The 144,179-nt window shown below is 29.1% G+C and overlaps 8 protein-coding genes, 3 long non-coding RNA genes and 3 pseudogenes across 19 annotated transcripts in view; 2 read left to right on the forward strand and 12 right to left on the reverse strand.

The window, feature by feature from the left end:
• The first annotated feature begins 5,505 nt into the window (after positions 1-5,505).
• LOC114932357 (cytochrome P450 4g15-like) lies at positions 5,506-8,554 on the forward strand. Its single transcript, XM_085479673.1, is given in 9 exon segments — positions 5,506-5,635; positions 5,770-5,986; positions 6,316-6,573; positions 6,575-6,607; positions 6,699-7,122; positions 7,317-7,385; positions 7,606-7,774; positions 7,896-8,070; positions 8,216-8,554. Coding segments are annotated over 9 exon segments (1,662 nt in total). The 3' UTR covers positions 8,403-8,554.
• Positions 8,555-9,365: 811 nt separating this feature from the next.
• LOC114930692 (cytochrome P450 4g15-like) lies at positions 9,366-13,155 on the forward strand (annotated as a pseudogene). Its single transcript, XR_014924031.1, has 8 exons — positions 9,366-9,477; positions 9,616-9,821; positions 9,973-10,269; positions 10,365-10,803; positions 11,012-11,080; positions 12,301-12,469; positions 12,595-12,769; positions 12,936-13,155. The product of XR_014924031.1 is annotated as a cytochrome P450 4g15-like (transcript).
• LOC146724528 (cytochrome c pseudogene) lies at positions 11,581-12,079 on the reverse strand (annotated as a pseudogene).
• Positions 13,156-13,928: 773 nt separating the features above from the next.
• LOC146724529 (uncharacterized) lies at positions 13,929-16,215 on the reverse strand (annotated as a pseudogene). The gene is made up of 6 exons (XR_014924028.1): positions 15,665-16,215; positions 15,331-15,597; positions 14,960-15,231; positions 14,518-14,816; positions 14,183-14,385; positions 13,929-14,110 (listed from the first exon to the last, which is right to left on the reverse strand). The product of XR_014924028.1 is annotated as an uncharacterized LOC146724529 (transcript).
• Positions 16,216-19,826: 3,611 nt separating this feature from the next.
• On the reverse strand, positions 19,827-20,337 carry LOC146724530 (uncharacterized). Its single transcript, XR_014924030.1, has 2 exons — positions 20,187-20,337; positions 19,827-19,898 (listed from the first exon to the last, which is right to left on the reverse strand). It is a non-coding gene; the product is annotated as an uncharacterized LOC146724530 (long non-coding RNA).
• A 3,665-nt stretch (positions 20,338-24,002) lies between these two features.
• On the reverse strand, positions 24,003-46,758 carry LOC114930693 (uncharacterized). Its single transcript, XM_085479677.1, is given in 16 exon segments — positions 24,003-24,269; positions 24,448-24,675; positions 25,339-25,500; positions 26,110-26,353; positions 27,492-27,606; positions 29,028-29,195; positions 29,198-29,207; positions 30,614-30,874; positions 34,242-34,260; positions 34,761-34,921; positions 35,084-35,311; positions 37,954-38,115; positions 38,722-38,965; positions 43,424-43,538; positions 44,390-44,570; positions 46,521-46,758. Coding segments are annotated over 16 exon segments (2,619 nt in total). The 5' UTR covers positions 46,689-46,758; the 3' UTR covers positions 24,003-24,116.
• Positions 46,759-56,567: 9,809 nt separating this feature from the next.
• LOC114930682 (uncharacterized) lies at positions 56,568-58,853 on the reverse strand. Of its 2 annotated transcripts, none has more exons than XR_014924026.1 (2): positions 58,671-58,853; positions 56,568-56,817 (listed from the first exon to the last, which is right to left on the reverse strand). It is a non-coding gene; the product is annotated as an uncharacterized LOC114930682 (long non-coding RNA). The 2 variants fall into 2 exon arrangements; XR_014924025.1 differs by having other exon boundaries at positions 58,650-58,853.
• A 473-nt stretch (positions 58,854-59,326) lies between these two features.
• LOC146724531 (uncharacterized) lies at positions 59,327-60,315 on the reverse strand. The gene is made up of 2 exons (XR_014924027.1): positions 60,060-60,315; positions 59,327-59,974 (listed from the first exon to the last, which is right to left on the reverse strand). It is a non-coding gene; the product is annotated as an uncharacterized LOC146724531 (long non-coding RNA).
• Positions 60,316-61,077: 762 nt separating this feature from the next.
• Positions 61,078-71,490, reverse strand: LOC114930673 (juvenile hormone esterase-like). Of its 3 annotated transcripts, none has more exons than XM_085479666.1 (7): positions 71,307-71,490; positions 69,778-69,939; positions 67,944-68,098; positions 64,753-65,065; positions 61,980-62,165; positions 61,409-61,593; positions 61,078-61,316 (listed from the first exon to the last, which is right to left on the reverse strand). In XM_085479666.1, exons 2-7 carry the CDS (start codon positions 69,866-69,868, stop codon positions 61,092-61,094), a joined length of 1,155 nt encoding a protein of 384 aa, XP_085335792.1. In that variant the 5' UTR covers positions 69,869-69,939; positions 71,307-71,490; the 3' UTR covers positions 61,078-61,091. The 3 variants fall into 3 exon arrangements, with proteins under 3 accessions (XP_085335792.1, XP_085335793.1, XP_085335794.1); XM_085479667.1 differs by lacking the exon at positions 71,307-71,490 and adding an exon at positions 70,130-70,300; XM_085479668.1 differs by lacking the exons at positions 69,778-69,939; positions 71,307-71,490 and having other exon boundaries at positions 64,753-65,012; positions 67,944-68,084.
• Positions 71,491-73,511: 2,021 nt separating this feature from the next.
• LOC114930681 (uncharacterized) lies at positions 73,512-87,528 on the reverse strand. Its single transcript, XM_085479678.1, has 17 exons — positions 87,521-87,528; positions 86,322-86,496; positions 84,390-84,678; positions 83,682-83,867; positions 83,110-83,294; positions 82,876-83,017; positions 81,582-81,854; positions 81,149-81,293; positions 80,882-81,063; positions 79,389-79,546; positions 77,014-77,299; positions 76,196-76,381; positions 75,620-75,810; positions 75,352-75,523; positions 74,658-74,978; positions 74,277-74,421; positions 73,512-74,191 (listed from the first exon to the last, which is right to left on the reverse strand). Exons 1-17 carry the CDS (start codon positions 87,526-87,528, stop codon positions 73,951-73,953), a joined length of 3,285 nt encoding a protein of 1,094 aa, XP_085335804.1. The 3' UTR covers positions 73,512-73,950.
• Positions 87,529-92,115: 4,587 nt separating this feature from the next.
• On the reverse strand, positions 92,116-106,086 carry LOC146724532 (juvenile hormone esterase-like). Of its 2 annotated transcripts, none has more exons than XM_085479658.1 (10): positions 105,819-106,086; positions 103,108-103,268; positions 100,474-100,613; positions 96,344-96,632; positions 95,082-95,267; positions 94,666-94,850; positions 94,402-94,570; positions 93,976-94,296; positions 93,579-93,723; positions 92,116-93,493 (listed from the first exon to the last, which is right to left on the reverse strand). In XM_085479658.1, exons 2-10 carry the CDS (start codon positions 103,196-103,198, stop codon positions 93,280-93,282), a joined length of 1,740 nt encoding a protein of 579 aa, XP_085335784.1. In that variant the 5' UTR covers positions 103,199-103,268; positions 105,819-106,086; the 3' UTR covers positions 92,116-93,279. The 2 variants fall into 2 exon arrangements, with proteins under 2 accessions (XP_085335784.1, XP_085335785.1); XM_085479659.1 differs by lacking the exon at positions 105,819-106,086 and adding an exon at positions 103,674-103,811.
• A 3,733-nt stretch (positions 106,087-109,819) lies between these two features.
• Positions 109,820-112,542, reverse strand: LOC114930686 (lipase 3-like). Its single transcript, XM_085479672.1, has 3 exons — positions 112,254-112,542; positions 111,992-112,165; positions 109,820-109,961 (listed from the first exon to the last, which is right to left on the reverse strand). The coding sequence occupies exons 1-2, from the start codon at positions 112,377-112,379 to the stop codon at positions 111,992-111,994; spliced, it is 300 nt and encodes a 99-aa protein (XP_085335798.1). The 5' UTR covers positions 112,380-112,542; the 3' UTR covers positions 109,820-109,961.
• A 3,457-nt stretch (positions 112,543-115,999) lies between these two features.
• The window catches only part of LOC114930678 (esterase E4-like), a 37,343-nt gene continuing 9,163 nt past the window's right edge, over positions 116,000-144,179 (reverse strand). For all 3 annotated transcript variants that reach the window (XM_085479660.1, XM_085479661.1, XM_085479662.1), the window contains exons 3-10: positions 124,502-124,641; positions 120,368-120,656; positions 118,406-118,591; positions 117,828-118,012; positions 117,564-117,732; positions 117,138-117,458; positions 116,741-116,885; positions 116,000-116,654 (exon numbers count right to left, since the gene is read on the reverse strand). In XM_085479660.1, the coding sequence (XP_085335786.1) occupies positions 116,450-116,654; positions 116,741-116,885; positions 117,138-117,458; positions 117,564-117,732; positions 117,828-118,012; positions 118,406-118,591; positions 120,368-120,656; positions 124,502-124,641 (1,640 nt within the window). In that variant the 3' untranslated portion in view covers positions 116,000-116,449. The remainder of the gene's footprint in view (positions 116,655-116,740; positions 116,886-117,137; positions 117,459-117,563; positions 117,733-117,827; positions 118,013-118,405; positions 118,592-120,367; positions 120,657-124,501; positions 124,642-144,179) is intronic.
• LOC114930668 (uncharacterized) overlaps positions 125,843-144,179 on the reverse strand; it is a 22,776-nt gene continuing 4,439 nt past the window's right edge. Inside the window, exons 4-18 of the mRNA XM_085479674.1 lie at positions 137,187-137,475; positions 135,923-136,108; positions 135,350-135,534; positions 135,073-135,253; positions 134,647-134,967; positions 134,250-134,394; positions 133,982-134,163; positions 132,920-133,059; positions 129,106-129,394; positions 127,843-128,028; positions 127,245-127,429; positions 126,981-127,149; positions 126,555-126,875; positions 126,158-126,302; positions 125,843-126,071 (exon numbers count right to left, since the gene is read on the reverse strand). Of these exons, the coding sequence (XP_085335800.1) occupies positions 125,843-126,071; positions 126,158-126,302; positions 126,555-126,875; positions 126,981-127,149; positions 127,245-127,429; positions 127,843-128,028; positions 129,106-129,394; positions 132,920-133,059; positions 133,982-134,163; positions 134,250-134,394; positions 134,647-134,967; positions 135,073-135,253; positions 135,350-135,534; positions 135,923-136,108; positions 137,187-137,475 (3,153 nt within the window). The remainder of the gene's footprint in view (positions 126,072-126,157; positions 126,303-126,554; positions 126,876-126,980; positions 127,150-127,244; positions 127,430-127,842; positions 128,029-129,105; positions 129,395-132,919; positions 133,060-133,981; positions 134,164-134,249; positions 134,395-134,646; positions 134,968-135,072; positions 135,254-135,349; positions 135,535-135,922; positions 136,109-137,186; positions 137,476-144,179) is intronic.

A 144,179-nucleotide genomic window follows, 5' to 3' on the forward strand; every position in this document is an offset into this window, starting at 1 on the left:
GGCAGGCCTCTTGCTCGTCACTGTCTGGCGGAGCGTGGTCGAGAGCAGAGGTTCCTGCGCGCGGATGCCGAAGCATCAGAGGACCCAACGATACCGGTGAGACGAACGGCCCTATATACTTTGTAAAGCCGCTAAATTCTTTTTTTTGTATCGTATTCGGGAGAGAAGCGTGTCACGGCCGCGGCCGGTTATTAGATTCACCGGTGTAATTTCGTGATATTTCGGGAGGTTCGATTTAGAGTTTCGTTCGCGTAGAATTTATCCCGGCGCCCGGCCGACCGCGTGCTCTCTCCCGCGCGTATATTAAGAGAGGCTCTCTCTCCCGCGGATACGCCGACAGTCGCCGCGATTTTGGTCACATTAATGTAACATCAAAGTATCGTCTCGTAATTACTGTGTTGTTTTCGTCTATTAGGATTTCTATATCGGAGAAGGGAAAATTGTCTAGAGTCACGCATAATAAGTTGCGTAATCTTTCTCGCGCATATCATCATTCGCGCATTTTTCGGATTCGTTGTAATATTGTGCGAGGGACGACCGGCGTGATCGATCTCAAAGGAAGGCGCGCGGGACCTACTCGAGTTTCCGGAACTTTTGTACTGCCTAGAATCATCAGAATGAATTACGTCGCACGGACCTTATTAAGTCCCGTGCGTTAATAATTATTCGGCACGTAGGCGTGCGAACTGACTTTCGGACTTCCGGGTCCCGCGTGTCGCCCGATATCATCGCGTCGGGTCGTCTCAAAGGCGCGGAACAATAACAACGCGCCGCGTCTCGGCCGTAAATACGCGGCATTATCACAGATTAATAGACAGATCGCCAAAAGTCTGGATGAAGGAGACCATAATCATTTTAATATGTGAAAAATACTAATACGTATACGTTTTATAATGAATTAATATATTTCGAGAGTCGAATTATATATTTTTAATAATATAAAAGTGTTCAAAAATTATATTTGACTTTTAATTTTAATTATTTTAGCAAAGAGTTCCGAAATCTCTTACACACATAATAGGGATTTTGTTCATCCATATAATTCGCAATTAAGTATATGTTAATTATTAATTTTAATAAAATACAAAATTAAAATTAAAGGTCAAATATAATTTTTGAACATAAATATATTTAATTCGTTATAAAACGTATACCCGTGATAGTATTTTTCTCGTACAAAAATAACTAGTGTTGGGCGAGTGATATATATATTTGAAATAAAATACTCTTGATGCGTTGAGAACTGTTTATTACTCGGAGAAGAATCAATAATGAGAGCGCGTCTCTCGACCGGCGGTCGTCTTATATACCGCCGTCAAAATAACCGACGCTTCAAATCGCGCCAATCACGCGAGGACACGAATTCGATAAAAATCTCAGACGACGAACGGATAAACATGTACGGAAGACATACAATACAAAAGAATGTAAATACCGAGACAATGCCTTATAATAATACATGCCCGCAATAACAAGACGGACGACGGATAACTAAATAAGTCGAGCCCAACGAATAAATGCCAACACTAGAATAAATTAAATTACTCATAAAAAAATAAAAAAATAATTAAATAATTTATATTTTATATGATAATAATAAAACATTTTATAAAAAAAACAGATTCAATAAATATAAGTATATATATAACATGTACTTATATTTATTGAATCTGTTTTTTAATAAAATGTTTTATAAGCTTAGAAAACTTGACTTCGACGTAACTAGCAAATTTTATTTAATTATTTCACGACGGTTTGACGTAATAAAATGTTTTATTATTATTATATAAAATATAAGTTTAAATTCTTTAATTAATTTTTAATTTTTTATGATTAATTTAATTTACTCTAATTATTTTTGTACGAGAAAAATACTATCATGGGTATACGTTTTATAATTAATTTAATATATTTGTGTTTAAACATTATATTTAACCTTTAATTTTAATTTTGTATTTTATTAAAATTAATAATTAACATATATACTTAATTGCGAATTATATGGATGAAAAAAATTCCCATTATGTGTGTAAGAGATTTCGGAACTCTTTGCTAAAAAATAATTAAAATTAAAAGTCAAATATAATTTTTGAACACTTTTATATTATTAAGAATATATAATTCGGTTCCCGAAATATATTAATTCATTATAAAACGTATACGTGATATTATTTTTCTCATATAAAAATGACTAGAATAAAATAAATTAATTATTAAAAAACTAAAAAGTAATTAAACGACTTAGACTTAGATGATAATAATAATGAAACATTTTATAATATTAAAAAAAGATTCAATAACTAGTAGGTCAGGTTATAATTTTTTATTTATTTATTTATAACATTATGAGCTATTAAGCTCATCATCTCGTTCGCTCTCTGTCTTGCTTTCATTCGGCAAGTCACAAACGATATATGATACTCGTATGTTCCTACTTCAACTCTCGAGAATCTGAAACAAACGAAACTCGTGTCCAATATACAGGGTGTCCGGTAACTAACAGACCAATGATTACAAATGGATTCTTTGGTCAATTTGGGAACGATTTTTCCTCAGCGAAAATGTCGAAAAAAGTCATCATTTTTTACAACTTTCCAATCTTTGTCATTATGTATCTTTATAACTAAGCCTTAAATTAAAATTTTATTATAGTAAACTCTACCTGAAATTAACTGAAGAATGTAATTATGTTAGACTTTTAACTCCAAAACGTTTAGTTTTCAAAAAACCTATTTTTTTCAATTGCTTATAACTTGAAAATTATTGACTTCTCAACATTTTTGCTAAGGAAAAATCGTCTCCAAATTGGCCAGAGAATCCGCCCTTAATCATTGGTCCGTTAGTTACCGGACACCCTGTATATATTATATAAAAGTGTATAGCACGTCAGAAGCTTGTGAGCTTACAGCGATAAGTAAAAACAATTGCGTATCTATTTCATTGCGTTTATCTGTTTAAACGCGCGCTTTAATTTTTCCAACGTTTTTGCCTGTTTATATTTTAAAGGTCCTCTCTTCTAAAAATCTTGTTTTAAAGATCCTCTTCGCGAGCAAAATTCGAAAACATAAATTATTTAATATTTTTACTTTATTATTTGTAAATCCTCGGTAATTTCAAAATTTTTCTATTTGAAAATTATTAATTTTCTATTGCCAATTAATTTTATCACAGACTTTACTCTTACTCTCATTGCACTTTCGTTTGCGGTTTTCAGTATACGATTTTTTATTGTAGTTACTGAAAATTATTATTGTAAATTATACTTGTGCAGTGATTTGAAGAATTTACAATTTCGTTGAAATTGTTGATTCTTCAAAAAAATTACGAGATTCGCGGAAATTGCGTGCTTTCTTGGCATTTTCCGTTTGCGGCAGGCGGTTTATTTTTGATTGTTGCAAGTGTTTTTTTTTTTATTAAAATAGATAATAATAATGTGAAATAAATCACGATATTTGACAGATGTGCATATATATAGAAATTGTAATAATAATAATATTATATCATAAAATTGTAAATTGTTTCAATTTTTTATAGACTGCGATAAAAGATTTTACATTTGGATAAGAAACTGCGGTAAGTAAAAATATAAAATTCTTGAAAACGTACCAAAAATATTTGATAAAGTAAAAAGGTGAACTTTGAAAAATAAGAAACTTAAAAATTGCACTAATAAATGGACTATATGTGAGCCGTGCGCGGATGTAAGGTGTGTTATATCGAAATTTAATTAATAGAATTGAGAATTAATTCCAATTTTAAGTCTTACAAATGTCCAAGCTAATTTTTTGTACCTCGTGTACATTTTTAAAAGTTATATCGAAAAATTAAATTTCAATATGCGTCTTACATCTCACATTTCGCATACGGCTCACATATAGCCTATTTATCTCTTATACTTTATTTCAACCCTTATAGAAATTTATTACTAGTAACGCCAATTTATCATTTATTTCGAGTAATTTCGAATACTTAAATTACTGTATATTATAGTATTTTAAATACTTGAAATAAGTGATTAATTGGCGTAGTGATAAATTTCTACAAGAGAATGAGGAGCCTTTAAATTCTTAATGTAAAAAATTTCAAGTAATTTTCTTTAATAAAATTTAATTAAAAAATTTAATTAAAAAATTTTTGAACACTGTGTTAAATCACATTTAAAATCGTGATTATTTCAATAAAAAAACATTTTATGTGTAAAAAATATATTTTTTATATTTAATAAATTTTATATATATATATGCATATGTAAAATATTCTCTCTCTCTCTCTCTCTCTCTCTCACACACACACACACACACACACACACACACAACGGGGGCCAAATCTCTCAAATTGGTCTCAAGATCAATTAGCCTGGATTCGCACCAGGGGCAAAGTCTGTTGGTAATGTCAAACGAATTTAGCCTGGACTTGCACCAGGGGCAAAGTTTTTTGGTCGAGTCTACGAAATTTAGCACGGACTCGAAAATGGGGCAAAGTCTTTTGGTTCAAGTCTACGAAATTTAGCACGGATTCGAACCAGGGGCAAAGTGTGTCGGTAAGGGGCAAAGTCTATCGCACGAAGATGGCGGTCTCTTCTTTAGGCAGGCCTTTGGCGATCTGTCTATTAATCTGTGGCATTATATTGTTCGAATCGAATTACGGCTTCGCTTAATTGTATTTCGGCGTCACTAATACGGAGTTCACTCCATAGTATATCGAAAGAATATTGATTTTTCTTTCTTGACCTAACATTTTACTCAAGCTTTTATACAATTATTTTTCTGTCTATCTTCGTTCATCATTGTTCAAATATATTTAATGCTTGTTACATTTGAGCGATTTTAAATAGCCTCTCTCGAATTCCGTCCTCTCTCCCGTCCGAACTCCCCCCTCTACCCTCTGACAATTTGAGCGAGTCGATTATCGCCGTCGCGGAAATTTTTGGGATAATTTACGGATTATAAAGGTCATCTGTCGATTTGTAAATTTTCAGAGTGGCGCGAATCTCGCGCCCAATTAAGCATATTTTTCGTGTTTTCGCGAATTTCCCGCTTTCCGCGCCGAAGGTGTGCCGTCGGCCACTTACATCGGCCCTATTTCCCGGATCCTTATCGATCCGACGGACTAATATCAAAACAACGGTTACAATATATATATATATATATATATATATATATATATATATTCGTATAACTTCCCGAAAGTAATATTTTATTACAGTCATCGAGTGTTACTCTTCGACAACTATTGTCACATATCGTTGCAAATAAATTAAACGTATAAAAACTGCTGTTGTACAAGCTGCAAAACTCTTTGATACATTCATGATTGCCGATAAGAAATAAAATATTTTATATTAACAAACTATAAAAGAAATTTTTTTATAATATCCTAAAGTGAGTATATTACTTATTATAGCGTTATACGAAAAATAACATATTACCGTTATCGCAGAACAAAATTGTAATACGATATCGTAAGACACAGTAATATCGTAGAATAAAATAATTTATCACCACAATGAGTACGACAACATTGTATTTTAACGATACAACTTATTGGCTTCTGACCGCACTTGCCGTAACGTTAATTGCATTGTACTATTTCATTGAGCATTCTAGAGCAGTTCGTCTCATTAAAAAAATGCCAGGTATGTATTCTACAAAAATTAAACTTCTTAATTTAAAAAGCAATAATATTTTTCCTTTTCTCGTTACTCAATAAAAATTTTTAGGTGAATTATTATTTTATCTAATATTAATTTAAAATATTCTTTATCACAAGGTCCACCATCCTTACCTATCATAGGCCACCTACTAATACCTCTTGCAAAGTCTCCAGAAGACATATTTAATACAACTTTGAAATATCGTGATATATATGGATTAGCAGCAGGCCTATATATTGGACATAAAGTAGCAGTCTTTCTGGCAGATCCACAAGATATTGAAATAATTTTAAGTAATCCTGCGCATAATGAGAAAGCTGTGGAATATGAATAAAAAAAATCAAAAAATTCTACATCTATTATATTGCTTTTATATATTATATACAATAAAATTAATATATTATATAATATTAAGAATATTACTCGGCTCTCGAAATCAACATGTAATTTTAGAGTAGCCTAACGCAATGTCTTTTGCGTCGATAATTAGTGAAAAAATTAATTTTTGCAATAACATCGCGTTAAGCTCCTACAGCCGACATATTTATAAAATTATATATTATTTCATGCTTGAAGTACTTCACGTAGTACAATATTACGTAAAGCAATATTAAGAGACAGATATCAATAGTTTCAAATCTTTCTTCTCCTTATTACAGATTCTTCGAACCATGGCTTGGAGATGGTTTGCTTATCACAAAAGGTGATAAGTGGCACAGACATAGAAAAATAATAGCGCCCACATTTCACATGAGTATTTTAAAGACATTTGTACCTCTGTTTTATGAGAATAGTATAGATCTCGTGAGACGGCTTCGCAATGAAGTTGGAAAAGAATTCGACTGTCATGATTATCTATCAGCTGTAACGGTTGATATTTTAACAGAAACTGCAATGGGAGTTAAAAGAGAAAAAAGGCAACACTGGATACGATTATGCCATGGCAGTGATGAAGTAGATATTGTTTTTTGTCTTAAAATTATAATATTATATTATTGAATTTTTATATATAAAAAAAGAATTCAATATAATTCAAATATTGTAGAATGAGCGATATTGTACATCGAAGGCAATATAATGTTATATTACGTTCTGAGTTACTTTTTAAATTTATCAAGTTTGCGAAGAAGCAAGAGAAAATGCTCAATATTATTCATACGCTGATAAATCATGTTATTAAAGAAAAATCGAAGAATATAGAAGAGAAAAATCAACAGCAAAAGAAAGTGCAAAATGAAGACAACAAACTTATGGAAAGCGTAAATGCGATCAAAAATGAAGGAAATGACCAAAATAATGATGCTAAATATAAACTGCATTATGTCAGAGATGATATCGATGATATCGATGAAAACGATATAAATGAAAAAAAACGACTTGCGTTCCTAGATACGATGATGGAATTGAAAAATGTTGGACAGATAACTGACGAGGAAATTTGGGAGGAAGTAAACACTATCATGTTTGAAGTACGCGTACTGCATTTTAATTACAATAATAATCTCAATTGTATAATGAATTTTCTAACTGACGTATTAAATTTTATAATAAAAAGTTTCCTTTCACTTTCTTTTTTTAAAAAATTCGGTGTATTGTAAGCTATGCTATTGTAAGTTATATTATTTGATGCATTGTTAGAAAACCAATTAGTGATTTATTACAGGGTCATGATACCACAGCAGCTGGCTCAAGTTTTGCACTATGCGCCTTAGGATGTTATCAAGATATTCAGGTAAATTTATTTGCAATTTAGTATTTTTGGAAAGAAATCTTTAAAATTCTTTATCTTTTTATACTCAATTTTTTCTTATTTTTTCACTAAATCTTATATAGTCATTGCAGTTGTGTGACATTTACTTTCTGTTAAAATTATGGATGATATTTGATTTCAATATTAATCGCAAGTCCATCTTCTTTTCTGTCCTTTCAACTTGATAATTTTTACTATGCAGGCTCGCGTGTATGAAGAATTGGATGCAATTTTCGGCGACAGCGACAGACAATGCACTTTTCAAGACACTTTGGAAATGAAATATCTCGAAAGAGTTATTTTGGAAACTCTGAGACTTTTTCCACCGGTACCTGTCATTGCCAGAAAACTTAACGAAGAAGTAAAGATAGGTAAGTATACCTGATACACAACAATAATATGGATAATTATAAATTTTTTTATTATTTATTTTAGAAACTTACTTATGTAGAATTTGAAAGACTAAAATAGTTAATTTTTATGAAACAACAGTTACAGGTGATTATATTCTTCCAAAAGGTGCCACGGCAATAATAGCACAATTCGCAGCGCATCGTTCGGACAAATATTATCCGAATCCAACAGTTTTTAATCCAGATAATTTCCTACCGGAAAAAATGCAAAAAAGACATTACTATGCTTTTATTCCTTTCAGTGCTGGACCAAGGTATTTAATAGATGAAAGTCTTCGATACAGAAAATTATATACTTAAATTCATTTTTTATACTATATTACAAACATTTTGCAAACAATTTTTTTATGAAAATAACACAACACGTTGTCATATTTGACATTAAAAAATTTTGTTAAGGTCCTGCGTGGGGCGAAAATATGCTATGCTAAAATTGAAAGTCCTGTTGTCGACGATACTAAGAAATTATCGTGTCATTTCTGATGTGCCAGAAAAAGATTTCGTTTTACGCGCCGATATTATTCTAAAAAGGCATGACGGATTCAAGATCAAGATCGAGCCACGCAAACCAGTATCTTTGATTTAATTCAGGAAAACGGTGAAAGAATTTAATTCTCGTGTAAACGCGAGTAAGCGTTATACTATATAAGTTTGAAAATTATATTTTTTATATATTATACAATTATACATTTCGGGAACGGGTATTTTTTTTAAAGGACAATAATTCTGATTATAATATTTTTTATATATTAATGATTATATATTTAAAAAATTATATTTATTATATTTAAAATATATTTTATAAAAAAAAAATATATATATATATATATATATATATATATATATATGTATGTATATGTATACATGTATGTATATGTATGGTATATGTATAAAACGTATATTTACATGTATATATAATTTATTGTATTTAATTTATTATATATTTCAAAAAATATCTACATCTTATCGTTTATCTTATGCGAATGTTTGCATTCGTGTACGTATATGTTTAAAAGAAAAAAATTATCAAATATTAAAATCGAATATTGCCATTTCTATTTGAAACACATCCTGTTTACATTTTCGTGTTTATTGGTACATTTCTAAATTTCTGCTGAAAAGAGTTTAGGTCAAAAATTTAATGGACTGTTCTAATGCTTTCAAAGTTGATAAAATTGAATATTGGCATGCTCGATTAAATTTAAATCAAAGCTCGATTGCTGGATGATAATTTAAACGCGCATTATAAATAGTACAAATAATATTCTCATTCGAAAATTATGAATGGACGAGACATATGACTTCGAAATTTGTATTGACGTCAATTCCAACGTCAATTTAGGTGATGAAATGATAATTGAAACTATACATATGTAAGTATTGAGATATATTCACCCAAATCATTAAAGAATGACCATAAAGAAGCGGTAACCGGTCTATTGCAATTCTGATGATGTCTTTCACCACTATGACGCCACTTTTGTGTTATGGCGCCATACTTGTAGTAAATTCATGTATTTTATATACACATTAAAGATGCAAGATATAATTTCCATACAAAACCAACGACATATTTTATGAGCTACCTATCCTAACGTTAATTACATTGTATTATTACGTCGAGTGTTCTAGAGCAATTTGCTTTGTGAAAAAGCTTCCATGTAAGTATTCAACAAAAATGAATTTTTTAATTTGATAAGTAATAATATTTCTTTGTTATAAAATAAGAATCGATTTTCAAGTTATATATTTCACTTAATATTTAACATTTGATTTAACATTAAACTCCTTTGATTCAGGTCCACCACATGTACCTATATTACGTCACGCATTAATCACTTTTAGACTGTCTCCAGAGATCCAAAACCATGGAATATCTCAATACATACGGATTAGTATTAGGCGGATATTTGGGAACGAGAGTAATCATTTTTCTGTTAGATCCACAGGATATTGAAATAATTTAGAGTAACCCTGCACACATCGACAAATCCGTGGAATACGAGTAAGAAATCAAATAATCAAAAATCTACATATTATAATGTTTTTATAAAATTAATATAGTTATATAATTTCACGCTGAGTGATTTTTAGTATTATTACATTAAATAAAGGAGAGATTTCGATAGCTTCAAATTTTTCTTCTCCTTATATAGATTTTTTCAACCATGGCTCGGAGAGGGTTTGCTTATCACAACTGGCGATAAATGGCTAAGACATAGAAAAGTGATAGCGCCTACATTCCACACGAGTATTTTGAAGACGTTTGTACCTTTGTTTTATGAGAATAGCATGGATCTCGTGAGACGACTTCGCGATAAAGTTGGAAAAGAGTTCGACTGTCACGATTATCTATCAGATGTAACAGTTGACATTTTAACTGAAACTGCGATGGGAATCAAAAGAGAAAAGAGGCAAAGCACTGGATATGATTATGCCGTAGCCGTGATGAAGTAGATATTGTTTTTTGTCTTAAAATTATATTAATATATTATTATTACATTTATAACGAAAAAAACTCAATGTACTAATAATTGAAATGTTGCAGAATGAGCGATATTGTACATCGAAGGCATTATAATTTTTCATTACGTTCTGACTTAATTTTTAAACTTTCAAAGTTTGCGAAGAAGCAAGAGAAATTGCTCAATATTATTCACACACTGACAAATCGTGTTATTGAAGAGAAATCTAAGGAAATCGAAGAGAAATATATAAAAAATCAACCGCAAAAAGAAATGCTAAACAGCAAGCCTATGGAAAGTTTAAATGCAACCAGAAATGACGGAAATGATAAAAATAATGTTACTAAATTTACAAAGCTGCATTATGTAAGGGATGATCTCGATGACATCGATGAAAACGACGTAAGTGAAAAGAAACGACTTGCCTTCCTAGATATGATGTTGGATTTGAAAAGAAATGGTGGACAAATGACTGACGAGAAGATTCGAGAGGAAGTAAATACTATCATGTTTGAGATATGTGCTGCATTTTTTAAATATAGTCAACTCAATTATATAATTAATCTTCTAATATGTATAATAATTTTTGTAATTAAATTTTCTTGCACATCTTCTTTTGTTAAAAATATTCATGTATTGCAAGTCACTTTACTGTACACGAGTTATGTTAATTTGATCCATTGTTTGAAAATCGATTTGTTTTATTCAAATTTATCGATCTGTATCACAGGATCATGTTACCACGGCAGCCGGCTCGAGTTTTGCATTATGTGTCTTAGGAAATCATCAGGATATTCAGGTAAATTTCGCAACAATTTAATATTAATATTTTAGAAATTTTTTTTCACTTTTTATATTTAATTATTTTTATATTTAATTATTTTTATATTTACTTATTTTTATATTTAATTATTTTTATATTTTATTATTTTTATATTTATTTCACAAAAAATTATAAAACCCAATTTTGTGTTATATTCTTTTATATGCATATTGTAACTTTTTTCTCAAAAGAAAATTCTCAGATATTATAAATAATTTTCTACGTACATCAATTTTAATAACAACCTGCATATAATGTTTGATAACCAACAATTAAAAATATTTAATATATATGTATTTTCAATCATTTTTGTATTAACATTCTACGGAAAATACATATATGTAAAAAAGGTGCTATAGTATTCTAATAATTTTATAATATATGTTTCTTATTTTATACGATGATACTGATATTTTTATGCTATTTGCTTGTTGCGTTTTTATCGAATAATGATATCATACTAATTTTATCAAGATTTAATTAGATTTTAAAGTAGCTAGAAATGCGATCATATCATTTCGATCTTCGACCTTTTTAATAGGATGGAATGTGTTATGCGTTTCTGGAACAAACTTATTAGGAAATTCGAGATAATAATGTAAAGTCTTCTCGTTCCATACAACGGCTTTTTCCTTCATGATTTCTGAAAATTTAAATCTTGGAACAGCTAAAAAAATTAAAATAGTTACTCATTACACAAATAAGTATCGTCAAGATTGCATATTTATATAAATGGAATTATTATTACTTTATAAATATTTATATAGTGTTATTATGTAATACAATTTCTTTTTAATGAGTTGACAAATTGTATATATAAGAAACTTACGACACATTTATACACATACTTCCACAAGTTCTGCCTATGATGTCATGTAAATTAGGTCCTCTTTTATGTTTTCCACTCATTTCTGTAGTATGACAAGAAGCACACATTTTTATAAACAATTTTTTACAATTAACCGCATCTCCCATTTTTAATAAATTATTAATTAGAATAATCTGTTTAAGTTCGAATTATATATTTTAACCGTACCTTAATCATTGCAGTTTGGGTGACATTCACTTTCTTTCGTTCTTGTTAGAATTATCGATGCTCTCTGATTTTGATATTAATCGCAAGTCGATTGCTGTCCCTTAAAGTTGATGATTTCTTATTGATCTCTATATATAACAGTGTGATTTTTACTATACAGACTCGCGTGCATGAAGAATTAGATGCAATTTTCGGCGACAGCGACAGGCAATGCACTTTCCAAAATACTTTGAAAATGAAATATCTTGAAAGAGTTATTTTGGAAACTCTGAGACTTTTTTCACCGGTGCCTGCGATTGCTAGAAAACTTAACGAAGACGTAAAAACAAGTAAGCATATTTTATTGAAAGCAATAATAATATATTGCAAATTAAACATTTCTTTATTATAGAAATTAGTTTGTGTATAATTTTAAAGACAAAAATAATAAAGCATTTTCAAACGATAATTACAGGTAATTATACGAGTATTCTTCCTAAAACTGCCACGGTATTGATACCATAATTCGCAGTGCATCGTTTGGAAAAATATTATCCAAATCCGACAGTTTTTAATCCAGACAATTTCCTACCGGAAAAAATGCAGCAAAGACATTACTATGCCTTCATTCCTTTCAATGCTGGACCAAGGTATTTAATAGACGAAGGTGTTCGACACAGAAAATTATATACTTTAATTTAGTTCTTTATATAATAATTTTATTGAATACTGCATGCATATTTAACAAAAAAATATATTTTATCATAAAATCAGCAGGACGCATTCTTACATTTGACAATAAAATATTTTATATAGGTCCTGTGTGGGGCGAAAATACGCTATGCTGAAATTGAAAGTCCTATTATCGACGATACTAAGGAATTACCATATCATTTCTGATGTGGCAGATGAAGATTTTATATTACGAGGCGACATTATTCTGAAAAGGCACGATTGATTCAAAATCAAGGTTGAGCCACGCAAGCCTGTATCTCGTAATCCAGAATCGGCATTTAACATTCCCTTATCTGCGTAAATCAAATATATTATTTCATACCTTGTTATGACAATTTTAAAATAGTACGTGTGTATATATATCTATAAATAAATGACGTAAAACATTTTACTCTTGCGCGTTATTTTTTCAATATACAAACATGTTACATACAATCCACATATGATATGTATATTTCTGTTAATATACCAACTAATTACAATAAGATTAATGGAACTGTTTAATATACTATATAAAAGTTTTTGTTTGATCCTCTTTTTAACAATACTTTTTTTTTTATATGATATAATCTTTTCATAAGAAAGAAAAGATATTTATATAATGCAGACATTTTTTTCATATAAATTAATATTTGATAAAAAATATATTTGCGATAATAAAGAAACAGAATTTATAAAGAATCTGTGACATTTATGCACTAGTTTGTTGAATATATTATGTAATACATATTACACAATTGTAATATTTATTTTGAAATTACATAATTATAATTTATTTATTATATGTACAAGTAAGTGTTATAAACACAAAAAATTTAGATCTAATTTATATTTAAAAATATATAATATTTTAATATACAAAAAAATTAAATATTATTAAAATACTAATTTTTCTTTTATATAAGAAAAAATTTACACTGATGTATATTAAAGATGAAAATTAACAGGGCTAAATAATAAAATTAACAGTATTATAGAAGAAACAAGCACGATAACGTAATTTAATTGATAATTGCTTTTTTCTTCTCACTCACACATTCGTTTGAGTTGGATCAAAAATTTGTAATAACACCTGTCACATATCCTTTATTCTTACCTGGATATAGACTTTATAATGACTTCCTGTGCGCGTTGCTTTCGATGTTTTCTAAGATCCACGAAGATAAACTGTAGAGCCCAAGATATAATAAATGCATGTAATACTAGTAGAGAGATTTGATACATATCGTAGCTATCAGTCCAATCCTTAACAAATTCTGCGACAATATATACACGTATAATATTATAAGTATATGGATATCGGCAATATTATCCCGTTTTCTTCTTACCTACGATAGCACCGCAGACTATAAGACTATAGTAACTAAACCACTAATAATGCCAAAGATACCGTAAGCCGAGGCAAACTGTTCTATGCTAACATCTTCGATAATGACTATATTCTGTGGAACCAACAACCACGAACGAGCGAAACCGATTAACGCTGTCATAATTAACGCGCCCATAAGCGTATGTTCGCATAATAAAAAACCTAGAAATTGTAAATTTTTTATATAATTTTTAATCTTAGAAACTGAAAAGTGCGTAAAAATCGATTTATTATTCGCGGAAGCTAATTTAATTTTATTATATATTTATTTTAATCGCGTGAGAAGATGCTCACCTATTCTTGCGAATTCTATCAAAATCATAGCCGCGAAGAACAGATATTTTGCCTTTACATCCACTATCATTGTGAAAGCTGCTAGAAAAACTCTCGACACCAGCTCAGCAATTCCACTAATCGTAATAATTAACGCACTTTCGCGTTTTGTGTATCCCACATCGGTCATGATTAAAGGCAGAAAAGAGGAGAAGGCATAGTCGGCGGTGAGCACCAAAGAAACGCCAATACATAAATTCATGAAAGCCCAATCTTTTACCAGCGACATGTCCAGAAGCTTCTTCACAAATTTCTTGTATCTTAAACAAAATAAATCATTTTGTATATACGTTTTAATAAATAATTATATCAATATGAAAAGATGTAATCTATTAGGCATATATACTAATCTATTATAAAATTTTAAGACATGTTGAATTTAAATTGTAAAACTAATCCTCACTTTGACTCCTCTTGTTTTTCCTCGGCGTTTTCCTTCTCATTCTCTCTCTCTTTCAGAATTTCTTTATTTGTCTGATCCTTTGAGTTTCGCTTTTCCAGATATTGTTGACGTATATCACCCAATGCACCGACGCTAGTCGCCAAATTGACTACGCTGGATGCGGATAAAGCTGACATCCGCCTCGTTAAATTTTCCCGCATAGATACTGATTCTGACCTTTCGCAAAGTTCACTCTCGAGTTCCGAGATTGAAGCGACTCTCTGCGCAGAAGGCTGATTTACATGGTCAATGTATGCTCGAATTGAGAAAGATGGAATGTTGTTGATCGAAAAGTTACGAATTAAGTCAGTTGCAATTAAATTTCACGCTACCTTAAACGTTTCGTTTAATAAGGGCACTTGTATATCGCTTTCTTCTTTAAGACTTTGAAGACTGCTCCATTTAAGTCTTCGAGGATGTAGGAATGACGTCGATGGTCAAATAACGTTGACTGGCCAGCTCTTGACACTTTTGTTCCTTTTCACGCGCCTTCTCAGCACGAACGACATCAATGTTCCTGAGGTGCTACTCCACGGGATGCATCAGTGCCATGCCGACGATACCATTGAGACTTATTGCGCCGATAATCGCTGAGGTACCTAATGCAAATGGTGAGAAATTAATTAGTAAATTGCAATTTTCTAGAATTTTTCATTGTAGTCTTACCGCGAAAACCATACAGTATCATCGACTTTTCAATTAATGTTGGATAAACGATTCCACCCAACGCGATGATTACTTGCGTCACACTCATCACCTGAAGAATTAGAAAGGATAATTTTCTGAGCATTTAAAATTCTTAAATAAATTCGAGCATGAGAGTAATGATTTTTGTTTTACTTTCGTTCTTTTTTTCACGAAGTAAAATTTAAAAAAAGGATTATAATCGACCAACACTGGCAATGTTTTATTTATTTAAAAATTAACACGACGTTTCGACCATGGGTTTTGGCCCTTTTCAAGTTGTTGGTCGATTACAATTTTATTTTGAATTTTTAATTACTAGCGGCTCTCATCTAATTTTCGAAATATATAAAATATAACTATTCATAATATGGCCTTTTTTCTTCGAATTATATTATTTTTTTAAATCATACAAAATTATTTTTTAAATTATTTTTAATTATTCTTATTATTTTTTCTGCGATTATATTGCCAGAAATTATACGCAAAAAAAATCGTAATTTACCTGATATATTTCTGACAGAACAAATTCTTTCGCGAATATACATATGTATACATATATGTATATATATATATATATATATATATATATATATATATATATACATATATAATATTGAACAATATTATCATTTAATAATACCATATTATCTACTCCTTAGAGAGATATTCACACCACATTATCATCGTTAAATTAACACGATACAAACTGTCATTAACCTTTCAACATTAAAATTACACGATACGAATAGGGAAGTATACAAAATAACTGTTTGCGCGAACGCGTGAAGGAGAGCGCGTATTTGAAGGCCGAAAGAAATTAATCACCCTTTAATAATTAACACAGAGTTTACTTTCACAATTTAAACGATACAGTAATTTTACAAAAGTTCCAATAGATAAGCCGAGATCGATTTCCAAGTGAGTGTGCGGTAATAATTGCGGTAATTTCTAAGCGGTTTAATAGCGGTTGTACGTACTGAGACTCGAGAGACTAGCCGCGCAATTTTGGTGGGCGCTTCTTTTATCGGTGCGGTACTGAAGCCCCACTAATTTTTACTTCACCAATTAATTTCGGTTATTTAAAAATGTTCGAAGGTGACGCGAGGGCGCCTGTCTTTATTAGCGGCCCCGTAATTTACGCGAAACAAGCACGCACCTGACATGCGCGAAATGCTCGATAGCGAGATCGATTGGCTTTCGGAAGCCACGTGATCGAACGGCGCATGTCTATTACATCGGTAATCAATGCAGTAATCGTTGCTTTCGGTTGAGCAATGTTGTTGTTATTGACAGCTTGTTAGGATAATCCTGATTTATCGCCTACTTGTTTATATCGGGCGAGCCTTTTTTCCGCGGTTTTTTCGCATATTCATCGGAAGAAAATATCGATTTTTAGACAGAAAATACAAACTTAAATAATTATATTAATTTCCTTCTCAATTTCGAACAATAACAAACTATATATAATTTTTTTTAAATAAATGTATATGTTATTTAAACAATATAAACACTAAAAGTTTGAATTTTTTACATTGTTAAATGATTAAAATTAATTAATAAAATGTTTCAATTTTTCAAATTTTTTACGTGACGTAAAAACGGCCGATGATTAGTCGATTGAGTAATGACGTCAAATAATGTATGTCATCTTCAGTGCGCTATGAGAACACGTTAGTATAATCCATAAAAAAAATACCTTTTTTTAAAAAAAAGGTAAAAAAGGGCGCCAAGTTTACGCGTCATGTGTTAAAGTGTTTTATAAAAAATATAAAACTTTTATGTTGTAAAATTAATATTTCTAAAAAAAAAATGATATCTAAAAGTTGCGCCAAATGAATAAATATTTATAAAAAAAATTGAAAATTAGAAACTTATGCAAAAATTAAAAAATTAATACAAAATAAAAAAAATTAAAAAATTTTAGTTAAAAAAACTTGGCGCTGCTAAATTAAACAATGTGCTAATAATATTAACGTACTCTGTATGTACATTTATGTTTCAGTTTATTGTTCATTAATATTTCAGTTATTATGATAATGTAATTTTTTAAGTAAATTAATTATTTGTTATTAAAGTAATGTTTATATAGAATTAATTTTATTTGTTTTAACTTTAAGATATACCTATTGCAATAACTAATTAACCACTATGCTAATGAACGAACTCCGTACATATTTACATTACAAATATTTTTTGTACTTTCAAATTAAATAAATTGTTTAGTAGTTTATTTGTTACGTTAAGATATATTGCCATAAATTAATTATTTGTTACTTTAAGATATATTATAGATAAGATTCATTGCAGTAATTTTGAAATTGAGCAGCGCCAAGTTTTTTTAACTAAAATTTTTTAATTTTTTTTATTTTGTATAATTTTTTAATTTTTGCATAAGTTTCTAATTTTCAATTTTTTTTATAAATATTTATTTATTTGGCGCAACTTTTAGATATCATTTTTTTTTTAGAAATATTAATTTTACAACATAAAAGTTTTATATTTTTTATAAAACATACATATATACGTAAAAATCTGAAAGCTGAAAGTCTTAAAACATCAAATATTTTACGTTTTTGGATTTGAATTTTCGAGTTCTCGGAATTGATTATCAAATTTTTTTGGATTTGAATTTTCGAGTTTTCGGAATTGATTTCATCATCATTTTCAAACTACTTAGTCCCAATAGAAAATTTATATTCACATTACATAAGGAAAAAAGTGTCGTTAGATTTTCGATTATAGCTTTAAGTTTTAGAAATATCTTAATAGAAAGAGATTAATTAACAAGAAAATTCAGAATAAGCTACTTATATACTTCTGACGTTAGTCTCATTTTTTTATATTCTTGGCAATGCATCGCTTGATATAATTAAAAGTATTATCCAAAAATTTTGGTAAAATACTTTTTAACATATTAAACATTGATAACGTAGCTGGAAATCGAATCAAACATGCTGTACCATTTTGTGCTGGTCTACCTTTTGAACCTCTTGAATGTGAATCAAATAGCTAATAATTATTATCAAATTGAAATATAGAAACAGAAATTCCATTAGCAGTTAATACACCATAATTATGATCTCGAAAAAAAATATTTAAAGCATTTTTCAAATTAGGAAATCTTTCATTGCTATTGTCATTATATAAATGCCCTGATACGCTATTTTGCGGAGTGATTAAAAGGGTAATAATATTTCCAAAGACTTCAATATCTGTGTGCAATTCATCTATTGATAAAAAATCCCTGTTAATTTCAGCAAGATGAGGATTCTTACGCTTCGATATACTTGTTACATATAATGCATCTCCTATCAATAATATGGTATCAATGAGATTTTTTGTCCAAGTTTGAAGTTGATGTATTGAAGACATAGCTATAGCAACCGCCGCAATTGCAGTACACTGTTTCCCTCTTGTAGTATCAGAAAACATTTCATGACCTTGATGTATGGAACCTCTGATTATTGCTCTATTCCCAGCTATTTCGATTAAATTTGTCTTATTTATTGTCTGCTCTGTGGATGGGCCATTATTTACATTAATATTCATATCATTATCTTGTGTTACAATAATTTGACATATTTGTGAAATGTCAAAATTTGCAGCGTCAAAATTAACATTAATGTTTCGATATAATGGATTATTTTGGATTAACCACGCTAAAGCAGCTGATAAATTTTGCACGTTAATTTGTAATTGTCGGCATCTTTCAACATTCTCAAGTTGTTCACATACAATAATCATGCCTATTTTTGTAATTGGTAATGGTAATTGCTCCGATATTTCTTCTATATCTTGCGCAAATAAAATAGCTTGTCCTCGAAAGCCAGATTGACCAAATCGTCCACCTAACTTAATAATTTTTATAAATGGAACAATTCTTGACAAAAGTCTGTAACGGCACAGCCGTTACTAACGCCTCGCGGGCCGATCAGCCGCCCGCCACGTGAGGCTTTGGCGCCTAAAAGCGCCCCTAATCGTTCCACACGGGCCGCCCTACCCCGGGGGCGCCCCACCGCGACTCCGGCGCGGTACCCCCGCCACGGACTCGACGCGGAGTGGGGGACGGGTATATAAGCCGGCTCGGCGGACGAGCCGGCACCAGTGTTGTTAGACGGGCTAGGTTTTTTCGCGCATGCGCATTGAATGTAGTATTAATGAAGTAGTCACTCGCATGAAATGGGGTCCTGATTTCCCCCTCTGTTTAATTTTTCTTAAATTATTGAAAATTTTTTAAAATAATTAATGAATCGTATAATTTTTATTATAAATATAATAAATTTAATTAAAAATGTTAAATATAAACATACAATAAACAAATAATGAAATTATAAAATATATACATATACGTGTACCTATGTTATAACATACGTAAATTACGAGTTTAGTTTTTATTTATACAATTTATAATTTGAATTATTGATTAATTTTAATATACATAAATTATAATAATACACTTTTATATTACATATATTGTAATAATTTATTTATTTTTACGTACGTTCAATTTATCTGTTTCCTGCGATTCCGCCAAAACTCCGTGGTCCAGGGTTTTGGTCCGTAGTTGCGCGCGCAAACATCATACGTTACTGTAGTCGTCATGGTTACGTCACGGTAATACGCGCATGCGCGAAAAAACCTAGCCCGTCTAACAACACTGGCCGGCACCAGTCCCGTTCCAAATCTCCCAGACCAGGCAACGGGCTTCTCGTTATGAAAGTGCCGGATTTCTCGGTCGCTGGTTCCTACCGTTAGTATCGGCCAACGGGTTTCTCGTTGTAACACCGGGTTTCCCGGTTTCCGGTCTCCTTCTGTGATACGCCGGGCGACGGGCTTCTCGTCGTTATACTGGGTTTCCCAGTTTCCGGTCCATCCTGCTATCCGCCGGGCGACGGGTTTCTCGTCGTTACACTGGGTTTCCCGGTTTCCGGTTCATCCTGCTAACATCCGGGCGACGGGCTTCTCGTCGTTATACTGGGTTTCCCGGTTTCCGGACATCATTATAAGGCTATATGCCGCCGTACGTTGGCTCTACAGCTTCCCGTTTTGAATAAAGGCACTACGCCCCGTACCTTGTAGCTGCAACCGTCGTATACCGGGTAACCTGTAAGTCCCCTCTGGACACCGTTATAGGCTACACGCCTCCGCCTGCTGCATCTCCAGCATCACACACCGGGTAACTTGTGAGTTCCATCTGGACACCGCTATAGGCTATGCGCCTCCGCCCGCCGTATCTCCAGCATCGTATACCAAGAGACTTGTAAGTCCCTTCCGGACTCCGTTATAGGCTATACGCCTCCGAGCTTGTAAATATACCGGACGCTCCGTTCGATCCTCACGTTTTGTACATATACCGGGTAGTTCTTAAGTTCTTTGTTCAGGCTTTACGCCACCGGACGCTCCGTTCGATCCTCACGCTTTGTACATATACCGGGTAGCTCTTAAGTTCTTTGTTCAGGCTTTACGCCACCGGACGCTCCGTTCGATCCTCACGCTTTGTACATATACCGGGTAGCTCTTAAGTTCTTTGGTCAGGCTTCACGCCACCGGACGCTCCGTGCAATCACCGTTCACTTTGTATACCAGCGATCCGCTAAACCCATAGGGTGACCTGTACCCTTCTGTCAAACACTCTTTTCGTTGTTATTTTTATTTGAATAAACCAACTATTTTAATATTAAGGAATAAGCGAGTCTGAGTTTCCCCCTTCCTCCCGAATCCTGGAACCGGCGAGCCGATCCGCGGCGTCGGGAAAGGTGAACCGTTACAAGTCTTTGTTCCATATCACTTAAATTTCGCAAAACATCTGGAATTTCATCTAAAAACATAGCATTCCAATATGCTTGTGTTGGAACTTTGCCTTTTTTAATCAAATTAGCACAACGGAAACATGTTACAATTTCATTTAATTCGCGTAATTCGGTAGGAAAGATATCAATCGTTTTAGCAGATATTTTCATATTACATATCTGCTTTTTATAGCATAATTTTTTACAAACATCACAAGCAATATCCGCAAAAGACGATATAGTTAAATGAAATTGTTGTAACAACTTTTTTCTATGGGTATTAATATCAGATTGTGGAATTTCCTGAGGGATCGATAACACAGTAGCTTGTAATATTTGATTGTTGGGTAGAAGTACATTAGTAGCATCTTGTGAAATATTTTTTTCAGTATTTATTGTTGCAGAATATTCTATTGCTTGTTTAAGTGACAATTGTTGATTTGCTGCTTCAATTGTTTGTTCGTTGTTTGTTGTTGATAAATATGTTTTTTGCTTTTTATAGCGCAAATTTTTTGCCGTTGTGTTACTTTTTCGTCTGATATTTCTTCTCTTCTTTCTTCGTGTAACCTGAAATAGACATATATATATATATATATATATATATCTTTATATATTTATATAATATCTTTATATATTTATATAATATTATAATATATTTCTACATATAATATAACAATATATATGTTGTATAATTAAAAAAAATAGTGTTATAATAATTATAAATATATAACATAATTGTAACCATATATATATAATATTATAATAATAATAATAATATTATAATAATAATAATTAATAATAAAAAAAATTTCTTAATATATGTATGTTCTTGATGTTTCTTCTATTCCTCATTCCTGCTTGTGATTATAATCATATATTATGGCCATTGGTGATTCCTCTACTCTTTCTTCAGATAATAAGGCGCAACATTGCTGCCAACATGCACATTTAGAGTGCGGCGCAACTATGCTGCCCATATATGTACCGCAAGCTTCCTGCTACTCTTCTTTTTCCTGTTCTTATGCTGTTTCTTCATTCTTTTGTCTCTCTGCTTCTTCATCCTACACATGTAAAAGTTTTTATTATGTAATATATATATTACAATGTATATAATATAATAATAATAATAATAAAGACACACATACACTCACCATGTGACTGCAATGTTCTATATTCTTTCCAAATATTTTTCTGCTACAATTTTTTAAATTAATATAATATAATATAAATAGAGAGATAAATAAAAAAAATAGCTAGATAGATAGATTGATAGATAGAGAGAGACAGATGACAAAGACAGATAACAACAATATCTTATATCAAATACGTAAACTTGTACGCAGTTATAATTATGGCTTCGACAAATATATTAACTTTCTTATGGCTATATAAGTTTATACATTATGTAATCACAAGTAAGTTTATATATGTGATATAATAAAAGGCCAACTTAACGAGCTTATATGCTAATTAATTGAAAAATTTATTTATTAATTTACGTCATACTATACAAAAGTTAAGATAAACGTTTCGACTGTACGACAGTCTTTCTCAATATCCTAATAATATGTTAAAAAATTAATTTAGTCATTTCGACATCATAAATAAATACAACAATTATAAGATTATATGACGAACGCAGTACAAAATTCATGTTTGTTGGCATGAGTTAGAGCGTCAGATGCTGTTATATTATGTAACGACATTTTTTGTCAACGAACATAACACTTTTTTTAAAAAATTATTTCTTTTTACTTAACATAATCACAATGTGTACTTTTTTAAAAAACAAATCGATATCTGTGTTCACATGATTAATAAGAAACTTATGTTCCAAAGTTGATATAAAACTATGCAGTAGTTATCGAGAATTAAGGTCACGACCGATCCGGGCTCGATGAAACGCATACTCCCTCTCTTTTCGCCAACCTACGGTTGGCAGCAGTCGGGAGGAAAAAAAATGAAAATTGAGTATTGCTATAAAATAAGAAAGTGAATATAAACTATAATATATAATTAATAAAATGTAAAGATTAATGTAATAAAAGTTTGTCATCTAATTATTGATATAAAATAAGGAAATGTATCAAAAATGTAATGTATATATTATTTATTATAACTTTTTTTTTACATTTTATTTATTATATTTTATTAGATTTTTTTACTTCTTCGTGGTTAAGTATATTAACTAAAAGTTTTTCTGTATTTTCAATTTTTGTATAAATTTCTAATTTTTAATTTTTGGTATAATATTTTATTTATTTGACGCCATTTTTTTAATATTATTATTTTTTCAGTAATTTAAAAATACTGTTTTTTGTTTAAAATTTCTTCACAAGATGCATATAGACTTGGCGCCTCTTTTTACCTTTTTTTTAAAAAGATATTTTTTATGAATAATACATATTGTTATTTTATACACAATTTGCGAGCCATATATAACATGTTAAAAAATATTAAAGAAATTAATAAATTGTTATTGTTACTTCGCATGTACTAATTCTAAATAATGCTAAATTATGCTTTAGACTTGTTTGATTGAAATTAACGCAAATATACATTCAATCGTATGCATTACTACAGAGTTCAGTGTGTAATATTCACCAATGTATTTTATTATCATATTATTGTTACATTGTTTTTTAATATTTCCCATTTATGATCTTTAAAACTCTTTCGTACAAAAGCTTTGGCGCATCATTAGCCAATACAAAGTCCATATGATTAAAATTAGGCCACGGCACTTCGTACATATCTATTACGTTGGGTAGTAAATTGTACAACCTCTTCACATCCTTGAAGAAACATTTTTTGAATTATTATGCGTGATAATTTCTTATAAAAACTATAACTTCGAATTTAAAAATACGAAATTTTATCTACATATTTACAAAGTCAAGTTGCAATCTCTACTATAAAATCTTATAATTTTTACACTTTTTATCAATAAATAAATACTTTTTTATCACTTACAATGGGTTGTACCAGCAAGTCGTTGTTGCCGTAGTATATTGCTATCGGTCGCGTGATACTCGATAGATTGTACTCTGGAGGTTCCATCGATTTATATATTAAGAGATTTTTTGTGGCACCGTGGTCATATTGACGAAATTTTCCCGATTTAATTATTTGAACGTAATGCACCACCGTCTTAAGCGAGGCGGCGACAGGTAAGTGGCTCACGATAATGGGCAGTTGAGTCTAAATAAAAAGTACAACAGAGTATATACTACATACATACACATATGCATATATATAAATATGTATATCTAATGTTCGATTTGAAGTATAAATCGCACGGTCTTGAAACATATTTCCATCGCGACATTTTACGGAAGATTAATTATAAAAAGAATTAATAAAAATCAGGCGCAGATATTATGCGCAACAAACTTGTCTGCACTCTCTTCTCCATTTGTATTATACAAAGAAATACATAGTTTAATTATTATGTATCTGTTTTAATTTTATTTTTCTAGTTATTACATAAAATCATTAAACGAAATAAATAATCATAAATAATATTAAATAATAAATGTTTGAATCTACGATCTCTCTTTTTATTTTTTTCCCACAAATATTAAATTGTACATTTTGATAAATGTACATCATATAATCTTATTTTAAAATATAATTTTATCATATCTCACACAATAAATAAATAATTTCTTTATTCTTTTCTAGTTATCTTATAAAAAATATTTAAAAAAGAATCACCGAGTAAGTAAAGAAAAATAAAAATAAAATAGCTTTTTGTGTAAAATAAATAAATAGAGATGAATATTAGCCACTTTCACATCAGATTTTATATTTCTTTTATGTTAGAGCCTTTAAATTATAAATTACAGAAGGATTATTACTCACTAAATTAAACTGTTCGGGGTTGTTACCGAAGGGCATAAATATAAAATTATTGACGCACAACTCTGCTTGATAAAAATTCAGATTACAGCCGAGTAACGTCATTATTGCGTTAAAAGCATCTTTCGGGAATGTTTCGTCATGGAACAGAACCCGCAATAGTGGCTGCAATAAAAAATCTGTTTATTTCATGATGATAATTTACTCGTATAAATCTATATTTGTTCAAATATTTGATGGTTTTTTTAAAGAATAAGAAAATAAAAATATATATTTTCAGCATGTATTATACAAATTAAGATAATTTATACAAGCGTTAAGTTATAACAAAATATTAAATATTTATAAAATTGATACACAATCGATACATTTTAACGATTGATATATTTTTAATCAGATCATATAATTATGTAAACTTTGAAATTTTAGTAAGTTTTAAGTAATTTTAAAGTAAGAGTTTTAACAAATTTTTTAACTGGAATTGATTAAAAAATTGTAGTTTTGTATTAACTTTTTGGCCAGCTGGAGTTGTTCAATCACCTAACATGAAATTTTTATTCGTGTTTCAATATTCATGCTAGAGAAATATTTACTTATATATATATATGTATAATTGTTATATTTAATAGAATATAATGGAAATAGTGTGTTTTTTATAGGTATAAATGACATAAAATCATGTTTTTGTTCTTTTTGGAAGAAAAATAGCGTTCTAAACAGTTATTTTACAAAATAAATTATTTTCTAATAGTATAATTGCACATATTATATTACCTGACTCTCTTTTATTAAATAAAGTATCGGTCGTAGTGGACTTCTCATATGATCCACAAAAACCCCTGGTCCGAAACTGATCATCATTTTCACCATTCCAGCAATATTTGGACGCTCTATTGACATTACGTAAAAAACTGCTGCGCCCATAGAATGACCAATGTATGCGTGCAAAGGTTGTGATGTCATATTCGTGATATATGTAGTCATCGCGGGTACATCATAGATGCCCATTTCGTGGAAACTGATAGAAAATACAATATATCATCATAATAAAATATTTAAATATATATATACGTACATATACATATATATATACATATATATATATACAGGGTAGGCCATTTTAATCTTTCCACTAAAATTTCTCAAAATCCAAAAATTTAAGACAAAAATGTTTCAGATAAAAGTTGTATGGTTTCAAGGGGGACATGAGATGGTGTCATTGATTTGACCTTGAATAGCCATTTGAAGGTTACGTAAAGGTCAACTTCAATTTCTTAAATGGAACACTATATTTTTTCTTGCATACTTTTGTAGCTGACTTCGAGATCTTTCCAAAACACTACAATAAAATATTTTTTCATGAAGTATTTTTCGAGTTATTAAGGCTGCAAATTTGCAGTATTTTGACATAAAATACAAAATATCTTGGGAAATATTCATTTTTCGGTTATCATACCTTAATACTTTTATGCACAGAATAATGAGATAAATCAGTTGATGTAAAGGAAACACATCAAGTAATAATCTCAGTGTCATATATATACATATATAAATTAAACGCTATTCTCATATTGCTTGTTAAAAAACTTGACACTTTTTTTGGTATAGTTTCCAAATGCATTGTTTTTGAAAGAATTAAAAAAAAATTTAAGTTTAATGTGTTTGCTGTTCCCTTGATTTTTTAAATAATATGTATAAATAATTATTTGTGTAAAAATTTTAATAATTTTTTACATTTGAATGTAATGTTTATTTAAATAATAAATATTAATGTTTACCTTGTTATTTCAAATTTGGAAAGCGTACTTTGCGGCATCAAAAAATTTGTTTTATATTAACTTAAATAAAATATCTTTGGAGAAGTCATTGTAACAATCCTTAACAGAGATTATTACTTGAAGTAGTTTGCAGATATTTTATTACATTATAATTTAAAAATTTGATCATGAAGAATTATTTACATAGAAAAGTAAAAAAACAAGAAAGCACTGTATTAGTATATAGAAAAATGAATATGAGATGCATTTGCGAAATAAGATAATTTTTAATATATATTCCGTTGCAATAATATCTAATAAATTTGCATTTACGAAAACTTCACCAAAGGAAAAACTATCTATTTTCAAGAAATTGTTTTTTATATTTTTTAAGTATACCTAAAATTCCAATATTTTAATTCTGATGTTGATAAAGAAATGTGATCTCTCGAATGAGTAGTACCACGCAAATTAGCCAACCAAACATCGTATCCCTGATCCGCTAATAGATAAGCTAGAACACAAAATGAAAACACATTTGCAATCTTTTATTTGTATTTTTTTTCTCAGATGCTATATTTTTCCGTAGAAAAATTTTTATAACAAAATTAAGACCGTAATCTGATTTTATAATTCATTTAATACAATTTTAATGAATTAATATATAAACAAGGTTAAGAAATAAAGAGTTACATGTAACGAAGTTACAGTTACAGTTACTTCTTTTCGGTAACTATAACTTAACTTCGTTACTTTTCTCCATCTGTAACTGTAACTGTAAATTAATTACATTTTTTTAGTAACTACCCAGTAAACACAGTATATAAATGTTATATACTTAAGCATGTTGCATGTAACGTATATGTTAGTTGTAATTTCCCACTCATAGATGTAACATTTTTAATATTACATATATTACATTGTAGTTATATTGTCATTATATCTTAAGATAGCACTGACTTATCAATACATCAATGTGCTATTTGGTATATAATTACAATATAACTACAATGTAATATATGTTATATTAAAATGTTACATCTATGAGTTGGAAATTACAACTAACATGGATGTTACATGTAACGTACACGTTATATTACCTGTTATATTCCGTTTTATTATATAGCAATGTAACAATTATATATCGGTGTTTGCTGGGTAGTAACTATTTTAACAATTACTTTATGCACAGATTAATAGACCGATCGCCAAAGGCCTGTCTAAAGAAAAGACCGTCATTTTTGCCGCTTACCGACACACTTTGCCCCTGGTTTGAGTCCAGGCTAATAAAATTCTTTAATTTTACCAAAAAATTTTGCTTCTAGTGCGAATTCAGGCTAAAATCCTTTGATTATACGTGATGAGTTCATACATTGATGGCAATCGCAAAGTTGCAAGCAAATCGATCAATTATTACATTCAAGAATTTTTCTAAATACTTGACTGTGATTGTGCATAAAATGTAAGCTTCTTATATTTAAAGTCATGTATAATATTATTTTTAAAAAGTAACTGAAAAGTAACGATTCGTTACTTTTTGAGTAACTGTAACTGTAACGAGTTATTTTTAAAAATCGGTAACTTGTAACTGTAACTAATTACTTTTTCAATGAAATAACTGTAACTGTAACTAGTTACTTTTACAAAGTAACTTTCCCAATCTTGTATATATAATATGTATATGTTTAATATATATACCTATCATGTAACAAATTTACTTTTAATTTTAAAATAATTTCAAAATTTAAGATGGATTAAAAATATACCTATCCTAATTAAATAGGTTTAAATAGGCAATGTTTACAATGTTTTTGTTTCTTGATGTTTTAATTCAATATTTTTTTCTTAGATATTTTTTGATTAAAAGTAAAATTAACGATGTGATATGATCGACATTGTTAGCAAATTTTTCGGTGATTGAATAAGAAGTCGTACCAAGTGCTTTGCCTTTGCCAAGAGTGATCCAAACATAGTCGTCGCTAAAAGCACCGTGTACTAGTAATACAGGTAGAGAGCCATTACCACCTGGAATACGATGTAACGTTAAAAGATAGCCATCTTCTGTTGTTACAACGTGAGTTTCCGTAGGATAACCCGTTTTTTTATTATCTCTGGCTGAAAGAAAAAACAATAAAATAAGAGCATAATATACATGTTCATAATAATGTAGCGTTTTGTAATAATCATTTAAATATAAAGGATTATATACAATATTATGTAATAAATATAAAGTATAATTGTATGATAATAATAATAGTGAATAATTATAAAATCTAAAATAAATTCAAATAAACATTAATAAGATCTGATTAAGTATATAAATATAATTTTTAAAATATATAGAAGATATAATAATTATGGTATTTTTGCAAGGCAAAGTAGTGTAAGACTTAATTAAAATTATTTTAGAAAAAAATTGTTTAAAGGTTTAGATACCGGGTGTCCCAATATACTCCCCAGCAAACACCGATATATAATTGTTACATTGCTATAATAAAACGGAATATAACAGGTAATATAACGTGTACGTTACATGTAACATCCATGTTAGTTGTAATTTCCCACTCATAGATGTAACATTTTAATATGACATATATTACATTGTTGTTATATTGTAATTATATACCAAATAGCACATTGATGTATTAATAAGTCAGTGCTATCTTGGGATATAATGACAATATAAATAACTACAATGTAATATATGTAATATTAAAAATGTTATATCTATGAATAGGAAATTACAACTAACATATACGTTACATGTAACATGCTAAAGTATATAACATTTATATACTGTGTTTGCTGGGTACGTTTAGAGTGTTCAATTCATCATGCGCAAAGTTCGAGGCTCCGGAATATCTTGAAAAATATAAGTTTTATAAAAAAATGCTTCAGGTAGAAATTGTAGTTTGAAAACACTTCTTTACTGATTTTGTTTGGACTTTGAATGATATTGCCAACGACAGGTAAAATAATCTCGAATTTTTAAAATAGAACCACAGTATATTTTAATATATTTTTTAAATCGATTTCTCATAATATTCTGCATAAAAAATTAAAAGAATTAGAATGATCAAGAAGTGCATATAGTTAACAAGATATTTTATACTTCAATTCGATATCAACTTTATATACATTCTGAAATATCGAGTAAAACATTCATTTTCTGATGATCTAACATCAATAATTTTATGTATAACACGAGAGAAATTAACTGTTGTAAAACAGATAACGTACATAATTGTTTTTCAGATAAAATGGAGTTATTATTATATATAATTATATATATGTATCATTATGTTCATGTATAAACATATATCAATTTAATGATATATAATGAATTGTAAAACTGCTTCTTATGTTTTTATTTAAATTTGCATATCCCAGCGAGAAATTATAGATAAATTAACGTCGATTCGACGTCGAATCAATGTCGAATTGGTTGAATCAATTTCGATTTGACGTCGAATAATGAAAACTTCAATCCTCATTTCAGTAAGTTAAAAGTGTGTACTTACAGTGCTAAGAATTAAATCTGAATTGAGCTCGTCGTTCCTTCTAGATCGAATTATTCTTTCCACGGGTTTGTTTGGCAAGATGGTCGCCCCAGCAAGACAACCGTAAAACGACAATAAACACATAAATCCTATCAATTTTATTCCATCCATAATTAGCAATAATAAACAGTGAAAGAAAACGGACAACTCGAGTGTTTTCTGGAGTATTGGGATATGTATTATCGAAAAGGACAGAAAACAAGCGAGCGAAATGAATAAAGACTGAGTGGATTAACATCCTGTCCACTATTTAATAATGTTGCATCGATGACTTGTGATATTATAATAAAAGAATAAAATACATTACAGATTGATGGAAAGAGCAAAGGCGACGCACTACGTTATTGACCATGTCAGTGGATTCAATAGTTTGACGATGTCAGTAGATTTTTTCATTATTATCCCAGCAAACACCGATATATAATTGTTACGTTGCTATAATAAAACAGAATATAACAGGTAATATAACGTGTACGTTACATGTAACATCCATGTTAGTTGTAATTTTCCACTCATAGATGTAACATTTTTAATATTACATATATTACATTGTAGTTATATTGTCATTATATCCCAAGATAGCACTGACTTATCAATACATCAATGTGCTATTTGGTATATAATTACAATATAACTACAATGTAATATATGTTATATTAAAATGTTACATTTATGAGTGGGAAATTACAACTAACATGGATGTTACATGTAACGTACACGATATATTACCTGTTATATTCCGTTTTATTATAGCAATATAACAATTATATATATCTTAGGAGGAGATTTCAACGCAAGGACAGGTAGAAGGGAGAGAGTGATAGGAGGAGAGGAGGAAGAGGAAAGAAGATCGAAGGACAAGAAAGTTAATGAGGAGGGGAAGAAATTGATAAAAGAGCTGGAAGAGGTGGAATGGGGAATTTTTAACGGAGGGATAAAAGGGGATAGGAAGGGAGAGTATACATATACAGGAGGAAGAGGGGAATCGGTGATAGATTACGTGGTGGGAGAGGATAGAGTAGAGGAAAAGATGAAGAGAATGGAGGTGGGAGATAACATAGAATCTGACCATCACCCATTGATTGTAACGTTAGAAAGAAGGGGAGGTGCTGAAAAGGGAAAAAGGAGGGAGGGAAAAGGAATAAGAAAAAAGGGAAGATGGACGAAGAGAGGAGGAGAAAGAATAAGAGAGAAAATAGAATGGGGAAAGGAGTGGAAAGAGGGGATAGAAGAGGAGCTAGAGGAAAATATAGAAAGAATAGAAAAAGAGAGTGGAGAAGGGAAAAAGAAAGGGTGGTGGGATGGGGAGGAATGTGAGGAGAAGAGAAAAGAAGTAAGAAAAAAGTTAAGAGAATGGAGGAAAAAAGGAGGAGGAGGAGAAGGATACAGAAAAGTAAAGGCGGAATATAAGCTAATGTGTAAAGGAAAAAGGGAGAAGGAGAAAATAAGATGGTACAAGGAGGCGATAGAGGCAAGAACGGAAGAAGAGATATGGAAAATTATAAACAAGGAAAGGAAAAAGAGAGAAGGGGTGAATGAGGAGATAAAGGCGGGGGAGTGGAAGGAATACTTTATGGACTTACTGGAAGGGGTAGAGGTTAAAGTTGTAAGAGAAGGAAAAGAAAAAAGGGAGAGAGATGAGGAGCAGGAGATAAGCAGGGGGAAAGTAAAGAGGATATTGGGAAAACTGAAGAAAGGAAAAGCAGCGGGGGAAGATGGGATACCGAGTGAGGTATGGAAATATGGAGGGGAGAAAGTAGAGAAGTGGGTATGAGAAATGTGCAACAGAGTTTGAAGAGGGGAAAGATGGCCGGCGAGGTGGAAAGAGAGGATAATAGTACCACTGTTAAAAAAGGAAACGGGGAATAGGGTGGAAAATTACAGAGGGGTGACGTTGATGCCAACGTTATATAAGGTATACGTGGGGATTCTAACAGAAAGGTTAAAGGAGGAAATAGAGAAGGGGAATATGTTACCGGAGAGTCAAACAGGTTTTAGGGAGGGAATGGGGGTGATAGATAGTATATATGAGCTAAACTACCTGGTTGATAAAAAAGTGAATAAGAAGGGAGGTAAGGTAGTAGCGGCCTTCATAGATCTGAAGGCGGCGTTTGACTCAGTGGATAGGAACGTGTTAATGGAGGCAATGAGAAATAGAGGGATAAGAGAAGGATTAAGAAGTAGGATAGAGGAGGTGTACAGAGAGACGAGGAGCAAGGTAAGAGTGGGGAAGGAGGAGGGAGAAAACTTTTGGACGGCAAAGGGTGTGAGGCAAGGTTGCCCAATGAGCCCACACTTGTTTAATTTATTGATAGCAGATATAGAGGAAGTGCTGAGAAAAGGAGGTTGGGGAGGGGTGAAGCTGGGAGGGAAATGTGCACTGCTTGGCATATGCAGATGACATGGTACTGTTGGCGGAGGATGAGGAAGGGATGATACATATGTTGGGGAAAATGGAAAATTACATGGACAAGAAAAGGTTAGAGGTAAATGTGGATAAGACAAAAGTAATGAGGTTTAGAAATGGAGGAGGAAGAATGAAGAAAATGGAGTGGAGGTGGAAAGGGAAAAAATTAGAGGAAATGAAAGAATTCAAGTATTTAGGATATAAGTTACAAAGGACAGGAGGCACAAGTAAAGGACCGAGTGAGGAAAGCAGAAGCGGTGATAAGACAGGTGTGGGAAATGGGGAAAAGAAGATTTGCAGGAGACTGGATGAAAAAAGTATGGTTAATGGAAAGGTTGGTGGGAACGGTGTTGGAATATGGGGGGGAAATATGGGGGTGGAAGGAGAGGAGAGAAGTAGAGGCAATGCAGGAAAGATGGATTAGGTGGACGTTAGGAGTGGATTGGTGTACGCCGGGGTATATGGTAAGAGAAGAGATAGGAAAGGATAAATTTAGGATAAGGGCAGGAAGAAGAGCGGTAGGGTATGAGAAAAAATTAGAGGAAGGAATGGGAGGAAGTTTAGCGAGGAAATGCTATGAGGATATGAAAGAGAGGGTAAGAGAAAGAAGGGAGAGAACGGTTTGGGAGAAAGAGAGAGCAACATTTTTTGAAGAAATGGAAATAGAAAGGAAGGAGATGGAGAAAAAAAGAGAGAGGGGAGAGGAAATATACGAGGGATGGGAGCAGAAAGACAGAGAAATGCAAAAGGAGGAAAGATGGGAGAAGAGAGTCGAGATATAATAGATGGTATGGAGAATGGACGGAGGAGGATTTACCGGAATATTTGAGAAAGGGATGGGGGAAAAGTAGATGGAGAAGGATAGTGAGGTTTAAAATGAACAATGAAATGAAAGGGGCGAGCAACTTTCTGGTATATATTTATTAAATAATATTTATATAATATTATACATATAGTTTATATGTAATATTTAACTTGTTATAAATTATGTATTTTTTACGCATATAAATTTATTCTATTTATATGCATATTTGGATAAATTAAATAAAAAAAAAAAAAATTGGAGAGAAATATTTTTTATAAATATCTATTATAAAATACCTATTATAAAAAGTCATATTAAAAAAATAATCTATAAGATATATAAAAGTATTCAATCGTAAGATGTAAGACACATCTCACGAAAGATGCAAATATATACCTAAAATAAGATTAAAAGAAACAATCTTGAAAGATAAATGATAAATTTGTGTTAATATTTAAGATAGATAGGATTGTTAACGAAAAAACATATAGTTACAAATAACTAAAAAATTGCGTTATATCTTTGAAAGCAGTTTAAAATTTACCTTAGAGGATACGATTTAGTATACTTTTGCCTATTTAATATTACTCTTAATTAATTAATATTAATATTATTTTATTGCAGTAAGTGTATTTTATTGAAATTAACACATATATGACATCAATTCTCAGATAGCACCATGTCCAAAATTGGTGCATAACACATCTTTAAGATGCTTTTAAGATATCTTTAGGATATCATATCATATGATTTCTTAAAGATGTCTTAATAAAGATTTCGTAATAATATCTTATGTACCAATTTTAGACATGGTGCTATCTGAGTTCTATTCAATACTAGAGTTTAGTGTGCAATATTTAAATCATCTATGTATTTAATTACCATATCGTGGTTACAAAATGCTTGAATACTTCTCTTTCATGATCTTCAAAACTCTTTCGTACAAAAACTTTGGCGCATCTTTAGCCCACATAAAGCCCATGTGATTAAAACTGGGCCGCGGCACTTCGTACATATCTATTACGTTGGGTAGTAAATTGTATAACCTCTTCACATCCTTGAAGAAACGTTTTCTGAATTATTATGCGCAAAAATTTCTTGTATTTCCGATTACAAAGATACGAAATTTTATCTACATATATACAAAGTTAAGTCACAATCTCTACTATAAAAACTTCTACACTATTTATTAATAAATAAATATTTTTTCATTACTTACAATGGGATCTGCCAACAAGTCGTCGTTGCTGTAGTATATCGCCATCGGTAGCGTGATACTCGATAGATTGTACTCTGGAGGTTCCACCGATTTATATATCAAGAGATTTTTCGTTGGACCGTAGTCATATTGACGCATCTTACCCGATTGGATTACTTGAACATAGTGCACTACAGACTTAAGTGAGATGGCGGCGGGTAAGTGGCTCACGATAAATGGCAGATGAGTCTAAATAAAGAGTACAAATATGTACTACATATATACACATATACATACATACATACGTATATATATGTACATGTATATACAAAGTACAAAGTCCGATCTGAAATGTAATCGCACGATCCTGAAACGTATAAGGATCATACTTCGATCGCGACATTTTACAGAAGATTAGAAAAGGAATAATAAAAATAAGGCGCATATATTATGCGCGACAAACTTGTCTGTACATTTTTTCCATTGTAACGGCGTAGCCGTTACTAACGCCTCGCGGGCCGATCACCCGCCCGCCACTTGAGGCTATGGCGCCTAAGGCGCCCCTAAGCGCAAAATCATAACTGATACACGGGTCACCCTACCCCAGGGGCGCCCCACTACAACCCCCCAGAGGCGCCCCACTACGACGCCGGCGTTACCCCCACCACAGCCTCGAGGTAGAGTGGGGGAACCGCCGGCAGGGTATATAAGCCGGCTCGACGGATGAGCCGGCACCAGTCCTGCTCCAGACCTCCTAGCCAGGCAACGGGCTTCTCGTTGTTACGCCGGGTTTCCCGGTTTCCGGTCTCTTCCTGTTACACGCCGGGCAACGGGTTTCTCGTTGTTACGCCGGGTTTCCCGGTTTCCGGTCTCTTCCTGTTACACGCCGGGCAACGGGTTTCTCGTTGTTACGCCGGGTTTCCCGGTTTCCGGTCTCTTCCTGTTACACGCCGGGCAACGGGTTTCTCGTTGTTACGCCGGGTTTCCCGGTTTCCGGTCTCTTCCTGTTACACGCCGGGCAACGGGTTTCTCGTTGTTACGCCGGGTTTCCCGGTTTCCGGTCTCTTCCTGTTACACGCCGGGCAACGGGTTTCTCGTTGTTACGCCGGGTTTCCCGGTTTCCGGTCTCTTCCTGTTACACGCCGGGCAACGGGTTTCTCGTTGTTACGCCGGGTTTCCCGGTTTCCGGTCTCTTCCTGTTACACGCCGGGCAACGGGTTTCTCGTTGTTACGCCGGGTTTCCCGGTTTCCGGTCTCTTCCTGTTACACGCCGGGCAACGGGTTTCTCGTTGTTACGCCGGGTTTCCCGGTTTCCGGTCTCTTCCTGTTACACGCCGGGCAACGGGTTTCTCGTTGTTACGCCGGGTTTCCCGGTTTCCGGTCTCTTCCTGTTACACGCCGGGCAACGGGTTTCTCGTTGTTACGCCGGGTTTCCCGGTTTCCGGTCTCTTCCTGTTACACGCCGGGCAACGGGTTTCTCGTTGTTACGCCGGGTTTCCCGGTTTCCGGTCTCTTCCTGTTACACGCCGGGCAACGGGTTTCTCGTTGTTACGCCGGGTTTCCCGGTTTCCGGTCTCTTCCTGCTATACACCGGGTGACGGGTTTCTCGTCATTACGCCGGGTTTCCCGGTTTCCGGTTTCTTCCTGCCATAGGCTATACGCCTCCGTACACCGTATCTCTATTATACCGGGTAATTTGTAAATCTTTTCCGGACACCGCTACAGGCTATACGCCTCCTTATTTTGTATATACCGAGTAGTCAATAAGTTTCTCTATTTAGGGCTTTATGCCAACAAACATTTCGTTTATACCGAGTAGTCAATAAGTTTCTCTATTTAGGGCTTTATGCCAACAAACATTTCGTTTATACCGAGTAGTCAATAAGTTTCTCTATTTAGGCTTTATGCCAACAATCATTTTGTTTACTTGTTTCTTTTTGAATAAACCAAAGTATTGTTAATAAGGAATAAGCGAGTCTGAATCTCCCCCTTCCTCCCGAATCCTGGAACCGGCGAGCCGATCCGCGGCGTCGGGAAAGGTGAACCGTTACACCATTTATGTTTATTATATAAAGAAATATATTTAATTTTTTTATATCTGTTTAAATTTTCATTTCCTAAATATTATTATAAAGAAAATTATTAAATAAAAATAAATAATTATTTAATAATTAAATAATAAATATTTGAATCTCCTTCTCTCCTTTTTCCCCGAATATTAAATATTACAAATTTATAATATAATTTTAAAATATAATTTTATAATATTTTTTACAACAAATAAATAATTTTTAAATTCCTCTCTCTAGTTATCTTAATATAAAACATTTAAAAAGGAATTACAAAGCAAGTAAAGATAAATAACAATAAAATTGTTTTTTGTGTAAATTCCCAGCAAACACAATATATAAATGTTATATACTCAAGCATGTTACATGTAACGTATATGTTAGTTGTAATTTCCCACTCATAGATGTAACATTTTTAATATTACATATATTACATTATAGTTATATTGTCATTATATCCCAAGATAGCACTGACTTATCAATACATCAATGTGCTATTTGGTATATAATTACAATATAACTACAATGTAATATATGTTATATTAAAATGTTACATCTATGAGTGGGAAATTACAACTAACATGGATGTTACATGTAACATACACGTTATATTACCTGATATATTCCGTTTTATTATAGCAATGTAACAATTATATATCGGTGTTTGCTGGGTTAATTAGAGAAGAATATAGAGACAAGTTTGTCGTGTTTAATATAAGCACCTAATTTTTATTAGTCATTTTATATGTGGTTTTGCATTTGTATATTAGTATATCCCTTTGTAATTCATTATTATAATTTGCAGAAAGAATTATTACTCACTAAATTTAATTGCCCGGGGTCGTAACCGTTGGGAATAAATATGAGAAAATTGGCGCACACCTCCGCAAAATAAAAATTCAGGTTGCAACCAATTAACATCTTTAGTATGTTATAAGCACTTTGCGGGATTAATTCGTCATGGAACAATAATCGCAATATTGGCTGCAATTAACAATTTCTTTATTTCATGATAATAATTTGTTCTTAAATCTATACTCCTTCAAATTTTTAGTCGAATTTTTCAAGAATAAAAAAATATAAATTTCTTAGCATATTATTATATGAATGAAGACAGTGGTTCTTAATGACCTTTTTAAAGTTACAGAACACTTTTGATTATAGGAAAAATTTGCGGAACACCAAAATCATTAATATTATAAAGATAATAACAAAAATATGTATGAATATATTTTTTATTAAAAGTTATACAGTACAAATTATGTAGCAGTAACAAAATTTAAATTTAAATTTAAAAAACAATATTCATAAAATTAAAAAAAAATTATAGTAGTTTTTTCTATGTATAGATATGCTGTGCTTTCATAATTTCGAGCAACACTTGTAACACGTTTGCGGAACACTAATGTTCCGTGAAACACCGGTTAAAAACCACTGAATTAATATAATGTATAGAAGCGATATTATATATCAGAGATATAAATAAAAGATAAAATCATATTTTTGTTTGTTTTGACAGAAAAATAGTGTTCTAAACAGTTATTTACAATATGAATTATTTTTTAATAATATTCACATATATTATATTACCTGAATCTCATTTATCAAATAAATTATTAGTCGTATTGGACTTTTCATATGATCTGCAAAAGCTCCTGGTCCGAAACTGATCATTATTTTCACCTTTCTAGCAATTTTTGGACGCTCTGTTGCCATTATGTAAAAAATTCCTGCGCCCATAGAATGACCAATGTACGCGTGCAATGGTTGTGATTTCATATTCGTGATATATGTAGTCATCGCTGGTACATCATAGATGCCCATTTCGTGGAAACTGATAGAAAATACAGTATATCATCATAATAAAATATTTAAATATATATACACGTACATATACATATACATATATATATATATATATATATATATATATATATATATATAAGGAGACGCGGTAGCGTCTCGCTAAGTTATATCTTTTATTCGTCAAATTAAAATACAATTTACAAAAAAACAAAAAAAAATATCGAAAGATATCGAAAAGATAGCGAAAATATCGAAACAATAGCAAAAATTATCCGTGGGACGCTACTGTGTATCCTTTACCGGACGTAACACGTTTTTCGTAACCTTGAAAACAAAAATTTGAAATACTTTATGAACGGGAACATATTTTTCAAAAGGTGACCATCAATCAAAAGCGCGATTTTTTCCGAGTAAAATGAGACCTTAACGAACTTGATAGCTCTATTGGTTGCGGAGATATGAATTTTTTTAGTTATTTTTTGGTAAAAAATGTGTCACTTTTTTGTCCAACTACGGCGTCGTACTTGTCCGCGGTTACCCATCCCGACAAAGTAATTTTGTCCGCAGCTGCTTTATCTTATCCGCGGCCACCCATCCTAGTATAGTGACATTTTCCTCAGCTGCTTAACCTTTTAAGCAACCAAACGAAAAATAAATTCTTGCTCTCTCTCACTCTCTCTCACTCTTTCCCCCCTCTCTCTCTCCCCCCTCTCACCCTTTCTTTCTTGCTTTTCCACGCCTTCATTTGTTCTCTCTCACCCTCTCTCGTTCTCTCTCGCTCTCTCTCGCTCTCTTCCGCTCACTCTCACAAGACCAAACATTACCAGAACTATCCTTTCCCGTATGGGATCTCTAAATACTGTATTCACATATCTCTGGAACATCGCCGGCGAATTACAGAGACCGAAAGGAACTCGTAATGGCCATTGGGCACAATAAATGCCGTATACTTCCGACTCGATTCGTTCACTCGCACATGGAAGAAACCGTTCGTCAGATCGAGCGTACTAAAAACACGCGCGCCCTGCAACATATCCAGCTGGTCTTTGATCAATGTCAGCGGATATCTGTCTTTAATGATCTTCTTATTTATTAGCCGATAATCTACGCACAGTCTAAACGTATCGTCTTTCTTTCGAACTAAAACCACCGGACTCGCATAATCAGAAACAGATGGTCGCACGATTCCATCCGCAATCCACCAATCGATTTGCGCGTTAACTACTGTTCTCTCGAACGTCGATAAGCGTCTTGCCGACTGATACACCGGCTCCTCATCCCTAAGCACGAGTTTCATTGTTACCTCAGCCTCACCGGTTCTGTCTGGCTTGTAATTATTTATTAATTTTTCTATCGCTTCTCTCCGCTGAGAGTCCTCGACATGCGAGACATTTACGTGACTCGCTTCGCACGTTTTGTGGCGAATTACATCTATCTTAAGTATCTCCGGCATATTCTCGTATCCTGCCACATCGCTCGCCACCTCCGACTCGACGCTCGCGCGCTCTACCACTTATTTGCGCGTTATCTGTGCCAACGGACGGATAGTCATATCGCTGCCCCTGATATTAACATCGGTCAAATTTAAGAAATCCGTTCCCAGTAATAATTTGTGTCGAAGCATCGTATCTGACACGACATGTATACAAACCGAATATGAATGCTCTTCAACTCTGAGCTCGGCTTGGAATTTTCCCAATGTTGTGTTATTATTTGAACCTACGCCATCGAATAACAGCCTGCTACATCGCAAACACGCAGAACCGAGCTTGATGTATTTGTCCGCGCGGATCAAACTAAAGTCGCTTCCCGAATCGATCAATGCCTCTATCTTACGATCGTTAAGAAAAACATTCTTAAGATATTTACGATACGAAGCCCCCGATATTGCGCAGCTCTCTTTACCCGCTTTTGTTCTCTTAACGCACCTCGACGCGATATGCCCCCGCTCTTCGTATTGAAAGCACTTAGCGCCTTGCTCTTTAGTCGGACAATTTATGCCTAAATGATCACGTTCGCCACAATTAAAACAATACGCGATTTTACCCGCGAACCTCCTATTCTCGCTACCGTTTGCGGTTTCTCTTTGCTCACTTTTTCCCTGGTCGCTGACTCGCTTCTCTGTTCTCGTTGACCTTGATGCGTTGGATATACCTCGGTCTCGGAGGGTCACCCTCTCGAATGCCTCCAATAGTCCATCCGCCGCTGCAAATCGCTGGATGCGTACTTGATATTTTAGTCTCTCGTCTGGAATCCCCTCGATCAGGTACTCTAGCATTTCATCCTCCTCAATTGGCACATAGTTGCCCAAGATAATCTTTTCATGGAAATATTCCTGGAACGTTTCGCCCTTCTTCCACACTCGCTCCTCAAATTTTTTCCGCGTTGTCACTTTGCTTTGCCGCCTAAAGAACATAGCTCTTAACTCATCCAGAAGATGGTCGAATGTCATCGTGATGTGTTCCGCCCTGGAATGCAACCACTCGTGCGCTCTTCCCTTTAGTCGCATGCCGATGAGAATTTTCGCAACATCGTCCTCCAATCGGTACGTCGACCTAAGCTGCTTTATCTGCTTCTCCCACGTCTCATAATGGCTGGATTTACCATCGAAAACACTCAGCAGATTTGCAATCGCCGTTATATTCGTTCGCGTTTGAACCAACGGGGCCGGAATATCGTCGCTACCGTCGCCATCGCCCGCACTTGCTCCCGCTCGATCGCCGCGGCCACACGCGTCGATTGCCGTCGCTCGTCCCTCATAGTCTGCTCGGCTTGCATCTTTTTGCGCATTACCTCCAGCTCCAAAACGCGCTACCGCCAACTCTCTCTCCCTCTTATGCAGCTTGACCTCTCGTTGCTGCCGACTCAATGCTGGTTGTGCACTCGCCGCACTAGCTGTCTCTCGCTGCTGCCGACTTGATGCCGGTTGTGCACTCGCTACACCAGCCACTTCTCGCTGCTGCGAATCCTCGCCGCCGTCACCACACTCGTCCGGTCCGTTCATCCACGCCCCCGACGGATCGTCCTCCATCAACCGCGCGATCAATTCCGCTTTGGTGCCCGCAATGGACAGTCCGCGCGCCGCCAACAACTCTTTCAACGCAACGACGGTGAATCTGTTCGGATCTCTCATTACGGCGACTCTACACCACACTCTACTCAACAAGAACCGTCTCTAAAACCGCCGTCCACGTCGCAGCACGCACCGTCTCTCGCACCCTGACGCGCGCGTTTCGCTCTCAAATTCCTCGCACTGCCTGACTCCGTCGTCAAATTTTCTCTCTAATGTATCTTCCGGCTACGTCTCCAAATGTCTCACTGCTATCCCGGACGAGCCCCCAATAATTTGTAGGATGTTATACAATTAATATGTAGAATAAAAATAAAACAGATCGGAGAGTTCCAGAAAGGAGAATCACAAAATGTATTTTGTAACAATATTAAGATACACGAAGTATTCGTCGATCGGCTCATTCATGCCGCGTACACATATTATTTCTCGATATTGACGAAGTCAGGTGCGGATCTCGACTGACTGAAATCCACGGTTATATACACAGGTCTGGCAACTCTCATGGTGGGGGTAAGACTCTTAATGTCATGATTTGTGGTTCATAAATCGGTCGCTAACCGCAGAGCGCTGTGATCGCTGAGTAAAGAGCTTATATCTATAAGATATAAATTAGTTCAAATATCTTTTAAAATTTTACCTGAGCTATCAGTTTTCCACTATTATCGTATTTTACAAATTCTTTAATGACAAAATGTTTTTCAAAATGTTTTTCACACACGCGTTGATTTAATCGCAAACACTCTACTCCAGGAATTGATGCTGTCCATTTTGCACGAAGATTTTCATCTTTTGGCACTTGAAAAGTTGACCATTTTTCTATGCACTTATATTTATTTGTTGTACAATTCGGCACAACACATTCCGATGGCATTTTAATGAAATTTTAATTAAACAGATATGACATATGATATATATGACATATGAGTTATGATATAGTCATTTAAAAAAAAGAACTCTTACTATGCGATCACAGTACCATACGGCTAGCGGTTAACTCAAGAAACTTTTGACATTCATTAAGAGCCTTACCCCCACCATGAGAGTTGCCAGACCTGTGTATACGACCGTGCTGAAATCACGCATCGCTCCTGCTGCCGGGCGCGGATCGCGCGCCGTCGGCAGCCGAAAATCACATGACACACACAAGCCGTAACCGTGATCAACGGTCGTGTCGACCTTCTACACTTATAACAGAATTATCAAAATTTTATTACGAATAATTATTTATACAAAAACATAAAAAAATTAGGAAAACACTGTATTGGAATATTGATAAATGAATATGAGATGTTTGCCGCAAAAGATAATTTTTAATTTCATTGCAATTTTAATAAATTTGTATTTACGAAAACTTCAGAAAAAAAGTAAAACTATTTACTTTAAAAAAAAATTTTTTTAATTTTATGAGAATACCTAAAGTCCCAATATTTCCATTCTGATGTTGATAGGGAAATGTGCTCTCTCGAATAAGTAGTACCACGTAAATTGCCCAACCAAACATCGTATCCCTGATCCGCTAATAGATAAGCTAGAACACAAAATTAAAAACATTTGCAACATATTATTATTTGTATCTTTTTTTTATATTTGATATTTTTTGTAATATTCTTTCGTAGAAACATTATTATAACAAAATTAAAACCGTAATTTAATTTATAATTCACTCATTACAATTTCTAAAGTAAAATCATATACGTAAAATACATAAATATGTAAAATATATGCATATAAAAATATATACTTACACCTGTCATGTAACAAATTTTAGAAATTTAACTTTCTTTATAAAACTTTTTTAAAATAAGTTGAACTAAAAATTAATTGCAATTAAAAGTGCATTAAAATGTTTTTTTTGTTATTTAAATTCGATATTTTTCTCTTATTGTTAGATACTTTTTAATTAAAAATAAGATTAAGAAGCTGCTGCCGTATTTATCGTCCGAGCGATTATTTCTTTTTAGACAAGTAATTATTTTTATTGACAGTTTATACATACCAGAGAGAAACATATAAAATAAGAGCAGCACAAACTTGGAATTGATAAAGGAATATAAGTGAATATTTAGATATCAATTTGACAACCTAGTAAAAGAGAATAGTTTATCTAATGTGTGTGCACATTCACATATGCACGAAAATTCTTGATAAGCTATTCTCTTTTACTAGGCTTACAAATTGATATCTAAACATTTACTTATATTCCTTCATTGAATTTTAAGTTGGTGCTGGTCTTATTTTGTATGTATAAAGTGCCAATGAAAAGAATTTCTTGTCTAAAAAAAAAAAAAATAAATAATTGCTCGGTCGGCATCCTTTTAATAATGTGATCTGATTGACACTGCTGGTATAATCTTTCGATGATTAATTAAAAAGTTTTACCGAGTGCTTTGCCTTTGCCAAGAGTGATCCAAACAATGTCAGTGTTAAAAGCACCGTGTACTAGTAAAACAGGTAGAGAGCCGTTTTCACCTGGGATACGATGTAATGTCAAAATATAGCCATCTTTTGTTGTTACAACGTGAGTTTCCGAAGGATAACCCGTTTTTTTAATTATCTCTGGCTAAAAGGAGAAAGAATAAAATGGAAGTATAGTTTATTTTTATATTAATGTAGCGTTTTGTAATAACAACATATAAATATGAAAGGTCATATACAATATGTGATAAATATAAAGAATAGTTATATGGTAATAATATAATAATAAATAATTATAAAATCTATAATCACAAATGAAATAAACGTTAATGATATCTAATTAAGCATAGAATTATAATATTCAAAATATAATTATAGAATAACCATATTTTTGCAAGATGAGTGTAAAACTCAATTAAAATTATTTTACAAAGAAATTGTAGAGGATTATATATATTGTTGTCCATATCTCTCTCTTACGTATATTATCGTTATTGAATAAATTTTTATAATTATTTCATAATTTTATTAATCACAAAAATATTTTTATTCATATTGAATCTTTTAAGGGGTTGCTGCAGGTATGTTAATTTTTACCGACCGTATGCGAATATTGATTATTTTGGGATATCTTTTTATTGATTATACAGATTAATAAATCCTTTTCCACGATTAAAATACTTACAAAAACGGACCGCGTTAGCTATAATTCCATATATAAATCATATAAAAATGAAAAATTACAGTTTTTTTTATCGGCTTCTTTTGTGTCAGTTCGTAACAATACTTATTTAATAAAAAAAGTTCTGCAGTTTGTCTGTGCATAAGATATATAGCTCATGCAATAGGGATAACAATTAGAAGTGAGATTACAAATCTAATAAAAAAGTTATATATTAATAAATTTTCACGCATATGTGTGTGTATGCATGTGTATATGTCGAATACGTGCGGTTATGTGTGGCGCTACTTTATCGGAGTTCGGCCGTCAGTCCAGCATCCCCTTTAAGATATTATAATAAACGTTATTACCCAGCAAACACAAAGTAACAATTACATAACATCAATGTTACAATTTCCCATTCAATAATATAATTGTTACGTACAAGCCATGTTATATTGCAGTTATATTGTTGAGTGGAAAATTGTAACGTTGATGTTATGTGATTGTTACTTTGTGTTTGCTGGGTAGAGAGAGAAACTGCATATAATGCATAATAATTAGAAAACCTATCTAATAATCGATATCTAAGTATGGTAATTTAACTGTTGAAAAACAGGCTGTAAAAACAGGCCGTAACAGAAACAATGTATCAGTAAAAACGTGCCTTAAAGAATTATTGAGGCAAATTATGTTAAGTTGCATGTTTATCAAATTTATTCATTTTATTATTTCTAATGTAATGTATCGTGTGTACGATTCTTTGATTTGTCTTTGCAATGCCTGCATTTAAACTCATGTAGCACACTTTAAACATTTGTTTATCAAATTAATTTCTAATTAAATAATATTTACACGTCTCTTCCTGTTTTATTTTAATTTCTTAAGATCATTTTCTAGATATTGCGTGACCTCATGAAAGTAGTAAAATTTTGAAACATATCTGTACATGTTTATTATGACGTATTTTAAAACAAAGATACACATTAAATAGCAATTAACTTTAAACGATATTACAAATTAAATAAAATGGTTCTATAAAAAGTCTATAAAATATTTTTAAAGACTACTTACTTAAAGTTGATGTACATCCAATTTTGAGAAATTTCGATTTCGATTATGAACAATAAAAGTGGCAAGAACGGTATACAGGGTGTTTAATATATTTGTCTTATATAATGTATATTTGTTCAATAATTATTTCTTTATTAAGTAATATAGAAAGAAATCGCGTAGAAAAAAATATTTTTTGGTATAAGGAATGATGCTATTATATTTATATGACTTAAACAATTAGCGGGCGCGAATTAAGTGGCATATATGTATAAAAAGATCGCGTTTTTAATCAATTCTTCACAGCGATGAAGAAATTAATTTAACTGGAATAATGAAATCTTTAATACGCATTTCGTTTAGTTAAACGTTTATACTTACAGTGCTGAGAATTAAATCGGAATTGATTTCTGCGTTGTTCCATTTAGATCGAATTATGCTTTCCTTGGACTCATTTGACTCGGTGGTTGCATCCCTATCAAGACAAACGTAAAACAATAACAAACACATAAATCCGATCAATTTTATTCCATCCATAAGTGAATTCATTAAACAGTGAATGAAAACGGACAATTTGAGAGAGTCTTCTGGTATATATATTATCAAATAAAAGCAGAAAACCAGTTAGTCAAATGAATGATAACTGAGCGCGCATTAACGTTTTGTCCACTATTTATGAATGCTGCATTGATGACTTGTGATATTACACTAATGAAAAAAGAATAAATTACAGATTGATGTAAAGAACAGATGATTCACTGTATTATCGACCACGAGTCATCTACATATTGATTCAACCGTTTGTAGATTTTTTCACATATTATATGTAGATATAATATGTATATAATCTATATTGTACATGTATCAAAAATTTATAAATTGTTAAAATGATAATAATATAATGTGAAAGGCGTGGACATCTAGCAAACGATATTTTTGAGTATTTTGAATCATTGAATTATAGTATTTATATATGTGTATATATATATGTATATATATATATATATATATATATATATATATATATATATATTTATTTATTTATTTATTTTTTTATTATTTATTCATTTATTTATTTAACCAATATATTTCAGATTATCAACGTGTTATATCGCTGTTACATTGTTTAAATATTTCCCTTTCATAATTTTAAAAACTTTTTTGTACAGAAGTGTAGGCTCATTCTCGATTCATATAAAGTCCACGTGATTAAAATTAGTCCACGGCACTTTGTGCCACACAATTACGTTCGGTAGTAAATTATATATAATCTTTTCTCATCCTTGAAAAAATATTTTTCTAAGTTTTCATTCGAGTTTCTTTTATATAACCCTTACTTTTTTAAACTACTTTCTCAATTTAGTAAAACTAACTTTTTATACAAAACAATCTTTATTATAATTAATAATTTTCTTTTTATCAATGTTTTTTACAACGGGATTACCTGTATTCCGCACAACAGGATCGACCATCAAATCGTAGTTGGCATAAAATATTGTAATCGGTACTGTAATACTAGATACATAATAATCCGGAGATTTTATCGATAGTGAATAATGAGAAAATCTAAAATAAAATCGTATAAACATTAATATCTAATTAAGCATATAATTATAATTTTCAGAAATTATGAAATAATTATTGTATTCCTACAAGGTAAAGTGTAAAACTCAATTAAAATTATTTTAGAAAGAAATTGTAAAGCATAATACTGTTATCCATATCTTTCTTTTACATATGTCATCGTTATTGAAATAACTTTAATGATTATTTCATAATTATAATACACATGTAATTATGTATTTATTTTTAACTACTTTAAATATATTATAATTTTATTAGAGAGAGAAACTGCATATAATGCATTATAATAAAAAAAATTTATCTAATAATTTATATATTAATGATAAACAGCCAACCAATATCCAAGTATGAAAAAAAGTATGAAAAAGCCTAATTTGTTGAAAAATAGGTAAAAACAGGCTGTAAAAAAACAATGTATCAGTGGAAGCATGCATTAAAGAATTATTGATGCAAATGCAATTTTCATGACTAATATGTAATGTATCGTGTACATACGATTCCTTGATTCTTCTTTGCAATGCCTGCATTCAAGCTCAGGAAGCACATTTTAAACATTTGTTTATTAAATTAATTGTTTAATAAATAATGTTTATACATATTTTCCCGTTTTATTATAATTTCTCGAAATCACTTTCTTAGAATCATGTGATTTTATTATGAGAGAAACAAAATTTTGAAAACTTCTGTACTTCCTACGTGTTAAGAATAGGATTTATATTCATATAATATTTTGTACTCAGAATGATCTCACAAACAATCTATCAAAACTCGTGCACTCGTACTTTTGAATCGTCCTGTCTATATGCATATTCTTTCTTTAAAGAAGTTAATGAAAGGAATATTATAATGATAATCAAAGTTAAAATGAGACATTCTGTATATATATATATATATATATATATATATATATATTGTAATGTGTTATTTGGTATATAATTACAATATAACTACAATGTAATGTATGTTATATTAAAATGTTACATCTATCAGTGAAAAATTACAACTAATATGGATGTTACATGTAACGTACACGTTATATTACCTGTTATATTCCGTTTTATTATAGCAATGTAACAATTATATATCGGTGTTTACTGGGATATGTTTTTTGTACACCAATTGATTAATCTTATTATACTCTGCAGAAAAGTATTAATGCATGATTATGGAAAATTAAATATTTTACAAAATATTTTACATTTTATGCCAAAAAATTGTTAGCTTCAAATCTTTATAACTCAAAGAGTACTCCATGAAAAAATACTTTATTACAGGGTTTTAGAAAGCTGTTGAAATAATCTATAAAATATGTAATAAAAAATAGGTAGTTTTATTTAAGAAATTAAAGTTGACCTTTACGTGATCTTTAAACAATTCTTCAAGGTCAAATAAATGGCACCATCTTATGTTCCTCTCAAAACCATACAATTTTTGTCTAAAACGTTTTTTCCTAAAATACTTAGTTTTTGAAAGAAAAGGGGTGTACAAATGGTTTGGGACACTCGGTATATTGTTGTCCACATATCTTTATCTTATATATATCATCGTTATTGAAATAATTTTGATTATTTCTTAATTAAAATGCACGTTTTATTATTTATTTATTTTTAATTACTAAATCCTTAATCATTAAATATACTATAATAAATGTTACTAGAGAGAGAAACTACACGTATATAATAAATAGGAAAACTTATCAAATAATCTATATAAATGATAAACAGCAAATAATCGATATCCACGTACTGTAAATTAACTTTATTGAAAACAGGCTGTAAAAACAGATTGTAAAAGAAAAAAGAAAACAATGTATTAAAGGAAGCGTGCATTAAAAAATTATTGATGCAAATGAAATTTGCATGACTAAATGTAATGTATCGTGTGTACGATTCCTTGATTCGTCTTTACAATGCTTGCATTCAAGCTCAGGGAGCATATTTTAATTATTTATTTATCAAATTTAACTTTAATTAAATGATGTTTTATTTTGATTTCTCAAGGTCACTTTTCTACGAATCATGTGACCTTACTATGAAAGTAGAAATATATATTTTAAAATTTCTGTTCCTTTAAAAAACGGAATTATATTAAAATTCTTCTCAAAGATAGAAACATACATATATACTAATGAAAAAAACATATGTAATAATCTATATAAATGATAAACAGCAAACCAATTTTCGAGTATAAAAACTTAGCTTTACTTTGTTGAAAAACAGGCTGTAAAAACAAGCTGTAAAACAGGCTGTAAAAAAATAATGTATCAGTGGAAGCATGCCTTGAAGGATTATTGATGTAAATAAAATTCGCATTATTAATGTAATATGTATCGTGTGTATTCCTTGATAATTTTTGCAATGCCTGCATTTTAGCTCAGGTAGCATATTTTGAATATTTGTTTATTTTTAAATAAATTATGTTTTATTCTAATTTCTCAAAGTCACTTTCTACGAATCATATGTGATCTTACTATGAAAGGTCATTTTGATCGTTATTCTAGTACTTAATAATTAAAAGAATGTCAATATGCGCCGAAATATCTTCTTCCAATTTTTTATCTTAATTGTTATTATATGACGCGTGTTAAAAATCAATCATTTCAGTTTTTTGAACACATTATTCAATATACTACCCAGTAAACACCGATATATAATTGCTACATTGCTATAATAAAACGGAATATAACAGGTAATATAACGTGTACGTTACATGTAACATCCATGTTAGTTGTAATTTCCCACTCATAGATGTAACATTTTAATATAACATATATTACATTGTAGTTATATTGTAATTATATACCAAATAGCACATTGATGTATTGATAAGTCAGTACTATCTTGGGATATAATGACAATATAACTACAATGTAATATATGTAATATTAAAAATGTTACTTCTATGAGTGGGAAATTACAACTAACATATACGTTACATGTAACATGCTTAAGTATATAACATTTATACATTGTGTTTGCTGGGTAGAATAACGATAAAAATAAAAATAAAAAATTAAAAAAGGTCTGAATAGCTCAGATGGAAGAGCAGTCGCCCCAAACGAAAGGTCTCGGGTTCGATTCCCGATTCAGCGACTTTCGGATCTATATTTTTCTCTTGCATTTATTTAATTATTTCCGCAGGGGGATTAGGGGTTTTTGAAATTAAATCTCAAGTAAGAGATTATATCAATTTTTAAAGTCTTGGTTGGTACACCGAGAATAATACGTGCTTTGCGCACGCTTTGTTTCCAACAAAAATTTAGTTTTGTTGTAAATGTACATAGAAAACATCCGCGTATGGCTCTTTATGTTTTCCTTATAATTTAGAAAAATTAAAAAGATTCTTTTTTAAATTCTGACTAAAAATTTTTCATAAGCGACCTGAAAACCCCTCAGATACCTAGTTTCATTAAAATCGAATACGTATTGGACCATCTGATCGATAAATTAAATGTTTTCAGTAAGTTTATTATGTATTCCAGCCGTCATATTAAAGTAACTAATTTAAATTTTTTAAAAGAGGCCACGTTTTTTCTTAAATAACATAAAATAACGAAAATTTAAAGCTCTCAAACGTCTTGTTCTGACTTCACAAATTTTGCCCAGACGCCTGTCCCACTTAACGTGGAACGTCCCGTATTGTATACGTGCAGTGTTCAATTTATCATTCACAAAGATCGAGACCCCGAAACATCTTGAAAAAAGTTTTGTAAAAAAATGTTTCAGATGAAAATTGTAGTTTGAAAGATTTATGTATTGATCTCATTATTTTAGCTTTGGATGGTATTGCCAAGGCTAGGTAAAATAATCTTGAATTTTGAAAATAGAACCACAGTATTTTGTAATATATTTTTAAAATCGATTCCTCGATAATATTCTGCCTAAAAAATTAAAAGAATAGGGTCAAGAAGTGTATAGTTTATCAGATATTTTTTATACTTCAATTCTATATCAAGTTTATCTTAATTGTTATTATATGACGCGTGTTAAAAATTAAAAATATCTGATATATCTATTAGTAAAGCATTCATTTTATAATAATCTTATTTCAATAATTTTATGCACAACGTAATGAAAGGATTCAACTGCTGTAAAAAAGATAACACACGTATTCTTATTTATGTATTATATATTTATGATATATATGCAAATTTGAATTTAATCGTATATAATTGCAAAACTGCTTCTTACGTTTGCATATACATATAAACAACTATATACACAAGATGTACAACAAATACTGAAACCCCTTAATTTGACAAAAACTACGCTACTATAATAGTTTCGAAAAAAAATAATTTATACAAAAGTCGTAAGACACTGTGTTTGTTTAGTGTTTACATGCCACGATTATACATTAATATTAATTTTTTATTATATACATTAATACGTATTTTAAAACAAGGAGAATAATTAAATAGCAACAAATTTTAAACAATACTATTAATTAAACAAAATAGTTCTAAGAAACGATAATATATACTTAACGATGATATATATACAATTTTGGGATATTTCTATCACGATTATAAACAATAAAAGCGACAAGCATGATATACACAGTGTCCCTTAATTTGCGCCCACTAAGTACACAGGTTAAAGCTCAATTAATAGACGTGAATTAAGTGACGCCATGTATAAAATCGCGTTTTATAATCAATTTGTGACAGCGTTGAAGAAATTCAGCTAACTGGAATAATGCAAACTTTAATCCTCATTTTAATTAGTTAAAAGTGTGTACATACTTACAGTGCTGAGAATTAAATCGGAATTGAACTCGTCGTTCCTTCTAGATCGAAATATTTTTTCCACAGGCTCGTTTGGTTTGAGGTACACATTCTTATACAGACTACCGTAAAATGACAGCAAACACAAAAACCCTATCAATCTTATTCTATCCATAATTAACTACTAAACAGTAAATAAAAACAACTCGATTCCTAAAACTAAGATTCCTCTATGAGAAAGCAAAGTTATTATTCTCTTTCAATTATTGCTTCCTCATAGAAGAATCTTTTAATAAGTAAAATTAAATTTTGATCAATCAATGTGCGAGTTAAGCTTCCTGTATGAGGAAACTATAATTGAAGCAATGTGCAAATTTCAATTTGCACAACTTTTTTATTTAAATTTTTTTTAATTATCTTAATTACGGAAAGAATAAGCTCTAGATAAGTTAAAAAATGTATAATCATAAAATGTATTTTTTTAAATGTTTGGTATTTTTTAAAATTTAATTTATTAAGAAAACATTTTTTGAAAAATTGATAATTTTATAATAAAGTTCAAATTTTCACTTTTTTTACATAAATTAACAATTGTTAAAAAGTTAGATGTATGTGTATGTGTGTGCGTATGTACTCACTTTCCTATATTTATTTCGTAAAATTTGAAAATCTATTTTTTTCAAAATTCAAAATTTGTATAATTCACCGATCCATGTTAAATCATTCTACATAAAATATCCTTTTTAATTATACTTTATTTATGTAAAAAAATGTGCTCAATATTTTAAAATTTGCGAAAAATAAAAATGCATATTTCTTAAAAATTTTAAATTTTATAAAAAATAAACTTTCACGGATCATCGCCAAATTCAATACCAACTCTTCTTAAATGATAGATTTATGTAAAAAAATTTATCCCCAAATCTTAAAATTTATCATGCATGCATAAAAATATATTTATTAATTATGTGATTCATAAAAATTTAATATATGAATTAGTAACAAAAAATAAAAAATATAATTTTCTACACAGTCTGTTTTTTTTCTATTTTTTCTATCAGATTAATTCTCTCTGATACATCCCATACGTCTCTTATGCTCGCGTTCGCGCGACATTGATTCTCGGGCGCGGTATAACAAGCGTGGGACCGATGGTCACATGACCAGTGGTCACGTGACCTCGGGCTCAGGCTCGCGATACCTCGAACTAGAATCTAGAATCAGTCTCGCGCGAGTCGCGCAGTGTAATGGATGTGTAGGATATGTAGTCTCGCGCGAGTCTAATGAAAGCGTAGATATTTGATCACAAAGATTCTTGTAGAAAATTTTATTTCTTTATTCGTATTTTCTGTTAGAGAGTATATATTTATGTTTTATGCATTAATTGCAATAATAATTTTTGCATGCATGTGTCGCAAGAAATTTTAGAGATTTTATGATCAAAGTATAATATAATTTCTCTTTGCGTGCGTAATTATATTGGGTTAGATTAAACGAAATAATTTATATATATATTGCCGAATTTTAATTATGTATATAATTTAAATTTTTGATCTAATTATTAAATTTTTGAATTTTTATTATGTATACCAGACACCACTAGCGCGCCCTTCGCGCGCGTTATTGAAATTATTTTATTTTTTTATTTTACAATAACTGTCAAACTATTAACCTTCACAGTATCGCGGAAGAGCAGCATCATTTTTGCGATTATCGATTTTGCATGTCTTTTTTAGCAAGAGATTATAATATCATCTTAAACATATTATATTTGTATATTTGAATATATAATTATAATTATAAGATATGTGTTATATAAAATACAATAAAAGAATGACAGATATCTAGATAAAGACATTGATTAATGTTATCGATGCTTAATTAAGAAATAATTTTAAAAATTTTAAAGAAAATATATAAGTTTGTATTTAGTTAATTTGGTATAATTATAAGATTATTTACATTATATATTATAAAGATAAAGCGATAAATTTGTCAACGATGTCAATGTTGTCTTATTTTATCAATCAACCTGAATACGATGTAAGTCATTAAAACAAAACTGCTGTTAATTGTCAATGTCGTAAATAATTGTTTATGTCCATGATAATGCATTATCTTTAGTATTTTGTTTGAAACCTGCGTCCATGCTATAAACACCTTTAACTTGATGATTTGTTAATCTAGATTTACATATAAAATTAAATTAGTAAAAAATATGGAATAATAAATAGTATACAAAAATTTTCTTTAAAAATTACGTGCGTTATTTAATTAACAGAGATCCAAATTATTACTACTATACTTATCTTATTTATCTTATGATTATATACGAGAAAACTCGAGAGATATTTAAATATTTTCCAGATTCACAGATACATATTTATATAAATATATTATACATTCTTAAATTTAAGACTATAGGTATTTGAATTATAAATCGACAATTGTAACATTTTCAAGTACAAGATTACTTAACAAAGTTGATATTTAGGAATTTATACATAATGCGAGTAAAATACAAAATATTTATGTTATAGCAGATTTGTCTATTTAAAATATTTTTGATAAAGTGATAAACATTTGAATTTATTGTGCTTATCGTACATATACAAGTTCAACCAAGTAATTAAAAAGAGATAGAAAGCAATAATATTTTATCAGTCATAAAATTTTACTGTTAAAATTGACTGTCGCACTGCTGTTTTTTTTCTATACAATAAATTTTCTATTCTGACTTGTACATCATAAAAATGCGTACATACAAATGTGCAATTCAAAAAAGATAAATAAAATGTTAAATCTAAAAATTATTTCCTGTTATTGTTTAATAATTTATTAATCAAACTTGTTTACTTAGTTTATATTCGTGTTTTACTAACTGAAAATTCAGACAGAAAATGGGATAATTATAAGAATATAATTGTTGTATATGGTATAAGGAGGCGTGAGTATCGTACAATATTTTTGCACTTTCTTCTCAATTAACAAAGTATATTTTGAATATTAATCTTGACTATTACAATCACTGGAGCAAGTATTTGCCGTGCTATGTCTTGCAAGAGAAGAGTGATCTTTATCTATTACTTCGGTCTTAAACTTTTTAACGGTAGCGTTTATATAATATATTTATTTATTTATTATATAAGCATTTGGCGTTATACTGATGTATGTGATATTAGCTTCATCTATTCATTAAATTTGGAAGACAACTTCAAATGGATCAATAATAGAAATAAATAATAATCCCAAAAACATTTGTGAGTTAGTGCATTAAGTTTTAAATTTTTATAGAATTATATTAATTACAAGATGTGACAAGTTCCGGGACAGACAAATATTTTGTAATAAAGTATTTACAAAAAAAATGTTTTAAACAATAAACAATTACTTGGTTACAAGATATATTAAATTATTTCAACTTTGCATTATTTTGTAAAAACCATTTTAAAAAGAGGGGGACTAGGAGAATTGGGGGAATGAAGAATTCCTCATTCCCCCATTCCTCCCATTCTCCCATTCACTCCATTCCCCCAATTTCCCCAATAGAATTTTTTAACGGAAATCTTTATTGCATATTGTATTTGTAACTAATGTCAAAAAGTGTATTTAAGATAATTTAATTATTGTTTAATTGATCACTTTTTATTGTTATAAATGTTGAATTTATGTATTAAAAGTTATATCTCTTTATCAAATTTAATCAAATCAATCAATTTTTCCAAGTTTTATTTGTAATAAATATTTTTGGTAAATAACTTTTCTTGATATCATTAAATAGAATTTTATTTAAAAAATTAAATATTTAATTTAATTGAACATATAATTAACTATATTTGATAATACACGCGTAAATTTTATATATCAATTTTAATTGCAAAGATCGAATTCTCAACTCTTTAAAAAAGAGATGCATATAATAAACATATGCTAATTTATATAATATCTTTAATAATTATCTAACATTATTAAAGCTTATATTTTTATTATATATGTATTAATAAATATACATAAATACAAACTATTTATTTTTCAATACAATTCTATGTGAATATGTTTAATATTTTAAGTAAGATAAGATAAAACAAAAAACTTCATATACCATATATCAGTAATAATATTAAAATTGCATTTATTTCATAGAATCCGAATTTTAATCAAGATGATAATTCATATAATGATATCCAGATGATAAGACCATAATGAACGGACGTTTTCTCCGTGATTCGACGTCTATGGTGTACACGTTTAAGTAGAGGTAATCCTTGGTGCCGATCAATTCGCGCGTGATAACATCCACCTGAGCGTCGACGTTTCCGTGTTTCGAAGCATCACTGCTGTCGGACCATAGTCCGGTGGGGCCGGATCCTAAATACATATCGTACAAATCGCTTCTGATGATTCAACAAAAAAATTACTTCTTTTTGAACATCTGAACAAGATTAGTCATTTCTTATCGTTTTTTGGATGCTGAATGCAAATCCAATTTCCAAATTGCTTCTTCACGTCACAATTTTGAAAATTTTTTAATTAAAATTGCACAAGAAAATTGTTTTTACGAACTTTGTCATATTATAACTAAAATATGTGACGTACTGGAGAAGTTTTATTGTAATCCAAATAAAATATGATAAAATCAAATTAAATATGAACTGTGTTGCGGAAGTTAGCTGTGATCTACAATTAGGCCATTGACGATTTAGTAAATAACTTTTAAGGATTTTTTAGGTCATTGAATATGTATAATTGAATGTCAAAAATTGTCAAATTTGAAATAATATTCAAATAAAAGATGTCAAAATTTAAAAATGTTTTTTTAATATAAATAATAGAAATATAAATATTGAGTCTACCGTTTTGAATCCTACAATTTTGACACCGGACTTCGTATTCAGTGATCTAAAAAACTTTTAAGATTAAATAAACAAAATTGAAATTTATTTAATAAATCGTCAATGACCTAAGTCATCTTATTTAACCAAGGATATCTTATTGACCATAACCGACATCAAAAATTCCTTTTGAGGGTTGAAAATCATAACAATATACTTTATTTAGATTGCAATAAAATTTCTCTGTAGCACGTATCTCATATATTGTAGCTATAATATAACAAAGTGAAAAAACTTTTTTGGTACTTTAATTAAACATTTCTCAAAGTTATGACGTAATGGAATAAAATTTGGAAATCAGATTCGTATTCAGCATTCAAAAATCTATAAGAAACGACTAATCTTCTGGTTAATTTTTTTGTTGACCAGTGTTACAGATGCGGTATGTTTATTTTGCGTAAGAAACATGACGAGAGAATATTTGGAGAACATTGGCATACATATATAAAAGTAGTAATAGAAATCGACACACATATCTTCGGAATTCGTATAAAACAGGTCTTTTCATTAAAGAAATTGAAGAACATTAATTCTTTCCATTATCAGTAAGCAAAGTCCACCTTTGTGAAGAACGCGCGGACGATGATTATATGTAAAAAACATGTCAGCACTTAAATGATGTATAATTCACATTAGAAGTTTCTCATTTATGATAAGTTTTCACTGACACATAGAACGTTTCCAAATATTCGAATTAGAAAAATTCTACGAACAGTATTAAAATATTTATAGATATTTTTTTCGCTGCACAGCATATATTTTTCAAGGTTAATCAGGGTCATCGTAAAAAATCTAAAGAGTATGCATAATAGTATTGAAACAATAAACGAGTCGATTAGATGCACTCGAGCAAAAATGCTCGATTGTGATTGATTGATTTGTTTTCTATGTTCGTATTTTTTACGTGCTTTAGTTACACAAATCTTACATAGAAAAGAGAATAAGCTTAATTCACATTAAAAATAAATTATACAAAGAGAAATTATTCAAGATTACATCTGAGATTATCATTGCTGTAATTTAAAAATTAATTTACAATAAGAATTCTATTTTTTCTAACTTTCAAAAACTCTTCTATAAGTTTTTGCAAATTATTCAGTGGTGATTGATATCGTTACTTTCAAAATTGTTTGCAATTATATGGGATTATCTAACAATTAAAAAACATTTGAAAAAAATTCCGTTGCTTGTCTTCAACTGCAATTTCTGTATAACCGAGATTCTTCAATTCCCAATTCTGGATAGAAAGGCAAACTTGAGTTTCAAATTCGCCAACAAAGATAACAAGACACGTAAGAAGGCATTCACCTTGAATCTTAGTTTACCGACCGGCGGTTTCACGTACGGTATTCCTCGGAAGGCGATGCAATAGTCGTCGTGAACATTTTCCTCGACGATACCGATACCAATTAATTGGCTCTTGCGCACGTTCACGGCCACACGGTTGCTGTTCATAACGGACACTGAACGAATAACACCAGAATCGGTGCTAATAACCTGGCCGAGATCCACGCAACGTGACTGTCAACGTGACTCCGTCGGGATTAATGCAACCATATTTACGCTCACGCAATTGAAACTTGGAAGCATAAGATTATAAAACGAGTTGAATTCGCGAGGAATGATGATTCGCCATTTCTCAAAGACTCTCATTACGAATATAGTCGATAATGTTATTGATAATAATTTGAGACTTATCATATATGTAACGTGCAAACATCGATTTTGTATTTCTTGATTATCTTTTATAATTTCGTCTAAGCCACAAGGAGATAGCGGATAGACAAAAAATATAAATAAGATTTATATCTTTTTTCTTATCTCAAAAATTTTCTCATTGGAATTATGAATCAGTGTATCGCATAAATCGATAACAGTATTGTAGCAACCTAGTTATCATATTTCGGGACATTAGTTCTTTTTTTTCAAAAATTGAAAATGTGAAAATGTATTTAAATAAAGATACATGGAGAGAAAAAAAGAAATTTTATTTTTAAAAGAATATATTTTTTATACGTCTGGTGTTTAATAAATCTCTGATCAAGAATTGTAAAATATTTCTTGGGATTACTTTAAAAAAATTAAAAATAAAAAACATTTAAATAAATAATATGTATATATATTGTATACATATTATTTTTCTAAATACTGCATACAGTAAACATATATGTATACTATATACAGTATACAAATATATATGTACATATTTATATCCAATGAGCAGATAATGTGTTTAAAAAAAAGGAGGATTCCAAACTGGGAAAACGGTTTAGCTTTGGTCACCATTGTTACGTCACATTGTTTCTCACAGTCAGTTTTTTGTTAGTTTGTCAGCTTTTTGCACCACAAAGTTTTCTTCAGAGCTATTCAATAGTTTTAGTTAAATTTCTTCATATTTTATTTCAAACTATAAGTCTGTTTTAAGATTCGTGTGGTTAACGAATGGTTCTGCACCAGGAAATTGTTCCAATTTGGAAAACTCTTTTAATAATTGAACTCTGATCTCCCAATTCGATCGTTGGTATTCTTTAATAAGAATCTCCATATGAGGTTCATTATCAATTTCTAAATAATCATACTTTGTACCATTTTTTATTGGAGTCCATGTAAAATTAGCTGAAGATGTTGGATTTCTGCAATAAATGTGTAATTGATTATTATTACGCAATTGTACGATGTCACAATAAATATGCATTAGAAATGTCAAGTCTATGATACCCCGTTTTAGCAAAATCTGTCCACATCTGTGTTAAGTACTCCATTATTTTATAATCCGGCGTACCATGTGCAAATGGTCTCACATAGTGTCGTAGACCTATTACATGAGGATAAAATAAATAACCCAGTTCCTCAAAGTGAGATGTACCTACAAAATATAGTTATGTAAATTAATCTCAAAGATAATTTTTCCATACATTACAAGAGCAATATGAAGTTTATATTTAAAAGTTCTCTAAATTTTTCTTAATCAAATTTCTTCAGAACTGTAAGTTTTTCTTCAATCATATATAGAAATTTAAAGACATTTAATTTCACGTTCACTTCTTTTCTAACTATAATATTAATTTAATTTTTACATAGTTCTACTTTAATTAACAACGCAATACCTGGAAGCTGAGTTGCAAGCAATAGATTCTTCAAAGGGGAGGTTTCACTATCGTACGAAAATCTGTACAAGTAGGTCGACTGGTTTACATCAGAATTCATTTGAGTATCAATTGCTTGCATAATGCCTCTATAGATATACTGATCGCCGATAAAATCAAAAAGATCCATTATAGTTTCCTTTGACACTGTTCCATTACCAAAATACAGTGATCGTAATTCCGGTACCGTGATCCCTAGTTGTGGTAATTGACGCAAAATTCTAGGATATATGGCTTTCTCGAAATCAGAATTAATTTCCTTTAAAATCTCCTCGTCTACCCCTGAAACGATTTTAATAACGATTTTAATATTAATTTAATTTAATGTTATTGATTTTAGTTTTAATTTTATTTTTTAACTTCTATAACAACTTTTTATTTATGCATTTTAAATAAATATGTAACTTTATTACTTTAAAACAAAACAATTTTATTAAATAAATAATTAATTATTCTTTGTACATTTAAAGGTTACATATTGATGAAATCCTAAAACTTATTAATATTGATTAATTATAACATTGTTTGTACATCACAATATTTTTAAAATATTGGAAATCGCTTTTCTAGGAAAATTTTACATGTAACAATGACTCATGATATACTAATAATAATATGTAATAATGAAAAACAAAAGCAAATATATATACTTACGGAAAGACAAGGAATTTATGAAGTAATTGCCTTCCTGGCTATTATATCCGAATATGATTGGTACTGTAATTCCATTACGTAATAATTGTAATGGATTTTCTGGTAAAAAAGGATTCGATGACTCGGAATCCACGGTCGGCGTAAATTTATATATACCATCTAACAATAAGTCAACCTGCAAGAACATATTATCAATGTAAAAAAATAATTTATTGTCATTCATCGAATGTTATTATTGCAATAATCATAACAGCGTGTCAAAAAGACCTTTATTTCTGTCAATTTTCTTCCGTCTATGTTTTTTAGAAATTGCAAGGCGATTTCCGAATCTGAAGTCGCATTACCAAGTTTCTGGGCTAACATTATACCGTTATTAATAGCTTCGTCTCGTTCAGTGAAAGCCCAAGGCACAGTCGCGGCGCCACTTTGACATATTGCTTTATGAAATAAACCTGTTAAGCACACATTTGCACATAATATAATTAGCACTCGAAGAAGTTTTATATGATTTTATCATGAGACCTTTGTTTTTTTCCTCTTTGACTCAAAATAACACATTAAATTAATCAGCATATCTTTAATTTTCAATTCTCAATTTAGAATTAATTTTTCTTTATTAAAGGATATTATCATTTATCTTCCAAGTAATTTTCTACGACGTTTTAAAACGTGGATATTATATAGTTTGTAATCGAGGTTTAAGTTAAAATAAAAAAAATCTTTTAATTAAAAATTTTTTGTTATAGCAAAGCTATAAAAAAAATTTTCTTTTGTATAAAATGTGTTCTTAAATATTCTTAATATATGCATATTAATATTATGTCCTTTTGATTCGTACCTTTAGCTAACGGTGAAATAGTCAGATAGTGAACCATCACTGCACCCGCATTTTGACCAAAAATTGTGACGTTATCGGGATCTCCACCGAAATGCAATATATTTCTTTGAACCCATGTTAGCGCCATAACTACATCTTTTAATCCCTGATTTCCCGTCGCCATTTCCTTATAAAAATTGAGAAAACCTAAACAGAAAGGTTGAAAGAAACATGTCGTTAATATGAACCCACGGGTTCACCGTTGTCCCCAATAATATCTGATATAGGTCTTCAAGACATTGAAAATAAAGTTTTACATAAAATCAAGAATAATATACTGTTTTACCATAGATATGTAAATGACATTATATGCGCGGCTAAACACAGCGAAATAATAGCAATACAAAATTTTTTCGACTCAATTATGGAATAATCAACCACATTATGGAATAATCAACCACATTATGGAATAATAAAATTAAATTTACCATAGAAATGGAAAAAAATAATAGTATCAGTTTTTTAGATTTAAAACTAATCAGAAGTAACAATCGAATTATCACCAACTGGTATCACAAAAACACGTTCTCAGGTAGATACCTCTCTTTTTATTCAAACCATCCAACCCATCATAAAATAGGCACAATTTTCAGTTTAATAGATAGAGCATTACTTTTGTCGGATCCCATTTATTATAATAAAAACATAACAATTTGTATTGAACTATTGTTAAATAATGGGTATCCATTGGAATTTATATTCAAACATATCAATATAAGGATCAAAAAAATTGTATATAATATATCCAATAATTGCAACTATAATACACATCCTAATTTGACACAAGAGTCACAGAGAAGATTCATAGGTTTCTTATATGTAAAGTGTTTCTCTCAACACATTAAAAAATCATTCAAAAATACAGATTATACACCTGTGTATGTTTGTCTTAATAGATTGGATAGGTTTATCAAACTGCATAAAGATTCCACTAATCACATTTCAAAAAACGACATTATTTATAAAATAATGTGTAAGGATTGCGACGTTTCATATATCGGTCAATCTAAACGTAAACTTAATACAAGAGTTAATGAAAATAAAAAAAATATAAAAGAGTCGAATTTGAGCGTAGTTTCTAGACATATTATTGACATGAATCATAATATGGATTGGAATGATGTTAGAATTTTAGATTGTGAAAGCAATTATTACAAAAGATTAATATCAGAAACAATACATATTAAACAACAAAAAAACAGTTTGAACCTTATAGATGATATTGATATATTGGACAAGGCATATTTCCAGATTTTAGACAAAATATAAATAAAAAACCACTCCTCAATGTTTAAAGTCGACCAGACTGGCAATAATTTATTATAAATAATTATTTGAAATACAACAACGTTTCGGCTGTCATTGCAGCCCTTTTCAAGTACATCAAATTTAAAACAGTAAATCAACTTCTATGCAAACTACCGACAATGTTAACGCTTGTTTTGATGAACAATGCAAGACTGACAGAAGTAAGCACATATTAAGCGTTAACATTGTCGGTAGTTTGCATAGAAGTTGATTTACTGTTTTAAATTTGATGTACTTGAAAAGGGCTGCAATGACAGCCGAAACGTTGTTGTATTTCAAATAATTATTTATAATAAATTATTGCCAGTCTGGTCGACTTTAAACATTGAGGAGTGGTTTTTTATTAATTATTATTGGCAACCTTAAGGATTATTATTTAAAATATAAATAAATTTCATCTTTTTCTAAATAATATATAAAGCTCTTGAGAGAAATTTTGGATATATTCAGCTTAAAAGTCGATAAAGAATAACACGATAATGGAGATCGAGACGAAAAATAAAAATATGTAAGTGTTTGCAATTTAACTAATATTATTTATATCTATTAAATTTTGTATAAAAGTTTAATTGTACGCTATTGTTAATATAGATCAAACATTAATTATTTCTGAGCACCGAAATTAATACGAAGAACATGGACATATTAGTATATTTTATAATGCTAACAAGACAATTATAGCTTTAAGATGAAATCTTTAGACCGTTATTATATGTAATTGTATTGAACTTTGCGATTGAGAAGTCACAAACAAGTGACGAAACATCTTGCACGAATTTTGTAAATTTTATATTTAAATACAATAATTTTTCTTAGTCATCCATATTTGATCGTGTAAAAGCTTTTTCCTATTGTATTAATGTCGTTAATATGTATAGTAATGTTTATTTATATAATCGAGTGTTAAATATTAGCATTTGCTAGTCAGTAAAATAAGGAATATGGAATAGTCGATCAAACTAACACAAATTAAAATTTATTAAGTTCTACGACGTTTCGACTATGTAGTTGTGGTCCTTATCAAATAAAAAATGTTAAAAATAATTTAACCGCATGGTCAATTATTTAAGTTTGGTCGATTATTTAATATTCTTTATTTATTTATAATAGTTATATAAATATATATAACTTTCAACGATAAAATAAATTGATTTCACGAAATGTTTTAATTACTTGTAATTCGACAATTGTTAAAAAAAAACAAAATTTATGAAAGAAGTTATAAAACGTTAAAATTTTTGAAACGTTATAAGTTATGAAAATTGGTTATTGTTTTGAAATTAATATCTAAAAAGAATCGTACATATACGTAAATTATTTGAATTGTGGAGAGTGGAATGCGTGTGTATATCTTTAGTTAAAAAAAAATGAATCATCAAACGCAACTAAGTAATATAAAATGATTTCGAGCCAATTAATAATATACCTAGAACACCTAATCTGTAATTCAGGGTAACGAGTACTACATCCTTCCTTATGATATATTCGGGACCGTCAATGAGCAAGGTGCCGTCCCCCACAAAAAAGCCTCCACCATGTATCCACACCATCACAGCGCGTTTTTTAAAAGGCATCATGTCTTTGGTATACACGTTCAAATAGAGACAGTCTTCGTTGCCAATGACTACCTCCCTGTGTGTGTTCCCAATAGTATAGTTCCAGAATATGTTCTGAAGAGAGACGTTTCTGTAAAACGAAGCGTCTCTGTCACCGAACCAAGGTTCTGGTGGTTGCGGATCCTACAATCAGTGTTTGTTATTTAAATAAAACTTCATAGATGATCAGTTAGATGAATTTTTGGCGCTATCTTATCTTGTACTAAATTATTCAGATAATTTAATTTAGAGTCACAGCATAAAAATAACTAATTACTAGAACTTAAGCAATAAGCGATAAAAATTTAGAAATAAAATAAAAATAGTAATTAGCTCTGTTAAACTTAATAATTGTAAACAAAGAAGAGCTATAAGAGCTATTAAACTTAATACAGTTGACAGTTGATATTAATAAAATTTATTTAAACAATAAATAATAAATACATAAGAAATAAACATTTTGCGAACGTTTCGGCTGACATTTCAAGCCTTCTTTAGTGCAATAAAAATATTTTAATTAAAAATTGAATTGTAATATTAAACATTAAAGACGGTTATTAACAATGTCAAGATAATATATATATAAAGTCAGCTTTAGATCTCGTTACATATGTTGCTAAACAAGTCGTGTCTGACAACCACCATTACTGATACATACTGAGTTCGAGTGACCGTATCATGCAATCACTTATGACTATAGACTTCCTAATTTACTGGTCAAGAGAGTAGTATCTTGATTAAATCTTCATGTTGAAATGTTGTTAAGCATTAAATTGAGATCTCAGTAAACAATATCTGATTATTCATTATAATCTGCCAAGTAAAATGTACTACACACTGACTCAAACAAAATGGTGATTATTTTATAGAAGTTTCAAGTATCAGATCCGACATCTTTTTAAATGTTTTTAGTGATGACAAAACAAAACGTCCAACCCACCAAACGTTACAATTCCCACGTATACAATTCACAATTGTAAGAGAAAAAACCATAGTTTGAGTTTCTTGGACATCAAATTACTATCAAAAAATAATAAAAGTATTTGCGATTGGTTTAGAAAGCCTATGTTTTTTGGAAGGTATTTGAATTTTCTTTCGCAACACTCTATATGTTAATGCTTAACAACATTTTAACATGAAGATTTAATCAAGATATCTCCCTTGACCAGTAAATCAGGTAGTCTATACTCATAAGTGATTGCATGATACGGTCGTTCGAACTCATTGTCAGTATGTATCAGTAATGGTGGTTGTCACACACGATGACTTGTTCAGCAACATATGTAACGAGATCTAAAGCTGATTTTATATATATATTATCTTGACATTGTTAATAACCGTCTTTAATATTTAATATTACAATTCAATTTCTAATTAAAATATTTTTATTGCGCTGAAGAAGGCTTGAAATGTCAGCCGAAACGTTCGCAAAATGTTTATTTTTTATGTATTTATTATTTGGTTTAAATGAATTTTATTAATATCAACTGTCAACTGTATTACGTTTAATAGCTCTTATAGCTCTTCTTTGTTTACAATTATTAAGTTTAACAGAGCTAATTACTATTTTTATTTTATTTCTAAATTTTTTTTTTTTTAATTAGAAATAAAAGTATGAATATATTTTTATATTCTATTTATAATTTACATTTTTTATATAACAATGTTTACATAAGTGATTTTAAAAATAATATTATCTGGAAGTTAGGTGAACAGCCATGTAATTTTATTTTTTATCCAGATAAATGTAAAACAAAATCATCTTAATCTCATACAAGATGAATTTACATATTTATCTCATCTTTATCTAGCTAATTCTAAAATCATCTAATAATAAGAACAACATTGCCTACAATAAATATAAAATTCAATAAATTATATCAAACACTTCTAGCAACAGATACACTTGCAAATACTAAATAAGGTTTGAAATGAGATAAGCATTTGTATTTCTCATTATTTTGAATATTTCGACTATCGTCAACAGATTTACTAATCTGAGAAGATTCAAAGGTTTTGAAAATCTCTATAGTTTAATCAGAGTTTTTTAAATTTATTATTATAAATACACCTACAATTGCGATTGATTTTAAAATTGCAATGGTGATATCGTCAAGTTATACATTTTTTTTTAAAGCATGTTAACTGAGTGAATTTAATTTTAATCGAAGTATTGAGGGTTCTTTTTCTGCGATGGTTGATTGTCGCAAAGTTTGCTTTGCGGCATGAATCACAACCAATTGGTTTGACAGTTTCACAGTTTGCGGTTAAACTTAATTAATATTATTTTAATTTACCGAGTTCTTATTATGCACATAATTTTGTTTTGGCCGTATTTCTGTTATGTATATAATTATAATTCGCCAAATTACTATTATGTGCATAATTTCAATTTGCTAAATTTCTATTATGTAAATAATTTTAATTCGTTGAATTTTTATTACTTATACATAATTTTATTGTATATATAATTTATTCTTGAATTTTCATTGTGTATATACTTTTAGTTCTTAATTTTCCACTATGTTTTAAATTTTGGTGTAAAAAATTTCTTTTATTTACATAATATTAATTAGCCGAATTTCTATCTCTACGTACAATTTCGATTATTTACATAATAGAAATACAGCATATTAATTTATGCCAAAATTATCATTAATTAATTAAAAAATGTTTATTAATTAATATTAATTATTCAAATGTATTGCAAGTTTAAAATTTCATAAAGATTCTAATAAGTTAATGAATGTAGTCATTTATAAAACTGAACACTAGTAATATTTTTGTCAAAAAAAAAGGACATGTTTATAATATTTTTTTTTGTCTAAAATAATATGTATACAATTATGTCCTAAAATTATGTAAAAGATCATTTCTCCTGTATAACTAGATTTTATTTCTAATTTTTAAATGTCTGTATCTTTTATATTTTAAACAAGTATTCAATCAAGAGTTTGTATCACTTGTCAAAGTGAATCTTTTAACAAAGATAGTAATATTTATAACCATTCTCCGTACTTACTTGAAATCTGAGATCACCCACTGGAGGTTTAGCATATGGTATTCCACGAAAAGCATTGTAAGAATTGCCATAAACTCTTGCCTCGACGATGCCGACTAATGTCCCTTCAGACACATTTACTTTTATTCTGTTCGACGTTTCGTCGACGGATGGCCCTGAAAAATTTATGCTCTGGCTAATTTATTAAAAAAAATAAATATTTATATACAAACATATATGTCTATATATGTTATACATTCTCTTATCGTGATCAAAAGATACGACTCGCACCTTTGCATCCGCGATTTTAAATTCCACACATGTGCTATTATATATAAGAGACACGACAAAATGATCGCGCACGTATGTGTGTAAGTATTTTCGAAGCATCACGAGTATTGTCGTCGTGACGTCGTTTTTTTCATCCCTATACGCGACTGCTTTTAATTCTTGATCGATGGCGATGAAAACGACGATAATCGCGTCATGTTCGCGGAGATGTCAGGCAGAAATACTTTCGGTCGCTTATATTCTACCTACACGACGTCGATATAATCTCGCATCGTGTTCGTTAATTCAACGAAATATAATTAATCGGCTTTTGTTGTCACGCGCGCGCAGTATCGGGGGAACGGAGAGGCATTATATGAAAACTTACTGTTGCGTCTTGCTTTTGTATCCCCGAGGTATGCCCGAAGAATATTATTGCGATGTGCACGATGCGGACTACCCAACGAGAAATGATGATTGAATCGACGTCGATTCGTTGTCAAATTGATGTCAAATTTGTCGAATCAATGACGATTCGACCAATCATTTCTCACTGGGTATATAAATACAAATTTACTGGCGGAATTGCGGAAACAAATAAAAATGGCGATCTATCCTCGCTAAAGCGGTTATACATAAGTCTGCGGAGATGTTTTTCCGGGCAAGGAGACATAAATAAATTCAATGTGCAATAGACTGTGGAATACAGAACTTCTTTAAATCGTAAATTGTTGTATTTGGTAATCGATCGAGCGACATTTTATTTGTTTAAGTGCGCATTTTTCGCTGGAGAACTCTTTGTATTAGAGGGCTTGGTATGCTTTCTAGTAACGAAACAGTGTTACACAGTTCAGGCTTCTTTTTCTTCAAGTTATTTATCATCTACAGTATTTACTATTATCTAAATAAAATTATAAAGATTATTATCTAGATAAAATTTTGTTATTTTACCTTTCGATAATAAATATATATAATATCTATATCTGCATCTTAGATGAAAAAATTAAGTGTTATCATTACTAAATTACTTAGAATAATGTTCAGATAATTTGATTGAGAGTCATAGCCAGTGTTTGCTGATCTTTAAATAAAATTGAAAAAGTGATCTGGATGAAATTTTGACGTCATTTTATCTTTATATAGATAATAAAATATGTTTATTTTACAGCAGCATTTTATTTTAAAAAAATGTTATTTTCATTAAATTATTTAGAATATATATTGTTCAGATAATTTTAGATTTAAAGTCATTTTACTTAAAGATAACTGTTAAGTAATAAAGCTTAAGTGGTAAACGATAACAATTTATAAATAAAATATGAATATGTTATTATATGTATACATTTTATAATTTACATTTTTTTATAATTGTGTTTACATAAGCGGTGCTAAAAAAATATTATCTGAAATTTATCTAAATAAATCGCCACATAATATTATCTTTTATCAAGATATGTTTCAAATAAAATTATCATCATTTTATCTTACAATTAGATAAATTTGCATATATTTACCTTAGTTTTATCTATTTAATTTTAAACTGATATAAACACAGCAATGACAATCTGGTAAATAAAAGTCTTACCTGTGTGGTTACCAAAGACAGGTTGATTTAGTATTAGAAGAGTTAGAATGCATCTCAGAATAGAGATAAAACATAGGTTTACGTTGAACATTTTTATCTCTATTCACGGATGGCAATATTGTAACACAATCTCGTCTAGTAGAATTTGGCGAGGTCAACGATCTGTAATTAAAAATTGCAGAAGATACTTTTACCATAAAGAGATAGTAAGAAAATGTAATAGTAGATAGTAAAAATGCAAAAATATAAACTCTTGTGTATATAGCTAATAGACAAATAATAAAAAGTTCAAGATAATGAACAAATTTAAATATATTACATCTTTTATATAAGTAATTCCAAGTAAACTCACTATATACCATGGTATGTTGTTGATATAATGTGGTTCTAATTAAACTACGGAAAAGACGAGGCGGATAGTGATACGCAGTGACGTCGCAAAGAAATTGAAAAGTAATGTTCGTTATAAATTTGCTGTATGGGAATTATCTGCCATACAGCAGGTCTGTTACGGTCATTTATATGGTACTGAAAATGTGCGAGAGTCTCGAAACGGCTATCAGTATTATTGTATCGTTATATTTACATTTATTTTCATGTACGTCTGTGTATTGGTGTGTGTCTCCTTCGTCTTGTGTTTATTATAATCCTGCTTACCTGAGTACGTATATGTGTGTCTACGGACATGTATGTCTTTATTTTAAAATGTTTATTTAATTATGTTTGTTGTTTTTTCATTATTCGTATTGTATAATTAAAAAATAATATTTTATTCAAATTTATATCATCTTATACCATTTACATTGCAAACATACATTCAAGTAATATCTTTCAATTTTAGCGTGAATAAGTGTCTCATATTAGAAAATGGGAAAAATATTGTTTTGCCACGGATTTTATTTTTTTTAACTTTTATGCAAAACAAATAAAATTTTTTTTACATATTGTACACGTCGATCATTTTAAACATATGGATTATTATAAAGAAATTATATTGTCAGGAAATCTGTGATTTTTGGTGCCGCTTGGGGTATAAGAAGACACATAATTTCATTCTCTATAATTTTTTAAAATACTTTATGTAACTTTTTTTCGGATTTTAAACAAGAAAAAGGATACTCGCGAATTTTGTTGATTTCACTTATTTGTAAAAAGTCTACGAGTTAGAAAAAATTTTAAAAATACTCAAAGAATCATAGGATTCTAATATAGTTTTTTATATATTTAAATTATCTTTATATATAAAATATATATTACATATTTTAGTAAAATTAATTTATATTTTATTGTGGTAGATATTAATATTTTTTATTGTGATATAAATATATATTTAATAAATATATTCTTTAATCAAAAAAATTTTTATAATATTCTTAAAATATCATTTTGTACAATTAATTTCACGATAAATGATAAAAGAAAATTCACAGTGTATACATTTGTATAGAAAAATAATAAAGAAGTTCAAGAAAATAAACGGAATTAAATATATTACATTTTTCTATATAAATAATTCTAACTTGACTCACTTTATATTGTTGATATCTTGTAGTTTTTATTGCACTACGGAAAAGGCGATGCTGATAGTGATGCGCAGTGACGTTGCAAAGAAATTGAAAATTAATGTTCACTATAAAGCTGTTCGGCAACAAACGTTTGTTCGTTCCAGTGTTTTATATGATACTGAAAGTGTGCGAGATACTCGAAACGACTTTCTGTGTTATTGTATCGTCATATTTACGTTTATTTTCATGTACGTTCGTGTGTTGGTGTGTATCTACCTCGTCTTGTGTGTGTTATATCCTGCTTGCCGAAAAGTGTGTAGGTGTGTATCTGCCCTTATATGTATATGTGTGTTTGTTATAATCCCAAAGAACAAATCCAATCGTATAACATCCACCTAGCGGATTCGCTTTGGGTGCAGCTGATGTCGGCGGAAATTTTTGAAATAATATGCAACTATATACATTTTCTTAATTTTATGTTGAGGCAATTGAAATATTATGTTAGAAAATGGAAACAAGATTGTTCTGCTACATATTTTAAAATTTAAGCCGCTTAAAATAATATCTTATTCAATAATTTACTTTTTAATACAATAATAATAAATGAAGCGGAGCGAAAAAAGAAGAAGGAGTGCTCAGTCGCGTATGTCACCTCGATCTACTAAAGTATTTATCTCGATGTATTTTTCGATTTATATTATATTTAATACAATAAATACAATAAATACATTTAACAAAAAAGACTTTATTTCAAATTTGGAAATTACCAAAGCGTATTCTTATAAATTATTTTCTGCTAATTACGAATCCGGCCGCGAAAATTGCGTATTACGTTAGGTTTTGTAAATATGTAAAGATGAGAAAAAAAGCATTTTAAATACTATTCCGTAAAATATAACTTCTAATTGGGACGTAATAAAAAATGCTACGAGGGCTCAAAATAAAGCTTAAGACTTGTAGGTTGTGCAAATAATGTAAAAAAGTTCGAATTTAGAGTTTTTTGAGAAAACTAAATTAAGAAATTGAAAGTATCATTTTTCGCCCTTTTCCTTATACTAATACAAAGTCTTTAGAGGTATGGTAAAATGGCTCACATTTTTTTTACAAATATGAATATGTCAAAATGTCTTCAATTACTGATAAATAATGATTCAGATTTTTAAAATTAGAAATAGCGGATCAAAGTTTCAAAAATTTAATGTTTGTGAAAATAAGTAGGTAAAGATTTATTTATAACTTTATTTGTAATACGCAATTTTCACGGCCGGATTCGTAATCAGCATGAGAAAATCTATATGTATAAGGTTTAAAAATCTCAGAACCTTTTTGTGTGTCGAACAGTATTATTAAACATATATAATAATTATCAACATTTAACTACGAAAATATTATATCTGCTAAAAAGCAATGCACAAGCAGTGCCTTTCATCTTTATTTATTCTTGCGAAGTATAAATGAGAAAGTATATGTATATAAATAAAAGAACATATATTCTGTTGTATACTTATACATATATTTAAACGACTATACACATGGATAATTTTTTTTTATTACATTTAAATTCGTGGTCTCGGCTATCGTAAATATATGTACAGATTGACAAGCACATGTGCTAATTGTATAAAAACAGTTTATGTAATTATTAATCATTATTTTTACGTAATTAAATACATGTATAATTTCATTTTTGATTGAATTTAAATTCGAGAATCGGTGCTATATAGTAACCTGGCCGAGATTTACGCAGCGTAACTGTCGACGTGTCTTTGCCGGGATTAATGCAGCCATACTTATATTCACGCAATTGAACTTGGAACTTGGAAGCATATGATTATGAAACGAGTTGGACTCGCGAGAAATGATGATTCGCCGTTTCTCGATGACTCTTATTACGAATATCGCCGATAAAGTTACTGATAATAATTTGAGACTTATATATGTAGAGCGCAAATATCAATTTTGTATTTCTTGATTATTTTCTTGTTTATAAACTCACTTGTCTAAGCCAAAATAAGATTGGTGGATAAACAAAAACATAAATAAGGTTATATTTACTTTTTTTTTCTTTCTTGAAAATTCTTTCAGTGGAATTATGGGTCAGTATTGCATGGTTCGATAAGTATTGTAACAACACAGTTATCATATTTCGGGACATTAGTTTATTTTTTTTTCAAAAATAGAAAATGTAAAAATGTATTTAAATAAAGATACATGGAAAAAGAAAAGACATTATATTTTTAAATAAATATATTTTTTATACGTCTGGGGTACGTCTTTAATAAATCTCTGATAACAATTGCAAACTATTTTTTGGGATTACTTTGAAATATTAAAATTAAAAATGTTTAGAAAAATAATATGTATACAGTATACATATCATTTTTCTAAATATTGTATACAGTAAACATATATGTATACTATATAGAGTATACATATATCTATTTTCATATTTATATCCAATAAACAGATAATGCGTTAAAAAAAAGGAGGATTCCAAATTGGAAAAACGGTATAGCTTTGGTCATCATTGATAAATCACATTGTTTCCCACTGTCAGTTTTTTGTTAGTTTGTCAGTTTTTCTGCATCAATAAGTTTTCTTTTTAGAGTTATTCAATTTTAGTTAAATATCTTCATATTTTATCTCATATATCATATATTATGTGATATTATAGGTCTGTATGAAAGTTTGTTTGGAGTTTTGTGTGATTAGCGAATGGTTCTGTATCAGAAAATTGTTCCAATTTGGTATATCCTTTTGGTAAGTTAAGTCTGTTCTCCCAGTCCCATCGTTGGTTTCCTTTAATAAGAATCTTCATTTGAGGTTTATTATTAATATCTAAATAATCATACGTTGTACCATTTTTCACTGGTATCCACGTAAAATTAGCTGAAGAAGGTGTTGGATTTCTGCAATAAATATGTAATTGATTATTATTACGCGATTGTACGATGTGACAATAAATATTCATTAGAAATGTCAAGTCTATGGTACCCCGTTTTAGCAAAATTTGTCCACATCTGCGTTAAGTATTCCATTATTCTATAATCCGACGTATTATGTGCAAATGGTAACTTATGGTAAGATTGTAATGCATAAGGATAAAATAAATAACCCAGTTCCTCGTAGTGAAGTGTACCTACAAAATATTGTTATGTAAATTAAACTCAAAAGTTGATCATTTTTCCAATACATTAGAAGTGCAATCTAAAATTTATATTTAAATGTACTCTAAACTTCTCTTAATCAAATTTCTCCAAACTACGCGCGTCTTCTTACAATCATATATGGAAAAAAATTTCATATTCACTTTTTTTCCAACTTTATTACTAATTTGATTTTTACATAGTTCTATTTTAATTAACAACGCAATACCTGGAGGCGGCGTTGTAAAGAATATTTTCTTCATAGGAGAGGTATCACTTTTGTACGAAAATTCGTACAAGTAGGCCGACTCGTTAACATTAGAATTCATTTGAGTATCAATTGCTTGTATAATGCCTCTATAGAAATGATGATCGCCGATAAAATCAGAAAGACCAAATATAGTTTCATCTGACACTGTTTCATTACCAAAATACAATGATCGTAATTCCGGTACCGTGATCCCTAGTTGCGGTAATTGACGTAAAACTCTCGGATATATGGCTTTCTCGAAATCAGAATTATATTCTTCAAAAGTCTTGTTCTTTATTTCTGAAACGATTTTAACAATGATTTTAATTTTAATTTTATTTGATTTCATTGATTTTAGTTTAATTTTATTTCTTAATTTTTCTAATGATTTTTTATTTAGATATTTTAAATAAATATTTAACTCTATGTCTTTGAAACAAAACGGTTTCATTAATAAATAATTAATAATTCTGTGTACATTTAAATGTTACATATTGATGAAATCCTGAAACTTATTAGTATTGATCGAATTTATTATAACATTGTGTGTACATCAATATATTCAAAACATTGCAGATCGTATTTTTATGAAAATTTTGCATGAAACAGTGATTCATTATATACTAATAATAATGTGTAGTAATGGAAAGCGAAAGCAGATATATATACTTACGGTTGAAACAAGATGAATTTATGAATGAATTGCCTTCCTGACTATTATATCCAAATATGATTGGTATTGTAATTCCGTTACGTAATAATTGCAAGGGATTTTCTGGTAAAAGAGGATTCGGTGACTCGGAATCCACAGTCGGCGTAAATGCAAGCAAAACATCTAAGCCAATCTGCAAGAACATAGTATTATCAATACAAAAAAAATATTTTATTGTAATCCATCGAATATTATTATTGCAATAATTGTAATAGAGTGGCAAAAAGACCTCCGCTTCTGTCCTTATCAATTTTTTTCCGTCTATGTTTTTCAGAAATTTCAGGGCTTCTTCCGGATCTGAAGTCGCACTACCAAGTTTCTGAGCTAACATCATACCGTTATTGATAGCATCGTCTCGTTCATTGAAAGCCCAAGGAACAGTCGCGGCGCCACTTTGACATATTGCTTTATGAAATAAACCTGTTAAGCACACATTCGCATATAATATAATTGGCACTCGAAGAAGTTTTATATGATTTTATCATGAGACCTTTGCTTTTTTCCTCTTTGACTCAAAATAACACATAAAATTAATCAGCGTACTTTTAATTTTCAATTCTCAATTTAGAATTGATTTTTCTTTATTGAAGGATGTTATCATTTATCTTCCAAGTACATTTTTACGATGTTTTAAAACGTGGATATTATATAGTTTGTAATCGAGGTTTAAGTTAAAATGAAAAAAATCTTTTAATTTAAAATTTTTTGTTATAGCAAAGCTATAAAAAAATTTTCTTTTGTATAAAATGTGTTCTTAAATATTCTTAATATATGCATATCAATATTATGTCCTTTTGATTCGTACCTTTAGCTAACGGTGAAATAGTCAGATAGTGAACCATCACTGCACCCGCATCTTGACCAAAAATTGTGACGTTATGGGGATCTCCACCGAATTGCAATACATTTCTTTGAACCCATTTTAACGCCATAACAACATCTTTTAAACCCTGATTTCCCGTTGCCTTTTCCTTATAAAAATTGAGAAAACCTAAGGAGAGAATGAAAGAAACATGTCGTTAATACGTTTAGTAAAGTTTATTTATATAATAAAGTCTTAAATGTTCGCATTCGCTAATCAATAAAATAAGCAATATTAAATAGTCGACTAGGCTAGCACAAATTAAAATTTATTAAATTTCACGACGGTTTGACCATGTGGTAAAATTTTTTTTTACGTTTTTTAATTGATAAAAACCACAACTACATTGTCGAAACATAATAAGTGAAACTTAATAAGTTTTAATTTGTGCTGGTTGTGTTGACTATTTAATATTGTTTATTTATTTATATAAGTATTATTTAATTGAAAGTTATACTTATTTATATAAGCCGACTATATTTCAACGATTAAATTTCGCGAGATTTTTTAATTACTTATAATTCGACAATTGGTAAAATAAAATTTATGAAAAAAGATAAGAAACATTAAAATTTTTGAAGAAGTTATAAATTATGAGAATTGGTTATTGTTTTAAAATTGATATTTAAAAAAAAATTATACATATACGTAAATTATTTGGGTTGTGGAAAGTAGAATGCATGTGTGTGTTTACTTAAAAAAAATAGATCATTGAACGCATTAAGTAATGTAAAATGTTTTCGAGCTAATTAATAATATACCTAGAACACCTAATCTGTAATTCAGGGTAACGAGTACTACATCCTTCCTTATGATATATTCGGGACCGTCAATGAGCAAGGTGCCGTCCCCCACAAAAAAGCCTCCACCATGTATCCACACCATCACAGCGCGTTTTTTAAAAGGCATCATGTCTTTGGTATACACGTTCAAATAGAGACAGTCTTCGTTGCCAATGACTATGTCCTCGTTTGTGTTCTGAACACAAATATTTCCGTAAAACAAAGTGCTTCTGTCGCTGGACCATGGTTCTGGTGGTTGCGGATCCTACAATCAGTGTTTGTTATTTAAATAAAATTTGATATGTGGTCAGTTAGATGAAATTGTGCCGCAATCTTATCTTGATATAGATAATGAAAAATATGTAATATCTATATCTGCATCTTAGATGAAAAAAGGGTTATTGTTACTAAATAAATCAGAAAATTTGGTTTGTATTAAAAAATATGTATTATCTATATCTGCATCATAGATGAAAGAAAGAGTTATTGTTACTAAATTAAAGACACGGAAAATATAAATTTCATATACGATTAAATAATAACAACTACTTAAGAAAAACTCTTTTAAAAGACATAGGTTACCTAATTTTGTTTTTCAGCTGTACATGACTTGTCACTTTACAAAGTCAATTTAACTTCTAAACATCTATTTTAATATTTGACATTCTTTAATATGTGTGAAGGGAATTCTATGCAGAGTTCTCATGCGGTTGTGATCTATATTTAATTTAATATAAGATATTGCAATTTGTGATTGAATATATTCTCATAATTGTAATCTTTCAACAAAAAATTATTTGTCTGTAGTTCTCTTGAAAATGACCAAAAGTAATGATCGAAACGTCATGATCTACTTTTATGTAACCATAGCCAATTTGTCGTATATGAATAAAAATAATTTTTATCTTTGGCGATTCAAACTTTTTTATTTGATTAGAAGAATGAATGTATTTTTATATCCTATTTATAATTAAATTTTTTTTTATAACTGTATCTATGTAATCAATTTCAAAAACAACCTTATCCCGGAGTTATCTAGATAAATCGTAATGTATTATAATTTTAACTTTTATCTAGATATATTTAAAACAAAATTTATTTAATCTTATCTAAGATAAATTTACATATTTATCTCATCTTTATCTAACTAATTCATCAAACTAATTTAGCTAATTATCTAACTACATTGCCTACAATAAATATAAAATTCAAAGAATTACATCAAATACTTCTAGCAGCAGATACACTTGCAAATACTAAATGAGATTTGAAACGAGATAAGCATTTGTATTTCTCATTATTTTGAATATTTTGATTATCTTCAACAGATTTAATAATAGAAGATATAGATGTCTTGAAAATCTTTGTTGTTTAATCAGAGCCTTTTTAATTTATTATTATAAATCCACATACAATTGAGATCTGTTCTAAACTCAGCGATATCGTTAAGTCATAAATCCTTTCTTCAAAAAAGGCATGTTAACTGAGTGAATTTAATTTTAATCAAAGTATCGAGGGTTCTTTTCCGCGATGGTTGGTTATCTCGAAGCTTGCTTCGCAGCTCGAATCAGAACCTAGTCGTTTGATATTTTTATAGTGTGCAATTAAACTTAATATTATTTTAATTTGCCGAGTACCTATTATGCACATAATTTAGTTTACGTCATCGATTTTTTATTGTGTACAATTCACCGAATTACTATAGCGTGGATAATTTTAAATTGCTCAATATCTATTATGTAAATAATTTATATCGCTGAATTTCTATTACGCACATAATTTTATTGTATACATAATTTATTCTTCAACTTTCATTGTGTATATAATTTTAATTCTTGGATTTCCATTATGTTTTAAACTTTGATGTGCATATTTTCCATTATATACATTTTATTAATTAGCCGAATTCCTGTCATGTACAATTTCAATTATTTACATAATAGAAATATAGCATATTAATTCAGGCCAAAATTATTATTAATTATTTGAAAAATGTTTTTAAATAATTATTAATTATTTAAATGTTTTGCAAGTTTAAAATTTTTTAAAATTTGATTCTAATGAGTTAATGAATGTAGTCGCATTCTTAAAATTGAATATGTAATAACTCTTTGTCCAAAATAGGACATTTAATATGTTTATATAAACTTTTTTGCCTAAGAGGATATGTACAATTATGTCCTAAAATTATGTAAAAGCTCATTCATCCTGTATAACTAGGTTTTATTTCTAATTTTTGTAAATGACTGTATCTTTTATATTTTATAAAATTATCCAATAAAGAGTTTGTATCACTTGTCAAAGTTAATTTTTTTACAAAGATAGTAATATTTATAATTATTTTCTGTACTTACTTGAAACCTGAGATCACCCACTGGAGGTTTAGCATATGGTATTCCAGGAAAGGCATTGTAAGAACCATAGATGCTTTTCTTGATTATACCGACTAATGTTCCTTGAGACACATTTACTTTCACTCTGTTCGACGATGCGGCGACGATGACGGATGGCTCTAAAAAATTTATGCTCTGGCTAATTTATTACGAAAATAAGTATTTATATAATAACATATATAGACATTTCCTTATCGTGATCCAAAAGATATGCGATGTCAAAATAAAGTTCGTATCTTCATGAATATGAAGATATTATAAATAATTATTTTGTGTCTTACAAGGAAAACGTCGCTCTTATTAAATATATACATTATAAAAGCAATAAAACTACTATTAACAAATTCTTCGATATTGCAAACAAAATCTGTCTTGTCGCAGATAAAGAATTTTTTTATTTAACAAAATTAATTTTTCTTATAAATCATATTGCCATCTGTGCAACAACTAATATACTTTATTACATAAGATATATGTACAACTATCTCAGCAAACACAGTATATAAATGTTATATACTTAAGCATGTTACATGTAACGTATACGTTAGTTGTAATTTCCAACTCATAGATGTAACATTTTTAATATTACATATATTACATTGTAGTCTAACTAAAATTGAGTAGCTCTGAAAAAAACTCTTTAGTGCAAAAAAACTGACAAACTAACAAAAGACTATCTGTGAGAAATAATGAGATGTATCAATGGAGTTGATTTGGAAACGATTTTTTCTCAGCAAAAATGTTGAGGCACCAATAATTTATTATAAATAATTGAAAAAAATAAGCGTTTCGTTAAATTTTAATTTAAGCCTTATTATACCCCAGCAAACACAATATATAAATGTTATATACTCAAGCATGGTACATGTAACGTATATGTTAGTTGTAATTTCCCACTCATACATGTAACATTTTAATACGTATATTATATTTATGACATATATTATATTGTAGTTATATTGTCATTATATCCCAAGATAGCACTGACTTATCAATACTTATCAATGTGCTATTTGGTATATAATTACAATATAACTACAATATAATATATGTTATAAATATAATATACGTATTAAAATGTTACATGTATGAGTGGGAAATTACAACTAACATATACGTTACATGTACCATGCTTGAGTATATAACATTTATATATTGTGTTTGCTGGGGTATAATAAGGCTTAAGTTAAAATTTAACGAAACGCTTATTTTTTTTCAATTATTTATAATAAATTATTGGTGCCTTAACATTTTTGCTGAGAAAAAATCGTTTCCAAATCAACTCCATTGATACATCTCATTGTTTCTCACAGATAGTCTTTTGTTAGTTTGTCAGTTTTTTTGCACCAAAGAGTTTTTTTCAGAGCTACTCAATTTTAGTTAGACTTCTTCATATTTTATCTCATACTGTAGGTCTACGTTAAGTTTCGTGTGGTTAACAGATGGTTCTGTACCAGAAAATTGTTCCAATTTGGTATGGTCTTTTGATAAGTTAAGTCTGTTCTCCCAGTCCCATCGTTGGTTTCCTTTAATAAGAATCTTCATTTGAGGTTCATTATCAATATCTAAATAATCATACGTTGTACCATTTTTCACTGGAATCCATGTAAAATTAGCTGAAGAAGGTGTTGGATTTCTGCAATAAATGTGTAATTGATTATTATTACGCGATTGTACAATGTCACAGTAAATATTTGTAAGAAATGTCAAGTCTATAATACCCCGTTTTAGCAAAATCTGTCCACATCTGAGTTAAATATGCCATTATTCTATAATCTGACGTATTATGTGCAAATGATGAAATATTGGGAAATGGTTGTGTATGAGGATAAAATAAATAACTCAGTTCCTCGAAGTGAAATGTACCTAAAATATAGTTATGTAAATTAATCACAAAAGTTAATCATTTTTCCATACATTACAAGTGTAATATAAAATTTATATTTAAAAGTTCTCTAAATTTTTCTTAATCAAATTTCTCCAGAACTATGTTTGTTTTCTGACACTCATATATAGAAATTTAAAGACATTTTACGTTCACTTCTTTTCTATCTTTAATATTAATTTAATTCTTACATAATTTTACTTTAATTAACAATGCAATACCTGGAATCCGACATCTATATAATATTTCCTTTGAAAATGAGGTTTTACTTTCGTACGAAAATCTGTACAAGTAGGTCGACTGGTTAACATTAGAAAACATTTGAGCATCAATTGCTTGTATAATGCCTCTATTGATATGCTGATCGCTGATAAAATCAAAAAGATCCATTTGAGTTCTCCATGACACTGTTTCATTACCAAAATACAATGATCGTAATTCCGGTACCGTGATCCCTAGTTGTGATAATTGATGCAAAATTCTAGGATATATAGCTTCCTCAAAATTAGAATCAATTTTGTCAAAATTCTTTGTCCTTATCTCTGAAACAATTTTAATATCGATTTTATAATTTTGATTTGATTTTATTTATTTTAATTTTTTTTAAATTTTTCTAACGATTTTTTATTTAGATATTTTAATTAAATATGTAACTCTGTTACTTTGAAACAAAACGATTTCATTAAATAAATAATTAATAATTCTTTATGCATTTAAAAGTTACATATTGATGAAATCCTGAAACTTATTAATATTGATTAAAGGACCCCGCACATATCTTATGAAAAATGGCTCTCGGTTAAATTCGCTGAAACTTTGCTACCTTCTAGTTTTTGTTATTTTGAACAAAAGTTCCCCTGGTCATAACATGATTTGACGAGCCGTTTTTGCTCTATAAGATTTCAAGTATTGGTAATAATAGCTCAATCGTATACGTATGTGAAACCATTTTTACTATTTGTAACTACTTTTTTTACTAACTTTTAATCTTTTTACGTTAAGTGTTATAGTATAATAGTGTAGTATTGTATATGTAAGTATTTTTCAGATCCCCACCACGTCCATGACGTTGATTCTGGATAATGCCAAGAGCGGGGGTCACATTTATACACATAAATATATTTACACATACAATACTACACTATTATACTGTTACACTTAACGTGAAAAAGATTAAAAAATTAGTAAAAATGTAGTAACAAGTTTTACATACGTATACGATTGAGCGATTATTACCAATACTTGAAATCTTAAAGAGCAAAAACGGATTGTCAGATTATGTAGTGACTATGGGAACTTTTGTTCATAATAACAAAAACTAGAAGATAGCAAAGTTTGAGCGAATTTAACCGAGAGCCATTTTCCATAAGATATATGCAGGATCTTTTATTATAGCATTGTTTGTATATCAAAATATTTTTAAAATATTGCAAATTGCCTTTTTATGAAAATTTTACATGTAACAATGTCTCATGATATACTAATAATAATATGTAATAATGAAAAGCAAATGCAAATATATATACTTACGGTCATAATAAAAGTAATTTATGAATAAATTGCCTTCCTGGCTATTATGTCCGAATATGATTGGTATTGTAATTCCATTACGTAATAATTGTAATGGATTTTCTGGTAAAAAAGGATTCGATGACTCGGTATCCACGGTCGGCGTAAATTTATACATACCATCTAACAAGTCAGCCTGCAAGAACATATTATCAATGTAAAATAATAATTTATTGTCATTTGTCGAACGTTATTATTGCAATAATCATAACAGCGTGTCAAAAAGACCTTTATTTCTGTCAAATTGCTTCCGTCTATGTTTTTTAGAAATTGCAAGGCAATTTCCGGATCTGAAGTCGCATTACCAAGTTTCTGGGCTAACATTATACCGTTATTGATAGCATCGTCTCGTTCAGTGAAAGCCCAAGGCACAGTCGCGGCGCCACTTTGACATATTGCTTTATGAAATAAACCTGTTAAGCACACATTTGCACATAATATAATTAGCACTCGAAGAAGTTTTACATGATTTTATCATGCGATCTTTGCTGTTTTCCTTTTTGACACAATATAGCACATTAAATTAATCAGCGTGCTTTTAATTTTCAATTCTCAATTTAGAATTGGTTTTTCTTTATTGAAGGATGTTATCATTTATCTTCCAAGTAATTTTCTACGACGTTTTAAAACTAAAATATTATATAGTTTGTAATCGAGATTCAAGTTAAAATGAAAAAAATCTTTAATTTAAAATTTTTTGTTATAGCAAAGCTATAAAAAATATTTATCTTTTTGTATAAAATGTGTTTTCAAATATTCTTAATATATGTATATCAATATTATATTCTTTTGATTTGTACCTTTAGCTAACGGTGAAATAGTCAGATAGTGAACTATCATTCCACCCGTATTTTGACCAAAAATTGTGACGTTATCGGGATCTCCACCGAATTGCAGTATATTTTTTCGAATCCATTTTAACGCCATAACTACATCTTTTAATCCCTGATTTCCCGTCGCCATTTTTGTATAAAAATTGAGAAAACCTAAAGAGAGAATGAAAGAAACATGTTGCTAATATGTATAGTAAAGTTTATTTATATAATCGAGTCTTAAATATTTGCATTTACTATTCAGTAAAATAAGGAATATTAAATAGTCGACCAAACCAGCACAAATTAAAATTTATTAAGTATTACGACGTTTCGATCATATGGTTGAATTATTTTTAACGTTTTTTATTTGATAACTACATGGTCGAAACATCATGAAATTAATAAATTTTAATTTGTGTTAGTTTGGCCGATTATTTAATATCCTTTATTTATTTATAATAGTTATATAAATGTATAAAAATTTCAACGATTAAAAATTTAATTTTACGTTATAAGTTATGAGAATTGGTTATTGTTATGAAATTGGTACCTAAAAAAAACATACATATATACGTAAATTATTTGGATTGGAGAGAGTAGAATGCATGCGTATATATTTAGTTTAAAAAAAATTTAATCATTGAACGTAATTAAGTCATATATAAAATTATTTCGGGCTAATTAATAATGTACCTAGGACACCTAATCTGTAATTCAGGGTAACGAGTACCACATTCTTCCGCATGAAATAATCGGGACCATAAAGTTTCGGGGTGATTTCATTCTTCCATAAGCCTACACCTTTTATCCACACCATCACGGCGCGTTTCTTTAAAGGATTCATGTCGTTGGTATACACGTTCAAATAGAGACAGTCTTCGTCCCCAATGGTATGGTTCCAGAATATGTCCTTCTGAAGAGAGACGTTTCTGTAAAACGAAGCGTCTCTGTCGCCGAACCATGGTTCTGGTGGTCGCGGATCCTACAATCAATGTTTGTTATTTAAATAAAACTTTATAGATGATCAGTTAGATGAATTTTTGGGGCCATCTTATCTTGATATTGATAATAAAAATATGTATTATCTATATCTGCATCTTAAATAAAAAAAAGGTTATTGTTAATAAATTATTCAAATAATTTGGTTTAGAGTTATGGCATAAAAATAACTAATTACTAGAACTTATGCAATAAGCAATAAAAATTTTGAAGTAAAAGTATGAATATATTTTTATATTCTATTTATAATTTACATTTTTTATTTAACAGTGTTTACATAAGCAATCTTAAAAATAATATTATCTGTAAGTTAGGTGAACAGTCATGTAATTTTACTTTTTATCTAAATAAATGTAAAACAAAATCATCTTAATCTCATACAAGATGAATTTACATATTTATCTTATCTTTATCTAGCTAATTCTAAAATCATCTTACAATAAGAACAACATTGCCTACAATGAATATAATATTCAAAGAATTACATCAAACACTTCTAGCAGCAAATACACTTGCAAATACCAAATGAGGTTTAAACAAAATAAGCATTTGTATTTCTCATTATTTTGAATATTTCGACTATCTTCAACAGATTTACTAATCTGAGATGATTCAAAGGTCTTGGAAATCTCTATAGTTTAATCAGAGTCTTTTTAATTTATTATTATAAATACACATACAATTGCGATTGGTTCTAAAATTGCAATGGTGATATCGTCAAGTTATAAATATTTTTTTTATAAGCATGTTAACTGAATGAATTTAATTTTAATCGAAGTATTGAGTGTTCTTTTCCGTGATGGTTGATTGCCGCAAAGTTTACTTCGCGGCATGAATTACAACCAATTCGTTTGACAGTTTTACAGTTTGCGGTTAAACTCAATTAATATTACTTTGATTTACCGAGTTTTTATTACGCACATAATTTTGTTTTTGGCATCGTATTTCTGTTATGTATATAATTATAATTCGCCAATTTACTATTATGTGCATAATTTTAATTTGCTGAATTTCTATTATGTAAATAATTTTAATTCACTGAACTTTTATAACATACATAATTTTATTGTATACATAATTTATTCTTGAAGTTTCATTGTGTATATAATTTTAGTTCTTAATTTTCCATTATGTTTTAATTTAAGTGTGCAAAATTTCCATTATATACATAATATTATTTAGCCGCCTTTCTATTATGTACAATGTCAATTATTTATATAATAGAAATATACGGCAAATTAATTTATGCAAAAATTATTATTAATTAATTGAAAATATTTATTAATTAATATTAATTATTCAAATATATTGCCAGTTTAAAATTTCATAGAATTTGATTCTAATAAGTTAATAAATGTAGTCATTCTTAACAGTGAATACGTAATATCACTTTGTCCAAAATAGGACATATGTTTATATAAACTGTTTTGCCTAAAATAATATGTACCATTACGTTCTAAGATTGTGTAAAAGATCATTTCTCCTGAATAACTAGATTTTATTTCTAATTTTTTGTAAATGACTGTATTTTTTATATTTTATAAAATTATTCAATAAACAGTTCGCATCACTTGTCAAAGTAAATCTTTTAACAAAGTAATATTTATAACCATTCTCCGTACTTACTTGAAATCTGAGATCACCCACTGGAGGTTTAGCATATGGTATTCCACGAAAAGCATTGTAAGAATCGCCATAAACGCTTGCCTCGACGATGCCGACTAATATCCCTTCAGACACATTTACTTTTATTCTGTTCGACGTTTTGTCGACGGTTGGCTCTGAAAAATTTATGCTCTGGCTAATTTATTAGGAAAAATAAGTATTTATAAACATACAGGGTTTGTCCGGAAAGTAATGCGTCGCATTTTTTTAAAAAAGAATTTATTGATCGCATAGGTGAAACAACTTAAAATTGTTCGAAGTATGACCCTTCTGCGTCAATACATTTTTGCCAACGCGATTTCCATGCGTCATAAGATTTCTGGAACTCCTTGACTGGGATGCTGTTCAGGGAGGCCGTCGAAGTAGCTTGTACGTTGTCAACCGACTCGAGCTGTTGTCCTTTGAGCTCCCTTTTCAGCCGAGGAAATAAAAAAAAGTCCGCCGAACGTTGTTCAGGAAATTGGGATTATCTGCACAGAGTTGCTTGAGTTCTTCACAAACTTCCACTCGGTGTTGCTTTTGCGCATCGGTCAACACTCTAGGCACAAGTTTTGCGCAAATCTTCCGCATGGCCAAGTCTTCCGATACAATCTCGTGAACAATCGTTTTCGGCAAGTTCAATAATTCCGACATTAAGCGAACATTCATTCGACGGTCTGAATTCAATAATTGGCGCACACGAGTCACATTGTCGTCCGTTCGCGATGTTGACGGGCGTCCTGCGCGGGCCTCGTCGGCGACCTCCTTCCGACCTTCTCTAAACATCTTGTGCCATCTGTTTGACTGCGATTTGGAAAGGCAATCGTCCCCGAAAACTTTCTTGAGCATTTCAAAAGTTTCCAGCGGCGTCTTGTCCAGCTTCACGCAAAACTTTATCGCATAGCGTTGCTCTATCGTTCTCTCCATCACAAGTTCGACGCGACCACTAAGCAGAGGTTCACAGAATAAGCCGTCCTAACCCTCCAAGCGCATGGAAACAATTGAGCGACCTACCGTTGGAAAGCTAAGGGTACCCCCCTTCCTCCCCAACCGGTCCCATCGCTCTGCGATGTATAGTCGCGTCACAAAAAAATGCGACGCATTACTTTCCGGACAAACCCTGTATATGTCTATATATGTTATACATTCTCTTATCGTGATTCGAAAGGTACGACTCGCACCTAGGCATTTAAAGCTTCCGCGATTTCTAAATTCCACACATGTGCTATTATATACAATATATACCCAGATAGCCACAGTAATTATTATGACATCATTTTGATGTCAAAATGCATCATTTGCCATCAAAATGATGTCATAATAATTACTGTGGTTATCTGGGTAAGAGACACGACAAAATGGTCGCGCACGTATGTGTGTATGTGTGTGTTTTCGAAACATCACGAGTATTGTCGTTCTTTTCATCCCTTTTAATACTTGATCTATGGCGACAAAGGCGACGATAATCGCTGAATTAAACGGAGATGCCAGGCCGAAACGCACCGTCGGTCGCTCATATTCTATTTATACGACGTTGATTCAATCTTCGTTTCGCACTGTGTTCGTTAATTTAGCGAAATATAATTAATCTGCTTTTATTGTCACGCGCGCAGCATCAGTGAGAACGTAAAGGTGTTTTATGAAAACATCTGTTGCGTCTTTAATTGTGTTCTTCGAGGTATGTCCGAGGAATATTGCGGTGTGCACGATGCGCACTAAATAAAAGCAAATTTACGCGCGGAATTGCGGAAACAAATAAAAAAGGCGGTCCACGCGCACTGAAACGGCAATACACAAGTCTGCGGAGGAGCTTTCTCGGGCAAGGAGACATAAATAAATTCAATGTGCAATTGACTGTAAAATGGGAAATTTTTTAAAATGGGAAATTATTCTTTTCGGTAACAGATCGCGCGACATTTTGTTTGTTTAAATGCTCGTTTTCCGCTGGAAAGCTTCTTGTATTAGAGGGCTTTGTGTGCTTTCTAGTAACGGAACGGTGTTACACAGATCAGGTTACTTTTTCCTTGAGTTATATACCATCTACAGTATTTGCTATTATCTAAATAAAATTATAAGGATTATCATCTAAAATTTCGTTATTTTACCATTAGATAGATAATAAATAATGAGATACAAATTAATTCGACCAAAATAAATATATATATTATCTATATCTGCATTTTAGATGAAAAAATTAAGTGTTATCATTACTAAATTATTTAGAATAATGTTCGGATAATTTGATTGAGAGTCATAGCCAGTGTTTGCTGATCTTTAAATAAAATTATATAAATAATCTAGATAAAATTTTGACATCATTTTATCATTATATAAATAATAAAAATATGTTTTTTCTACAACTGCATCTTATATAAAAAAGTGTTATCTTTATTAAATTATCTGGACTATATATTGTTCAGATAATTTTAGGTATAAAATTGTTTCACATAAAGGTAACTATTAAGTAATAAAGCTTAAGTGGTAAGCGATAATAATTTATAAAAATAAAATATAAATAAAATATGAATATGTTATTATATGTATACATATTATAATTTACATTTTTTTATAATTGTGTTTACATAAGCGGTGCTAAAAAAATATTATCTGGAAATTATCTAAATAAATCGCCACATAATATTATATTTTAAATAAAATTATCATCATTTTACAATTAGATAAATTTACATATATTTACCTCAGTTTTATCTATCTAATTTTAAAATCATTTAAACACAGCAATGACAATCTGGTAAATAAAAGTCTTACCTGTGTGGTTACCAAAGACAGGTTGATTTAATATTAGAAAAGTTAGAATGCATCTCAGAATAGAGATTAAACATAGGTTTACGTTGAACATTTTTATCTCTATTCACGGATGGCAATATTGTAACACAATCTCGACTAGTGGAGGCTGGCGAGGTCAACGATCTGAAATTAAAAATTGCAGAAGATACTTTTACCATAAAAAGATAGTAAGAAAATGTAATAGTAGATACTAAAAATGTAAAAATATAAACTCTTGTGTATATAGCTGATAGATAAATAATTAAAAAATTTAAGATAATGAACAAATTTAAATATATTACATTTTTATATAAGTAATTCCAAGTGAACTCACTATATACCATGGCATGTTGTTGATATCATGTGGTTCTAATTAAACTACGGAAAAAGCGACGCGGATAGTGATACGCAGTGACATCGCAAAGAAATTGAAAAGTAATGTCCGTTATAAATTTGCTGTATGGGAACTATCTGCCATACAGCAGGTTTGTTACGGTGATTTATATGGTACTGAAAATGTGCGAGAGTCTCGAAACGGCTATCAGTATTATTGTATCGTTATATTTACATTTATTTTCATGTACGTCTGTGTATTGGTGTGTGTCTTCTTCGTCTTGTATTTATTATAACCCTGCTTACCTGAGTACGTATATGTGTGTCTACGGACATGTATGTCTTTATTTTAAAAAGTTTATTTAATTATATTTGTTGTTTTTTCATTATTTGTATTGTATAATTAAAAAATAATATCTTATTCAAATTTATATCATCTTATACTATTTACATTGCAAACATACATTCAAGTAATATCTTCCAATTTCAGCGTGAATAATTGTCTCATATTAGAAAATGGAAAAAATATTGTTTTGCCACGGATTTAATTTTTCTTAATTTTTATGCAAAACAAATTAAATTTTTTTTACATATTGTACACTTCGATCATTTTAAACATATGGATTATTATGAAGAAATTTTATTGTCAAGAAATCTGTGATTTTTGGTGCAGCTTGGGGTATAAGAAGACACAAAATTTCATTCGCTATAATTTTTTAAAATACTTTATGTAACTTTTTTTTGGATTTTAAACAAGAAAGAGGATACTCGCGAATTTTGTTGGTTTCACTTATTTGTAAAAAGTCTACGAGTTAAAAAAAATTATTAAAATACTCAAAGAATCATAGGTTTCTAATATAGTTTTTTATATATTTAAAATTATCTTTATATATAAAATATATACTACATATTTTAGTAAAATTAATTTATATCTTATTGTGGTGGATATTAATATTTTTATTTGTGATATAAATATATATTTAATAAATATATTTTCTAATCAAAAAAACTTTATAAAATTCTTAAAATATCATTTTGTACATTTAATTTCACGATAATTTATAAAAGAAAATTCACGGTGTATACATCTGTATAGAAAAATAATAAAGAAATTCAAGAAAATAAACAGAATTAAATATATTACATTTTTCTATATAAATAATTCTAACTTGACTCACTTTATATTGTTGATATCTTGTAGCTTTTATTGCACTACAGAAAAGGGGATGCTGATAGTGATGCGCAGTGACGTTGCAAAGAAATTGAAAATTAATGTTCACTATAAAGCTGTTCGGCAACAAACGTCTGTTCGTTTCAGTATTTTATATGGTACTGAAAGTGTGCGAGATACTCGAAACAACTTTCTGTGTTATTGTATCGTCATATTTACGTTTATTTTCATGTACGTTCGTGTGTTGGTGTGTGTCTACTTCGTCTTATGTGTGTTATATCCTGCTTGCCGAAAAGTGCGTAGGTGTGTATCTGCCCTTATATGTATATGTGTGTTTGTTAAAATCCCAAAGAACAAATCCAGTCGTATAACATCCACCTAGCGGATTCGCTTTGGGTGCAGCTGATGTCGGCGGAAATTTTTGAAATAATATGCAACTTTACATTTTTTTAATTTTATGTTGAGGCAATTGAAAGATTATGTTAGAAAATGGAAACAAAATTGTTCTGCTACATATTTTAAAATTTAAGCCGCTTAAAATTATATCTTATTCAATAATTTGGTTTTTAATACAATAATGAATAGAGCGGAGAGAGAAAAGAAGAGAGAATGCTCAGTCGCGTATGTCACCTCGATCTACTAAAGTATTTATCTCGATTTATTTTTCGATTTATATTATATTTAATACAATAAATACACCATTCAACAAAAAAGACTTTATTTCAGGTTTGGAAATTACCAAAGCGTATTCTTATAACTTATTTTCTGCTAATTACGAATCCGGCCGCGAAAATTGCGTATTACGTCAGGTTTTGTAAATATGTAAAGATGAGAAAAAAAGCATTTTAAATACTATTCCGTAAAATATAACTTCTAATTGGGACGTAATAAAAAATGCTACGAGGGCTCAAAATAAAGCTTAAGACTTGTAGGTTGTGCAAATAATGTAAAAAAGTTCGAATTTAGAGTTTTTTGAGAAAACTAAATTAAGAAATTGAAAGTATCATTTTTCGCACTTTTCCTTATACTAATACAAAGTCTTTAGAGGTATGATAAAATGGCTCACATTTTATTTACAAATATGAATATGTCAAAATGTCTTCAATCACTGATAAATAATGATTCAGATTTTTAAAATTAGAAATAGCAAATCAAAGTTTCAAAAATTTAATGTTCGTGAAAATAAGTAAGTTGATTTATTTATAACTTATATTAAATTTGTGAATTCGATTTTTGATCAAGTTATTTAAAAAATCTGGCGTAATACGCAATTTTCACGGCCGGATTTGTAATCAGCATGAGAAAATCTATACGAATAAGGTTTAAAAATCTCAGAACCTTTTTGTGTATCGAACAGTATTATTAAACATATATAATAATTATCAACGTTTACCCACGAAAATATTATATCTGCTAAAAAGCAATGGACAAGCAGTGCCTTTCATCTTTATTTATTCTTGCGAAGTATAAATGAGAAAGTATATGTATATAAATAAAAGAACATATATTCTGTTGTATACTTTACATATTTTTAAACAACTATACACATGCATAATTTTTTTTTTGATTAAATTTAAATTTGTGGTCTCGGCTATCGTAAATATGTATATACAGATCGACAAGCACATGCGCTAATTGTATAAAAACAGTTTATGTAATTATTAATCATTATTTTTACGTAATTAAAAATACATGTATAATTTCATTTTTGATCGAATTTAAATTCGAGAATCGGTGCTAGTAACCTGGTCGAGATTTACGCAGCGTAACTGTCGACGTGTCTCCGCCGGGATTAATGCAGCCATACTTATATTCACGCAATCGAACTTGGAACTTGGAAGCATATGATTATGAAACGAGTTGGACTCGCGAGAAAAGATGATTCGCCATTTCTCAAAGACTCTCATTACGAATATCGCCGATAACGTTATTGATAATAATTCGAAACTTATCATGTATGTAGAGCGCAAATATCGATTTTGTATTTCTTGATTATTTTCTCGTTTATAAATTTACTCCTCAAAGCTAAAATAATGGTAGATGGAGAAAAAACAAAAATAAGGTTATATTTTCATTTATTTTCTTTCTCGAAAATTCTCTCATTGGAATTATGATTCATTCGATAACAGTATTGCAGCAACTCAGTTATCATATTCCGGGACATTAGTTTTTTTTCTAAAATAGAGAATGTGAAAAAAAAACATTTTATTTTTAATATTTTATTTTTAAAAGAATATATTTTTCATACGTCTGAGGTTTAATAAATCTTTGACTAAGGATTGTAGAATATCTTTTGAGAATGTAGATTCCTTCAAAAATATTGAATGTAAAAAATATTTAGAAAAATAATATATATACTTTATATATATTATTTTTCTAAATACTGCATACAGTAAACATATATGTATACTATATATATATATATATATATGTATATATATATATGTGTGTACAAATTTGTATCTAATAAACAGATAATGCGTTTTAAAAAAAAGAGGATTCCAAATTGAGAAAAGAATTTCGCTTAGGTCATCATATTGATACATCACATTGTTTCCCATTGTCAGTCTTGTTTGTTTGTCAGGTTTTTGCATAAGTTTTTTTAGAGCTATTCAATTTCAGTTAGATTTCTTCATATTTTATCTCATACTATAAGTCTGTGTGAATATTATGTTCTGTATCAAAACGTTGCTCCAATTTGGGATATTCGTTTAATAAATTAAATTTGTTCTTCCAATCCCATCGTTGGTATCCTTTAATAAAAATCTTCATTTTAGGTTTATAATTAATTTTTAAATAATTATATACAGTTCCATTTTCCACTGGAGTCCATGTAAAATTAGCTGAAGAAGGTGTCGGATTTCTGCAATAAATGTGATATTGATTATTATTACGCGATTGTACGATGTGACAATAAATATTTATTAGAAATGTCAAGTCTATGGTACCCCGTTTTAGCAAAATCTGTCCACATCTGCGTTAAGTATTCCATTATTTTATAATCCGACGTATTATGTGCAATTGGTAACACATCGATAAATTGTCCTATAAGAGGACAAAATAAATAACCCAATTCCTCGAAGTGAGATGTACCTACAAAATATTGTTATGTAAATTAATCATAAAAGTTGATAACTTTATCAATATATTAGAAGTGCAATCTAAAATTTATATTTAAATGCACAATAAACTTTTCTTAATTAAATTTTTCTGAAACTACGTGCGTCTTTTTACAATCATATATAGAAATTTAAAGACATTTAATTTCACGTTTACTTCTTTTTTAACTTTAATGTTAATTTGATTTTGACGTATGTAGTTCTACTTTAATTAGCAACGCAATACCTGGAAGCGGCTTTTTAAAAAACATTTTCTTCACAGGAGAGGTTTCACTTTCGTACGAAAATTCGTACAAGTAGGTCGACTGGTTAACATTAGAATTCATTTGAATATCAATTGCTTGTATAATGCCTCTATAGATATATTGATCGCCGATAAAATCAGAAAGAGCCATTATAGTTTTTTCTGACACTGCTTTGTTACCAAAATACAATGATCGTAATTCCGGTACCGTGATCCCTAGTTGCGGTAATTGACGTAAAACTCTCGGATATATGGCTTTCTTGAAATCAAAATTAAATTTGTTTAAAGTCTCGTTGTTTACCCCTAAAAATGATTGAATAACGATTTTAATTTTAATTTAATTTAATTTAATTTAATTTAATTCATAATATAATTTAATGAAAAGCATAAGCAAATATATATTCTTACGGCCGACAATATCACTTATGAAAATATTGCCTTCTTGGCTATTATATCCAAATATGATTGGAATTTTAATACCATTCCGTAATAATTGCAACGGATTTTCTGATAAAAAAAAATTCCATGACGCGGAATCCACGGTCGGCGTAAATGCGGGGAAAACATCTAAGTCATTCTGCAAAAACATAATATTCTTAATATAAAAAAATAGTTTATGTTAATTCATCGAACATTTATTATTGCAATAATTGTAATAGAGCGTCAAAAGACCTCCGCTGCTATCAATATTCTTCCGTCTATGTCTTTCAGAAATTTCAGGGCTTCTTCCGGATATAAACACACATTACCAAGTTTCTGAGATAACATCAGACCGTTATGGATAGCATCGTCTCGTTCAGTGAAAGCCCAAGGAACAGTCGCGGCGCCACTTTGACATATTGCCTTATGAAATAAACCTGTCAAGCACACATTTGCACATAACAGAATTGGCACTCGAAGAAGTTTTATATGATTATATCATGAGATTTTAATTTTTTTTTTTTAAATTAATATAACACATAGAATTAATACACATAAAATTTTTTGATATAGCAAAGCTATATAAATTTTTTTATTTGTTTGTATAAAATATGTTCTTAAATATTCTTAATATATGTATATCAATATTATGTCTGTTTGATTCTTACCTTCAGCTAACGGTGAAATAGTCAGATAGTGAACCATCACTCCACCCGCATCTTGACCAAAAACTGTGACGTTATCGGGATCTCCACCGAATTGCAGTATATTTCTTCGAATCCATTTTAACGCCATAACTACATCTTTTAAGCCCTGATTTCCCGTCGCCATTTCCTCATTAAAATTGAGAAAACCTAAAAAGGGTATAAAAGAAACATGTCGTTAATACGTTTAGTAAAGTTTATTATCAAGACTTACATATTCGCATTCTCTAGTCAGTAAAATAAGAAATATTAAATAATTGACCAAACTAGCACAAATTAAAATTAATTAAGTTTCAAGACGTTTTGACCTAGTGGTTGAATTTTTCTTAACGTTTTTCACTTTTAAAAAATCATAACCACATGTTCGAAACTTTGTAAAACCTAATAAATTTTAATTTGTGTTAATTTGGTCGATTATTTAATATTCCTATTCTACAAAAAATTTTACATCATGAAAAATATGTTAATAAACGAAAAATCGCGGAGATGTTTTATATCAAAAATTTGACAACACAATTAATTTACAAAGAGACACGGATAATCTAAATAATGTTTACGAGAAATTAATAAAAGTCGTTTAGTTTGATAAGGAGCTTAAAATCGTTACGACAACGCAGTTATTTCGCCTTCATACTATTATATCATGTTATATTCTCAGATCGAATTATTGTTTTTTAAAAAAGTTGTGATTTATTTTGTTTTAGGAACATAGGTATGTTTGCGTATTAACGTGTGAAACTCTCTATATATTTTATAATTTCCTTTTAGTCATAATTGTTAATGTTATGTTACAGCATTTGATAGAAGCTGAAACCCACGGCCGAAACGTTGTGAAATTTAATAAAATTCTTTTTTTGCCAGAATTGGTCGATTAAATCATTACCATTTTTTATAATTCCTATTTTATTTATATAAGTTATATAAATATATAAATTTCAAAGATTAAATAAATTAATTTCACGAGTTTTTTTAATTACTTATAATTCGACAACTATTTAAAAAAAAAAAATTTATGAAGAAAATTATAAAACGTTAAATTTAAAAAAATATATTATAAGTAATAAGAATTGGTTATTGTTTTGAAATTGGTATTTTAAAAAAACCATACATACACGTAAATTATTTGGATTGTGGGAAGCAGAATGCGTCCTATGTGTTTACTTAAAAAAAAATAGATCATCAAACGCAAATAACAAAAAATGATTTCGAGCTAATTAATAATGTACCTAGAACACCTAATCTGTAATTTAGGGTGACGAGTACCACATCCTTCCGCATGATATAATCAGGACCGTAATAAACCGAGGTGCCGTCTCCCATAAGAAAGCCTCCACCATGTATCCATACCATCACAGCACTTTTTTTTGAAGACGTCACATTGTTGGTATACACGTTCAAATAGAGACAGTCTTCTTTTCCTATGACGACTAAGTCTATTCTGTCCATCTGAAGACAGATGTTTCCGTTATTCGAAGCGTCTCTGTCACTGGGCCATGGTTCTGGTGGTTGCGGATCCTACAATCAATGTTTGTTATCTAAATAAAATGTTATAAATGATCAGCTAGATAATATTTTGGCGACATCTTTTTTTGATATAGATAAAAAATATGTATTATCTATATCTGTATCTTAGATTAAGAAAAAGATTATGGTTACTAAATTATTCAGATAATCCGGTTTAGAGTCATAACATAAAAATAAACAATTACTAAAACTTAAGATATAAGCCATAAAAATGTAGACATAAAAGTACGAATAATTTTTTATATCCCATTTATAATTTACACCTTTTTTTATAATTGTGTCTACATAAGCGATTCTAAAAACAATATTATCTAAAAGTTATCTAGATAAATCGCCATGTAATTTTATTTTTTATCTAGATATAATAAAACAAAATCTTCTTAACCTTATCTAACAAGGGACATGTCACAATTGTCCGCAATCGATTTGATTCTTCTTCAAATATGTTGTTAAATACATAATCATAAATCAAAAAATTAGATTTTTAAATTTTAAAATTATTTATACATTATAAAATAGACAAATTATTTATTGTATATATTTAAAAGAGAAGAAGAAGGAGGGAGAGAATGGAAAATGGTGGTAGAGAGAGAGAGAGAGAGAAAGAGAGAGAGTGAGAGAGAGAAGAAGAGAGGGAGAAGTATCTATACAGTTTTCTTCGACTAATTATTTACGTAATGTAACATTTCTACCATTCTCAATTGCAACATTTTATTCCTATTTGTTCGAGACACCGTGTAGCCGTTGAGAAAGAAAATGTTCGTTCTTAGAATAGCCGATAAAGAGAATTGACGTCGTTTGAACTTTTCGACACTCTTTAGAGTCGTTGGTCGAATGTTGCGTTATGCTATTTAAAATAAAAATTTAATCTGTATTTACAGAATAAATTATATATCATAAAGTTGACAGAAACTAAAAAAAGGCAAATTAGAGAAATTTTGAATTTGATTTTATTTTAATTATCTGTAATTGAGATTGTTTTGCAATTGCAAACTAAACTTTTATTGTGAAATATCTGATTTTTATATAGTATTGTATAATAACACGACTAAATATGATTAAGCTGAATATATATTATGTAAGAAAATCTTTATAATTGTTTGGATGCTTAAATGCAGAGCACTAAAAATTTTTTTTTAATTTTTTGTGAGGGAATTACTGCAATTTTTTCTGTTGTTGTCATTTAACTAGTATTAAAAATTAATATTAGGAGAAATAAAATAAACTTGAGGAAAAATAAAACTAACTTGAGGAAAAATATTACTATTAAAAAAAATAATACTAATCTTATCAATAACAATACTAATATTAAGAATAATAAAATTAATATTAAGGAAAACAAAACTAGTATTATAAAAAATTAAACTAATATTAAGAAGAATATTACAAATATTAGGAAAAATGTAATTTCTGTAAGTTCTAAAGTATTAAAGTTAATATAAAATTGAGAAATGTGGCGCGCGCTCGTAACACTTTTGTTGTTCCAGTATTTAAAAAAATTAATGAAGTAATGAATTATCGATTCATTATTTTTGTCTACCTCTATTCGATATTGCATAAGGTCACGAGTTGATATTATTCTCCTAATTTTTTAAAAGTTTCTAGAAGTTATTATATTTTAAGAGTGCGTTTTTTTCTATAAAGATAAAATTTAAACGAAGTAACTACATTTTTCACATTTCTATATTTCCCAACTTTCGAAAAGTAGGGAGGACTGGGACTGAATGTTACAGGAGTTAAATGTTACACTTATAATAAAATAGTTAAATAAACCGTCTATAAAAACGCTAGAAAGCGCTAAATGTTGGCAATATCGACTACTGCGTATTATATATTAAACGCGTTATCGACATCGCCTAACGCTTACATGTATATCGTAGTGAAAAATAGCAGGTTTGTAACTTTTTATTTTATTTGTAATTTTGGTCTCATTTTCTTTATATTGATATTGTAGAAATGGTTTTGCATTGTATGTTTATTTTATACAATTAAGATTTATGAAAAGTCAGAGTTATAACGCAAAAATTCTGTCAAATTTTTTAATTGCGTCTCAAATGTTCAATTTTGATTACAATGTTAAAAGTTTGAAATATGTATTATATTTGCAGAAATTGTGATTCCGATAATGATTCTGTTTAATATCTACTTGTGATTAATATATATCAAATCGATTCATTTTGTTTTTAGAGTTTAATTACAATGTTCAATAAAACATTTGTAAACATGTTAAGTTTTCTTAATTAGTTTAAGAAGAGGTAAAACAATTTTTGTTTTGACAAGTTATTTTTGTATTTTGTTTGAAAAGTATATTGTGTTAAATTGTTAAATTTGTTTATATCAATTAATAATAAAAGACTGCTTGTATGATATAAGTACGTTAATTGACATTATTAATGTTTAAGTAAAATAAATCATTCAAATAATGGAACTGTTGCTGTCATTTTTTACTTCGTATGGTGTCACAACTGACCCCAGGGTCGGGGTGAAAGTTACACTGGCAAATTTCATAAATACATTTAATATTTCTTAGTTGCACGAACTCTATTCTTGCGTTCTTTATCGCATTTTAAAGTTAAATAATAATACATTTCATAACCGTAACATAAAAAAAAACATATTGTTTAGATAAAATGTAGCATTAAATTTTCTCAAAAATGTCATAACCAACCCCAGTCTTCTCTACCTGTCGCGATGATGTATAGAACGTCGCACATGGCAAGAAACTTTGGAATATACAAACAACAGCTATGAAAACTTTGGTTTGCATAAGTTTATCGTATTGCGTATCATGTACGCGTTTATTTCCTTAAAGCCATATATTATGTAGAAAAACTTAACCGGTACAACTTTGTAAGCAATCAATTAATCCTCTTAAGAATGGCAGATTGGAACAGTGATTGATCGATTTGCTTTATCGCTTAAGTTCTATGGCTCAAGTGTTTTTACACGCTTTAGTTACAAAAACAATGCAATGAGAAGATTAATTAATACTAAAAACGGATCGTTTAATTACACACGACACGTTTGCACTTCAGAGTATTTATATAATTGTACATTGCAATTATAATGCATTTCTTATAAATTATAAACGTAAAAAATTTTTCTTTTATCACAATAATGAGAAACTATTATTATTTTTTAACAATTTATGTATATACAAGATTTTCAGAAAGAATGGTAAGCATTCTACGACTTGATTGTATACATCATTGCAAGCAAAACAGTTTAAATAAAAATGTGTCCTATTCTGAACTGTTATGAAGATATAATGTTCAAGTTTAAGAACAAAGATATTTGTTAACTTAATAAAATTAAATGCTATGAAAGAGTTATATAAAATTTTTGTAAACATTAGTATACCTTCGATAAGTCTTGTGTTAATTTCAAATTTTTGGTTCCTGATGTAACTAAAATGGTTCATATTAATTCATGCCAAAATTATTATTAATTAATTGAAAAATGTTTATTAATTAATATTAATTATTCAAATGTTCTGCAAGTTTAAAATTTCATAAAGATTCTAATAAATTAATAAATGTAGTCATTCTTAAAACTGAACACTAGTAATATCTTTGTCCAAAATAGGACATGTTTATAATAATTTTTTTGTTTAAAATAATATGTACAATTATGTCCTAAAATTATGTAAAAGATCATTTCTCCTGTATAACTAGATTTTATTTCTAATTTTTGTAAATGTCTGTATCTTTTATATTTTATAAAATAATCCAATAAACAGTTTGTATCACTTGTCAAAGTAAATCTTTTAACAAAGATAGTAATATTTCAATAATTAAGATAGTAATATTCAATAACCATTCTCTATACTTACTCGAAATCTGAGATCACCCACTGGAGGTTTAGCATATGGTATTCCACAAAAGGCATTGTAAGAATCGCCATAGACGTTTTCCTCGACGATGCCGACTAATGTCCCTTCAGACACATTTACTTTTACTGTTTTGAGTGGCCCTGAAAAATTTATGCTCTAGCTAAATTATTACGACAAATAAGTATTTATATATAAACATATATAGAATTCGCTTATCGTGATCCAAAAGCTACGCGATGTCAAAATAGAATTCGTATCTTGATAAATATGACGATATAAATAAATAATTATTTTGTGTGCTACAAGAAAAACGTCACTCTTATGAAATATATCTTTGTAACAGCAATTGGACTACTATTAACAAATTCTTCGATATTGCAAACAAAATTTGTCTTGTCGCAGATAAAGATTTATTTATTTAACAAAATTAATTTTCGTTATAATTTATTTAGCTGTCTTACAACAACTAATAAATTTTATTACACAAGATATATGTACAGCAATATCAACGAACGGATTCTTTTCAATGTCATTTTTTTGAAAAATGAAATATATATTAGGTGTATAGATATATATATACATAGTATCTCAAAATTACATTCTTCAGCAAAAATGTCGAGAGGGAGGTCATCATTTTTTGCATGTTTCCAATTTTTGCCATATACATATATCTTTGTAACTAAATCTTAAATTAAAATTCTATTAAAATAAGAAATGTAGTTTTGTTAATATTTCATTTTTATAAGGTTTAATTTATAATAAGTAATAATGTATAATAATAAGATATAATAAGCCTTACGTTATAATTTAACGAAAAGCCTAATTTTTTTCTATCGCTTATAACTCGAAAATTATTGGTGCCTCGAAATTTTTGCCGAGAAAAAATTGTCTTCAAATGATCTCAGGAATCTCCTTATTATCAGGGTGTTTGGTAATTTTAAGACACCCAATATATATACATATTTTTATAAAATTCGTGTTATCTACCCGACGCACACAAATCCTCTGTTATTTTCTACCAAATGTTAGCTAGCGTCTGGATGGTATACGTATCTAAAAGCTAGATTATCACAATATTACACATAGAGGCAAGCAATGACTATAGGCTTACTATATGTATATTGATGCTAGTTCGCGTCTAGAAGAACTTGGCTCGTAGCTATGCATCCGCGATTTTAAATTTTCACACGGGTGATATTGCACGCGCGCAGCATTAGGGGCAACGGAGAGGCGTTATATGAAAACTTGCTATTGCGTCTTGCCATTGTGTTTCCCGAGGTATGCTCGAAGAATATTGCGGTGTGTAGGATGCGCACTATATAAATGCAAATTTACTCGCGGAATTGCGGAAACAAATAAAGTAGCGGTCCACGCACACTGAAGCGGTAATACACAAGTCTGCGGAGAAGCTTTCTCGGGCAAGGAGAGATAAATAAATTAAATGTGCAATTGATTGTGAAATAGGGAATTTATTTAAATTGGAAATTATTCTATTCGGTGACCGATCGCGCGACATTTTGTGTGTTTAAGTGCGCGTTTTCCGCTGGAAAGCTTTCTGTATTAGAGAGCTTTAGATGCTTTCCATAACGGAACGATGTTACATTTTAGGCTTTTTTTCTTGAATTATATACCAACTACAATATTTGCTTATCCAATTAAAATTATATAGATGATCATCTAAATAAGATTTTGTTATTTTGTCTTTAGATAGATAATAAAAATATATATTTTCTATATCTGTATCTTAGATGAATAAAGGGTTATCTTTACTAAATTATTCAGGTAATTTGATTTAGAGTCATAGCATAAAAATAATTAATTAGTATAACTTAAGCAATAAGTATGTCGTCAATGTTTTCTGTTCTCTAAATAAAATTATATAGATGCAATTTTGGCGTTATTTTTTTAGCTAGATAATAAAAATATATATTATATGTATATCTGCATCTTAGATGAAAACAATTAAGTGTTATCATTACTAATAAATTATCTAGAATAATGGTCAAATAATTTGATTGAAAGTCATAGCTCGTAATTGCTGTTATTTGAATAAAATTATGTAGATGATCGAGATTAAATTTTGACGTCATTTTATCTTGATATAGATAATAAAAATATGTTTTTATATATGTCTATAGCTGCATCTTAGATAAAAAAATGCTATCTTTATTAAATTATCTAGACTAATGTTTAATCTAGACTAATTTGGTTTAAAGTCATAACACATAAAGATACTTAAGTAATAAAGCTTAAGTAAGCGATAACAATTTATAAATAAAAATATAAATATATTTTTATATATACCATTTATAATTTATTATATATATAATTCATTTATAATATATTATATATATTTTCTATAATTATATTCACATAAACGGTCTTAAAAATAATATTATCAAGAAATTATTTAGATGAATACCACATAATTTTATCGTTTATCTAGATATATTTAAAACATAATCACCTTTATTTTATTTACCACATAATTTTAGCGTTTATCTAGATATATTTAAAACATAATCACCTTTATTTTATCTAAGATAAATTTACATATTTTCATCTCAGCTTTATGAAGTTAATTTAAATATTATTTAAACACAACACTGACCATCTGGTAAATAAAAGTCTTACCTGTGTGGTTACCAAAGACAGGTTGATTGAGTATTTGAAGCGTTAGAATGCATCTCAAAATAACGATCAGACATAGGTTCACGTTTAACATTATCTCTATTCACGGATGGCAATATTGTTACACAATATCTCGAATAGTACAGACTGATGAGGTCAACGATCTGTAATAATTTAAAATTGCAAAAGATACATTTACCATAAATTAAGTGTAAAAAATGTAAAAATATTGGTATCTGCGAAGTAACGCAGAATGACGATACATAATATTTTAACTGTATGATGTTGACCGCTGTAACTGGGTCATACATTATTACACAATATCGATTATATTGTTGGAAAACACTATTTATTAAAATAATTAATTCCTTCTGAACTGATTCTCTCGCAAGAAACAGTTGTGTACGTGCTATGGAAACAATTAAAGATACCTGTCACAGGATATTTTATGCTGTGACACCAATCCTTTTACAACACCCGTGTATATATCTATACACAAATAATAAAGAAATTCATGACAAAAAACAGATTTAGATATCTGTTATATAAATAATTCTAAGTAAACTAACAAATATTTTGTTGATATCTTGTGGTTCTAATTGAACTACGGAAAAGGCGATAGGGATACTAATACGCAGTGACGTCGCAAAGAATTAAAGAAGTAATGTTCGCTATAAATTTGCTGTATGGCAACGATCGTCTGTTCGTTCCGGTGATTTATATGGTACTGAAAATGTGCGAGAGTCTCGAAACGGCTATCAGTATTATTGTATCGTTATATTTACATTTATTTTCATGTACGTTTGTGGATTGGTGTGTGTCTCCTTCGTCTTGTGTTTATTATAATTTCTAAAAACTCACCTTTAAAAAAAGGTAAAAAAAGGCGACCAGTTAAGGGCACGCCATTAACAAAAATTATCCATTGCAAACCCATGTAGAATCCTATCCTATTGCAAACCCATGTAGAATCCTATGAAAAATTAATCATTGCAAACCCATGTAGAATCCTAGGCAAAATTAACCATTGCAAACCCATGTAGAATCGTACCCATTGCAAACCTATGTAGAATCCTATGAAAAATTAACCATTGCAAACTCATGTAGAATCCTATGAAAAATTAACCATTGCAAACCCATGTAGAATTGTATTAAAAATTATCCATTGTAAACTTATGTAGAATCCTACATTGCAAACCCATGTACAATAGAATTGTATGAAAAATTATCGATTATAAACCCATGTACAATCGTAACAAAAGTAATGAAATAAAAAAAAAATTGAGCCAAGTGAAAGTAGAAACTTGTACCAGTGGAAAATTAAAGTTGCAGACATATATAGAGTCGTATAATGAATCAGTAAAAATTTAAATTTGCAAATGTAGAATCGTACCATAAAAAAACTTATCTTTTAAAAAAAAAGATAAACAAGATGCCAAGTCCATGCGCCATGTGAAAAAGAAATAAAAAAATTTTAGTTAAAAAAACTGGGCACGATACTACTATGTATGCGTGGTCGATGATGATAATGATGATGATAATGATGATGATAATGATGACGGGGACGTTTCTTAATAGAAATTTTTCATATTTCGACTTTGCATTTATATATCTCTGCTTACAAATCACGTAGAGCAGAAATAAAGACACTTTTATTATATAATTCGAACTCAATCTATCGATTAAGTCTAGTATAAACTCGATTGCTTCAGCCATTATTGAGGATGCGAAATATTATAAAGACTCAAACGTCCGACTCGCGTTAAGATACACGGTGTCTCCGCTACGCCCTTAACTGGTCGCGAGACACTACCGTGTCTCTTGATAATCCTGCTTACCTGAGTACGTATATGTATGTCTGCGGATATGTATGTCTGTATTTTAAAATGTTTATTTAATTATATTTGTTGTTTTTTCATTATTTGTAATGTATAATTAAAAAATAATATTTTATTCAAATTTATATCATGTTATACGATTTATATTGCAAACTTACGTTCAAGTAATATCTTTCAATTTTAGCGTGAATAATTGTCTTATATTAGAAAATGGAAAAAATATTGTTTTAACGGATTTTATTTTTCTTAACATTTACTCAAAACAAGTAAAATTTTTTTTACATATTGTACACTTCGATTATTTTAAACATACCAATTATTATGTACAAATTATCTTGTCAGCAAATCTGTGATTTTTTGTATAGCTTGGGGTATAAGAAAACACAAAATTTTATTCGCTATAATTTTTTAAAATACGTTATGTAACTTCTTATCGGAATTTTAAAAGAAGGAGAATACTCGCGAATTATCTTGTTTTCACCTATTTGTAAAAAGTTTATGAATTTAAAAAATTATTAAAATACTTAAAGAATCATAGGTTTCTAATATAGTTTTTAATACATTTTAAAATAACTACTACTACTACTACGACTATATTTTAAAAATTATCTTTATATATAAATAAATTATATCTTATTGTGGATGATATAAATATTGTTTTTATTGTAATATAAATATATATTTGATAAATATGTTTTTTAATCAAAGAAACTTTTATATAATTCTTAAAATATCATTTTGTACAGTCCATTTCATGATTATTTATATTAGAAAATTCTCGGTGTATACATCTATAGAAAAATAATAAAGAAATTCAAGTAAATAAAGAGATTTAAATATATTACATATTTTTATATAAATAATTCTAACTGAACTCACTTTATATTGTTAATATCCTGTAGCTTTTATTGCACTACGGAAAAGGCGATGCTGATAGTGATGCGCAGTGACGTTGCAAAGAAATTGAAGGTAATATTCACTATAAAGCTGTTCGGTAACGATCGTCTGTTTGTTCCTGCGATTTATATGGTACTGAAAGTGTGCGAGATTCTTGAAACGACTTCCAGTGTTCTTGTATCGTCATATTTACGTTTATTTTCATGTACGTCTGTGTATTGGTGCGTGTCTTCCTCGTCTTGTGTGTATTATATTCTGCTTGCCTAAAAGTATGTATGTGTGTATCTGCGCTGATTTGTATATGTGTGTATATTAAGATCTCAAAGAACAAATCCAATCGTACAACCTCCAGCTAGTGCGTTTTGGGTGCAGCTGATGTCGGCGATAATTTTGGAAATAATATACAACTTTACATTTTTTCAATTTTTTCTTTTTTTCTTTTTTATTAAATTTTCTTATTAATCTTATTCTTTATTAAAGCAATAAATCAAGATTTTTTAACATATTGTACACATCAATCATTTTAAACATATGGATTGCTATAAAGTAATTCTCATAGCTTATATCTGTGATTTTGTGCCTTATTTGGGGTACTAAAGAGAACAGAAATACCTGTCCACTATTTAATAATGCTGCATTGATGACGTGTGATACATATTTTACTAATGGAAAAAATTAATTATATATTGATGGAAAAAGAGGATCCGATACACTGCGTTAATGACCACGTTCAGTAGACTCAACAGTTTGACAACGTTAGTAGATTTTCATATATTATATGAAGATATAACATATGTATATATTTAATTCAATGTATGTATATATATAAAAAATTTATAATTGCTAAAATTATTAATGTACATTTATAAAAAATCGATCAATTACAAAAATTATTTATATATTGCTAAATTAAACTACCTTCTCAATATTATTGAGAATTATTGAAGTCAATAAATAAACAGTGCAAAGAAAATGAATAATTAATTGGAAAGTGGTGTTTTAAAGTATCAGGATATATATTTTTAAAAAAAGACACAAAACATGAAAACAAAATTCATAACCACTGCCCACAACTGCACCTTACACGCTATTTATTAATTTCTTAATGCTGCACTGATGACTTATTATCAATGAAAGATTAATGGAAAAAAAAGAATGTCAGCAAAGCGAAAAGAAAGAATACAGATTCAGTAGATTCCACAATTGGACAATGTTATTAGATTTTCATATATCAATGTATAAAAATATAATATAAAAATTCTCTGTATATATGTATAAAAGATAAGTGATAAATTAGTGTTAATATTTTGCATACATTGTTGACGAGAAGCGATAGTTTCAAATAAATAAAATTTTTTTTATTTCTACGATAGCAGTTTTAAAATTTACCTTAGGAGATACGATTTAGTATATACTTTTACCTATTTAAAAAATATTTCTCTTAATTAATTATTATTAATTATATATATTAAGTATTTAAAGTATTTAATATAATATTAATATTTATTTTTACTTTTAATATTTTGTACCAATATAGATATATTAATATCAAAATTTTTATTAGATTTTAACATAGAAAAAGTGTTGTTATATAACTTGTTAAAAAAGCAAACCTATAACACATTAAAAAAATTAAGAAATTAATACATTGTTATTGTTATATTCCGCAAGTACTAATTCTAAATAATACTAAACTATATTAAAAGCTTGTTTTATTGAAAATAACGTAAATGACATCAATCGTGTTTATTACTAGAATTTATAGTGTACAATATTCATATCATCTCTCAATGTATTTTATTATCATATCATTGTTCATCTGAATATTTCCCTTTCATGATCTTCAAAACTCTTTCGTACAAAAGCTTTGACACATCCTTAGCAAATACAAAGTCCAGATGATTAAAATTGGGCCACGGCAACTTCGTGCATATCTATTACGTTGGGTAGTACATTGTAAAATCTGTTCACATCCTTGAAGAAACATTTTTCGAATTATCATGCATAATAATTTCTTTTAAAGACTATATTTCCGATTATAAAAATACGAAGTATTATCTACATCCCAGGTAGCAAGCTGACGTTAAAATGACGTCATTCGACAACAAAATAATGTCATTTAATGTCAAAATGACGTCATTTTGACATTTAATTACGTCAGCTTGCTATATCTGGGATATATATAAAGTCAAGTTACAATCTCTACTAAAAAAATCTTATAATTACATTATTTATCAATAAAGAAGTACTTTTTTCATTACTTACAATAGGATCTACAAACAAGTCATTTTTGCCGTAGTATCTCGCTATCGGTACCGTGATAATCGATAGATTATACGTTGGAGGTGCAACCGATTTATATATCAACAAATTTTTCATGACACCGTAGTCATATTGACGAGGCGTACACGATTCGATTACTTGAACAATGTGTATCACAGTCTTAAGCGAGACGGGGATGGGTAGGTGATTCACCATAAAGGATAGCTGAGTCCAAATAAATAGTAAAAACACATATGCGTATATACTACACACATACACATATATACAGGGTGTCCGGTAACTAACGGACCAATGATTACAAATGGATTTTTTGGTCAATTTGGGAACGATTTTTCCTCAGCGAAAATGTCGAAAAAGGTCATCATTTTTTACAACTTTCCAATATTTGTCATTATGTATTTTTGTAACTAAGCCTCAAATTAAAATTTTATTATAGTAAACTTTACCTGAAATTAACTGAAGAATGTAATTATGTTAGACTTTTAACTCCAAAACGTTTAGTTTTCAAAAAAAACCATTTTTTTCAATCGCTTAGAACTTGAAAATAATTGACTTTTCAACATTTTTGCTAAGGAAAAATCGTCTCCAAATTGGCCAAAAAATCCGCCCTTAATCATTGGTCCGTTAGTTACCGGACACCCTGTATATATGTATATATATATATATATATATATATATATATATATATATATATTTTAACACTAATTTATCACTTATCTTTTATACATATATACAGAGAATTTTTATATTATATTATATATATATATATATATATACACATATATGTATATCTGTATGAATATATATATGTATATGTATCCATTTCTTAAAAAGCATGTAAAGTCAATAATTTTATTTCTCGAAGTTTATTGTTGTCGCTTTTTTGCGATGGTAATTGGTTGTCTCGATTCGCGTTATATTCGTAGCATTAAGCAGCTGTCATTACGAGGGTTTTTAACAATTTGACAGTAGAGTTTAAAATAAAATTAAAGAAAATTAAATAGAATCATGAAACAAAATCAGACAATCGCGCGCGCAGCGTGCGCTTATGTTGTCTAGTGTATATAAATACAAATTCCGATTAGAAGTGTAATCGCACAATCCTGAAACGTAATGATCATTCTTCGATTGCGATATTTTACAAAAAATTAGATATGAAAAGAATTAATAAAAATCAGGCGCAGATATTATGCGCGACAAACTTGTCTGTACACTCCTCTCTGATTATATTATACATTAAAAATACATATATTTATTTATTTTATATATCTTTTTTAAATTCTCCCTCCAATTATTTTATATAAACTAATTAAATAATAATTTTTAACCTTTCTCTTGTTCTCTTTCTCTCTCGCTTTCTCTAATACCAAATTATAAATAATATATAATATAATTTCAAAATAAAATTTTATATCTTACACAATAGATAAATAAATTTTCAATTCTTCTATAGTTATTTTAATATAAAATATTAAAAGAATTTATTAAATAAATAAAAAGAATTAAAAGAAGAGAATAGTTTTGCATAAAATAATTAGAGAAGAATGTGAAAACAAAAGTTTGTTATTTAACATACATATGCGTCTGGTTTTTATTAGCTCTTTTCGCATCTAATTTTGTATTTGTATATTAGAGATTTTCGAATTTATTACTATTATTTGCAAAAGAATTATTACTTACATAATTCCATTGCTCTGGGTCGTAACCGTAGGGCATAAATACGAGATTATTGGCGCACAACTCTTCTCGAAAAAAATTCAAGTTGCACCCCATTAATATTATTAGTGTGCTGGAAGCAGCTTCCGAAAATAATTCGTCATGAAACAAAACTCGCAATACTGGCTGCAATCAAAATTTTATTTATTTCATAATAATAATAATTTACTCGTAAATATATAATCGTTCACAATTTTGGTGATATTTTTAAACAATAAGAAAATTTTTTAGCATATTATTATATTGTACAAATTAAAATAATTTATAGAAGCGTTAATTCTTAACAGAGCATTATATATTCTTAAATTAATACAAAACTTTTATAAATTTTAACGACTTATATTTTTAATCAAATCATATATAATTTTAATACATTTTTTTATGTTCACAATCAAGTTGACTTATAAATTAGCAGGTCATATAAACATTTTTAAATGACACATAAGGTTATTAAAATACAATTCAAATAAATTTGATCATTTTACGAATTAATTTTAAAAAGATTAAATTGCTTCCTCGTATTAAATATTTATTACATGTTTAGAATTCAACATGTTTAAGGAAATAAATGTTTTTTTTCTCAATATTTTGAAGCAATCTTTTTGGAAAATATTTTCTATGATTAAAATATTAAGATTCAACATGATCGATATCAATATCGTAATTTAATACACTGTTTTGTTATATTTTAATATTAATAAATATTTAAATAATATAAATATTTTGTTTTTTATAAAAACTTTAGGTATATCATTGATTTCTCATGAAAAACCGTAAAAAACAAAACATTCTTAAAAGTAATAATATTACGTAAGTAGTAATAATAATAAAAATTATTCGTTATTTTTTTAATTATTTTAACAAATCAATATTCAAGAACAATAACAAATGAAGGCAACGAGCTACTTTATATAGTATTTTTTTTAAATTTTGGACAAGATATATAGAATGATGTGTTATTTATGCATTACTTTATAACAATAAAAAATATTATTTTCCATAGTTTCTTATTATTATTTCTAACATCAACTTTTGAAACTAATTGTAAGTTTTAAAATTCTATAAAATAAGTTAATTGACTAGAATTACTTTAAAAAATGTAATATTTGTATTATCTTTTTGGCTACCTGTAATTCTTCAATCGCCTAACATGATATTTATTGGTGTTTCGATATTGATGCAAAAGAAATACATATTTACTTATACGTATATATTTATAATGTTTAAGAGAATAAAAAAGAAATATGTTTTTTATTCTCAATATATATATATGTATATATATATATATATAATTTCTCATGAAAAACCGTAACAAACAAAACATTCTTAAAAGTAATAATATTACGTAAGTAGTAATAATAATAAAAATTATTTGTTATTTTTTTAATTATTTTAACAAATCAATATTCAAGAACAATAACAAATGAAGGCAACGAAATAAATTTTGGCTCTTATTGCCCGTCTTATACGTTAAATTTATATTTATATTACAGAGCCTTGTTAAACTCTTAAATTTATACACGCTGGCTTAAAGGCGTTTGTTTACCAACATTAATATATATAACAGAGAAAAGTATAGAATCGAAAGAATCTGAATAGCTCAGCTGGAAGAGCAGTCGCCCGGCAAGCGAAAGGTCTCGGGTTCGATTCCAGATTCAGCAACTTTCGGATCTATATTTTTCTCTTGCATTCATTTATTTATTTTCCGTAGGGGGGTTAAAGGGGTATTGAAATTAAATCTCAAATATGAGATTATTTCATATTTAAAATCTTGGCCGTGTCCAAGTAAAATTTGGTGCCTTGTGCACCGGTATTTAATTCTAACGAAAAATTATTTAGTTTCGTTAGGATAACGCATTGTCATCCGCGATTTGGCTCTTATTGCCCGTCTTATACGTTAAATTTATATTTATATTACAGAGCCTTGTTAAACTCTTAAATATATATATATATATATATATTTTTTATTATCAATATATATATGTGAGTGTGTGTGAATGTATACACACAATAAAAGATCAAGCTTCAAAACGTTTTCTTAATTTTTTATCTGTGATATATTCTCGTCCAACGGTTTGAAAATTGTTTGATATAATTTTCATTTGCATATTAGAACCTTTTAAATTTATTATTATAATTCGCAGACAAATACTTACTCAGTTATTACTCACGTAAGTAAACTGCTCACGGTCGTAACCGAAGACTGAAAATATGAAAATAGCGCACATCTGCGATAGAAGGAAATTTGGGTTGCTGCCGATTAATGCCATTGCCGTTTCAAAAACTTTTCGTGGGATTAATTCATCATGGAACAAAACTCGAATTATTGGCTGCAATTAAAGATATCTTCTATTCAAAATGCAATTTACTTAATTTTATTCTAGCTCAAAGTAGTATATTATATTTACATATTATTACCTGCATCTTTTTCACCAAATAAAACATCGATCGTAGTGGACCTCTCATATGATCTAAAAAAACTTCTGGTCCGAGACTGGACATCATTTTTACAATTCTAGCAATTTTTGGACGCTCTGTTGCCATTACGTAAAAAAACAGATTCGCCCATAGAATGACCAATGTACGCGTGCAATGGTTGTGATCTCATATTTGTAATAAGTGTAATCATCGTAGGTAAATCGTAGACGCCTATTTCATGAAAGCTAATGGAAAATTCAATATTACTGACTGAACTAATATTGTTAAAACTAACAAGGAAATGATTGGAAGTGACCCTCACTAATTTTAATCAACTTGGAATATGTTTTGAAGCATTGAAAAATATTAAACCCGTATTTTTTTTAACTGCGTATTTTGACATTTAGAGAGTAAAACACCTCCCTCCCTTGAAAAAAATTGGTTTTTTTTATTTTGGTATAAGATATAAAAAAATGTTTCACACACACATATAAAAGTTATATGGATTTTAATGTTCTTTAAAACAGGCAGTATGAAGAGGGAAGGAGGAATTCGACACCGCAAAAACTTACAAAAAATGCTCTTGCTGATATATCTTTTTTGTTTTTTAATACTTTGTATTAAAAAAATTCTATAGATACTTCAAAATGTATACATTCGAATAATTAATCATTTATTTTAAAAAATCTTTCAGTTTAAAAGAAATTACTAAAAATACATGTTTTTTTCGGTCTTATAGGTAGGTATAACCCTTTAAAAAGATAACGTGTTACGACTTGAAAATCGGGCAGCCATTTATAACAAAGTAAAATATGCTAGTATGGCAACGTACCAGCGCGGCGTTTAAATGTGTTTAAATTGTCTCCATTGTTTTAATTTTTAAAAACAATTTTTATTTAATTTATCTGTTTTTTTGTTTGGAAAATGGTGTTATTTTGTGCTATTTGTGGTTCAAAACAAGGAACAAGGATGGTAGAACATATCACAAGTAAGTATACAAGTCATGTACTCATATGATTATGTGCGCTGTGATTCTCTTGTTATTGTATTTTATGTATTTTTGAAATTAATATCATAATTTTTAAAAAATAATTCCTTTTCAAAAAAAAATAAATAAAAAATGTTTATCTATTGAAAATATTTCAACATTATTTGAAGAATACATGTCAATTTGTGTTTACTGTCATGCAGTAAATGGACAGCATAAAAAAGATTATTCCACAAAAAAATAAATAATTAAATAATTAATAACAATAATTTTTAAAACTCAATTTAAAATAAATGATTTCATAGTTATTTTGTTTTTATACTATCATGTTATTATATCATGTCAGATTCTAAAATCAAATCTTTGTTTTTTAAAAAAGTTGTGATTTACATTGTTTTAAGAACATAGCATTTGATAAGGGCCGAAACCTACGGCCGAAACGTTGTGAATATTCAATAAAATCACTTATTTGCCAGAGTTGGTCGATTGAATTATTACCATTTTTTAATTATCATCTGGTGACTTTATAATTTTTTATATCGTTTAAAATAAATTGATAATAGTGATAGTTTACGAATATTGTAAGATCCATAATTCTACGGTAACTTGCGTTCTGCAATTGATAAGTAGAAATAATCGATGCCTTTTCATGATCGTGACAGTATTACTGTCGTGTTTACGACATACAGAATTTAAACAAACTGTAATCATCGCTTGTAAATTCGACGATTTAATAAAACGTCATAATTGGCGAAAATAATATACGAATGAATTGCTGTATATAGTGGACAATAATATTAATTATTTTCTTCGCTTGGATTTTCCTCGGGTTTTTAATATGACTCTATAATTCACATTAGCGACGTTTCTTATTTATGATAAGTTTTTACTGACGCATAGAATGTTTCCAAATACTCGAATTAGAAAAATTCTACGAAAAGTATTAAAATATTTATAGATATTTTTTAAGATGCACAGCATATATTTTTCAAGGTTAATCAGGATCATCGCAAAAAATCTAAAAAGTATGCATAATAGAATTCAAACCATAAACGAATCAATCAAACGCGCTCGAGCAAAAATGCTCGATTGTGATTGATCGATCCGTTTTCTACACTCGCATTTTTTACATGCTTTAGTTACACAAATCTTACAGAGAGAAGAGAAATTTAATTTACATTAAAAATGAATTATAGACCAAGAGATATTCTTCAAAGATTACACCTGAGATTGTCATTGCTGTAATTTATAAATCAACTTACAATAAGGATTATATTTTATCTAACTTTTAAAAACTCTTCCATAAATTTTTGCAAATTATTTAGTGGTGAATGATCGTTATTTTCAAAATTGTTCCCAATTATATGAGATTATCTAACAATTAAAAAAAACTTGAAAAAAATTACGTCGGTTGCCTCCAACTGTTTATTTAACTGCAATTTCCGTATAACCAAGACTCTTCCGTACCCATACAGCACAGATTATTGCAATTATATTGCAGCAACATTGCAATGTTGCAAGTTGCAATGCAACATTATAAAGACATTGCAGAGATATAGGTGCACAAAATTCCAGCACACTTGTAGCAATATGACATTAATATTTCGGAAATATTGCATGTAATCCAAATTCTATAATTTATATATTGTAATATATATACATATATCCAGCAAACACCAAATTACAGCTATATAATTGTTAGTTGTAATTTCCCATTCAAAAATATAATACGTGTATTATAACAATTATTTTGTTGAGTGGAAAATTACAACTAACAATTATATAACTGTAACTTGGTATTTGCTGGGTATAATACTGTAATAAAATAATTTTTTGCAATATTATACAATAAAAGATGTTAACGATAATCAATAATTTTATTATCTTCCAAAAAGCGGACATTTTAACATTGCTGCAATTCAACAGCAATGATGTAGCAACATTTTGCAGTAAATTTGCAATATTGCAATATTGCGGTGAAAGATTGTTGTAATGTTTTTGCAATCTAACGGTGCTGTATGGGTATAAACCAAGACTCTCCAATTCCTAATTATAGACAGAAAGGCAAACTCTAGTTTCAAGTTCACCAACAAAGATAACAAGACATGTGAGAGGGCGTTCACCTTAGTTTACCGAGCGGCGGTTTCGCGTACGGTATTCCTAGAAAAGCGATGTAATGATCGCCGTGAACATTTTCCTCGACAATACCGATTAATTGGCCCTCGCGTACGTCCACGGCCACTCGGTTGTCGTTCATGACGGACACTGAACGAATAATGCCTGAATCGGCGCTAATAATCTGGCCGAAATGATCCACGCAGCGTGACTGTCGATGTGACTACGTCGGGATTAATGCAACCATATTTACGCTCACGCAATCGAACTTGGAACTTGGAAGCATATGATTATAAAACGAGTTGGATTCGCGAGGAATGATGATTCGCCGTTTCTCGATGACTTATTACGAATATATCGTCGATAACGTTATTGATAATAATTCGAGACTTATCATGTATGTAGAGCGCAAATATCGATTTTGTAATTCTTGATTATTTTCTCGTTTATAAACTCATTCCTCTAAGCTAGAAGAAAATGGTGGATAGACAAAAAACGAGAATAAGGTTATATTTTCATTCTTTTTCCTTCTCGAAAATTCTCATAGGAATTATGGTTCATTCGATAACAGTATTGTAGCAACTCAGTTATCATATTTCGGGACATTAGTTTTTTTTCAAAAATAAAGAATGTGAAAAAGAAAAACATTTTATTTTTAAAAGAATATATTTTTCATACGTCTGAGGTTTAATAAATCTTTGACTAAGGATTGTAAAATATCTTTTGGGATTCCTTTAAAAATATTAAAAGTAAGATATATTTAGAAAAATAATATATATACTTTATATATATATTATTTTTCTAAATACTGCATACAGTAAACATATATGTATACTATATACATATATATATATATATATATATATATATATATATATATATGTGTGTGTGTGTGTACAAATTTATATCTAATAAACAGATAATGCGTCTTAAAAAAAAGAGGATTCCAAATTGAGAAAAGGATTTCGCTTAGGTCATCATATTGATACATCACATTGTTTCCCATTGTCAGTCTTGTTTGTTTGTCAGGTTTTTGCAAGTTTTTTTTAAAGCTATTTAATTTTAGTTAGAATTCTTCATATTTTATCTCATACTATAAGTCTGTGTGAATATTTTGTTCTGTACCAAAAAGTTGTCCCAGTTTGTTAAATAATTCAAGTTTGTTCTTCCAATCCCATCGTTGGTGTCCATTAACAAAACTTTTCATTTGAGGTTCATTCTCAATATTTAAATAATCATACGTAGTTTTATTTTTTACTGGAACCCAGATAAAATTAGCTGAAGAAGGTGTTGGATTTCTGTAATAAATGTGTAATTGATTATTATTACGCGATTGTACGATTGTTATAATAAATATTCGTAAGAAATGTCAAGTCTATGATACCCCGTTTTAGCAAAATCTGTCCACATCTGCGTTAAGTATTCCATTATTTTATAATCCGACGTATTATGTGCAATTGGTAACAAATCGATAAATTGTCCCATAAGAGGACAAAATAAATAACCCAACTCCTCGAAGTGAGATGTACCTACAAAATATTGTTATGTATAGTAATCATAAAAGTTGATAACTTTATCAATATATTACAAGTGCAATTTAAAATTTATATTTAAATGCATTATAAACTTTTTTTGATCATATTTTTCTAAACCTACGTGCGTCTTTTTACACTCATATATAGAAATTTCAAGACATTTAAATTCACGTTCACTTCTTTTTTAACTTTAATGTTAATTTGATTTTGACGTATGTAGTTCTACTTTTATTAGCAACAAAATACCTGAAAGTGGCTTTTCAAAAAACATTTTCTTCACAGGAGAGGTTTCACTTTCGTACGAAAATTCGTACAAGTAGGTCGACTGGTTAACATTAGAATTCATTTGAATATCAATTGCTTGTAGAATGCCTCTATAGATATATTGATCGCCGATAAAATCAGAAAGAGCTATTATAGTTTCTTCTGACACTGCTTTGTTGCCAAAATACAATGATCGTAATTCCGGTACCGTGATCCCTAGTTGCGGTAATTGACGTAAAACTCTCGGATATATGGCTTTCTTGAAATCAGAATTAAATTTGTTTAAAGTCTCGTTGTTTACCCCTGAAAATGTTTGAATAACGATTTTAATTTAAATTTCACTTAATTTAATTTAATTTAATTCATAATATAATTTCATAAAAAGCAAAAGCAAATATATATACTTACCACCGACAATATCACTTATGAAAATATTGCCTTCTTGGCTATTATATCCAAATATGATTGGTATTTTAATACCATTACGTAATAATTGCAACGGATTTTCTGATAAAAAAGAATTCATTGACTCGTAATCCACGGTCGGCGTAAATGCGGGAAAAATATCTAAGTCATTCTGCAAAAACATAATATTCTTAATATAAAAAAATAGTTTATGTTAATTCATCAAACATTTATTATTGCAATAATTGTAATAGAGCGTCAAAAGACCTCTGCTGCTATCAATATTCTTCCGTCTATGTCTTTCAGAAATTTCAGGGCTTCTTTCGGATTTGAAGTCGCATTACCAAGTTTCTGGGCTAACATCAGACCGTTATGGATAGCACTGTCAAGTTCAGTGAAAGCCCAAGGAACCGTTATGACGCCACTTTGACATATTGCCTTATGAAATAAACCTGTCAAGCACACATTCGCACATAATAGAATTGGTACTCGAAGAAGTTTTATAAGATTATATCATAAGATCTAAGTTTCTTTCTTCTTTGTCTTAAATAATACATAAAATTAATTAACGTGCTTTTAATTTTGAATTCTCAATATAGAATCGATGTGTTTTTACTGAAGGATGTTATCACAGTTATCTTCCAAGTAATTATCTGCGACATTTTAAAATGTCGATATTATGTAGTTTGCAATCGAGATTTAAGTTAAAATGGAAGAAAACCTTATAATATAAAAGTTTTTGATATAGCAAAGCTATAAAAAATTTTTTATTTGTTTGTATAAAATGTGTTCTTAAATATTCTTAATATATATGTATATCAATATTATGTCTGTTTGATTCGTACCTTCAGCTAACGGTGAAATAGTCAAATAGTGAACCATTACTCCACCCGCATCTTGACCAAAAATTGTGACGTTATCGGGATCTCCACCGAATTGCAATATATTTCTTTTAACCCATTTTAACGCCATAACTACATCTTTTAAGCCCTGATTTCCCGTCGCCATTTTGTCATCAAAATTGAGAAAACCTAAAGAGAGAATGAAAGAAACATGTTATTAATACGTTTAGTAAAGTTTATTATCAAGACTTAATTATTCGCATTCTCTGATCAGTAATATAAGAAATATTAAATAGTTGACCAAACAAGCACAAATTAAAATTAATTAAGTTTCACGACGTTTCGACCATGTGGTTGAATGATTTTTAACGTTTTTTATTTCAAAAGTGCCACAACCATTTGTTCAAAACGTCGTAAAACTTAATAAATTTCAATTTGTACTAATTTGGTCGATTATTTAATATTTTTTTTCTACAAGAAATTTTACATCATGAAAAATATGTTAGTAAACAAAAAATTGCGAAGATGTTTTATATCAAAAAATTTGACAACACAATGAATTTACAAAGAGACACGGATAATCTAAATAATGTTTACGAGAAATTAATAAAGATCGTTTAGTTTGATAAGGAGCTTAAAATTGTTACGACAACACTGTTATTTCGTCTTCATACTATTATATCATGTTATATTCTCAGATCGAATTATTGTTTTTTAAAAAAGTTGTGATTTATTTTGTTTTAGGAACATAGGTATGTTTGCGTATTAACGTGTAAAATTCTTTATATATTTTATAATTTCCCTTTAGTCATAATTGTTAATGTTATGTTACAGCACTTGATAAGAGCTGAAATCCACGACCGAAACGTTGTAAAATTTAATAAAATTTCTATTTTGCCAGAAATGGTCGATTAAATCATTACCATTTTTTATTTCCTATTTTATTTATATAAGTTTGTTGGGCGAGTGATATATTTAAAATAAAATACTCTTGATGCGTTGAGAACTGTTTATTACTCGGAGAAGAATCAATAATGAGAGCGCGTCTCTCGACCGGCGGTCGTCTTATATACCGCCGTCAAAATAACCGACGCTTCAAATCGCGCCAATCACGCGAGGACACGAATTCGACAAAAATCTCAGACGACGAACGGATGAACATACAATACAAAAGAATGTAAATACCGAGACAATGCCTTATACTAATACATGCCCGCAATAACAAGACGGACGACGGATAAATAAGTCGAGCCCAACAAATAAATGCCAACAAGTTATATAAATATATTACAATTTCAAAGATTAAATAAATTGATTTCACGAGTTTTTTTTATTATTTATAATTCGACAATTATTAAAAAAAAACAAAATTTATGAAGAAAGTTATGAAACATTAAATTTAAAAAAATGTTATAAGTTATGAGAATTGGTTATTGCTTTGAAATTGGTATTTTAAAATAAACCATATACAGGGTGTCCGATAACTAACGGACCAACGATTACAAGTGGATTCTTTGGTCAATTTGGGAACGATTTTTCCTCAGCGAAAATGTCGAAAAAGGTCATCATTTTTTACAACTTTCCAATAATTGTCATTATGTATCTTTATAACTAAGTCTCAAATTAAAATTTTATTATAGTAAACTCTACCTGAAATTAACTGAAGAATGTAATTATGTTAGACTTTTAACTCCAAAACGTTTAGTTTTCAAAAAACCCATTTTTTTCAATCGCTTATAACTCGAAAATTATTGACTTCTCGACATTTTTGCTAAGGAAAAATCGTCTCCAAATTGGCCAGAGAATCCGCCCTTAATCATTGGTCCGTTAGTTACCGGACACCCTGTATACACGTAAATTATTTAAATTGTGGGAAGCAGAATGCGTCCTATGTGTTTACTTAAAAAAAAGTAAATCATCGAACGCAAATAACATAAAATGATTTCGAGCTAAATAATAATGTACCTAGAACACCTAATCTGTAATTCAGGGTGACGAGTACCACATCCTTCCGCATGATATAATTAGGACCGTAATAAAACGAGGTGCCGTCTCCCATAAGGAAGCCTCCACCATGTATCCACACCATTACAGCACTTTTCTTTGAAGGCGTCACATTGTTGGTATACACGTTCAAATAGAGACAGTCTTCTTTTCCTATGACGACTAAGTTTATTCTGTCCATCTGAAGACAGATGTTTCCGTTATCCAAAGCGTTTTTGTCACTGGACCATGGTTCTGGTGGTTGCGGATCCTATAATCAGTGTTTGTTATCTAAATAAAATGTTATAAATAATTAGCTAGATGAAATTTTGGCGACATCTTATTTTGATATAAATAATGAAAAATATGTATTATCTATATCTGCATCTTAGATGAAGAAAAAGATTATGGTTACTAAATTATTCAGATAATTCGGTTTAGAGTCATAGCATAAAAATAAATAATTACTAAAAATTAAGCAATAAACCATAAAAATGTAGACATAAAAGTACGAATTTAATTTTTATATCCCATTTATAATTTACATCTTTTTTTATAATTGTGTCTACATAAGCGATCTAAAAAACAATAATATCTAAAAGTTATTTAGATAAATAGTCATGTAATTTTATTTTTTATGTAGATAAAGTAAAACAAAATTTTCTTAACCTTATCTAACAAGGGACATGTCACAACTGTCCGCAACCGATTTGATTCTTCTTCAAATATGTTGTTAAATACATAATCATAAATTAGATTCTTAGTTTCTAAATTTATTTATACATTATAGAATAGACAAGATATTTATTGTATATATTTAAAAGAGAAGAAGAGGGTGGGAGAAAGTGGAAAATGGTGATAGAATAAAAGAGAAGGCAGGGGAGAGAGAGAGAGAGAGAGAGAGAGAGAGGGAGAGAGAGAGAAGTATCTATACATATTTCTTCGACTAATTATTTACATAATGAAACATTTTTATTATTGTCAATCGCAACATTTTACTCTTATTTGTTCGAGACACCGTGTAGCCGTCGAGAAAGAAAATGTTTCTTCTTAGAATAGTCGATAAAAAGAATTGACGTTGTTTGAACATTTCGACACCCTTTAGAGTCGTTGGTCGAATGCTGCGTTATGCTATTAAAAATTAAAATTTAATCTATATTTACAGAATAAATTATATATCACAAATTTGATGAAAACTGAAAAAAAGGCAAATTAAAGTAGTTTTGAATTTGATTTTATTTTAATTATCTGTAATCGAGATTGTTTTGCAATCGCAGACTAAACTTTTATTGTAAAATATCTGATTTTTATACAGTTATGTATAATAACACTTGAATAAATAAGATTAAGCTAAATATATATTATGTAAAAAAATCTTTATAATTATTTGGATGCTTAAATGCAGAGCACTACAAATTTTTGTTTAATTTTATGTGAAAGAATTACTGCAGTTTTTTTCTTGTTGTCAGTTAACTAATATTAAAAATTAATATTAGGAAAAATAAAATTAACTTGAGGAAAAATAAAACTAACCTTAGAAACAATATTACTAATATTAGAAAAAATAATACTAATCTTATCAATAATAATACTAATATTAAAAATAATAAAACTAATATTACGAAAAACATAACTAGTATTATGAAAAATTAAACTAATATTAAGAATAATATAAATATTAAGAAAAATGTATTTTCTGTAAGTTCTAAAGTATTAAAAGTTAATATAAAATTGAGAAATGTAGCGCGCTTTTGTTGTTTTAGTATTTAAAAAAATTAATGAAGTAATGAATTATCGATTCATTTTTTTTGTCTACCTCTATTCGATATTGCATAACGTCACGAGTTGATATTATTCTCCTAATTTTTTAAAAGTTTCTAGAAGTTATTATATTTTAAGAGTGCGTTTTTTTCTATAAAGATAAAATTTAAACAAAGTTACTACATTTTTCACATTTCTATATTTCCCAACTTTCGAAAAGTAGGGAGGACTGGGACTGAATGTTACACGAGTTAAATGTTACACTTATAATAAAATAGTTAAATAAACCGTCTATAAAAACGCTAGAAAGCGCTAAATGTTGGCAATATCGACTACTGCGTATTATATATTAAACGCGTTATCGACATCGCCTAACGCTTACATGTATATCGTAGTGAAAAATAGCAGGTTTGTAACTTTTTATTTTATTTGTAATTTTAGTCTCATTTTCTTTATATTGATATTGTAGAAATGGTTTTGCATTGTATGTGTATTTTATACAATTAAAATTTATGAAAATTCAGAGTTATAACGCAAAAATTCTGTCAAACTTTTTAATTGCGTCTCAAATGTTCAATTTTGATTACAGTGTTAAAAGTTAGAAATATGTATTATATTTGCAGAAATTGTGATTCCGATAATGATTCTGATTAATATCTACTTGTGATTACTATATATCAAATCAATTCATTTTGTTTTTAGAGCTTAATTACAATGTTCAATGAAACATTTTAAACATGTTAAGTTTTCTTAATTAGTTTAAGAAGAGGTAAAACAATTTTTGTTTTGACATATTATTTTTGTATTTTAAAAAGTATATTGTGCTAAATTGTTAAATTGTTTATATCAATTAATAATAAAAGATTGCTTATATGATATAAATACGTTAATTGACATTATTAATATTTAAGTAAAATAAATCATTCAAATAATGGAACCAATGCTATCACTTTTTACTCCGTATGGTGTCACAAATAACCCCAAGGCCGGGGTGAAAGTTACACTGGAATTTCATAAAATCATTTAATATTTCTAAGTTGCACGAAACTTATCCTTCCGTTCTTTATCGCATTTTGAAGTTAAATAATAATACATTTCATAACCGTAACATAAAAAAGAACATGTTGTTTAGATAAAATGTAGCATCAAATTTTTTCAAAAATGTCATAACCAATCTAAGTCTCTTTTACCTGTCGCGATGATGCATAGAATTTCGTACAAGCAAGAAACTTTGGAATATACGAACAACAGCTATGAAAACTTTGGTTTGCATAAGTTTATCGTTATGCGTATCATGTACGCGCTCATTTCCTTAAAGCCATATATATATATATATATATTAGATAGAAAAACTTAACCGGTAAAACTTTGTAAGCAATCAATTAATCCTCTCAAGAATGGCAGATTAGAACAGTGATTTATCGATTAGTTTTATCGCTTAAGTTCTATGGCTCAAGTGTTTTTACACGCTTTAGTTACAAAAACAATGCAACAAGGAGATTAATTTATACTAAAAACGGATCGTTTAATTTCACACGGCACGTTTGCACTTCAGAGTATTTATATAATTGTACATTGTAATTATAATGCATTTCTTATAAATTTTAAGCGTAAAAAATTTTCCTTTTATCACATTAATGAGAAACTATTATTATTTTTTAACAATTTATGTATATACAAGATTTTCAGAAGGAATGGTCAGCATTCCAGAACTCGATTGTATAAATCATTTTAAGCAAAATAGTTTAAATAAAAATGTGTCCTATTCTGAACTGTTATGAAGATATAATGTTCAGATTTAAAAACAAAGATATTTGTTAACTTAATAAAATTAAATGCTATAAAAGAATTATATGAAATTTTTGTAAACATTTGTTTACCTTCGATAAGTCCTGTGTCAATTTCAACTTTTTGGTTCCTGATGTAACTAAAATGGTTCATATTAATTCAAGTCAAAATTATTATTAATTAATTGAAAAATGTTTATTAATTAATATAATTATTCAAATGTATTGCAAGTTTAAAATTTCATAAAGATTCTAATAAGTTAATGAATGTAGTCATTTTTAAAACTGAACACAAGTAATATCTTTGTCCAAAAAATAGGACATGTTTATAATAATTTTTTTTGTCTAAAATAATATGTACAATTATATCCTAAAATTCTGTAAAAGATCATTTCTCCTGTATAACTAGATTTTATTTCTAATTTTTGTAAAATGTTTGTATCTTTTATATTTTATAAGATTATTCAATAAACAGTTTTTATCACTTGTCAAAGTGAATCTATTAACAAAGATAGTAATATTTCAATAATCAAGATAGTAATATTCAATAACCATTTTCTGTACTTACTCGAAATCTGAGATTACCCACTGGAGGTTTAGCATAAGGTATTCCACGAAAGGCATTGTAAGAATCGCCATAGACGTTTTCCTCGACGATGCCGACTAATGTCCCTTCAGACACATTTACTTTTACTGTTTTGAGTGGCCCTGAAAAATTTATGCTTTAGCTAAATTATTACGACAAATAAGTATTTATATATAAACATATATAGAATTCGCTTATCGTGATCCAAAAGCTACGCGATGTCAAAATAGAATTCGTATCTTGATAAATATGACGACATGGATAAATAATTATTTTGTGTGCTACAAGGAAAACGTCGCTCTTATTAAATATATCTTTGTAACAGCAATTGGACTACTATTAACAAATTCTTCGATATTGCAAACAAAATTTGTCTTGTCGCAGAAAAAGAATTTTTTTTTATCAAACTTAATTTTGATGTTTTTTAAATCGGCCAACAAAGCCAAAGTACGAAAAATTAATTATTCGGAACTGTATCTCTTGGGTTGAGATTACTAAGTTCCATATATAAATTAATCTCGGAACTTATATATGGAAAAATAGGCGCGAAAATGTAAGTTTCGAGATTAATTTATATATGGAACTTAGTGATCTCAAACCAAGAGATACAGTTCCGAATAATTAATTTTTTGTGCTTTATCTCTGTTGGCCGATTTAAAAAACATCAAATTTATATTCTTTATATTGAAAGCCGATAAAAATATTTCTTTTTAAAATTAATTTTCCTTAAATATTATTTTGCTGTCTGTACAACAACTTATTAACTTTATTACACAAGATTTATGTACAACAATATTAACGAACGAATCCTTTTTAATGTCATTTTTATGATAAAAAAAAAATATATATTAGGTATATAAAATTATATATACAGAGTATCTCAAAATTACATTCTTCAGCAAAAATGTCGAAAGAGAGGTCATCATTTTTTGCATGTTTCCAATTTTTACCATATACACATATCTTTGTAACTCAATTTTAAATTAAATTTCTAATTAAATAAAGTATATGGTTTTGTTAATATTTCATTTTTACAAAGCTTAATTTATAATTTATAATAATATATAATATATAATAATATATAATATATAATAAAGTATAATAAGGCTTAAGTTATAATTTAACAGAAAGCTTAATTTTTTTCTATCACTTATAACTCGAAAATTATTTGTGTCTCAAAATTTTTGCCGAGTAAAAATTGTCCCCAAATGATCTCTATTAATACATCACTGTTTCCCACTGTTATTTTGTCAATTTTTGCATTAGAAGATTTTTTTGAAAGCAATTCAATTTTAGTTAAATTTCTTCATATTTTATCTCATACTATAGGTCTGTGCAAACTTTTGTGTAATTAATGAATGGTTCTGTACCAGAAAATTGTTGCAATTTGTTATATTTGTTTAATATTTTAAGTTTGTTCTTCCAATCCCATCGTTGAAATCCATTAAGAAGAAATTTCATTTGAGGTTCATTCTCAATATTTAAATAATAATACATAAGTCTATTTTTCACTGGAATCCAGGTAAAATTAGCTGAAGAAGGTGTTGGATTTCTGTAATAAATGTGTAATTGATTATTATTACGCGATTGTACGATTGTTATAAAAAATATTTGTAAGAAATGTCAAGTCTATGATACCCCGTTTTAGCAAAATCTGTCCACATCTGCGTTAAGTATTCCATTATTTTATAATCCGACGTATTATGTGCAATTGGTAACACATCGATAAATTGTCCCATAAGAGGACAAAATAAATAACCCAGCTCCTCGAAGTGAGATGTACCTACAAAATATTGTTATGTAAATTAATCATAAAAGTTGATAACTTTATCCATATATTACAAGTGCAATTTAAAATTTATATTTAAATGCACTATAAACTTTTTTTAATCAAATTTTTCTAAACCTACGTGCGTCTTTTTACACTCATATATAAAAATTTAAAGACATTTAAATTCACGTTTACTTCTTTTTTAACTTTAATGTTAATTTGATTTTGACGTATGTAGTTCTACTTTAATTAGCGACGCAATACCTGGAAACGGCTTTTCAAAAAACATTTTCTTCACAGGAGAGGTTTCACTTTTGTACGAAAATTCGTACAAATAGGTCGACTGGTTAACATTAGAATTCATTTGAATATCAATTGCTTGTATAATGCCTCTATAGATATGTTGATCGCCCAAAAAATCAGAAAGAGCCATTATAGTTTCTTCTGACACTGTTTTATTACCAAAATACAATGATCGTAATTCCGGTACCGTGATCCCTAGTTGCGGTAATTGACGTAGAATTTTCGGATATATGGCTTTCTTAAAATCAGAATTAAATTTGTTTAAAGTATCGTTGTTTACCCCTGAAAATATTTGAATAATAATTTTAATTAAAATTTAATTTAATTTAATATAATTTAATTCATAATATAACTTAATGAAAAGCAAAAGCAAATATATATACTTACGACCGACAATATCACTTATGAAAATATTGCCTTCTTGGCTATTATATCCAAATATGATTGGTATTTTAATACCATTACGTAATAATTGCAACGGATTTACCGATAAAAAAGAATTCCATGAGTCGTAATCCACGGTCGGCGTAAATGCGGGAAAAATATCTAAGTCATTCTGCAAAAACATAATAATCTTAATTTAAAAAAATAGTTTATGTTAATTCATCAAACATTTATTATTGCAATAATTGTAATAGAGCGTCAAAAGACCTCTGCTGCTATCAATATTCTTCCGTCTATGTCTTTCAGAAATTTCAGGGCTTCTTCCGGATTTGAAGTCGCATTACCAAGTTTCTGGGCTAACATCAGACCGTTATGGATAGCATCGTCAAGTTCAGTAAAAGCCCAAGGAACAGTTATGACGCCACTTTGACATATTGCCTTATGAAATAAACCTGTCAAGCACACATTCGCACATAATAAAGTTGGCATTCGAAGAAGTTTTAAATAATTATATCATCATCTTAGCTTTCGATTATATCAAGATCTTAGCTTCTTTCTTCTTTGTCTTAATATAACACATAAAATTAATTAACGTGCTTTTAATTTTGAATTCTCAATATAGAATAGATGTGTTTTTACTGAAGGATGTTATCACAGTTATCTTCCAAGTAATTATCTGCGACATTTTAAAATGTCGATATTATGTAGTTTGCAATCGAGATTTAAGTTAAAATGAAAGAAAACCTTATAATATAAAAGTTTTTGATATAGCAAAGCTATGAAAAATTTTTATTTGTTTGTATAAAATGTGTTCTTAAATATTCTTAATATATGTATATCAATATTATGTCTGTTTGATTCGTACCTTCAGCTAACGGTGAAATAGTCAGATAGTGAACCATTACTCCACCCGCATCTTGACCAAAAATTGTGACGTTATCGGGATCTCCACCGAATTGCAGTATATTTTTTTTAACCCATTTTAACGCCATAACTACATCTTTTAAGCCCTGATTTCCCGTCGCCATTTCCTCATTAAAATTGAGAAAACCTAAAAAGGGAATAAAAGAAACATGTCGTTAATACGTTTAGTAAAGTTTATTATCAAGACTTACATATTCGCATTCTCTAGTCAGTAAAATAAGAAATATTAAATAATTGACCAAACTAGCACAAATTAAAATTAATTAAGTTTCACGACGTTTCGACCATGTGGTTAAATGATTTTTAACGTTATTTATTTCAAAAGTACCACAACCTTATTTTCGAAACGTCGTATAACTTACTAAATTTGATTTGTGCTAATTTGGTCGATTATTTAATATTCTTGTTCTACAAGAAATTTTACATCATGAAAAATATGTTAGTAAACGAAAAATCGCGGAGATGTTTTATATCAAAAATTTGACAACACAATTAATTTACAAAGAGACACGGATAATCTTAATAATGTTTACAAGAAATTAATAAAGAACGTTTAGTTTGATAAGGAGCTTAAAACTGTTACGACAACACAGTTATTTCGTTTTCATACTATTATATCATGTTATATTCTCAGATCAAACTATTGTTTTCCAAAAAAGTTGTGATTTACTTTGTTTGAAGAACATAGATACGTTTGCGTATTAACGTGTGAAATTCTTTATATATTTTATAATTTCCTTTTAATCATAATTGTTAATATTATGTTACAGCACTTGATAAGGGCTGAAACCCACGGCCGAAATGTTGTAAAATTTAATAAAATTTCTTTTTTGCCAGAGTTGGTCGATTAAATCATTATCATTTTTTAATTCCTATTTTATTTATATAAGTTATATAAATATATTACAATTTCAAAGATTAAATAAATTGATTTCACGAGTTTTTTTAATTATTTATAATTCGACGATTATTTAAAAAAAAAACCAAATTTATGAAGAAAGTTATGAAACGTTAAAATTTATAAAAATGTTATAAGTTATGAGAATTGATTATTGCTTTAAAATTGGTGTTTTAAAAAAACCATAAATACACGTAAATTATTTGGATTGTGGGAAGCAGAATGCGTTCTATGTGTTTACTTAAAAAAAAGTAGATCATCGAACGCAAATAACATAAAATGATTTCGAGCTAATTAATAATGTACCTAGAACACCTAATCTGTAATTCAGGGTGACGAGTACCACATCCTTCCGCATGATATAATCAGGACCGTAATAAAGCGAGGTGCCGTCTCCCATAAGAAAGCCTCCACCATGTATCCACACCATTACAGCACTTTTCTTTGAAGACGTCACATTGTTGGTATACACGTTCAAATAGAGACAGTCTTCTTTTCCTATGACGACTAAGTCTATTCCGTCCATCTGAAGACAGATGTTTCCGTTATCCGAAGCGTTTCTATCACTGGACCATGGTTCTGGTGGTTGCGGATCCTACAATCAGTGTTTGTTATCTAAATAAAATGTTATAAATAATCAGCTAGATAAAATTTTGGCGACATCTTATCTTGATATAGATAATAAAAAATATGTATTATCTTCTGTATGTTCTTAGAATAACCAATAAAGAGAATTGACGTTCTTTGAACTTTTCGACACTCTTTAGAGTCGTTGGTCGAATGCTGCGTTATGCTATTAAAAATTAAAATTTAGTCTATATTTACAGAATAAAGTATATATCACAAATTCGACAGAAACTAAAAAAACGCAAATTAAAGAAGTTTTGAATTTGATTATATTTTAATTATCTGTAATCGAGATTGTTTTGCAATCGCAAACTAAACTTTTATTGTGAAATATCTTATTTTTGAACAGTATTGTAAAATGACACTTGAATAAATATATGATTAAACTAAATATATATTATGTAAGAAAATCTTTATAATTATTTGGATGCTTAAATGCAGAGCACTACAAATTTTTGTTCAATTTTATGTGAAAGAATTACTGCAGTTTTTTTTCTTGTTGTCAGTTAACTAATATTAAAAATTAATATTAGGAGAAAAAAATTAACTTGAGGAAAAATAAAATTAACCTGAGGAAAAATACTATTAATATTATGAAAAATATTACTGATCTTATCAATAATAATACTAATAATAGGAATAATAAAACTAATATTAAAAAAAACAAAACTAGTATTATGAAAAATAAAACTAATATTAAGAAGAATAATATAAATATTACGAAAAAAGTATTTTCTGTAAGTCCTAAAGTATTAAAAGTTAATATAAAATTGAGTAATGTGGCGCGCGCTCGTAGAGCGCTTTTGTTGTTCTAGTATTTAAAAAAATTAATGAAGTAATGAATTATCGATTCATTTTTTTGTCTACCTCTATTCGATATTGCATGAGGTCACGAGTGGATATTATTCTCCTAATTCTTTAAAAGTTTCTAGAAGTTATTATTTTCTAAGAGAGCGTGTTTTTCTATAAAGATAAAATTTGAACGAAGTTACAACATTTTTCACATTTCTATATTTCCCAACTTTCGAAAAGTAGGGAAACTGGAACTGAACGTTACAGAGGTTAAATGTTACACTTATAAAAAAATAGTTAAATAAACCGTCTAAAAAAAACACTAAAAATTGCTAAATGTTGGCAATATCGACTACTGCGTATTATATATTAAACGCGTCATCGACATCACTTAACGCTTACATATATATGGTAGTAAAAAATAGCAGGTTTGTAACTTTTTATTTTATTTGTAATTTTGGTCTCATTTTGTTTATATTGATATTGTAGAAATGGTTTTGCATTGTATGTGTATTTTATACAATTAAGATTGAAGAAAATTCAGAGTTATAACGCAAAAATTCTGTCAAACTTTTTAATTGCGTTTCAAATGTTCAATTTTGATTACAGTGTTAAAAGTTACAAATATGTATTATATTTGCAGAAACTGTGATTCCGATAATGATTCTGATTAATATCTACTTTTGATTACTATATATCTACTTGTGATTACTATATATCAAATCGATTAATATCTACTTGTGATTAATATATATCAAATTGATTCATTTTGTTTTTAGAGTTTAATTACAATGTTCAATGAAATATTTGTAAACATGTTATATTTTCGTAATTAGTTTAAGAAGAAGTAAAACAATTTTTGTTTTTACTAGTTATTTTTGTATTTTGATTAAGAAATATATTGTGTTAAATTGTTAAATTTGTTTATATCAATTAAAAATGAAAGACTGCTCATATGATATAAGTATGTTAATTGACATTATTAATGTTTAAGTAAAATAAATCATTCAAATAATGGAATTGTTGCTGTCATTTTTTACTCCGTATAACGTCACAACTGACTCCAGGGCCGAGGTAAAAGTTACACTGGCAAATTTCATAAATACATTTAATATTTCCTAGTTGCACGAAAGCTATCCTTGCGTTCTTTATCGCATTTTAAAGTTAAATAATAATAAATTTTATAACCGTAACATAAAAAAGAACATATTGTTTAGATAAAATGTAGCATCAAACTTTCTCAAAAATTTCACAACCAACTCCAGTTTCTCTTACCTGTCGCGATAATGTATAGAACGTCGCACATGGCAAGAAACTTTGGAATATACGAATAACAGCTATGAGAACTTTGGTTCGCATAAGTTTATCGTATTGCGTTTCATGTACGCGCTCATTTTCTTAAAGCCATATATATATATATATATGTAGAAATCTTCTCGTTCGAACACGTTTTATTAATTCTTTTATACAGATCAAAACGGCGGAGAGAGACTAAGTGCGTGTTTTTTGGCGCGTACGCATGTATAACAAACTAAAAACATAGAAAATAACTAATGACGCAGTGATGAGAGTGCACACTCGCGCGTAGTTCCGCGGAGACTTTTTTTACTAGAGAACAGAGCCAATCACCGCTTCAGAATTAAATTTAAAATAAAATTAACGCAAGTCTTATAAATAAAATCCTACATATATATTAGAAAAACTTAACCGGTAAAACTTTGTAAGCACTAAATTAATTTTTCCAAGAATGGCTGAATAGAACAGTGATTGATCGATTTGCTTTATCGCTTAAGTTCTATATGGCTCAAGTGTTTTAACACGCTTGAGTTAAAGAACAATGCAACGAAGGGATTAATTTATACTAAAAACGGATCGTTTAATTTCACACGGCACGTTTGCACTTCAGAGTATTTATATAATTGTACATTGCAATTATAATGCATTTCTTATAAATTTTAAGCGTAAAAATTTTTTCTTAACACATTAATGAAAAACTATTATTATTCTTTAACAATTTATGTATATACAAAATTTTCAGAAGAAATGGTCAGCATTCTAGAACTTGATTGTATAAATCATTTTTAGCAAAATAGTTTAAATAAAAATGTGTCTTATTCTGAACTGTTATGAAGATATAATGTTCAAGTTTAAGAACAAAGATATTTGTTAACTTAATAAAATTAAATGCTATGAAAGAATTATATGAAATTTTTGTAAACATTAGTTTATCTTCGATAAGTTCTGTGTTAATTTCAAATTTTTGGTTCCTGATGTAACTAAAATGGTTCATATTAATTCATGCCAAAATTATTATTATTAATTAAAAAATGTTTATTAATTAATATTAATTATTCAAATGTATTGCAAGTTTAAAACTTCATAGAAATTTTATTATATTAATGAATGTAGTCATTTTTAAAACTGAACACTAGTAATATCTTTGTTCAAAATAGGACATGTTTATAATAATTTTTTTTGTCTAAAATAATATGTACAATTATATCCTAAAATTATGTATAAGATCATTTTTCCTGTATAACTAGATTTTATTTCTAATTTTTGTAAATGTCTGTATCTTTTATATTTTATAAGATTATCCAATAAACAGTTTGTACCACTTGTCTAAGTAAATCTTTTAACAAAGATATTAATATTTCAATAATCAAGATAGTAATATTCAATAACCATTTTCTGTACTTACTCGAAATCTGAGATCACCCACTGGAGGTTTAGCATATGGTATTCCACAAAAGGCATTGTAAGAATCGCCATAGACGTTTTCCTCGACGATGCCGACTAATGTCCCTTGAGACACATTTATTTTTACTGTTTTGAGTGGCCCTGAAAAATTTATACTCTGGCTAAATTATTACGAAAAACAAGTATTTATATGTATATAAACATATATAGAATTCGCTTATCGTGATCCAAATACTACGCGATGTCAAAATAGAATTCGTATCTTGATAAATATGAAGATATTATAAATAAATAATTATTTTGTGTGCTACAAAAAAAACGTCGCTCTTATGAAATATATCTTTGTAACAGCAATTGGACTACTATTAACAAATTCTTCGATGTTGCAAAATTTGTCTTGTCGCAGATAGAGAATTTTTTTTAACAAAATTAATTTTCCTTAAAAATCATTTTGCTGTCTGTACAACAACTAATAAATTTTATTACGCAAGATATATGTACAACAATATCAACGAATGGATTCTTTTCAATGTCATTTTTGTGAAAAAAAAAATATATATTAGGTATATAGAATTATATATACAGAGTATCTCAAAATTACATTTTTCAGCAAAAATGTCGAGAGGGAGGTCATCATTTATTTGCATGTTTCCAATTTTTGCCATAAACACATATTTTTTTGTAACTAAATCTTAAATTAAAATTCTATTAATATAAAGTATGTGGTTTTAGTATTATTTTATTTTCACAAGGCTTAATTTATAATAAGTAATAATGTATAATAATATGGTATAATAAACCTTACGTTATAATTTAACGAAAAGCTTAATTTTTTTCAATCGTTTATAACTCGAAAATTATTGGTGCCTCGACATTTTTGCCGAGAAAAAATCGTGTTTAAATGATCTCTATTAATATATCATTGTTTCCCATTGTTAGTTTGTCAGTTTTTGCATTAGAAAGTTTTTTTGAAAGCAATTCAATTTCATTTAGATATCTTCATATTTTATCTCATACTATAGATTTGTGCAAAGTTTCGTGTAGTTAATGAATGGTTCTGTACCAGAAAATTGTTTCGATTTGTTACGTTCGTTTAATAATTTAAGTTTGTTCTTCCAATCCCATCGTTGGTATCCATTAATAAAAGATTTAATTTGAGGTTCATTTTCAATATTTAAATAATGATACATAATTTTATTTTGCACTGGAATCCAAGTAAAATTAGCTGAAGAAGGTGTTGGATTTCTGTAATAAATGTGTAATTGATTATTATTACGCGATAGTATGATTGTTATAATAAATATTCGTAAGAAATGTCAAGTCTATCATACCCCGTTTTAGCAAAATCTGTCCACATCTGCGTTAAGTATTCCATTATTTTATAATCCGACGTATTATGTGCAAATGGTAACACTTCGATAAATTGTCCTATAAGAGGACAAAATAAATAACCCAGTTCCTCGAAGTGAGATGTACCTACAAAATATTGTTACGTAAATTATTCATAAAAGTTGATAACTTTATCAATATATTACAAGTGCAATCTAAAATTTATATTTAAATGCACTCTAAACTTTTTTTTATCAAATTTTTCTAAACCTGCGTGCGTCTTTTTACAATCATATATAGAAATTTAAAGACATTTATATTCACGTTTACTTCTTTTTTAACTTTAATGTTAATTTGATTTTGACGTATGTAGTTCTACTTTAATTAGCAACGCAATACCTGAAAGCGGCTTTTTAAAAAACATTTTCTTCACAGGAGAGGTTTCACTTTCGTACGAAAATTCGTACAAATAGGTCGACTGGTTAACATTAGAATTCATTTGAATATCAATTGCTTGTATAATGCCTCTATAGATATGTTGATCCCCCAAAAAATCAGAAAGAGCCATTATAGTTTCTTCTGACACTGTTTTATTACCAAAATACAACGATCGTAATTCCGGTACCGTGATCCCTAGTTGCGGTAATTGACGTAGAATTTTCGGATGTATGGCTTTCTTAAAATCAGAATTAAATTTGTTTAAAGTATCGTTGTTTACCCCTGAAAATATTTGAATAATAATTTTAATTAAAATTTAATTTAATTTAATATAATTTAATTTATAATATAACTTAATGAAAAGCAAAAGCAAATATATATACTTACCGACCGACTTACGACCGACAATATCACTTATGAAAATATTGCCTTCTTGGCTATTATATCCAAATATGATTGGTATTTTAATACCATTACGTAATAATTTCAACGGATTTTCCGATAAAAAAGAATTCCATGACTCGTAATCCACGGTCGGCGTAAATGCGGGAAAAATATCTAAGTCATTCTGCAAAAACATAATATTCTTAATATAAAAAAAATAGTTTATGTTAATTCATCGAACATTTATTATTGCAATAATTGTAATAGAGCGTCAAAAGACCTCTGCTGCTATCAATATTTTTCCGTCTATGTCTTTCAGAAATTTCAGGGCTTCTTCCGGATTTGAAGTCGCATTACCAAGTTTCTGGGCTAACATCAGACCGTTATGGATAGCATCGTCAAGTTCACTGAAAGCCCAAGGAACAGTTATGACGCCACTTTGACATATTGCCTTATGAAATAAACCTGTCAAGCACACATTCGCACATAATAGAATTGGCACTCGAAGAAGTTTTATAATATTATATCATAAGATCTAAGCTTCTTTCTTCTTTGTCTTAATATAACACATAAAATTAATTAAAGTGCTTTTAATTTTGAATTCTCAATATAGAATCAATGTGTTTTTACTGAAAGATGTTATCACAGTTATCTTCCAAGTAATTATCTGCGACATTTTAAAATGTCGATATTATGTAGTTTGCAATCGAGATTTAAGTTAAAATGAAAGAAAACCTTATAATATAAAAGTTTTTGATATAGCAAAGCTATGAAAAATTTTTTATTTGTTTGTATAAAATGTGTTCTTAAATATTCTTAATATATGTATATCAATATTATGTCTGTTCGATACCTTCAGCTAACGGTGAAATAGTCAGATAGTGAACCATTACTCCACCCGCATCTTGACCAAAAATTGTGACGTTATCGGGATCTCCACCGAATTGCAATATATTTTTTTTAACCCATTTTAACGCCATAACTACATCTTTTAAGCCCTGATTTCCCGTCGCCATTTCCTCATCAAAATTAAGAAAACCTAAGAAGGGAATAAAAGAAACATGTCGTTAATACGTTTAGTAAAGTTTATTATCAAGACTTACATATTCGCATTCTCTAGTCAGTAAAATAAGGAATATTAAATAGTTGACCAAACTAGCACAAATTAAAATTAATAAGGTTTCACGACGTTTCGACCATGTGGTTGAATGATTTTTAACGTTATTCATTTCAAAAGTACCACAACCATATTTTCGAAACGTCGTAAAACTTACTAAATTCGATTTGTGCTAATTTGGTCGATTATTTAATATTCTTGTTCTACAAGAAATTTTACATCATGAAAAATATGTTAGTAAACGAAAATCCGCGGAGATGTTTTATATCAAAAAATTTGACAACACAATTAATTTACAAAGAGACACGGATAATCTTAATAATGTTTACAAGAAATTAATAAAGAACGTTTAGTTTGATAAGGAGCTTAAAACTGTTACGACAACACAGTTATTTCGTTTTCATACTATTATATCATGTTATATTCTCAGATCAAACTATTGTTTTCCAAAAAAGTTGTGATTTACTTTGTTTGAAGAACATAGGTACGTTTGCGTATTAACGTGTGAAATTTTTTATATATTTTATAATTTCCTTTTAGTCATAATTGTTAATATTATGTTACAGCACTTGATAAGGGCTGAAACCCACGGTCGAAATGTTGTAAAATTTAATAAAATTCTTTTTTTGCCAGAGTTGGTCGATTAAATCATTATCATTTTTTAATTCCTATTTTATTTATATAAGTTATATAAATATATTACAATTTCAAAGATTAAATAAATTGATTTCACAAGTTTTTTTAATTATTTATAATTCGACGATTATTTAAAAAAAAAACCAAATTTATGAAGAAAGTTATGAAACGTTAAAATTTTTAAAAATGTTATAAGTTATGAGAATTGGTTATTGCTTTAAAATTGGTATTTAAAAAAAACCATACATACACGTAAATTATTTGAATTGTGGGAAGCAGAATGCGTTCTATGTGTTTACTTAAAAAAAAGTAGATCATCGAACGCAAATAACATAAAATGATTTCGAGCTAATTAATAATATACCTAGAACACCTAATCTGTAATTCAGGGTGACGAGTACCACATCCTTCCGCATGATATAATCAGGACCGTAATAAAGCGAAGTGCCGTCTCCCATAAGAAAGCCTCCACCATGTATCCACACCATTACAGCACTTTTCTTTGAAGACGTCACATTGTTGGTATACACGTTCAAATAAAGACAGTCTTCTTTTCCTATGACGACTAAGTTTATTCTGTCCATCTGAAGACAGATGTTTCCGTTATCCGAAGCGTTTCTATCACTGGACCATGGTTCTGGTGGTTGCGGATCCTACAATCAGTGTTTGTTATCTAAATAAAATGTTATAAATGATCAGCTAGATGAAATTTTGGCGACATCTTATCTTGATATAGATAATAAAAAATATGTATTATCTTTATCTGCATTTTAGATAAAGAAAAATGTTATCTTTACTAATATATTCAGATAATTTGGTTTAGAGTCATAGCATAAAAATAATTAATTGCTTAAACTTAAGCAATAAGCCGTAAAAATAATTTATTTTTTTTATCCTATTTATAATTTACATTTTTTGTTTATAACTGCGTCTATATAAGCGATCTTAAAAACAATATTATCTGGAAGTTATTTAGATAAATCGCCATGTGGTTTTATGTTTTATTTAGATATAATAAAACAAAATTTTCTTAATTTTATCTAACAAAGAAAATGTCACAACTGTCCTCAACCGATTTGATTCTTCTTCAAATATGTTGGTAAATTTATAATCATAAATCAAAAAATTAGATTCTTAGATTTTAAAATTATTTATACATTATAAAATAGACAAATTATTTATTGTATATATTTAAAAGAGAAGAAGTGGGAGGGAGAAAGTGGAAAATGATGGTAGAGGGAAAGAGAGAGAGAGAGAGAAAGAGAGAGAGAGAAAGAGAGAGAGAGAGAGAAAGAGAGAGAGAGAGAGAAAGAGAGTGAGGGAGAGAGGGAGAAGTATCTATACCGTTTTCTTCGACTAATTATTTACGTAATGTAACATTTCTACCATTCTCAATTGCAACATTTTATTCTTATTAGTTTGAGACACCGTGTAGCCGTCGAGAAAGAAAATTTTCGTTCTTAGAATACCCGATAAAGAAAATTGACGTCGTTTGAACTTTTCGACACTCTTTAGAATCGTTAGTCGAATGCTGCGTTATGCTATTAAGAATTAAAATTTAATCTATATTTACAGAATAAATTATATATCACAAATTCGACAAAAACTGAAAAAAGGCAAATTAAAGTAGTTTTGAATTTGATTTTATTTTAATTATCTGTAATCGAGATTGTTTTGCAATCGCAAACTAAACTTTTATTGTGAAATGTCTGATTTTTATACAGTTATGTATAATAACACTTGAATAAATATGATTAAGCTGAATATATATTATGTAAGAAAATCTTTATAATTGTTTGGATGCTTAAATGCAGAGCACTACAAATTTTTTTTAATTTTTTGTGAGGGAATTACTGCAATTTTTTCTGTTGTTGTCATTTAACTAATATTAAAAATTTATATTTGGAGAAATAAAATTAATTTGAAGAAAAATAAAACTAACCTGAGGAATAATATTATATTAATATTAAAAAAAATAATACTAATCTTATCAATAATAATATTAATATTAGGAATAATAAAACTAATATTAAGAAAAACAAAAATAGTATTATGAAGAATTAAACTAATATTAGAAAGAATAATATAAATATTACAAAAAAAGTATTTTTTGTAATTCCTAAAGTATTAAAAGTTAATATAAAATTGAGAAATGTGGCGCGCGCTTGTAACGCGCTTTTGTTAGTTTAGTATTTAAAAAAATTAATGAAGTAATGAATTATCGATTCATTTTTTTTGTCTACATCTATTCGATATTGCATGAGGTCACGAGTGGATATTATTTTCCTAATTTTTTAAAAGTTTCTAAAAGTTATTATTTTATAAGAGTGCGTGTTTTTCTATAAAAATAAAATTTAAACGAAGTTACTATATTTTTCACATTTCTATATTTTTCCACTTTCGAAAAGTAGGGAAGAGACTGGGACTGAACGTTACAGGGTTTAAATGTTACTCTTATAAAAAAATAGGTAAATAAACCGTCTAAAAAAACGCTAGAAAGCGTTAAATGTTGGCAATATCGACTACTGCGTATTATATATTAAACGCGTTATCGACATCACCTAACGCTTACATATATATGGTAGTGAAAAATAGCAGGTTTGTAACTTTTTATTTTATTTGTAATTTTGGTCTTATTTTGTTTATATTGATATTTTAGAAATGGTTTTGCATTGTATGTGTATTTTATACAATTAAGATTGAAGAAAATTCAGAGTTATAACGCAAAAATTCTCTCAAACTTTTTGATTACGTCTTAAATGTTCAATTTTGATTACAGTGTTAAAAGTTACAAAAAAGTATTTTCTTTGCAGAAATTGTGATTCCGATAATGATTCTAATTAATATCTACTTGTGATTAATATATATCAAATCGATTCATTTTGTTTATAGAGCTTAATTACAATGTTCAATGAAACATTTGTAAACATGTTAAGTTTTTATAATTAGTATAAGAAGAAGTAAAACAATTTTTTTTTGACAAGTTATTTTTGTATTTTGTTTGAGAAGTGTAATGTTATTAAATTTGTTTATATTAATTAAAAATGAAAGGCTGCTTATATGATATAAGAACGTTAATTGACATTATTATTGTTTAAGTAAAATAAATCATTCAAATAATGAAACGGTTGCTGTCACTTTTTACCCTGTATCATGTCACAACTAACCCCATGGCCGGTGTGAAAGTTACACTGCCAAATTTACACTGGCATAAAATTATTTAATATTTCTTAGTTTCACGAAACTTATTTTTGCATTCTTTATCGCATTTTGAAGTTAAATTATACTACACCTCATAACCGTAACATAAAAAAATACATGTTGTTTAGATAAAATGTAGCATCAAATTTCTCACAAATGCCATAACCAACCCCAGTCTTCTCTACCTGTCGCGATGATGCATAGAACGCCGCACATGGCAAGAAACTTTGGAATATACGAACAACAGCTATGAAAACTTTGGTTTGCATAAATTTATTGTATTGCGTATCTTGTACGCGCTCATTTCCTTAAAGCCACACACATATATATATATATATATATATATATATATATATATATATATATTAGGTAGAAAAATTTAACCGGTAGAACTTTGTAAGCAATCAATTAATCTTTTCAAGAATGGCAGATTAGAACAGTGATTGATCGATTTGCTTTATCGCTTAAGTTCTATGGCTCAAGTATTTTTACACGCTTTAGTTACAAGAACAATGCAACGAGGGGATTAATTTATACTAAAAACGGATCGTTTAATTTCACACGGCACGTTTGCACTTTAGAGTATTTATATAATTGTACATTGTAATTATAATGCATTTCTTATAAATTTTAAACGTAAAAAATTTTTCTCTTATTACATTAATGAGAAATTTTATTAATTTTTAACAATTTATGTATATACAAGATGTTCAGAAGGAATGGTCAGCATTCTAGAACTCGATTGTATAAATCATTTTAAGCAAAACAGTTTAAATAAAAATGTGTCCTATTTTGAACTGTTATGAAGATATAATGTTCAAATTTAAGAACAAAGATACAATATTTGTTAATTTAATAAAATTAAATGCTATGAAAAAATTATATGAAATTATTGTAAACATTACCTTCAATAAGTCCTATGTTGATTTCAAATTTTTTATTCTTGATGTAACTAAAATGGTTCATATTAATTCATGCCAAAATTATTATTAATTAATTGAAAAATGTTTATTAATTAAAATAATTATTCAAATGTATTGCAAGTTTAAAATTTTATAAAGATTCTAATAAGTTAATGAATGTAGTCATTCTTAAAACTAAACACTAGTAATATTTTTGTCCAAAAAAAATAAGACATGTTTATAATAATTTTTTTTGTCTAAAATAATATGTACAATTATGTCCTAAAATTCTGTAAAAGATCATTTCTCCTGTATAACTAGATTTTATTTCTAATTTTTGTAAATGTTTGTATCTTTTATCTATATATATAAGCATCATCTGTCTGTCTGTCTGTCATTACGCGAATTACTTCCGCATTTGTGGACCGATTTTCGTGAAACTGGTACCAAAATGTTGCAAATTTTTTGGGGGTGGCTGCTGTGGGGTTTTTTTTTATTAATTTTTTTATTTTTATTTTTTTTTCAGAGGAGTGTATGTTTTTGCAAAAAGAATCTTTTTTTGCAATATTTCTGAACACATGGTATTAAAATGTTGCAAATTTTTTGGAGATAGCGACGATGCGGTTTTTTCAAGTGTTACACTTTTACTCACGCACCCACTCACGCATTTACCCACACGCATGCGCATTTATGGACCAATTTTCACGAAATTAGTATCAAAATGTTGCATATTTTTCTGAGAAAACTGCTGTTTTATTTTTTTAAGTTTACGCCTCCACCCACGAACCCACCCATGTTGCAAATATTTCGGAGATGGCGACGATGTGGTTTTTTCAAGTGTTACATCTCCGCCCACGCATTCACTCACGCGCATGCGGATTTATTGACAAATTTTCACGAAATTGGTACAAAAATGTTGCAAATTTTTCTGAGAAAACTGTTGTGTGGCTTTTTTAAATTTTATTCTAATCACGCATCTACCCACGCATTCACACATTTATTCACAAAGTTTTTTGAAATTTGTACTAAATTTTTGTAAATTTGTCGGAGATGGTCAATATATGATTTTAAAAAATTTTTAACATTTTATTTACTCACCCACGCAACCACCCACGCATCAATAAATTTATAAACCGATTTTCTCGAAATTCGTACCAAAACTTCGAATATTTATCAGGGATCGATAATATGTGTTTTCTTTAATTTTTACCACTCTATCAAGAGACACGGTAGTGTCTCGCGACCAGTTAAGGGCGTAGCGGAGACACCGTGTATCTTAACGCGAGTCGGACATTTGAGTCTTTATAATATTTCGAATCCTCAATAATGGCTGAAGCAATCGAGTTTATACTAGACTTAATCGATAGATTGAGTTCGAATTATATAATAAAAGTGTCTTTATTTCTGCTCTACGTGATTTGTAAGCAGAGATATATAAATGCAAAGTCGAAATATGAAAAATTTCTATTAAGAAACGTCCCCGTCTTCATTATCATCATCGACCACGCATACATAGTAGTATCGTGCTACACGTATTCACACATATACAACACATGCGCACACATACATCACACGTACACAACACATGCAAGATGCATGTAGTGGTAATTTTGTCCATCTCGCACGTTTTACAACAGATGGCGATAGTGGCGCTTCGCCATATCGGCAGCGTGCGGGGTTATGTTGGCTAACTCTCTCTCTCTCTCTCTCTCTCTCTCTCTCTCTCTCTCTCTCTCTCTCTCTCTCTCTCTCTCTCACACACACACACACACACACACTCTCATTCTCACTCACTCACTCACTGTTCGTCTTGTGTACTTATTCAGTACATTCATGATTAAACATCTATATGCATTAATGTGAAATTTACTTACAATTAGTTTACTTGAAATATTCAATCTCTAAAGTGTTTATCTTATAAGATAGACAAAAAAATCTGAGTAAATAATAAGAAAAAAAAACAAAAGGATTATTATTGTCATAATTTTTTATCAATTAAGTACTCTCAACTATCCAATAATTAAATAAATACGTACAAATGTGCGCGCGTGTACACACATACACATATTGATATTAAAGAGATTGAAGGAGAGGAAGTAGAAGATAAAAATTTAAATATTCACATATATTTTCAAATATTATATATGAATTTATAGTTTACATATCTAATTAATAATGAATTTCTAATTATATTAAACATATCAAAATAAAGACATACATGTATTTATCAAATGAATAAAATTATTGAATACAGACTTAAAAAATTTATTAAACATAGACTTAAAAAATTAATTAATTAAACATATTCCAAATTTAGAAAAAATAAACTTTATTTATATATGCAACAGCTTTTTAAACTAAATTTTTAAATTCTATTTTATATTAGACAATTATCTCAATCAACATCTACGTCCACATTAGCTGCACTGCAGACTACCTCTACAGCCACATTATCTGCTCCGCGGATATAGCGTTATGCCAATTACGATACATTACATGTACTTACTTACTTGCCTTTACTGTACCAACTCTTGTTCTTTCCACGTAATCATGTTTTTACAGTTATCGTTTGCTGTATATCTTCCAGCAAACTTTATTTCGTGTGAAGTGTATTTAATTAATTAAATCTCTGCGAAAGATTGAGAAGATGAAGGGATAATTCAAACTATGAAGACACATGGTTACATAGAAAAGACAAGAGTTGATACAATAATAAAGACATACATGTATTTGTATCCTGCTGGCAGGATAAGGTTATAGAAGTTGATTGAGATTGAAAAATAATAATGAAAATAATAAAAAAAATAAAGACACATGTATTTGTATCGTGCTGGCATAAAGTTATAAAAGTTGATTGAGATTGAAAAATAATAATAAAAATAATTAAAAAAAGGAAATATTCAATCATCATTTAAAAGCATATTTGAAATCTGTAGAATAAACAGTTTTTGCAAAAAATGTGGAGCATTTGAGCTCTAGTAAGTCTAAAAATAAATGTAAACATCAATTAATAATAACTAATGTTATATACAGGGTTTGTATTTTAAGTAATGAGAATATTTTTGTCCTGACGCGGCTGTACGCCAGAGGGCGCTCCGACCGGTTGGAGTCGTGGGGCCTTTGACCTTGATAACGCTCCAATCGGCGGTCGCCTGCTGGCTTTGGTTGAGGCAGGATCACGCGTGGCGTAGACGTCTTCAAAAAAGTGTGTGCAAGTTCAAAATGCAACAAAGCATTGAACAGCGTTACGCAAT

The sequence above is a fragment of the Nylanderia fulva genome, unplaced genomic scaffold (assembly GCF_048542155.1).
Source record: "Nylanderia fulva isolate GAGA-0341 unplaced genomic scaffold, ASM4854215v1 Scaffold127, whole genome shotgun sequence".
Lineage (NCBI taxonomy): Eukaryota > Metazoa > Arthropoda > Insecta > Hymenoptera > Formicidae > Nylanderia > Nylanderia fulva.

What these genes read in the sequence shown, in the direction of transcription:
- LOC114930673 (XM_085479666.1), bottom strand. Translation starts at nt 69,868, where the DNA reads ATGTTCAACGTAAACCTATGTTTTATCTCTATTCTGAGATGCATTCTA. An exon ending in TTACAGATTAGGTGTTCTAG is followed by an intron (nt 62,166 to 64,752) that starts GTATATTATTAA and finishes CTTTCTGTTTAG; the next exon opens with GTTTTCTCAATTTTTATAAG. An exon ending in TATTTCACCGTTAGCTAAAG is followed by an intron (nt 61,594 to 61,979) that starts GTACGAATCAAA and finishes TGTGCTTAACAG; the next exon opens with GTTTATTTCATAAAGCAATA.
- LOC114930681 (XM_085479678.1), bottom strand. An exon ending in TTACAGATTAGGTGTCCTAG is followed by an intron (nt 83,868 to 84,389) that starts GTACATTATTAA and finishes TTCTCTCTTTAG; the next exon opens with GTTTTCTCAATTTTTATACA. An exon ending in CGGACATAATAGCCAGGAAG is followed by an intron (nt 81,855 to 82,875) that starts GCAATTTATTCA and finishes AAATTGTTTCAG; the next exon opens with AGATAAGGACAAAGAATTTT.
- LOC146724532 (XM_085479658.1), bottom strand. Translation starts at nt 103,198, where the DNA reads ATGTTAAACGTGAACCTATGTCTGATCGTTATTTTGAGATGCATTCTA. An exon ending in TTACAGATTAGGTGTTCTAG is followed by an intron (nt 95,268 to 96,343) that starts GTACATTATTAA and finishes TACCCTTTTTAG; the next exon opens with GTTTTCTCAATTTTAATGAG. An exon ending in TTTTAAAAAGCCGCTTCCAG is followed by an intron (nt 93,724 to 93,975) that starts GTATTGCGTTGC and finishes AATATTTTGTAG; the next exon opens with GTACATCTCACTTCGAGGAA.
- LOC114930686 (XM_085479672.1), bottom strand. Translation starts at nt 112,379, where the DNA reads ATGGCAACAGAGCGTCCAAAAATTGCTAGAATTGTAAAAATGATGTCC. An exon ending in ATTTGGTGAAAAAGATGCAG is followed by an intron (nt 112,166 to 112,253) that starts GTAATAATATGT and finishes CTTTAATTGCAG; the next exon opens with CCAATAATTCGAGTTTTGTT.